At 40.1% G+C, this 121,031-nt stretch overlaps 3 protein-coding genes across 8 annotated transcripts; all 3 read left to right on the top strand.

The window, feature by feature from the left end:
* Positions 1-31,321: 31,321 nt before the first annotated feature.
* On the top strand, positions 31,322-49,663 carry lin28a.L (lin-28 homolog A L homeolog). 3 transcript variants are annotated; one of them, XM_018246438.2, is made up of 4 exons: positions 31,322-31,602; positions 39,117-39,295; positions 44,122-44,306; positions 45,772-49,663. In XM_018246438.2, exons 1-4 carry the CDS (start codon positions 31,593-31,595, stop codon positions 45,962-45,964), a joined length of 567 nt encoding a protein of 188 aa, XP_018101927.1. In that variant the 5' UTR covers positions 31,322-31,592; the 3' UTR covers positions 45,965-49,663. The 3 variants fall into 3 exon arrangements, with proteins under 3 accessions (XP_018101927.1, XP_018101928.1, XP_018101926.1); XM_018246439.2 differs by lacking the exon at positions 31,322-31,602 and adding an exon at positions 31,822-31,950; XM_018246437.2 differs by lacking the exon at positions 31,322-31,602 and adding an exon at positions 31,829-31,987.
* Positions 49,664-62,205: 12,542 nt separating this feature from the next.
* Positions 62,206-78,507, top strand: dhdds.L (dehydrodolichyl diphosphate synthase subunit L homeolog). 4 transcript variants are annotated; one of them, NM_001089182.1, is given in 9 exon segments: positions 62,222-62,304; positions 62,680-62,754; positions 66,547-66,663; positions 66,747-66,889; positions 69,780-69,896; positions 71,008-71,109; positions 71,756-71,870; positions 71,969-72,076; positions 75,562-78,507. In NM_001089182.1, coding segments are annotated over 8 exon segments (999 nt in total). In that variant the 5' UTR covers positions 62,222-62,304; positions 62,680-62,691; the 3' UTR covers positions 75,796-78,507.
* A 5,780-nt stretch (positions 78,508-84,287) lies between these two features.
* On the top strand, positions 84,288-87,962 carry hmgn2.L (high mobility group nucleosomal binding domain 2 L homeolog). The gene is given in 6 exon segments (NM_001086309.1): positions 84,288-84,360; positions 85,187-85,231; positions 85,312-85,341; positions 85,632-85,685; positions 87,176-87,271; positions 87,360-87,962. Coding segments are annotated over 6 exon segments (276 nt in total). The 5' UTR covers positions 84,288-84,345; the 3' UTR covers positions 87,396-87,962.
* The last annotated feature ends 33,069 nt before the right edge of the window (positions 87,963-121,031 follow it).

The raw sequence follows: 121,031 nt of genomic DNA, 5'->3' as shown, positions 1-121,031 counted from the left end.
TTTACGATCTTTTTCAGCCTATCACCCTTAAAAAAGGAAAAGATGCCATCGTTTTTTGAGACTTAGAAAAAATGTCAACTTTTTTTGAAGCAATCCCTATCTACTCTATTGCACTTCGCCTGGTCTGAGGTAGCGAAGGCAAGTCTGGCGCAAGAGGTAACGTTCAGTAAAACTTCGTCTGGCGTAAGGGTGCGATTTAGCGCTAGAGTAGGTCCATTTCGCTAGTGAATTTACGCCAGCACCCGTTAGTAAATCGGCGAAGTAACAAAATGACATCACGCTGGCAAATTTGCGGTATCGTTAGGCGATTCGCACTTTAGTGAATTTGCCCCATAGGGTTTTACCGACCTGGCTAGTAAAAATGATGCTTGATGCCAATGTTATTAATAAATCAGGCAGAAAAGGTGGCAATCCTAGTTGCCTGTTATTTTTGGTAGTGGCTTTCAAAATGGTTAATCTAAAGCAGGGAGATTAAAGTTGATATAGAAATTCACTAAGCAAACAGTATAAAAGCAGATGGGAAATGTTTGCAGTGAACACAAAGATTGTCTCTCCTTTATAAATGATATACAGAAACTCAGAGCACAGCTCAGTCTGACTGCAGAACACATAGGCCAAGGGCAGATCTGCTGCTCTCAGCCTGCATATTTTATCAGGCTGTGAGAAGCAGATCCACTCAGTGCCCCATCTCCATTAATTTGAATAAGATACACTTGCGTGCAATCACACACAGTGGAGGTTGGTCCAAATACGCAAAAGCAGACATTTTCAGGCCAATTTGATCTTATTAAAATGCAATGGAGATGGGGCACAGAGTTGATCCGCTTCTCTTAGCCTGAAAAAATACACAGGCTGAGGGTAGTGGAGCCAATGCTTTGTTAGCCCTTGGCCTTACAGTTATGTTAGAAAAATTCCCATAGTCCCAAAGACAATTTACATAGATTTCTATTTAAACAAACAGCTATATTATTTTGATGTTTTATCTAGAGAACCTCAGGTCCCAATCATTGCTGGTCAAGCACGGCAGTAATAATTACATTAGATCAATATGGATGATTCCGAATTGATCCAAAATAAGTGCAGCCAAATTGTCTTAGTATAATTAAAGTGTTTATATCACATGCAATTCAAAATAAATAAATAAATAAACTATGGAAGCAAAAATTTGCTGAACTATATTTCTTGTTACTAAGAACTAAAAACAAGTCTCAAATTGCCTGTTGCTTCCTAGAAAAAAAAGCAGGAAAAATACTGATGTTTTTGAAACTTGGCGTTGGGGAAGAAAACAACATGACATGACATCTTACCACAATCTCCACTATTTGGCAAGAATACTGTATACTCTACATTTGTTCGTGAATTTTATGATAATTAATAATTATCAGATGCAGTAACTAATACTGATTTGGCCAAATTAATTTGATAATAATAATTTTGTATTTATCAGTAGTGATGTGCGAATAAATTCGCCTGGCGCAAATTTGCGTTGAAATTAGTTGCCGGCGTCCAAAAAATGTTGGCCGCGTGCCAGAAAAGTCGCTCGCGTCGAAACCGTTGTGCGTCAACACTATTTGGTCACCCATTGACTTTAATGCTGGCGTCAAAATTGACACGGGTGAGAGATTTGCCCATAACATTATTAGTTTTATAGTTTCTTGAATATTCATATAAACTATTCATTTGCAATAGTTTTATTTTGATGCCAAAAAAATCGAAAACATTTTTTTGGCAGAAAGTTGAGCTGTTCCCACAACTGGCCAAAAATATTACTGGGTATTACCATTTACAATTGCATTTAAGATACCAACTATCAGAACACAGATGAAAAAGCATTGCTGATGGATTCATTTTGATTTGTAGGGTTAATTGTGAATTATGAAAAAAATGTAACAAACTTTAGTGAATGGACTCCACTACCTTACAAAGAATCATCAGAGCATATCAGATGTGTGTTGTAAAAACCAAACAGCTAAATAGGGATGTGCCAAATCCAGGATTAATTTCAGGATCTGGTCAAATCCCAGGATGTTTTTTTTCTGGATTAGGCTTCATGGACTACTGTAGTAAAACTATATTTTTTAATCCTAGTCACATAACTCGGGCCATGACCCACAATGCAAGGCTCCCCTTGTTTATAAATCCCTCAGTGAGGTGCAGTTCCAAGAGGAAGAAATATTGCAAAAATCTTTATAGGTCCTCACCAGGCTCCTTCTCCCTATACTGACTATAGTGCCCCTGGAAGCCAGACAACTACTTTTTTCACTACACTTTTGCATGGTGTAAAATCTCTGTTCTATACACTGCGTCATGCAAGTTGGGAATGGTTTTCCAGACATCGCCAACTGGACTGGAAAAGACAAGAACGCTGGAATCTCCATGTCCCGCTTCTTCCTACTTGGCACACATTGGTGAGGCAACTTAATGGCTTTTAGTCTTTTTTCAACCCAACTTAACTATGTAACTATGTAGATTTTAAATGCTTTGCATTGCAAAGAGTTCATATTGTCTTGTTTTGTAATATTGTACAAAAATTCTGTTTTTTGACCTGAATACTTGAGTCAAAAGTATTCAACTGGGTGAAAAGGGATACACCCATACACGGGACATAGTTTACCATGCTAACACTATACAGGAGATTTTCCAGAAGGGTAGGTTACAACTGATTATTAATAGACTACAATACTCCTGATTGGTTGGATAGGATACTGCACTGATGCAAAGTTTGCACATAATACTGTACATATCACCTATCTTTAAGCCTAAGGACACATATCTGTTGACTTTGCTCTATTTTTCTATAACTGGCATTTAAGTACTGGGGTGTAGTTTACTGTACTCTATGAACATACTTGAATTGTTTTGCCTATACAGTACATATGAATGAGACTTGCAATTTTTTTGCAGGTTGCCTAATCTCACACTTTTTTCCCAATCTGTATCTGTCAAATCCAACATTCCTGCTTTATATTGCAAACACTTTGTTTTATTTTTCTCGTATTTATTTTTTCATGCTGCAGAGCCTATTCTTTCGTCCTTAGGAAAGAGCTACAGCTGGTATTAGGCTTGTATTTGGTAAAGTATATAACAAGGTTTACAAACAAGGGGCAGCGCCAAAACAGGCACATGAAATGGTTGCAGTGGAAGAGTTAATATTAACTTTAAAGTGGTCATTTACAAAAACCCAAGACAAATGCACAAGAGGATTTATGGCCCTTGTGCCTCCTGTTGTCTATAAGCAGTTTTAAATTAGATGGCTTCCTCTCCAATGGCATGAGCATCAGATGATAAAGGTCACCAAGGTTTGCTCCGTCCACATCTCATTAACCGACTCCTTGCTTTGGTCTAATTGCATTGAGCTTAAGCATAATTCCACAGAAGTCTAGACTGTCTCTGTCTTATTTTGTTATGGTATAGATTTTAGAGGCTTTTGGTATAATTATTTGCTTTCCTAATAATATGATATGCAGATATCCCTTTAAATAGCATTTAGCTGAATGGTAATACAGCCAACAGTTGGAAAAACTACACTGGAATGTTAATGTTCAGGAGAAAATGTGGGATGCAATTAATTGCCCACCCTAGAAAGAAGATTGCACACCCTATAATTCAATAAAGTGTTTTACAAAGAATGTTTGTTTGCTGCCCAGGGTAATTTTGGCTCTATAGTAGGTTGACTTTTAGAAAAAACAAACAATTCTAAAGCCAGCCATACACAGGCAGATATAAGCTGCAAAGTCAGCACCCTCACACTAGGTCATCAGTACCTGCTCATGTATGGGCTCTACCCAACTGCCTCCTACTCCCAGATTTGTGGGCAGGCCACAAAGGCCTGGGCCTAGGGTGGCAAAAATTGGGGGTCAGCATGTTGCCAGCTGGCTGCATCAAGAGTCTATAAAACAGCAGAGGCTATGGGGGGAAGAGTGTGCAAAGTAGTAGTACTGTTGAAGAAAACAGATAAGTGCAAGGAGAGGAGCAGCAGGAGGAGGTTCGAGCGGCGCAGGGTGGGTTGGGGAGGGTGCGAATGCAGGGTAGTAAGGTATAAGGTGGGATGCGAGCGTGGGGGGTTTAAAAATTATTTTGGTGAGAACCACATTGGCCTTCAAAGGAGTGTATGCAGGTGGCTAAATATTGTCAAAGACCTTGCCAAACTAGAATGTCTTGATATGTATGTCCAGAATTACATTGTAAATAGCTTTTTTGACGTATGGTAGTTACACTGCTGATATTTATAGTTTCAATTTGGTTCTTTGCACATAGGATTCAAAAAGAGCCTCAATAAAATTCTTGATTCAGTGTAATTTTATGCACAGTCATATCGCTTAGCCAATAATCTGAAAAGTAATCAATAATATTATTGGTATAATATGAATAAACTGGCATGAATAAACTACATCAGTATCAGTGGAGATTTAAATGTTTGCATCTTGTACCGCCAGGTCCACTGGCATTGCATGATTTGGAGGCCCTGGTGTCTAGTAAATTTGCCAGTTTGCTGATCAGCATCACATGCAGGACTGTCAGAAATTACACCTGCCTTTTGGGTCCCAGTAGTATCGAAGATTAGTTGGTGTTCTGAGCCTTGACTGATATATTGCTTCACTGTTTTACAGTTAGGTCTATAACTTCTAGTTGCACCAATAGATGAAAGTCCTACAAATCCAGTACAGGTATTGATCTTTTATCTGGAAACCCATTATCCAGAAAGTTCTAAATTACGGGAAGGCCATGTCCCATAATTACATTTAAGCAAATCATTCAAAATATTTGTAGTTATTTCATTTTTATCTGCACTAATAAAAGAGTACTGTAGTTTGTACTTGATCCTAACAAAGTAGCATTACTTCATACTGATGGCAAAAGAATCCAATGTATTTAATGTTTAAATGTTTCTTAGTAGCTTTAAGGTATTGTGATTTAAATTGCAGGGAAAAAAAACCTTATCCTAAAAACACCAGGTTCCGAACAGCATAATCTCAGTGATGACATTCTTGCATGCAAACACCCACGCACATTGTTCACTAATGGAACTTCAACAATCCAAAACTGCATATTTTGCTTTAAAGCTTGCTTTAGGGTATTTAGGAAATATGAAGTGTATAACTAAAAAAGAAAAACTAAGACTAAAACATGAACATTATACATGTCTCTGGTCTGTAACCCTTTCAACACCCTTTTTGTTGGTGTTACACTCCACGTGTGATGCTTACCTGATGGCACAGGACAAACCTGAGCCACTCTGCAGTTGTATTAGGAGAGACTGGGTACCTGGTACTTACTTAAATGTTTATCTAAAATAAATGGGCAACTTGTGCAAACAGCACTCCTAACCAGGTGGGAGTAGGGGCTAGGGCTGCCACCTGTCCGGTTTTGAACCGGACACGGTCAATCGCTGATCGCCGCGACATAGCCCCGCCCACTGACATCACGGGTCCATCCACTGACGTCACAGACCCGCCCGGTCTCAGCCAGACATAAAGGTGGCAACCCTAGTAGAGGCCTCACTATCGAACTTGCTTGCACTAACTATCTGAATAACTAAGAGAATTTTATAGTGATACTGACACTAAAAAACTACTTTTTAAAACATGAAAGTATATTAAAAGTTACCTATAGGTCATGTTGATGTTGAGGTTAGTTTGGCAGGCCACGGGCTTTTGTTAGGTGTATTACAAATTTACCGGTAGCTACATTGCCGGTAAATTTGTAATACCGGCCCCGGCCTTGGCAAGTGTTTTACCGGCTAGGCCGGTAAAATACCGGCCGGGTAGCAACACTACCACCAGCAGTTCCTCTTCTCTCTCTCTCTCTGTTCACTGCATGGTTCTCTCTGCCAGGCTGCTCTCTCCCTAGCTCTGCTGCTTCCTTTTCCTGCTGGCCCCTCCCAGCTGCTGTGTTCCTGCAGCACTGAGATCACTGTGCAGCCGGTTGCTAGATAACATCTTACAGCACACAGACACAGGCTTTGTGCCAGCTCCCTTAAAGAGAACTACTGCAGAGGGATAAGTGCAAGGATTTTGCACTACTGGTCAACCAATGTTGTCCTTTCAGGCACCTGTAAATGTGACATCTAGACTTTGTTGCCAGGCAGAATGAGCTATAGCCCCACCCCTGTGTAGACCAAACGCTCTTAATTCTCAACTCTAAATAAAGAAGAAGCAGAACACAACAAAAACCCTCAAAGCTGTCCTCCATCCATAGGGAGGTGAGAGGTGACGGAAAGGTGGGCAGATGGGTAAAAAGTAAGATACAAAGGCAGTTGTCAGAGCAAACCAAGTCTAAGTAAAATAAAGTTAGGTACAATGCAAATGTGACTTTTTTACATAAAAGGGGGGATTGATTAATGAACACTCAGTGGCGCCATGTTATTAGGAATTTATTTTGTGAAACCGCATACATTTACATACTGAGCCACCATATCACAACAAGGTAAACCCCTTATAGCTGTCAAGAAATTTCTATAATGAAAGCTCTAATAATATAATAATAAGAGAGTTATAAGGTATCTTACAAGAGTTATACAAATATGGACATTGGAATTCACTCGTTCTATTTCTTTACCTGGGACCCTGCAGGTGATGGCGGCTGGAGGAAATGAGGTTTCTTCATCAGTAAAGGAAAGGCTTAATAACTGTAAAAGCAGCTAAATGATGGTGTTCCCAAACAAGAGCGTACAAATAATTGAGGCTAAAGTGACAGGCCATGTTGGGATTTTCTTTGCCTTCAAATGGATCAATGTGTGGACAAATTTAGAAAAACATCTTGATCAAAGTTGCCAAATAACAGCAAGGCATTTCAGACATCTCAGTCTATTTTCTTTATTCTCCTTTTATTTATAACATGCATGATACTGTGCAGATTTTATTGTACCTGCTACTTTAATATTTAATCATGAAAAGCAGCCCCCCCCCCACACACACACGCTTTAGGTTTTTATCTTTTCATGAAATACCACTCCCTGCAACAAATGAGAAAGTAAAGGTAGAAAAGGTAGAAAATCATTATAGTAGTCAAGCAGTGACTGTGCAGGTAACGTGAGGACCATTAACACATGGAACAGCCATGCAGAAGAGCTGGTCTGTTTGTTGCTGGAATGAGCTGCATATAAATGAGCAACCAAATATTTTGTCAACATAAATCTAGAAAACTGGATGAGCAAACACGTTGTATGAGTTCTTTGTAGTTCTGTGTGAAACCAGTTATACAATGTCAGCGCTGATGATTAACTTCCTCTTTTGAACAGTATATCTCCAGATCGCCTATACCTAGGAACATGTATATCAAAGGCCTGACAATTGCTTGATGCTGTAACTTGCAAGAGCACTGTGACATATACAGCAACTCTGATGCCGTCAACAAAGTTTCAAAAATTCCTGTTTTCACCAGGGTTGAGAATTTTTGTTAATTTGCATTACGATTCCTCCACAATGTTTTGTTTCAGCAAAGAAAAAAAAAACAGAGGGGAGAGGACACAAGAAAACAGTCAATGGCAATTTAGCGATGCATATTGTTTTGCCAGAAAAGATGCAGCTTTTTATGCAAAAACCCCCACCAATAGCATTATGAGGATTTCTCCATGTAATAATAAACCATAACCTTTCACTTGATCCTAAGCTGCATGAATCCATATTGGTGGGAAAACAATCGGACTGGGTTTATCTAATATTTGGTTTGGTGATCCAAATTACATTAAAAAAAAAACTTATCCAGTAAACCCTGGGTCACACAAATTCCTGATACCAGATCCCATACCTGTATCATTATAAGTCTAAGTTATAAAAAAAAAAAAAAAAGTTGTGAATAATGTAAAACACATCCTGAAGCTCTTACAGAGATCGCATATCACCGCACCCCACAGCAAAGTAAAAGACAAGCTCTACCTATGGGAGACGTTCGGTGGCTGGCGGACACTGCTCAAAAACAGAATTCCATCATGTGCATTAAAATAAGTATGTGTGGCAGATCAATTTGTGCTGCTGCCTGTTCCACATGTGCTCCTATGCTAAGCTCATTCAGCTCAGTTCAGTGGTTCTGGGTCCTAGAAGCTTTTGGACACAAAGCAAGCTTAAGGATGAGGCGGCCATATGTCTTGTATGGACTTCGGCATTAAGAACCCAATAATAAATATAATAGCAACATAATTTAAAAAAAAAATATTCTTTTGTATAAAAGCATATCTTAGCTTTGGGTACATCTCCTGCCCTGTGAGCATTATGTCTCTGTTCATCTCTGGGAAGTTGGGGTTTAATGTGTTGCCGCACCTTGTCACAAAAATAAGCAGCTGCAGTACACTCATTTATTTTTTTGCTTGTCTGATAATGTATTTTAATTTCTTGCTGTTTCTTTAGATTTATTTTAAGAAGTAAGTTGGACAGTCAAATCCCAATCAAGACACAACTTTATGTAGATGTATAAGTGAAGAATTTTGCTTTTAATAATATTACCTTATACCTGATCCCTAATATGCAGGAAGTAGACAAATATAGTAATTAGCTAGGGAATTGGTCATGAATCAAATATAGTAATTAGCTAGGGAATTGATCAAATATAGTAATTAGACAGGGATTTAAATACAAATAAAATAAATTTTTAGCAGGGTTAACTTTTGAACTTTGGAATGTGACAAAACTGAGGCACTTCTGTCTGAGACAAGATTAATCCAATTTGCAGCCCTCCATCTGTTTTTAAATTCCAACCCCCAACACCCTCATCATCACACACAAAAATAATATGCTGCTATTCACATTTTGCCTTGCAATACACACTGCCCAGAGCATGTCTAAAGGCTGTTCTCTAAAGAAGAATAGACAACTAAATCCAAACCACAGCCATGACGCTCAACCAATGTCTGTAAAGCATTCTAAATCTCAAGAAAAGTCAATAAGCAATACTCTGTTACTAACATTGTTTAACATAGAACTGGGGCTCATTTATCAACACTGGGCAAATTTGCCCATGGGCAGTTACCTATAGCAACCAATCAGTGATTAGCTTTTTAAAACCAGCTGCAAGTAGAACAATGAATGCAGATTTGATTTTGGCTTCGGGGCCCAGGCCTTTCACTAGAATGAAATTCCATGCACTCTACTAATTTCTGTGAGATTTTCAAATATGTATTTATCATAGGGTAAATGATAAAAACATATTTCACTGATTGCTAAAGAGCTATTTATTTTTAGTTTTTGAGAACAATGCATTGGGAATTACAAGTGTGAACAATACAGGTGATTATAGTCTGAATTTGAGGTGTAAACAATGCAGGGGTCAGTTAATCTCTGTAGTTTACAGTTTACACATTGTAAGCAGACACAGCAGTCAGATTTTTATGTGGGGGACCACACAAGCGGGCCTGCAGGCTGCCAGTTGGACAGCACTGATCTACATAATAATAGAATAATTTCCCTTAAAGGGACAAATAAACAGGCACTTCTTTTTTTCATTCAAGCAAATGAGAAAATATATTTAAACAATAAAAAAACCTAATTGCAATTATGATAAAGCTCTTCTGTATAAACTTGCTACAGTATAATAGGCTAACTGTACATGTTAATTTGACTATTGCTGCCCTCCAGAGTACAACCTATCTCCCTGTCACTGCTTCTGATAGAAATGAATAAAGTGCTGTAATGAATGCACTTAGATGACTGCAGCCTACTAAACATCCTATGTGACATAGTCATTAAATCTACAGTTTATGGTTGAATATTCCTGTGAGCATGCAATAAAGTCCCCATTTAAATACTGAAGCTTTGCCATCTCTAGATTCATCCGCATTTTTATAAAATTTTTTTACATTTTGAAACTGACTGTGGGAATAATTTAATAACATGTTTGTTGTTGGTCCTAGTTCCAGTTGTAAGGGTAATTTACCAACTATTAACCCTTCACATAACGAACTCCAGCTGGCATGTATGAATAAAAAAAAAGGTTTCTTTATTTTGGCACAAAATTCAAACAGTCACACTTTCAGTTTCCACATCACACATGCAACATCATTCGTCTTGCTACAGTAGACCTTAGTTTCCTTAATCAAACTCCTTAGGGCCTTTCCCAGAAATGCTAGGGCGGGTTAACACTTACAGCTCCGGTGTTTTCCTCTGCTTTGTTCAGTAATCTGGTGCACCTTAGCACCCCTTTACTATTCCGCCAAGCCCTCCCGTCTCGGTAATCCGGTGCTCGACCAACACCCCTTTACTATTCCGGCACTTTTCTTGCTTTAAGCCCTATTAACCCTATCCTGTGTCTTCCCTTCCCACTGAGTCCCTTTTCTCGTGGGGTATCCACAGTGCCGTAACTAGAGGGTGTATATATTCTCTAGACACAGCGTTTAAATTCACAAGATGTAGGTCTCAGGTGCGTACTCACAGACGTTAAAGCTATTAACTTGCATATATCAAAGAACCAAAGCCACATTTCCAGAAGTTGCTTCCTACTGTTATAGAACATACAGAGAGCAGAAATAGTGTGAAACCTTTATTATATATAAAAAGTTTGGTTCAAAATAACACTCATAATTTTTATGTTTAAAAAGGCATATTGAGGCCCCCTTGGTTCGCCTGTGTTTCAGAGTCCTGGATTTAGGATTTGGTTCCTGCCGGCATTGTTTCCTCTATTGCGTGTCGCCTAACGCGTCTCGTCGAGAGCTCCCCACCCCTGGGAGTAATCTGTTGACAGAACCCTCTAGTTGATTAGAGAGAGGGGGCAAATTCAAAGGATCTTGCCACCATCGAAGACTGTCTCTGAGCCTGGAAGAAAGCTGAATCTGTTCATTCAAATTCTTTGACCGGCAATCCAAGACAGAAAGTAATGTTGTGCATAGTAATGGGCGAATTTATTCGCAGGCATGGATTTGCAGTGAATTTCCCCACTTTGCCAACTGCAAATTTTTTTGTGAAACTGCTGCAAAAATTTGCAGTGGATACATTTTCTGAGACAAAAAAGTTGCATGGGTAAAAAATGTCACGCGTAAAAAAAATTTGACATCCTTTTTTTTGAGTTTCTCAAATTTTTCCGCGAAATGGGACAGATTCTCTCATCACTAGTGCTTCCTGCATGTGAAAGCATGCCCATTTGGTCATAGGAAGATTGGCTGCCATCAGACCCAGAAATGACAAATTCTCCAGCTAACACTTAGCTCTGAAGACAGAAGTTTTTGACTGTCACTCTCATGTGTTCTACCTTCTGGGGAGGTAACCTGACCATATTTTCCCTGTTATTATACAGGGCTGTGAGATAAGCTGCAGCTGACTTTTTTCAAGTTGACCAACCAGCCGTGTGACCGTAGAAAAGTAATTGCCAACTCTCAGTGTGCCAGCAATGTCTCTGAAGACTTGGCAAACAGAAATATATCATCTAGATCAGTGCTGTCCAACTTCTATGGTACTGAGGGCCGGAATTTTTCCAATCTACATGGTGGAAGGCTGATAACGGAAGCCAATGTTAGCCACTCCCTGTTTTTAGACCACACCCGCTTTAAACCACATCCATGTTACCACAAGACCATGTCCACATTATAGCACACCAAAAAACCAAATGGTTGGTGCTCACTGCAGGGATCAGGGCCGGAACTAGTGGTAGGCAGAGTAGGCGGCTGTCTAGGGCACCATAATTGATTATTTAATCATTTGTTTCAGTAATCATGGTCACCCAGTTGGGTGGAATCCATCTCCTTCTCCCTCTTGCTGGCAAGTAATAGCTCCTTCTGTGCGGTGCACCGCGATGTGCGTACATGCGTCAATGACGTCACTGATATGTTGGATGACAGAGAGAGAGGCAGAGAGCTGGCTGCCTACTCGGTGTGGCTCTCGCTGCTCTCAGCCTTGCACAGTTGCACTATTACTGTAAAGTGTGATGCTTCCTGCTGGCACAGCCAGGTACAGATTTGGGGCCCATATGTTTGCTGTTGCTGCTGGGCAGGTACATAAATACTTGGGGGCAATATGATGTGATCAGATTTATTTTTGGCTGCTACTGACACAGGTAAAGATTGGGGGCGATATGATGGTTGTAGGAGGGCTTTATGATGAATGGCTGCTGAGCTTGCTGGTACAGGTACAGGGGGCAGTAATATAAATGAAAAAATGTTGTACACTTTCTTGCTCTCTTTATTTAAAAAACATCATGGTAAGGAGCGAAATGGTAATGCGGGACAGTGGAGCACTGATTGAAGCTCTTGCCTAGGGTGCTGAACTACCTTGTGCCTGCCCTGGCAAGGATGTCACTCATATGGGGAAAAAGCTAAGTCATATTAAGACATACCCATAAATCCATATGCCTCCTCCTCCCCTGTGTATAATACAGTACCCCAGCATATGATAAAACACCTTAGGGGCCACTAACAATAATTTTCAAATGCTAACAAACCCCCAGAACAAATACCAAAGTATGACACACACAGGGAGCATAGGGAAGGCAGAACAGAGCAGGAGACAGGAATCAGGACCAGTCTAATATGTACTACATACAGTGACACAGTGCTGGTGCTCCATTAGCATTTTGAATAAGGTGTGAACAGGTGAACAATGTAGGCAGTTTCAGTCTGGGTCTCAGGTGTGAACAGTACAGGCCTTTAGGGGAGTGAACAATAGAGGTGTCACAAGTGTGAACAATGCAGGGGGATCACAGGTGTGAACAATGCAAGGGATTAGTCTGAATTTGAGGTTTAGACAATGCAGGGGCAAATTAATCTCTGTAGTGATACCTTTTAAAGTTTGCATATGGTAAACAGACACAGCAGGCAGACTTTGATGTGGAGGGCCACATGAGGGGGGGGGGTCGCCAGTTGGACAGCCCTGATCTAGATCATGCCAAATTGCAAGCCTGTGCTTCCTTAGTTCGGCTATAAATGTTAACAACACCATGGTAAATGTCCGATGAGAAGTGGACAGGCCAAAAGGTAGACAGAGAAATTGGAAATACCTGTGCCCAACTGCAAAGTGTAGAAAACAAAAGTGTGTTTTGCAAATCTCCTTGCTGAATTTCTGAAATAATTTTATTTGCAGACTACTTTTGAATTTTCATAGTCTCACCCAGGTATTTACCTTCTTTAGGCCAAATACTGACCTCTAACCTCCCGAGGCATTTTTCATAAGAAACAGAAGAGAGTAAATCCCTATCTGAAACTGGCACTGGAACTACCACTACTTGAACTAGCAGTATTTGAATGTTTTCTTCTAAGGTTACTGTGCCATACTCTGCCTGCCCTATGCTCCTTGTGTATGCAATACTCTGCCTGCCCTGTGCTGCCTGTGTGTACCATACTCCGCCTGCCCTATGCTACTTGTGTGTGCCATACTCTGCCTGCCCTGTGCTGCCTGTGTGTGCCATACTCTGCCTGTCCTATGCTCCTTGTGTGTGCCATACTCTGCCTGCCCTGTGCTCCATGTGTGTGCCATACTCTGCCTGTCCTATGCTCCCTGTGTGTGCCATAATCTGCCTGCCCTATGCTCCCTGTGTGTGTCATACTCTGTCTGGGTGTGCCATACTCTGTGTGTGGGAGGTGAACCTGGTGGGGTTTGTTAGCTTTTGGAAATCTTTTTAATAAAAAAAGTAAACAAACTTGTTTCAAGCCAGAGAGCCCTTCTTTTACAAACATATACTGCCATTGATCTCAACTCTAGATGGTACTGTCAACTGCTGCTTCAGACATAAAAGCCATAGCCATCATGAGTTCAGCCAGACCAGCACTAATGTCAGTTGTTTCAGAACCTTTCGTGATAACCTTATATAAACTGCTAATACAGCCATGACACTTCATGGCCACTTTTCATGTCAGCAGATGATACAGATCCACCATTTTGGCAATTAAATTATTAGACATTGTGGTAAGGGTGCTGGGAGTTTTTATCTGTTTGCTTTGGGGATGGACTTGTTTATCTTGGGTAATTTTGGCAGGGCAAACACCTACATTTATCAGGGCTGCTCCTGCCATGAGGCAAGGTGAGAACCTTGCCTCAGACGGCATGGAGCGGCCAGTTATCAGGGGCGGCAAAAAGCCGCCTCTGGTAACTTTAAGAGCGGAATTTTTTAAAATGGAAATTTGGCTCTGCTAGAGCAGCGAGTGCAATATTACTCACAGCACTAGCGATGCGGCCCTCTGGACCCACTCTGAAGCTAAAAGTTGAAAGCGGGAGGGGGTTTGGCATCGGGGCTGCTGCCTCAGGGGCAGTTGTCCCTGAACGCTGCTGATAGTAATGCTGATATGAAGTGGCCAGGAAATAATGTTGTTACTTCAGAAGTACTCGTCCCTTTGTGATGACTGTAATGAACAAGATGCCACCTTGTGGAACATGTTTGCTCTGAATTTCTATGTATAATACTCTGCAACTAAAAGCAAACAAAATCAATAGTCCTTTTGGTTTTGAGATCTAGTAGAGAAAGAATTTCTTCTATAATACTGTAGTTAGAAAGAGAACACAATATATAATGTAAAACAGAGCGCCCCAACCCCTACCCCCCCCCCCCCGCTTTCACAAGTCCCGCAAGCACGCACAAATGCGCCAGATCGCTGGGGAGCTGTGGTTCCCCAGTGCTCCCTAGAAATGCAGCTGGGTGGCCAGGTATTTCAACCTGATAGAGGGACACAGGACTCTAATGCCCTCTAGTGGCTAGACTAATCAAGAAAATATTGTAATACATAAGACTTGAAAATGACAACATGAAAGTGAGATTTTTGTTTTCTACAGTAAAAAAGGGTGCACTCAAGATTGAGAGACAATTTTATTGCTTCTTAAAGTCAAGTATGTATTCTGATATTTTCTTGATAGTCTAGCCACTAGATGGAATTAGAGTCCTGTGTCCTCTATCAGGTTGAAATACTATACGTACAATGTAGTCAGATTTAACAGTCACACAAAGTCAAATGAGGGGATGTAGGTAATTGGCACTGGCCTAGACACATGCCAGTAATGAATCCAACAAACGTGAAAGAAAGCAAATACCTGATTATGCAGCAAACGGATGGCCCTTATGAGGAAGGGGCATGCGGTCCGAAGCGTTTTATCAATTGTAAAGTGTAAGCCACACTAAAATGTATTATTGGATGATAAGTGATACAAGAGATTTGGGTTGGATAGATTAGTGATGTGCAGGTCAAAAAAATCTTTACCGGCAGTGACCCTAACCCAACCCCTGAGAACCGCACTCTACCCTAACCCACCATGAGCTCCTACTTATATACCCGCTGTGACAGAATGGGGCAAAGCATGCCAACATGTGAATATTTAAAAAGGAGCACATCTGGCAGAATTGGGGATATGCAGAATAAAGTTCAGCCCGCACCTGCCCGCATACTGTGTGCGGCAGTCAGCAGGTAAACATGTGGGTCATGTGGGCTTCAGGTCGACCTGCATATCACTACTATAGTTCATCTGTGTAATGTATTTCAGCACAGACTGTAACAGTAATTTACTAAGTCTCCAGGCTTCTGCCTAGGATCTGTCTGCGCTTAGCACCTTGTGTCGTATAACAAATCCACCAGAGTGGACACAGGCAAGTGGTATCCTTAACACCTTAATGTTAATGTTATCAGTAGGCCTTACCAATTCCTTCATATATACATTTCTCAGGAAAGTGTTAGTAGTACTAGCATATGCCAAATAATGTACAGAACCAGTACCCTATTTATATACTGTCCCTTCCAGAAAATACATGCTCTCTGTGGCTCCACTGATTTGGCTCAGATTAAGGATTAGAGTTTTTTATACCTCAAATGAACTCACTTGAATTTGAATGGTATCTTATTTAAGAAAAAACTTGAATGGAAAAAACTTGATTCTGCGAGTCTTAGTTGTGAAACCCAAAAACTCAAATCAATTGAGTTTCCCGCAGGAAAAAACCTGAATCACACGATTTGGCTGTTAGCATTTTCAAATGGTTCAAGGGATCTCTGCCATTGACTTCTACATGACTTCATCAGGTTTTAGATTGTATTTTTGGATTCAAGCTATTTCCAGGGTCAGGGTATAATAAACCTCTAAAAAATGTGAGTTTTTTTTTTAATCCAAAAATGTTTTGACCAGAAAAATAAACTTTAAAACTTGAATCTTTCTGGAAAACACAACTCAAACTTTAATAAATAACCCCCTAAATGTGTAGAGTTTGTGACCACTGATCTCAGCATTGCTTGCAGAAACAAATACCCCTTCCAGGTAAGACAAAGAAATTATATAGTTACATACATTTAGTACATACATTTTTAAAAAGGACAATGATCTAGATTAAATTCAATGATCAAACTCATTGTTCGTCTTATGACAACTCATTGAACTGTATGGGAAATCTAGAACTGAGTTAGGAGTAGAGTCCGTTTCTCTGAAATGAATCTGGCTAATTACTTGGAATGAATTATTGTGCTTTTGTTTAACCTGGCTAATTTATTGTCTTACTGACCCTAAGGCTGTTCTTTGGCCTTGTGATGGCACATTCAAACACTACTTACAGACACCGTTAGCCAAATAAGCATTACAATTGCCCTGTGTCATGCACCATAACATTATAATGGTATTAATCACCAGAATTTATCCAAATTGGAATCAGCTTGTGTATTCTGACCCCTTATCTATGATTATTTTCTCTACATCTTCACATCTGACAGAGAGAATCAACAGAAGTGGGTGCTGACACAGGAAGAAGGTAATAGCCATTCCCTATAGAGTCCTAATCCAACAAGTTGTTTGCTTTCTGTGTGTAATAATAAAACAGTTCCTTGTATTAGACGGCAATTAAACTGCATTACTGCATATTGCTGGCAATACAAACTTATCGGGGTATTTAGTAGTAGTTAGTAGTTAAAGAATGGTAATTCAAAATTAAAATCTGGAAACCCCCAAGTCCCAAGCATTCTGGATAACAGATTCCTTCACTGTAGTAATTAGCAGACAGGCACTCTTACTGGCACGGGGGCATAAGTGCAGAGTTCCCATGTGTGTTTATCAGAGCATCAAGTGGGAAGTTGTAGTAGAAGCAGACGGCACTTTTGGTGAAAGCAGCATTAGGATCAGAACTGACAGGCTGGGCCCTGGAAGTAAAGTGAGGAACTGGATCTATTACACAGAGTAGTTATCGGTTTCAGCACAGCTAATTTTACTAGTACCAAGAACTAGAAGGGGGGTATGGATGGGATTTAGATGAGACCCAAAATGGCTAAGCTCCAGCAGTTGGCTTGTGGTTCCTGGTTATCCCCATATTTTCCACGGCCTAGTTTAGAACCTCATAGATAGGGTGTATGGGCCCAAGTGCAACCCCCTGCCTGTAGTTACATTATTGAAGGCTCCAGGAGAGATGCTGTAAACCCCCACCCCAGCATGAACTAATTCCCCCAATTATACACCTATACAATTAATTGCAGAGCAGGTATGATGATGTGTTGTATATATACATATCAACTAAGGACCTCCAGCTGTTGTTGAACTACAACTTCCAGCATTCCTGGAAGTTCCAGCCTACTCTTGGAGTCCTACTTTAAAAGCAAATGAATGGCTACAGGTTGGGCACCACATTTAAAGTGTTACCATCACCACCTTATATGCTTATATGTATCTGTTTTACCTGCCCTATCATATTGCTGCTCTCTACTGTAATACCAGCAGCCATACTGTGAGTGAGCCATATGTATGCATAAACACATTGCAGGGGCACGGGCACCACAAAATTAAAACTCAAAGTCCCATCTGTGTTCTTTTGGGATTTTTTCCCGTTTGGATAAAATTTTTTAGTTATTTTCCGACCGTTTGCTCTTCCATTCTTTCCCATCTAGTATTCATTCCTCATCCCCTATTGAACGACTCTCTTCTCACCTGTTGTATCTTCTTTTCTGCCCTTTGCCTTCTACTCTCACTTTCTCTGACATTCCATGTATGCTCTTGCCTTAATTTCCTTTTTTGCTCTTTTCTTCTTTCCCTACTTCCTTTCTTTACTTTTATTCTCTACTTCCAACCCACTGGATCTATTCACAGATTTCTTCTGCTGTACCAGGTAACATTTCTGTTTTCTCTCTTTGAGATGAGCAGCACCATTAGCACCAATCTTTCATTTCCGCATGCTCAGAGCTAAACTAATAGCATCATGGTCATCAGGAGGGGGACGCAAGGAGATTGGTCAGTTGACAGGATGTTGATGTTCTGCTTAATGTGGTCATATAATTCCTCAGTGACTTCTGATATCACTAATATATTATCCTTTATCATACATGAATGATACTCCAAGTTCCCTTTATAATGCAGCCTGCAGACTTTTGCCTTTATGTGGTCACTTAACCCTTCAGTGACTTTGTACCTCCTTATAATTTACAGTAGGGTTCATTATGCCTTATAATACGAGTGATACTCATAAATTATACATTAACCCCTGCTATCTTTTGCCTGGGTGAAGCTTCAAAGCTCACTTGCCATTACATTTAGGGGGTTTGGACTGAGAGCCAACCCTCAGGTCTGACACACTGGGAGGAAAAGGACCAAATTAATGAGGAGCCTGCCATAAGTGGCTGCAGTTCAACCTGCAATAGTGTACTCTGTGCTGTAGGCTGATTCTGGCACAAAATACCATTTGTGGCTGCTACATACAGATAATAGGGGATGGTACTGCTTTTTTCAAATAGAGAGTATTTTCTTATAATAGCCCCATAAACATGAAACCCCCTAAGTGGCGAATATATCTACGTATATCTGTTATCCCTATACTGCAGCAAGTCACTCAATACTATTATCCTTCAGGGTAAAAACACACTGAGCAACTAAAAGCAACTACTTGTCACGACTACAAAATAGACAATAGTGATAATTGGCTTTGCTAAGAAACTACGGTGGTTATTTACTAAAAAAAACCTTACATTTATTTTTATTAAACCAAACTGGACCAAACTACCATTCATGATTTTATCTTATTTATCAATAAAATATCTTTAACAAGTCGGGTCTGGAAAAAAATCTATAAAAGTGAAAACTGTAATCGTGCAAATTTTTGAGATGCCCAAACTGCTTGGGTTTTTTTGGGTTGTCGCCTATTGGATGAACCCCAGCGCAGACCAAAATATCTTCAAATTGTAAAAGGAACATCTGCCATTGACTTGTACATGACTTAGACAGGACTGAGATGGCAGGGCCCTGCTAATTATAGAATATGAGGCCCCGTGTTTTCTAATGGCAGCCCTATCAAGAAGGCAATGGACTATTTAATGCATGTTTTTCTAAACAATGCTTCTTAATTCTTTCATATATTATCCACTTTTTAAGTATAAGCTTAAGTAAGAAAAAAGTAAGCTACAATAATAAAACAACATCTACACATATCAGTACCCAGTTGTGTTCACTGTTCAGCAAGTGTTCTGATTGTAAACCATCATGTCATGACAATGCACGGTTGCAGAGCCTTTGTCTTCTGTCAAGACTCTTTTGTCACCTGCTGCAGCTATACTCGCAATTGATCTAACATCTACAGTTTGTTTTGCCAAATATTCCAAGTTTCTCCTCAGTAGATAATCAGAAACCACAGGTGTTGATCAATAATTACTATGCATTGTAGGAGTTCCACCTGGTCAGTAAAAATTAAGTTTGATACAAATGTTATTAATCGGCCAGAAAGATAAAAATATAGGACGGCTTTTTCTTGTTTTTTTTTTCACAAAGGTGGCAACCCTAGCAATAGGTGCTAGCAAGGATCAGTTGACTTTGTGTCATTTTATTTTATGGAAGATCTTGTGGGGCTGGAGGGAATTGGTCATTGGAGTTGGTGTTGGAGAGCTGTTGTATAGAGTCTTCAGTAGTAATGAATGATTCACTATGCATGCAAACCAGTAAGAAGCTCCCTTTCACTCTGATTAAATTTCTCAGATAAAAAGCACACAAATGTCATCCCAAAATATTTCTAGAAATCTAGTTATAGATCGCCCTGTCTTCATCCATTCCTATTTTCAGCAGGGAGGAATTCATATTCCTATCCTAAGATGATCATTACAGAAGAACCTAAAGTTCCCATTCACTGTTGGCAATTCAGTAAGCATAATTCTACTGAACCAGACTAGACATTTTTTTAATTATATCAGACAATGAAATAATATGGTTTCAACAAATCTGCCTCTTGTTATTGTGTAAATGCAGATTTGTTGAAATTTGGCCAGAGATACTAATAGAAAGCAAGAATTGTCATTCACGTGAACACTGGTTGTGCCCCACATAAGCGCAATATTTAATTCAGCACATTAGCATGAGCATTTTATAATAATATACTCTTACATAAAATAAAGGACGGTTCAGAAATCACCATTCTTGTGATACTGCCAGTGCGACACCATTATATATTACTGGCATATGCACATTCAATGCTGAGGCTGCTTCTAATGGTAAAAAGTGTTATAGTGTACTAGTACAAACGCTCTAAAGCTCTAAGATGTAACAATGATACAGAGATCATTTATATCAAATAACTACTAGATACAATGTGCCATATTAAAGGGGAACTCCACAAAAACATAACATAATCTTTTTGAAAAGTAAACATAATTCAGTCACATCCGATTTGTCTTGGCGCAGAGCGTCGGATCGAGGACAAGCGTGGGGAAATCTCCCCTTGTAGTTGTACCCTTAAGGGGTAGCCACAGGAGCAGCATTATTACTGGAAAAACAGATTGATACATCTGGAAGGATAAATCAGTGCTGCTACTGACCACTAGATGGAGATTGAAGTGAAAAAGTTGTAATGTGCAAAAGTGCTTAGAAGAGCACCCTGAGCAATTTTACATTCATTTTATTTAAAGTTTGCATATCCTTAAAGTACAATGCACATTCACATGTCGTGCCTTTTGGTGCACAATGTTCCTCCTGCTGATTCACACACCAGGGCCGGGCCGAGTCAACCGGGCACCATAGGCAACCCAGTTAACCAACCAAGCAAGCATGCACCATAACAGAGGGGGAGGGCAACGAAGGGGAGGGAGGAAGGGTAGGGGAAGGAGGTAGTGGCAAACATCAGAGGGGAGGAACGGTGGTAGGAAGGTGAGTGTGACAGAAGAGGGAGGCAAGAGGGGAGCAAATCCAGTCTAGGAGTAGGCAGAAGACCCCTGAACAGGCACCTGCCCAGCACCCCCTACCCCTAGTTCCGGCCCTGTCACACACACACACACATTAAAGGGTGCTTGCATACCTTTCCTTGTTAACTGGGACAAATGTTTGTGCCTCTGGAATCTGTTTCAAATATTCTGGGAAATAATGTTATATCACAGGTAACAAAATAATAATTGCCTCTGGCAATATATGTCAAATAAGTGGGGGTTTAACCCGACATTCAATTCTTTTAATGTAGAGAGCACATTTGAAGTCTATACACTGACAAATACCCCCACCCTCACCCCGTCTGTGGTGTAAGGGTGGGGCTGCCCCCCTGGTCCTTTAGTTTGAAAGGACCAGCTAAATGTTCAAAAAAGTTGTACATAACACAGCAGTTCAAATTTCCCACATAAACTAGCATTATGCCATCAGCATCCCTGTTTAATTTCCCAACTCTCTTCCATATCTCGAGCTCCACAAACTTACCTGGGTGGGCTTAAGGCATGTCAGCAATCAAAATGCTTTCATCCAGGCTAAGCACACATGAAAATAGACACATTAGACAATATCCAACTGTTGTGCTTGTAGAAAGTGCCCCTGGAAAACTGAGTTACTGCTGGAATAGGGAGTTTTCATAGAGCGCATCATATAGATATGGGGTGCTGCTTGTTGGGTGTATGGAACAATATTCCTAACACATTTTTGGACACAATTAATTTATCTTAATACAAAAGTAATATTTTTTGTCCTGAATGAGAACAAAACAAAGTTTGTGCTCAAAATGATATTGTAAAATCACAAACTATATTCTGTAAAAGTAAAGGTTCTCTCAAAACTATTGTTATTATTGAATTATATATAGGTATTTTAGATGGTAACATTGTATGTATTTAAATTATACACTCTAGATACAAATGTGCTTTTTAACCCTTTCACTTGAACTTCTAAGCTTTTTCCACTTACAGATCTATTTTTTAGCCACTGAAAGCTGCACACATGGGTATTTGTTGTATTTTAATGAATAATGTTCACTTAATGGGTGTGAGATGAATATATTTATATTTTTTTATAACTATAATAGAGTGGTATTATTTACATGGGATGTTTTATTATATTTCCACCCTGATTGGATGAGGGGGTTATTTAATGATGGGCCTCACTTCCTGTCATTATCCTGACGACGGCTCTAAGTGAGTCGAAACGCATTGATACACCATTACCAAATAAAGACTTATTGATACACGCTTGATGGCGGCTGCTGTGAGTGCTTTCGTGGACTGCTATTTTGTTTAAAGGGTAAGGCATTTTTCAGTAGCAGTATGCACAAAATGTCTCTGTCTTAAATATATTGATTATGGGTTGAGTGCAGAGGACCTCTTGTATTTGTATATATAGTTGACTATATATATATATATATATATATATATATATATATATATATATATATGTGTGTATGTATATATATATATATATATATATATATATATATATATATATATATATATATACACACACACACACACAAAATATAATCATCAGAATGGACCAGCACAAAATTTTAAATCAACGATTTTTAGAAACATCACTTATGTATCCAACGTTTTGGCCCTCAAGGGATCCTTGATTTTGGAGTGCTGGTCCATTTTGAAGATTGTACATTACAATTGACCAAAGCACCCACTATTGATTGCTAGAGTAAGAGTGCGGGTACTTTCAAAACATATATATATATATATATATATATATATATATATATATATATATATATACATATATATATATATATATATATATATATATATATATATATATATATATATATATATATATATATATATATATATATATATGGGGTAATTTATGTTTCTCCTGGACAGTACAGACAGAGTACTAAGGGGCACAAGATTTGGCATTATTAATTAAAAAAACACCAGTAGTCACCAAGGCCTACACATTGTACTACAAAAACTTTGTTTGCACATAATCATTTCCAAGTACTCATTAGTACTGCTCATAAGGCCTACACAGTCCCAAGTCTCTGGAGTGGCTGAATCTTGTGGCTATATCTATTATGTAGTAGTTGAACTATAATTAACTCATGAGATTGTGCATGAGGCCTACAAGTGTAGTACTATAGAGATTTTGCATGCACACTAATCACCTGTACAATCAAATAGCAGATACTATCTACTGGTCACTAGTTTAAAAGCAAATATCCCATTGGTTTCCATGGGTTACTGCAAACTTTGGCAAACTTTTTGCCTTCAATTACATATGGGGGTTAGTGTCAATTTTGTTCACATGATGAATTTTGTGATATGTAATCTTACTTTCTGTAATAAGCAGACAAGACAGATCACTCATTGCATACATATGTACCTTCCCCAACTTTAAGGAACAGTAACATCGAAAAATTTGAGTATTTTAAAGTTATCCCGTTATAGTTAGCATACATGTGACACTTGGAAATAAATTGTGAGGTCATTTTTTACATACAGTGCCTTTTAAAGTGAAAGCTGAGCAACAAATGAATCAAACCTTTGTATGCTGTACTCTAGTAATTAAGGGGGGAATTTGTGTTCTGGATTTAAGATAATTTTAATAGTTTAGACTACCCATAAGCTTCTGGTGTGACAGTAATTTTTCAGCAACTGTATCAGGTTAATTGTTTAGTCGATGTTTGGATAACAGGTTTATGCTTGGTGTGTAAAGGGAAATGAGGAGTCCTCCTTAGTAGTGTGTACACACTCACGACATTAATCGTTTCATTTGATTCATATTTTAATTGTTCATCTGCTTCCAACAGGCTTCATTTTATTACAGTGGTGGTAGATAAAGTCATATGATAAAGGTTGGGAACCCTCTCAGCCTGCATAATAATTTACTCCACTTTCAACAAAAAAGATAACAGTGGTATGTCTTCCATTGACACTGGAGTGTTTTCTGAACAAAGATTTTTAGTGAAGCAGTATTCAGTTGTATGGGATTAAATCAAATGTGAACAATTGGCTGTTCCAATTGTAATTTTGATGATTCGAATGCATGTAAATGCTCAATACTCAAATCAGTTGAATTAGCTGGTTAAACTTCATAGGCAGGTCCAATCATTAGAAAAGGTACAGTATTTAAGGTATCCAGTTGTAAGTTGTGCTTCTGTTTGACTCTCCTCTGAAGAGAGACAGCAGTCAAAGCAACTCTCAAAAGATCTGAAAACAATAATTGTTCCGTATCATGGTTTAGGGGAAGGCTACAAAAAGCTATCTCAGAGGTTGAAACTGACAGTTTCAACTCAAAGGAATCAGGAAATGGAAGGCCACAGGCACAGTTGCTGTAAAACCCAGGTCTGGCAGGCCAAGAAAAATACAGGAGCGGCATATGAGGAGGATTGTGAGAATGGTTACAGACAACCCAAAGATCACCTCCTAAGACCCGCAAGAACATCTTGCTGCAGATGGTGTATCTGTAAATTGTTCTACAATTCAGCGCAATTTGCACAAAGAACATCTATATGATAGGGTGATGAGAAAGAAGCCCTTTCTGCACTCACGCCTCAAACAGAATCGCATGTTGTATGTAAAAGCTCATTTAGACAAGCCACAGTCATTTTGGAACAAAATGCTTTCGACTGATGAGACAAAATCACAAAAAGCACTTTGCATGGCGGAAGAAGAACACTGCATTCAGGGACCTTGTTAAAGTCGAGGGTCGGATGAATTCAACCCAAAATCAACAAATTCTTCAGGATAATGTTTAAGCATCAGTAACAAAGTTGAAGTTACACAGGGGTTGGATGTTCCAACAAGACAATGACCCTAAACACACTTCGAAATCTACAAAGGCATTTACGCAGAGGAAGTAGTACAATATTCTGGAATGGCCGTCACAGTCCCTCGACTTGAATATCATCAAAATCTATAGATTCATTTGAAGCAGGTTGTCCGTGCTCAGCAGCCATCAAATTTAATTTAACTGGAGAGAATTTGTATGGACAAATGGTCAAAAATATCATCAAAGGCTTTAGGAGGTGTCTAGAGGCTGTTACATTTGCAAAGGGAGGTCCAGCTAAGTATTGATGTAATATCTCTGTTGGGGTGCCCAAATTTATGCACCTGTCTAATTTTATTATGATACATATTGCATATTTTCTGTTAATCCAATTAACTTTATGTCACTGCTGAAATACTACTGTTTCCATAAGGCATGTTATATATTAAAAGGAAGTTGTTACTTTGAAAGCTCAGCCAATGATAAACAAAACTCCAAAGAATTAAGAGGGGTTCCCAAACTTTTTCATATGTATTACATGGTGTGGAGTGGATTGTTTGGGTGCTGTTCAAGCGGGAAATAATTTAGTGAAGAGAAGCATGAAGGCCACAGCACATTTGATTTGGGTGCCTGAGGGCAGTCCTTTATTTCAAGAATTCTGTGAAGTCTCTGTTCAAAGGTGCTAACTATTCACACCCCCCACCCCCAAAGAGTATTATAAAAGGCCATCTTTGTGAATTACACCCATACACGGAAAACAAAGGCCTTATCACCAGCCTGTCTGCTTTGACACAATTTCCGGTGGTCAGTTTAAACTGGTCCCCACCCCAGGACGTATTTGGAAATGTTAACTCTTAAGGTGGCCATAGATATAACAATTACAATCTTTCCTGGAAAAGATCTTTGTTTGTTTCAATACAGATGAGTAGAGCTGAATTGTTGTACAGGTACAAACAATAGAATTCTACCTGTATCTGACAATTCAGCACTAAAAATGGCCCGATGTCTGTGTGCCTTAAAAGCGGCCGATCAAAATTTTCCGGCTGGACCGATTGACAGGCCGACCGATATCCAAGTCTTCTGCAAGTCTCCGACTATACACGCATTGAATATTGTATAAAAATATGTTTCATACGATATTATCAGTGTGTCTATGGCCACCTTAAGGCTAATGACACAGGACTGACAATCAGCTTTTCTCTGTCTTCGTTTTCTATGAGTGTGCGCTCACAGGCTGACAGTGTGTCTGTCAGTTCACCAAGACAAAGGTGCCGATAGGAACGCATTTCGTAGAAAATGCAGACAGAGAAAATGATCAGCCCTGTGTGCCATAGGCTTTAAAGGTAAATAAGGATGCATTTAAATATATTGTTTGTGAGGGAAACACCTCTTTAAAGAGTTCCTCAATATACAAATAAAATCACCTACAAATTTCACCAAAAATGTGAATGTCAGTAACAGAGAGATATAAATATATTGTATTTGTGTGTGTGCACAAAAATATATAAAATTACTGTTCTTGAAGCGTCTTCCTTGTTATTTGTAAATCTGCTTCCTATGAAGAAACTAGAAAATTATCAGCACACGATTAATCTGAAGATGCCTTTTCCTTAGTATTAGTATTAGGATTCTATAATAATGTAGAATGGCTTTATTTAGTCCATGCCAGTTCGGTCATGAAATGGAAGGCATCCAGACTGCAGGGTCCAAGAAACTACCCATGGATAGGGCTTAGGAGAAGAAATATGGAGAGTGCTTCCGATTGCTTTCACCTTTTTAGGCAACGGAAACCAGAGTAGTGGGGGGAGAGAGGAAGATAAATATACCCAGCATTGTTGAGATTCCTGGCAATTTGAAGGGAGGGGAAACTACTAAAGGTTCAGAATTTCCCATGGTACATTCAGTAGACCCTCACACAGGGAGCTAATGGGTGGTCTTAGCCAGGGAACACAAGGAGAGATTATCCCAATTCCAGAACACGGTTATAATTCCATTTCCTACCCATAATTGCTAACAAATAGAATTAACAGTTTGAATCAATATTCACACACGTGCATGCACAAATTCGGGTTAATAAGGAGTGTGGCACTGAAAGGAAAATTAAGGAAAGCTCATTGGTTTCATGAAATATATATACTATGAACATGTTATAGAATATTACACCAGTAATACCTGCTTTACAATCCTTTCTGCATTCCCGTTTATATTATACATTGCTAATAAATGGTTTTCTGTGGTATTCTTATTTTAAATAGTGTTTTGAAATATTTTTTACTTTCTATGTGTTTTTGCTGTGGATATTATATATTTATGACTCAACCAGCAATTTTCCTGACTATACACACACATAATTGAACTTACAAATCAGTGTTTGCTGATGAAGCTGGTAGAACTGGCAGTTGACCAGTTGGGCATTTACACAAGGGTGTGAGGCATTTCGTCTGCCAAAACTGCATCTACATAGGTGCTCATCAATGTCACAAATTATAAGGTGCCCCCTCAGAGGGCAGGGAAGGCTAGATTTTTACTGGCCAGTGGACGTGACACACAGCACCGCTTTTCAAAAAAAGGGAAAGCAATACTTTCCATTAGGCTTTACTTGCTCTTCAAAATATGCAGTTTTAGATGTGCTAGCTGTCAACAAGTTGGAGGTAGGGATCATTTTACTCTGGCCTTCTCACACCCTGCTGTGTTTCCCTATAGCAGATAAAAGCCTTCTGATTAGCATATAAGGTCAGCACAGGAAAATAAATTCTTTATCAGGATTCCTATTCTATAGCTCTGCCAGTGACTCACCATACAAAAACAAATGCAAAAACACAATGGTTATATAAATGCTAAATATTTTGTAAGCCCAATGTGCCTCTGCAACTGGAGTTCACATTTACTGAAATGCACCGTTTACAATGTTTTCTTTTAAATGGAGACCTAGAACTGATGACTTGCCAAAGGTACTACAGTTCCCAGCATCCCCCGAAAGCCAAAAGCTGACGTTTCTGGCGTTCTATCAAGTTAAAGCAGGTTGCTGCATATTGTGCTAAATTGTAGCAACTTGTTTAAATAATGAAGACATTAACACCATCATTTTGCATACAGTATTTCACGTGCAAGGAACTATTGATTGTTACCAAGATATTCTGCCATTGTACATGTTGATATTATCTATCACATTCGGTGCTCCTTTAGCTCATAATTAATTTTAACTTATATGTCATACTGTCGTTTTAAAGGAACAGTAACTATAAAACATACAAGTGTTTTAAAGTAATATAAATATAATGTTGACCTGCACTGGTAAAACTGCTGTGTTTGCATCAGAAACACTACTATTGTTGAAATAAATATGCTGCTGTGTAGCAATGGGGGCAGCCATTCAAAGGAGAAAAGGCTCAGGTTACACAGCAGATAGCAGATCTGTAGAACATAATAGTGTTATCTGTTATCTACTATTTAACTGTGCCATATGACCTTTTTGTAAAAAATTTTTTTACACAGCAGCTTGTTTATACACTATAGTAGTGTTTCTGAATCACACAGATCAGTTTTACCAGTGCAGGTCAACAGTACATTATATTTTCATTAATTGAAAACACTTTCATTGTTTGGTCTTCCATTAAGTTGTTTTTCTAATTGTGCACTTCATGTGAACATATTATTATACCTGTCTTATGATTTTTTTTTCTGTTCACTGCATTCTGGCCACCCTCAAACTTCCCAGAATAAAATTATGCTCTTTATTTACTATTGCAGCTACAGTCATGATAGTTGAGCTGTGCATATTCAGGAATGTATTTGAGTAATCAGAGATGGGTCCTGTTGGTGTTGTATTATGTAAGCTGACATAAAGGACAAGTATTCAGCTGAAAACCAGGTATAACTTTTTGATATTGTTCTTGCGCAAGAGAAATGGGAAGATTTATCAAAGTCTGGAAATAGAATTTACCATTAATACATACCAAAGTGTCTACACAAAATGTGCACCGATGAGGCGCTTTCAAGATAAAACTTTCAGTGTTGAAAATGGAACATGATTTAACAAGAACCATTAGAGTGATGAGACACTGGGAGCATTTTCGCCCATGGGAAATTGCCTCTCCAGAGAGTAACAAAGCACCCAAAATAATATTGCCATTGGGACTCGCGGGAATTGTCATGGATAAAATACAGGTAATGGATCCATTATCCAGAAAACTGTTATCCAGAAAGCTCTTAAATTACGGAAAGCCCAACTCCTAAAGACTTCATTTTAATAAAAGAATTCACATTTTTAAAAATAATTTCCCTTTTCTCTTTTATAATAAAACAGTTGCTTGTACTTTATCCAAACTAAGATATTACTAAGATATTGATCCTTGTTGGGGGGGGGCAAAATAATCCTATTGGGTTCAAATAATGTTTAAATTACTTTTTAGCAGACTTAAGGTATGGAGATACAAAGAATGGAAAGCCCCAGGTCCCATACCTGTATATGAATAAGGGACAGCAAAGTTCAAAGGCAGTTTTGCACAGTAACACATTTTATTTTATTATATATTTAGTATGTATTGTTTAATGCACTGGACTGTCATTGTTTGTTGTATTTAAGCATTATTGCACTATTTGTTTAAGCACAAGTTTATTGTTATTTAAAAAATGATGAAATGATCATGGTACATTTCACTTCAGGTTGTACTTGTATAACTTTGTATGTGACAAATAAAGGAATCCATCTATCATATGTTTTACCTTATTTAGTCCACAATTTATTTTTCTAGGCCTCAACACTATTATATGTACTGTATAATTTCCATTCTTGACATAAAAACCGAATTTTCTTGTGTTAATAGTACCTGTGTTCCATATTTACAGGGTATTTCAAATGATAATATTAATATAATATTGATGATGATGATTGATGCTGAAATTTCTTCAAGTTATCTTTGAGAAAAAAGTGGCAAAACAGGAATAATCCAAACCATTCTACTGCTTGAGATAGTAGAACCAAGAGAGTTTTGCTAACCCTTCCAACCTCTACACATAGAGATGCAGGGCTGTTGCCTACAGGAGGGTTCCCTGCTGCATTCTTTCACCCACAGAGAGTCAAACTTCCAGTAAAGAAGTTTGGCTTTTAAAGTTGCATCCTTCTCATGACTGAAAAGCAGATAAATACTTGCATGTTACTTTGGGGCAGATTTACATAGGGTCGAATATCGAGGGTTAATTAACCCTTGATATTCGACTGCCGAATGTAAATCCTTCAACTTCGAACTTCGAAAGTCGAAGGATTTACCGCAAATAGTTCGATCGAACGATTAAATCCTTCAAATCGTTCCATTCAAAGGATTTTAATCCATCGATCGAACGATTTTTCTTTGACCTAAAAATTGTTACAAAGCCTATTGGGACCTTCCCCATAGGCTAACATGGCACCTGGGTAGGTTTTAGGTGGCGAACTAGAGGGTCAAAGTTTTTTTTATAGAGACAGTACTTCGACTATCGAATGGTCGAATATTCAAACAATTTTTAGTTTGAAGTCGAAGTCGTAGTCAAAGCTCGAAGTAGCCAATTCGATGGCCAAAAAAATCATTCGAAATTCGAAGTTTTTTTTATTTTATTCCTTCACTCGAGCTAAGTAAATGGGCCCCTTTGTGTAGATTAGGGTCAGTTGATGTTAGAATTTATTTTGGCTGCTAAGCATTAACGGCCATATTCAAGTCGTATCGAGCACTGCTCAACCTTTTCTTCATAGGCAGAAATGGAATAAACATTAATACAATGTAATGGGGAAAAAACTCTCTCTCTCCAGCCAAAAGAGAGAGCCCAGCCTTTTGATAGTTTTTAGTTACAGTATGTGGTCAAGATTGCTGTAAAAGTACAATATGAACAGCACCACAATTGTAATTGAAGTTAAAATGCCTTTATTGCTCAAGTGACGGGCATTACCGCAAGATTGCTGTAATCAAATAAAGCCAGTTGGATATATCAGTACATGAAGTAAATTAATTCAGCGAATAACAAGCTTTTACACCTTTTTACAAGGATTTTCTTAGGAAAACTACTATAATAAAAAAAAAAAGCCATCATAACAGACAATCATTATTAAAGCATTATCACTGTAGTTTTTTGGAATAATCCAGATAAATCAAAATGCCCTATGGGTTTTGTCCTCATACGCTTCTAAATGCCGATAACCTTTTTTAATGACTTTTTTCCTTTTTACATCAAGCACAGTTGCATGATTCAAAGGTCCATACAACTTGTATAATCCATATTTATATGACTCCCAAAAAAATCAGGAGGCTTAGGCATGTTTTCCATTGTGGACAGTTTTAAGCAACAGCCAATAACTTGACCAGCCTGGCTTTTAAGTCTTTTTGAGGATGTCAAAACCTACACATTGCATCTCCAAATATTCCTTTTAACCTCCCCCAACTACCTCCACTGCACTGGGGGGAGGGGGTTGAACAAGAGGAGATGGAATTAGGAAATCACTTCAGGTCAGCTCAACCCTTCCAGGTCATCTTTCAGCCACATTTGTCTAGGGAGGTGGGAATGCATAGGGGAGGTCTTAATAGTGTGTTCTAGGGTGGTGGTCATTCATTTCAGTCCAGACAGGTCTGCTGAGCTACTGATTGGACAGTAGATGGTACCCCAAAGCTCTTTATGGTATAGATATTCCCAGAGAACTCTGCATGTGCTGATTCAAGAGAATGTGAATGTGTGACATTATGGCAGCACACAGTAATGAGAACCTACGTACCATTTCAGTCTGACCTCAGATAGAAGAGACTGCCCTTATCATTGAAACTCAGCATGGCAGAAGGTAATGGGATTCTTGTGGGGGGGATGGCCTGTGAATTATATTTGAAAGGTGTTTTTGCTTTGGAGATTTAAAGGGTGTTGTGAGGAGGAGGATGTGGAAGGGGTGGCTATACTTGTTGGCCTACTATTGTCTTGCAGAATTTGGAATCTTTTGAATGGCAACAGCCCTCCCTCCTCCATTGTTTAGTGAAGATGTAGCTAACCTTATTTCCCTATTCTGTCCCTTTAATCTCTTTTTCTGGTTTTGGGGGATGGTGGGGTCTAACAAGCTGTATGATTTCACAAGGCTGAGGGCACCAGAACTTCAGCTGGGACAGCTTCAAGGCAGACCCTTGGGATACTTGATAACGTTAGTATGGGTTCTGTCTCCAACCAGGAAATCACAGGTGAATTATATTGGGAATATTCTGGGGAACCATAAAGTCTGTCCACTCCTGAGGCATGGGGGTCTCTGTGTGTGGGCTTCAGATTTCATATACCAAAATAAATGATGTGAGCACATGGTTTGCCTATACCAAGCATAGGCAAAGGAATCCCACTGAAGTCATGGAGCTGGGTTTATTATTTTTACATGTTTCTTGTGTACCTAAATGTTTTATTTCAGTAAGTTTAAAGGTTTCTCTTTGTTTTATGGCACTAAGGCTTTTGCTAGGGAATGTAAAGTGTATTATATTATGTCTAGTATAATTTAACTCAAGGACTGGATATCTGTTAAATAACTGAAATGTGTGCTTTCTGATTGCTACTAGTAAATTCAGTAATAATCTTTACTGAATTATCATGTTAAATGGTTTATACTAACACATTTTTTGTACTGATTCAATTGTTTCACTTGCCTTTTGATTGTTTAGATAATTGCTTTGAATTCAGATTATTAGTACTAATATTATACTAGCATAAAGTCATTTTAGCTATAAAACTGTGTTTTCATCTTGTAGAGCAAAATTAAAATAGTCACTACCAACATTCTGCAAAGATCACAGGAAACAAACCATTGAACTATGTATTCTATATATGCATACTGTCTGTCCATAGCACAATCTGGTATGAATCTGGTACATTTATGCAGTATAGGTCTATGCTATACATAAGAAGAAAGGAAATGAAGACTACATAGAAGCAGCGAACATAGTGACTCCTAGCAATAAGAGTGTATGAATACAGTAGGGTAGTAGTGTATGTTTGTCTTTCATTGGCTACAGAGGCTAATTCTGAAGTGGCTGTACTGGCAGATACAGTATACATGAACGTCCTCTGGAATTATGTAGAACTTAGATAGAGAGGAGTTAGATAGAAGTTAGATAGGCTCTCTTACACATTGGTGTTTTTAGGCTTTTTTCAACACAGGTTTGAGGGCAACTAAACGCTAATTATATTATCTGGTTGCAGTCGTGAGCTTTCAGTTACATGTTATTGCATTCGCATTAAACTGCGGTTTTCGAGACTCAACATTCTGCAATAGAAGTAGAGTTCAAAACTCCCAAAAAAACACACTACGGGCACGATTTAAGAATGCTCAAGTCTTTGGCTTGCGCATTCCAGTCCTAAAAACACATAAGAGATCCCAAAATCTTGCATGGTTTATTCCTTCAAATACCTCAATTTCTTGCTGAGCAGGTTTTCCAAAAAGATAAAAAGCTCAAGCATTCTTAAATCAGGCCCACAGTTGTGTTTAAAAATAATGCATTTAAATGCAAAATATCCAATTTTCTCATGCTCAGTGTGCAATTATAAAAAATGTACTTTGGCAAAAGGTTAAACCTGATGGACATGAGAATGGACAACTAGGGGTTATAATGCAAAAAAATAGCCTGATAATGTGCTTTAGAATGCAATTGAGCACAAACTTTTAATAGAATACCAAATATATTTTTGTGAATGCTTGTGTAAATTATTTATTGCCTTTGCCTTTCTTTGTCTCTCCTTACTTCTCAGTCAAGAACTTTAAACACCTTATTTATATGTGTACCAGCTATTGGTTGTCATGGGATTATGGGAGTTGTAGTTTTAAAGAGCTGGGAAGTGCATTTTCAGTGAGTGCAAAACTGTATAAAAAGCCATTTTGCTTGAGTATGTGAGTGCTATTGCCACATTACCTTTAAAAATTAAATATAAATAGTTAATTTGAAAGCATTTGTAACCTTAACCCAGTTCCCTTAGGAAGAATGACTCAAAGGGGAAGTGAAGTCTAAAACAGAATAAGGCTAGAAATGGTGTATTTTGTATACTAAACATAAACACAAACTTACTGCACCACAAGCCTAATCAAACAAATTATTTATGCTTTTAAAGTTGGCCACAAAATCATCTTTGCAAGACCAAGACTGTGCACATGCTCAGTGTGGTCTGGGCTGTTTAGGGATCGTCATAAATTATCAAAACAGCACAAGTCAAATAATATCTGCCAGAAGCCAATACAGCAAGACTAATAATCAGAATATACTGACTGTACTAGGTCCTGTGTTGTCATGTAATCTAATGTGTTTTTTATAGTTTTTGTATTGTTTAATACAAGCTTTTTCCAACTCTGCAGAATCAGTGGATGCAGCAAAATAATCCTCCTTATAGAATCCCAGTTTATCTGTTTAAATCTGGCTCCATGATCTTTGTCCCTGCAGTTGAAGCTGGAAACAGTAAAGGAGATGTAAAGGCAAAAATAAAATCCAATACAAATCTCTACACAGTCGCCGACTGCTCTACAGGGAAACTAAGAAAGTTGTTTGAGTTCTGCATGGCTGTGAAGTAAGGCGGGGGCTCCCCCTGTTGTTCATAAGTATGATTGTTTCCCTGCAGAGCAGTTAGGGACTGTCTGATAATTCCTATTCACAGCAGTAAATGAAGGGAGAATTTCACTGCAGACAGTCAGGTTCCTTATAAAACTGTATACTTTTTTTTTTTTTAATTAAAGTATATTGGAGATAGGTCTCTTTTTCATTAAAGAAAGTAAAAATTGGATTTTATTTTTTTGCCTTTACATGCCCTTTAATATTTACCGCCTTTATATCTGGAAACTTGAGAGCTTGGGACATGCTCTGTTTTGAAGCAGCATGGGGGTTGGGGGAAACAATTTTCTTGTGCTCACTCACTTCCTCATTAGGAGGGTATAATCAGCTGCAAAGAAACAGGAAGTTAGAAGGCCAAGTTAAATGGATTTCCATTTTACTGAGAATTGCCAGCTTTTGATAGTTCTAAGTGCTATTTTATACACTGCACCTAGGAACCTATGGTCAAGAAACAAAAGCCTAAGGTTACTGCACATGGTAGTTTTTGTTGTAGATACACCATGAAAGAAAAAATGATCTGCTGCCTTGTGGCCTTTCTATCTGTATGCAGTGATAGGTGCAAGAACTGCCAGCCCCATTTGCCATCAGCCTAAAGTAGCAGTAACATTTAGGGGTATGTCACACACAAGTTATTTTCTCCAGCAGTATAAAACCTGATCCACTGCCTTCCAACTTACATATTTTGAACAGCTACTAACTGTACACTAAGCCATCTGTGTATACTACAATCAGGATGGAAGACAAGGGATCAAAACCTTGCGTGACATAACCCTAAATGTCATAACCTTCTTCTTTAGGTCCCTCTTTGCTATCCTTGGGTTCCCAGATGTGGTTACACTGCAACTACCAGCATGATTTAACTCTTGATTATAAATTTAAGAAAAACTGAAGTGTGTGCTTTCAAGCAGATTGTTACTGATAAATTCAGTAATACAAACATCTGGGGAAATAAGATCATGGTCAGATTAAAATTACACGTAGAAGACTACAGAGGTGGTCAGGTTTGAACATCCAGTTCAGATAAGAAGCCTGTTAACCTGTGGGCTAACACTCCTGCCAGCCTGATTTGGGCAAAGATCTGCTTGTTTAGCAACCTCACCAAACAAGGGGATCGAGTCATATATGGACAGCTTTACAGTTGGTCAACTTCTGTTTAGCTTTACTATCCTTTTTAAACTCTCTTTTGGAATGTATGCAAAAAATGGCACATGGTGCTTTTTGACAACAGCTGCAATCCATTGGTAAACATTGGTAGTCAAAACTCTCCGCTTCACTTCTAATGTTTTAGAAGCTCCTTTCTGATGCGTAAGGAGCAATATCAGACAGATGTCTGTGCAAAAATGCTCTGTATGTGTCAGAAAGGGCCATTCGAGGGTCTTAAAAGCTACTAAGTCACCTTAGCAGTCCTATGTTATAGGCAAATGCCACACATGGCAAATTCTTGGCCTGATTCTTGGCAAATAAGCCACCCCTATGCTCCTAAAAAGCTTCTTCATGTGGCTTTACCTGGAGCCATTCCTGCAGCCGGGTGCAGGCACATGGAGCAGATTTTGTGTCCAAAATGCATACTCAAGTGTTCCTGTGCCAAAATCTGCTCTGTGCCTGCTCCCAGGCCAGCACAATGGCTCCAGATGAATCCACATGAAAAAGCTTTTTAGGAGCATAGGGGGTGATTCTTTGCATACGTTTATTCGCAGGCCAAGAATCTGCTACATATGGCACTAGCCTTATAGCAAACAGTGTTTGGGGAATAATACATCATTTGGCCATGCTTCATGGCACAACCAATCATGTCACCAGTAGGCTTAGAACATTAGATCAAACTACAGAAGACAAGCTATTTTCAGAACTACTGCAGAAGTACTGCAGTTTATAGCACAACAGGTGTTTGGGATTTCTCTAGGGACAAATAGCGAAATTCTGCTGGCACAATATCCTTGGTGACGCTTGCTCATATGGCTATAGGTAAGCCGGTTCCAAAGGTACCTGCAGTAAGCATTGACTACTTTCTAATGGAATTTAAAACTTGTGAGAAAATAATTTGTATGTATATATGTTTAACTTTATTTATAAAGTGCTACAAGGATACGCAGTGCTGTACAATCTTACATTATACAAAAGCACACACTGGGAGGGAACATATTTAATTAAATAAGCATAAATACACTGGGATTAAGTTGTATGCGGTATGAGACACAATAGGAAGGAGGTCCCTGTCCTGTAGAGCTTACAGTCTAAGTCTAAATTTGTCTCACCTCATACTTAGGCCCACGCCAAATAGTATTTTCACTCCAACATGAAGGCCTAAACACACTTATTTATCACAAGCTGCTTATTTTTACTTGGCTAGGAAGCATGCAGTCAGCTGTACAGACGGTGGTATCACTCAGGAACACGGAAGTCACTGTTTGAGTCATATCCACATACTGATACAAGTGATTGCTATATGGCAAGACAGAAATGTGGTCATTCAAAAGTCAATTTTCAGGGATCCTGTCATCGGAAAACATGTTTTTTTCAAAACGCATTAGTTAATAGTGCTACTCCAGCAGAATTCTGCACTGAAATCCATTTCTCATAAGAGCAAACAGATTTTTTATATTCAATTTTAAAATCTAATATGGGGCTAGACATTTTGTCAATTTCCCAGCTGCCCCTGGTCAAGTGACTTGTGCCTGCACTTTAGGAGAGAAATGCTTTCTGGCAGGCTGCTGTTTTTCCTTCTCAATGTTACTGAATGTGTCTCAGTGAGACATGGGTTTTTACTATTGAGTGTTGTTCTTAGATCTACCAGGCAGCTGTTATCTTGTGTTAGGGAGCTGTTATCTGGTTACCTTCCCATTGCTCTTTTGTTTGGCTACTGGGGGGGGGGAAGGGAGGGGTGATATCACTCCAACTTGCAGTACAGCAGTAAAGAGTGATTGAAGTTTATCAGAGCACAAGTCACATGACTTGGGGCAGCTGGGAAATGGACAATATGTCTAGCCCCATGTCAGATTTCAAAATTGAATATAAAAAAATCTTAGTTTGCTCTTTTGAGAAATGGATTTCAGTGCAGAATTCTGCTGGAGTAGCACTATTAACTGATTCATTTTGAAAAAAAATTTTTTCCCATGACAGTATCCCTTTAAGTGCTAACCAATAAGCTGGCATGTTATATATCAGGAGGAAGAAATTGTATAAACCATATTCTAACTTTGTCACTTATAAATAATTATGGGTTCATGCATCAATGGAGAGCATAACAAACTGCAAAACAACCCAATACATTTTAAAAATCCCAACATCAAATAATCTACATATCAATACAAGACAACATACAAAATAACAAAAAGCTGAATGCCAAAGCCTTGAAGAATTCTCCTTATCCTAGCTTAAGGGGTGGGGACACTGAATTCACAGACTGTTATGTAGATACAACTGCTATTATATTGTCTGATTCACTGATGACAGAATCCTTGAGATTTTTAACAATTGTACAGAAACTCTCAACACTGGCTACAGGTTATTTTGGGGCAGTTATTGAGAGGCTATAAGGAACGCTGTGTATTTGCAAATACTTTTGTGTACTTATCCCACCGATGGAAGGATAGACCACAGATTTCTGGAAAGAGGGTGTGGTTTGGAGCAGATCAGGGTTGTGTCTGGATGTAACCAGCATAACCAGGGTACATGAGCATTGTCCACATATTTTACATTTAATTGTTGAAGGGTATGGTGCTTTTGTGTTCTGTCCAATTTTCCTGCTGTCATTGGTTAACTTTAGACTAATGTCTCATATGGTGTTTTCGTTATCACCTGAAATAATCAACTGCCATCCACCTCAGTCATCCAGCAGCATTGACAGGTATGGCAGCCATCTGTCAGTTGTCACACAGCAAATTTCAACCCAATTTGAAGGTGCTTTAAGGTGACTATATAGACTATAATACAATATCTCAGTACCCCCCAGTACTTGTATTGAAACTGGTTTGGAGGCTGTAACCCAGTATATAGAAACATGTAACAGAAGGTGAGAAATGTAAACACTGCTTTCAAGATAACGCTGGAAACACACAGTATTTAATGTTTTAATTGCTGTGTGAAAAAAGTAACCTTTACTTTTGTGAATATTATCCATACTATTTTATAAAAGTGCAACAAATGGTTTGTAATAGGTGCCCTTTTATTACATAGGTACAAGTGCTCTACACTACAGTTTTCACAATCCAGGGAGTCATTTTGGAGACAGTGGTTTCAATGTAAGGAGAATAAAATATATCCAAATTCACTTTCAAGTTACTCCCATAGTATTTATTGGAATTTCATAAGCTAAGCCCTATGCTATTATAATATTTCCCATCAGACTGGCCCATTATACATGCTTTAACATACCACTGGCTTGTGAAAGTATTCTGCAAATAAAATGCCATTTTATGTTTGTTTATAGCCAATAACTCTTAAGACAAGTAATAATTAGCATTTTTAGCAATTTTTGTAAAAAAAAAAAAAAAAAAGCAAAATGTCCTTTTATTACAGAGCCCGTTGGGACATCTCTGTTATAGCGGTATAATTGTTCATACATTGGGCATGAATTTATTGAAACCTTCCTTTCATGTTACCACTGTAGCTTACAACCTGCTGTGCCACGTGCATGTTACTATTGCTTGGCTTATTGTCTGATAACAGCATGCAGATCATTCACTGTCTAGAAAAATATATTATGTTAACTGGATCTATGTTCTTTACACAGAAGGGCTTCCAAAATCTTTGGATGGCACAGCGGATATACACAAGAGTGACGAATCTGTCATTTTTCAAGGATCTGGAGTATGCAAATGGTTCAATGTACGAATGGGTTTTGGATTCCTCACCATGACCACGAAGGAGGGAAGTGATCTTGAGAACCCAGTAGATGTTTTTGTTCATCAGGTGAGGATGAAATAAGTATATTTGCCATATTAAGACTCCGATTCTCTAAATATGGTTTATGAGGTGGTTTGAATATATGCTTCTAAATGTGAGGCTGTATGTCTGTGTTTATGGCCATGCTATTAAACCAGTAGTTCTTGATGCATAGTTGTCCTCAGGGACAAATTTAGAGCAATAATCTGCCTCCACTCACCAATTCTGGGCAGCATTTTTGGCTTTGAGGCAATGTTGTTTGTGTAGCTTTGGGTGTGTCTATAAATTTTGTTTTTGCAAATGCATGTCTAATGTACAGTGACTTTTTTAAACATCGGCACCTATAGAGACTGAGCCATTATATGGAGTGTGAATTGCATTCCCATGCAAAACATTTGATTCTAGTGGTGGGATGTATACTTTGGAGGCCCCCTACTGTCATCCCTTACGTAAACCTTGCATACTAATAAACATAATTGCCAACAGAATAAAATAGACAGGAAGCCCGGCAGGGAAGTCACTGAATGAATACGGATCTACTCCAGGCAATGGGCTCTACAGTTGTTAACCTTTTGCTGACCCAGGCCAGGTACTCCCATGATTCACATGTGTGGTTGGCATACAGGCAATATCTAACTTTATTGCCCAAAAGGTTCAATGTTCTTACTGCAGTCCCTAACTTTCCAACATCAAAAGGTTTCTATCCTGGCCAGAGACACCCTCCCACCAAGTCAGATGCATTTCCTATCCTAATATCTGCAGTGTTTAAATGATAGGGACTGAGATAAGGCATTCTGCACCAAGAAGAAGATATGATTCTGTGCGTTTGGAGAATGAAGTCCCACAGGGTAAAAAAAGGGTGATGTATAAACATCCTGTCTAGTTACTATTAGGCACGGCATCAGCCTGTGAGCACACACACAAAGCTTTTGCACAAAAGCACAAAAGTATGCTTTTTTGTGTCAAAATACACTCAATGTGTGTGCTCACAGGCTGACACCATGCCTGTCTTTGCTATTATAAGAAGGAGATGATGGGAACAGCTTTTCTATGCCTGTTTTTTTCTACACCAATGAATAGTCATGACATTTCAAACAAAATTTTAACCAAACTCTCTTGCTATGCAAGAATAAACTCTACAGGGGTGTCAAAATGTATATAGTATGTAGCATCCTTTATCCCTTTAATGTATGCAATCCATTTCTATACAGAATAAGACCCAGCATAAAACATTTGATAATCCTAGTGCTGCCTGGCTCTCACCATGGGGTTTAGAGGGAACTGATATCATTTCATGATCTTTTCCAGACCAGTTTCAAGCCCCTGTGTTGAGAAACAGGACATACTGCACCATTCCCTTTCAGTATCACAATCTGCTTGATGTGACCTTTAGCAGCACTCTAGGGAAACTAAAAGCAAGCAAATCTAGCAGAACAGGACAATAAACAAAAATATACTGGTACAGAGTACCAGTATGTATAATAGAAGATTATATATTATATAACATTAAATAGAAAATGGTACATGGGCAGCTAGTAAGGCTTCTGAGTTCTAATGGAAAAAATATTAAATGTTCCTTAATTAAATAAATTAATGAAATGTTAATGGAATATATTTCAACAAAACATAAATTCTTAATATTGCACCTCAGTTTATTATAAATGAGTGCCAAAATGACGCATATTATACAGTATAGGTGAACTTCCTCTGTAAGTTTAATTCAGTCTGCAGGGGACATACTTAGATAGGGAAAATGGATTAAAGCTAGCACCATGCACTTACAAGCTTAAAGGGCATGTAAAGCCAAAAAAATAAAATCCCATTTTTACTTTCTTTAATGAAAAAGAAACCTATCTCCAATATGCTTTAATTAAAAAATGTATACCATTTTTATAAGAAACTGGACTGTATGCAGTGAAATTCTCCCTTCATTTACTGCTGTGGATAAGACTTGTCAGACGGTCCCTAACTGCTAAGCAGGGAAACAGTCATACTTATGAACAGCACGGGGAGCACCCGCTTTACTTCCCAGCCATGCAGAACCCAAGCAGCTTTTTTTATGACGATCCCTAAGCACCCCAGACCACACTGAGCATGTGCAATTAGTCTTAGTCTTGCAAAGATGTTTAACAAAGTTATAAGATGGTGACCCCCTGTAGTCAAATTTGAAAGTATAAATTATTTGTTTGATTAGGCTTGTGGTGCAGTAAGTTCATGTTTATATTTAGTATACAAAATACTGCATTTCTAGCCTTATTCTATTTTAGACTTTACATGCCCTTTAAGCGTAATGTTTTGCTGAAGGGAAATTGCTATTAGTGACAGCTAACTCATGCAACCTGCCCATATGTATTAAACATGCCTAAAATCATACCTCCCGGCATTTGCAACAAATAGTTGGGATATTTTAGGATACAACATCCAGTATGCCAATTTCAGCCCAAACATATGCAAGATCTGCCTGAAACCCCATCCACTTTTCCTTTAAGCCCTCCTGCCTTTTTGGGGGCTAATATTCAGGGTTGTCCTACTAAATCAGGAAGATTATGAGGTATGTAAAATAAATACTGCATGACACTAAAATGAGAATTCCTAATGTAGAACATATCCATGTTCCAGATTAAAAACTAAGGACATTACAGTTGGGCTTCTAACATATTCCCACCAGATCTACCCCATTTAGGTCAGTGTCACACTAAGGATTTTACAAATGGCCTATGTGATGCACATTGCTCACCATTCCTTTTATTGGTTCAATCGGTGCAGCTGCATGATCCAGATTCATCATTAATGCTCATTAATGAGTCTTCCTATCACAGCTTGCCATAGCAAAGAATGGCTAATGCTCTGCTTACTGCCAATGCTATGACAAATGGCCTATGAAATTCCAGAAGCTATCAGAGTGTTTCAAATCAAAGCATTTGCCAGGCCCAGCTATGGCAAGTGGTGAGAGAGGATTTCAAAGATTTTGACCACCATTGCTTTCCCAAGCAATAAGCATTGCTTTCCTAAGCATAATTGTGCCCTAAGTGTAAATAGATATGGCATGGATAATGATCTCAAATTAATAAATTGGCTTAATACTTCACCTATTACCTATTCACCCCAACCTTTACAGACTAACCCTTTGTCCACAACACCATCACCATATTTGGGCTGGTTTATTCCATCGTACTTTATCACAACAACTGTGGCCATGGGTTACTTATAACCCTTTAGTGGCGAGGGATACATCAAGTTGATCACAGTGAGCAGTATGTGATGATGATAATAATCAGTTACTCCAGAATAACTCCTAGCAATAATGTCTTCCTAGACACCTATCCCATCCCAATCCAAGCCCACCTAATGGTATTCTAAAATGTATCCATAAGCATTTTTAGGTGACAGTTGCAGGTGGTGAGTAAATCTAAACAACTTTATAGTGAGTGATCAATCATGTTGATTATAAAGCCCTGTATATGATTGTTCCAAAGCCTGATCAAATGCTGGTCTATAGACTCGGAAAACCCTGCTATGTTACCCTAGCTTTATAATATTTAAAAAAAAAAATTTATCTCTGAGAAGAGTGTCAGCCCCCTATGGATACCTATATATTTTGGCAAACCCCCACTCCTATACTTCTCCCTTCCCCCTCATCCCCCTGGAATGCTGGGAATGTTCAGCATGTCTAAGATCCCTTTGTTTCCTAAACACACTCCTACACATTTTTGCAACAACACCAACCCCCCTCCCCCCAAATACATAGCCCATTTTACAAATCTGTGGAAGAGTTGAGTGGGGATTCCCTCTACAGATAAAAACATTTATTGCAATAGTCTCAGTGTGGTGTGATACAGGACAACTATAGTTTAATATATATTTACCGATTTTACTTGAAAAAAAACATTTTTAGTAGACTATATATCCCAATCAATAGTTATACAGTACAGAGACTAAAGGTTGCAAGTTTTTACGGAAAATATATGCAGTAGTTTGTCTACAAAAAGTGCAATCTCCCAGGCAAAGGCAGAAAAGTTTACATTTTCTGAGATCAGTAGCCCCTCTGCTTTCATTAAGGCACTGATTACAGCATTATTGGTAAATTGTATTTCAAAAGACCAGGTCAGTCATTTTACATGTCCTTAAATTGTTGTGAACTGCAAAATTCTGTCATCTTATGTAAGTCTGGCAGCCCAGGCATGCATATTACTTAGGAGAGAGCACATGTTGAAAAATGTATGTATATAAACCTGGAAATGGTAATTGCCATTGTCCTGCCATCATGTGATGAAAACAGTAGCTCTTCTATGGTTCTAAAACATAAGACAGAAAAAAGGGTGCAGAACATATATTAATATCAGTTTTGATGGCCTACCATACAGTGTTTGAGAAACTCAGAATGGCCAGCCTTACATTTTGGGATTCTTAGGAGTGGTTAATAAAATACAGAGGAGTAAAGAGAGGTTATAAAGTAGCTTGCATGGTAGAAGAGGGTAGACGTCAATACCCGTTGTGTCCTGCTGGGTACCTGAATTATTATACAGTACTTGCATTATTACGTAGATATGAAAGTGCTAACTTTTTCTTTCTTTTTTCTTCAAAAGTTTTCAAATTACGAGAAAGTGAAGTATTTTTTCATAGAAAAAGTTAAAGAATTACAAAGATATGAAAAAAAAATTAAAACAAAAAATAAGCCCAATCATACAGTAGCAAACAAATTGCTGGTTTAACAACCTTAACATGGCTTGATATGTTAATATACCAGAGAGTACGTGCTTCTTTCTATATATATATATAAAGGCTTCCTTATGAATATGTCTGTCATCAGTAAGTCACCATGTTTAACACTGCATTTTTTTTAACACACTCAGAGCAAACTCCACATGGAAGGGTTTCGCAGCTTGAAGGAAGGAGAATCTGTGGAGTTTACCTTCAAGAAATCCTCCAAGGGTTTGGAATCAACTCGAGTGACAGGACCTGGTGGGGCTCCCTGCATTGGGAGTGAAAGGAGACCCAAAGTAAAAGGGCAACAAAAGAGAAGACAAAGGGGAGACAGGTGACGAAAATAAAATATATTTTCAAATACTTAGCATAGTTATAGAGTAGAAAAGTCAACAAAACAATTTTTCAAAAGTGAGCTAAGGATTAGCAGACTGACTTGAAAGAGTGGTTGCTAGTTGCCAAGCAGCCATCACTTCCTAATTTTCAGGAACTGCTCCAGATTTTTAATGCACCAACTTAAACTGACCATACACTGCTAGATCTGTATGGCAAGTTTGCCAAGCGACTGAATCTGGACCCAATTAAGCAAACCATGCACAGAGCCAAATCATGCTGATTCAGTCTTTGACCCAGAGGCCAACAATTGGATCATAAACTGGGGCCTACAATGATCCATTAGATTAGGAAAGCACCACTGTGCCAATTTGCTCCTCCTCCCGCTAGATGAGGATCATGTCAACAGCTAGAACTAGGCACAATTAGGCCACAATTTGAGTTTATATGGCCATATACTGCTACACCTGCTAGTTTGGCAAGGTTGCCAAGTGACAGGGTTGAGACCCAGTTTAGCTTCCCCAGCATAGAGCCAAATGGGGCTGATTCAATAGTTGACCCTGGGCCAAAGATTGGATCATACACTGGGGCCTACAAAGATCCTTTGGATGAGAAAATAATCACTATGCTGATGTGCTCCTCATTCCAATGAGATTTTCAAACCTGCCTGACTGATATCTGCCCAATTCTGCCGGACATATATTGGTCATACAAGCCCATCAAGGACCAATAAGCTGCTGACTTGGTGTGGAGGGACTGAGTCAACAGCTTTTATCAGCCCATGCATGGCCACCTTTATGGGACTTTTTGTGCTAAGTACATTCCATAAACGTGTGCATTTTATTTTTGAGTTGCAACTTGTGCACATACTACACATGTTGGCATGTCACCAATGGCATAAGTGCAAACATATGGGCGTTAAGGTTACCAGATAATTTAAAAAAATCCTGGATGCTTCTAATACATGCCAACTGAGACTGTAGTGATTCCATGCAATTCGTATAGTTAGCTGGACACTGGAATACAATACTGGACAGTTTACTGAATAAATAAGAATATCATACAAAAAAATCTACTATAGGAATATTTGGATATATATATTCACAGTAATCCATGTTTTGTGCTATCTTTATGTGTAACATTTTTGTTGAATTTTGACACTTACAGTATGTATGCAAAAACCTTTCAATAAAAACAAATCTTATACAAAAATCTATATAATCATAATTGTATAATTAGTATAATTAAATTAATGTAAAATCTAGCTAAGCATAGGCCATTTTCATGACATAATATCATTATATCTCTTACTGTATATTAGTTAAGCTGTCCCGTGCATATTCACCACCAAACAGCAGAAAAATCATATTTGGCTGTATAAATATCCCTACTTGGATATAACTAGTTTAACCATGCTTTTACATAATAATTCATACAATATTATTCAATTATTTATCTTTTTTCAGGTGCTACAACTGTGGAGGTTTAGACCACCATGCCAAGGAATGCAAGCTGCCTCCTCAGCCCAAGAAATGTCATTTCTGCCAAAGTCCAAGCCACATGGTTGCCCAGTGTCCAGCAAAAGCATCTCAGGCTACCAGTTTAGAAGAGCAACCAACCTCTGAGGAACAAGGGCTAATTCCTGAAACTATGGAGTAATCTACACCATCCTTCTACTTTACCTCAATCCCAACCCTGGCAGTGGAAAAGATTCAGAGCATAAGTTTACAGCAGAGCAAAGCACTAACGTTTTTCCTTGTAGGGATAATATTTTGCTCAAACGGGGTATAATTTACAAGCAAAGGCTTAACTGGTCTGTGTGGCTAAGTGGGGTCTTATAATCACTTTTTGAAAATATTTACCCTACTTGCAAGCAGAGTATATAAAATAAATGGTAGAAAATACTATCTTGCAAATAAGTGTGTATGATTCTTAAAATTATAAATCAAACCAACAGCTATTGACCACAACAGGTTGATGAAAAACCATTACACATGGAAAACAATCCACCATGTTGATTACAAGAACTGCTAACTTTTTCTGTTGTGAGGCTGAAGGCCATACATGTGTAGATCCTCTTGTTGGAGAGGTTGTCAAACAACAGATCTTGCCCCGATATGCCCAAGTCAATTGGGCAATATCAGGCTGATCCGATTGTAGGTCCTAGGGCCCAATGATCGGATCACAACACCAGGAATGCAGGTGGTCTCTGTGATGACCGCATCAACGAACCAATGTGTTCCTTGATCTCACAAATTTTCAAACCTCCCCAAACGAAATCTGTCTGATTTTCAGCCAGATATTGATCATTCAAGACCGTCATAAGGCCCCATACAGTCAATAAGCTGCCGACTTGAATTTTTATCATCCCGTGTATGGCCACCTTTAGATAATACAGATACCAACTGGGGAAAATATACTCATAGAATACATTCTAAAAAATAAAAATATACATTTATATGCATTTTTTCTGTGCCCCTGACCCTGTCTGGAGGTTGAGAATTATGTAATAAAGTATGTTTTTTTAAAAAATTTATTCTATTGAGTGTCCTGCTCTACTTTAAATATTTATTGGATTAGTCCTGTGATTGGGTGACCCCTGCCGTGAATGCAGCGAACACAAAATTTATCTTTTGTAAACAAGTCCGCACCACCAAATTTTTATTATATATATTATTAGAATCATTCGAATGAATTCTGGTATTGATTGCTTTTTTTTTGCGCAGGATTTTTTCACTGTTTTTTCCCCCCAAAAAATAACAAGCTTGCCAAGTTTATGTAGTGAGCTTATTATCTTCTGCAAGTGCTGCAAGTTTGACACCCTATTCTGAAGTCTCTGCTTAACTTTGTGCTCTGGTGTTTGCCTTCTGTCCTCTTTCTTCTTCTACTACAGCACACTTTCTTATTCTCCCCTATATATTGTTCTTATTTCAGATTCTCTTTATTTTTATATTTTGTACGGTAATCTATTTTTCTTTTATTCGTTGCTGTGCATGCTGGTTAAACATTACTTTTACAATTGTGTTTATTTAAAGCTGCTTTGGACATTATAGCATTTATCTCCCCTCTTTATAAGCCTTGTTGTAACTCATTTCTATATGCAGAACATAATTAATCAGAGCTACTCTGCCTGCAAGGATTTGTTTCCCTAAAGAGAGGAAATATATATGCTTGTTTGTCCACTGAAATAATTAACCTCTGTGCTGCCATGACACCACGCATGGAAGAGATTAATTATAAATTAGGTCAAGGGTGAGCAGTTCAGTCATCAAGAGCCACTAACAGCCTAGAGATATAAGATTTCTGCAATTACCTGTTAGTTAACCAGATATTTTTAAGTCCAGTACTAAGCAAAATATCTAGTTGTAGTTTGCCTAAAAAGATCTGGGCTGTGACTGGCTTTTGAAAATATCAGCTGAAAACCCTAACTTCAGACAATCCTGTCAGAAAAGCAGGAGTTAATTTAATGCAAGAAAATATAGCTAAAATATATGTAAAAATATATGAAAGAATGTTTAGATGCCATGTTTGCTTCCCTGAGATCATGTACAGGTTACAAAATGATCTTTCCTACATTAAGGGGCAGATTTATCAAGGGTCGGATTTTGAGATGATGGAAGTTTTTTAAACTCCCATCAACTCGAAATTTGAATAAAAAAAGACCAACCGAAATTTATTAAAAAAATATATAATTTTTTTAATTTGAGTGAATAGGCTGAATAGGATGTGTTCAGATCGCATTTGATCGAATTAGATTCAAAGTATTTAAAAAAAAAAAATAAGTCCACCACATGACTCCAGGGGTTCTAGGAGGTCCCCCATAGGCTAAAACAGCAATTCTGCAGGTTATAGATGGTGAATAGTCAACGTAGAATTTTTAAAGAGACAGTACATGATAAATTTTGATATTTCATTTTTTTTCAAATTCAAATCAAATTTGGACTATTCACTAAAATTAGCTTGAAATTCAAATTTAAAATTATATTTTTCAATTCGACCCTTGATAAATCTGCCCCTAACTGTACTTTAATTACAGTTTACCTTTATCACATTGGGGAGAGATATATTTAATGCTGTAGGCTGCATGTCCTAAATATTTCCTAATATCTCCTTAACAAGAATATCTCAGTACACATACATTAAATTAGTGTTTACATAAGCCCTTTTGTTAGATTAACGGAACTTGTGTTAAAGAGTGTTATATATTGCTGGATATATATCATGTTAGCAGGAAATATATATAAATGTATAAGTATTTATATTGTTTTATATATGTATATTAATCTGTAGCGCATGTATGCATATATTTATAGTATATTAATATATATACTGTGTTACGGAACTATGTATATTGGTAAATCTATATAAAACAATGACTATTTATATACGCTAGATGTGCTCATGCTGCAATGTCATGTAGTTTGCGTAAGGAGATAATATTTGGAATGATCAGCCTCGCGTTAGGTGTACAGATCCTGCCAATGTATGCCGTCTTATATCAGGGTAATGAAGATAATGATATCTAATCTGTTTTTTTTTTTTAACCATCTGGATACCATATTGCTGTCTTCTTCCTGTTTTTCTTAACCTATATCCCCTCAATTCCCTCCACTTCCTTAAAATTTAATCCACCGAGCAGAACACTACTTCTTGATCACTTTGTATGCATGTGATTGATTGTTATGTAGCTTAAGTACTAAAATGGACATTGCAAATAAAGGCCACTAGCTGCAAAAATGGGCAAGTCTACTAAAAAGCCTAGCATTACAATTTAAGCTTCCTTTAAAAAAAGGTCAATGTTCACAGGTAAATTAGAGAATTCAAAGTGGACTAATGCAGAATGCCTTCTCTTGTTAAAATTCATTCACTGTGCAGTGTGTACCTTGAATAAACTCAAATAGGCAACAAATTGATATGAAAATCATAAATAATACTGCATGGCCCTACCATTACTAGCATTCAAACAGCTGCAACATTATATGCTTGGTGGAGGTAGTTGAGAGGTGTTGGAAAGCTATACAACAGCTTCTGGAATGGACAGATGGATATTTTCTGTTAATGTTATGTACATGTATGTATTCATTTATATATAAATATATAAACTCAGGATGGCTCAGTCACAGCTTTAGTCTGGACCAATGTGGGTGGGGATATTTTATATAACTATACATATGTAAGAAATCTACCTCAGGGACATAAGACTGTGTATATAGCCAGCTGTATATACATCAGTCTGTATGGATACATCCAGCAAGTGCTGAACTCAGGGAAGTTGTCCAAATCTCTGCACATAATTCTTGTGATTTCTGACTTTTTGAGACTTTTTTTATTACCAATAAAATCATTTTGATCTATAAATTTTAAATTTGTCTGCGTATTTGTAATATGCTTTGCACCTGTATGTATAATTGTTTCTACAATAATTTAGCTAAGTTTATATATTTCCATGTACAGTACTTATATATTTCTGCTGCCTAGGTGCCCCACCCCGACTGCACGTAATGTCACTGCACCAAATTTAAACAGGTAGTCCCTGGCGGCTGGGGAGATTACGTTTTTTAAGCAAAAATATTTCATATATGATATAGGCACCCAAGGGCTGCCCCCTCCCAATACTGCCGTGAGGAAACTTCGGAAATGTATGCCATCTCCCTGGCGATCAGATTCTTGACAGCGGGAAGGCATTTGGGGAGATTAGTCGCCCGAAGAAGGGACGATTTGTCGCTGGGCGACTAGTCTCCCCCGAATCTTCACGCCTGCCACCACCATTACATAGCATTTGTTTTTGGATGGTGTCAGCGATCTCCATTGGAAATCTGGAAAGAGTTGGAAGAAGAAGGCAAATAACTAAAATCTATTAAAAATAAATAATGAAGACCAATTGAAATGTTGTAATTACTAAATATGACATACTAAAATTTATCTAAAAGAGGTACTTATAATAGGGCCATATAAAACAGTTTATTTCATGGTGAATTTCCCCTTTAAGGTGTTTCCTAGACAACATGACTCATTTGCAAACAAAAAAGTAGGACACACAGCCCACATTGGGGCCCGCCCTGTCCTTTCTGCCTGCCCTAACATCTCCAAAATGGCATAGTATATCATAGGTTTGGCATAGGATTCCTGGCTCTTAGAATGCAATCACTTTAAACAACTCCAAAAACTACCCCCCGGGGAAATTCCCCATACCCCATACAGTACTTACCCCTCGGCGCAGATTCTTCCAGCGAAGTTCCACGCGTCTCTCTGTAAGCTGACTGGGAGATGGGAATTTCTGCGCATGCGCAGTTGTAGCAGTTTGCCGGTTTGTAACAACTGCGCAGGCGCGGAATTACACGGAAATTGACGATCTCTTAGTCAGCTTACAGAGGACGTGGAAGATGGATGCATGGAACTTTGCTGGAAGAATCTATGCCAAGGGGTAAGTATGGAGTATGGGGCATTTCCCCCGGGGGGGGTAGTTAGCCTGGGGGGAGGAGGGAGGGAGCTCTACCTGGGGTGGGGGGTAGGGTTTTTTCCCCACAGGTTGATTTCTCCTTTAATCAAAGCTGCACAAACCATCAAATTCTTTGACATCTGGACCACATCCATCTTAAGTCTCCCCTCCCCCTTCGACATCTGACAACTCATGGTCTCCACGTTTCGCTATCCTACCAATATGTAGGTAGTAATAGATACCCCGAAACCCATATTTAGGGCAAACAATGGGCTCTTAAACTTCATCTAGTTTACTTTATTGTTTTGCTGTTATTGTTTTACCACTCTACCCAGACATAGAGATGAACTCGGAATTAACTTAAACAATATCAGATCTCACTTCTTGTACTAGGTTACATTAGTTTACACACCATGCGTGTTGGAAAATGTACAAACACATCCTTTAAATTGGTCAGAATGTCTTTATCAGATACTTGTTCTTGCATAACTTGTAACATATGACTGTACTATCATACAATAAATCTTTTATGGATATGATGGACTGCAAATAAAAAACATTCATTCAAAAAAAAAAAAAAAGGAAACGTTGCTTCCAGTGGTAGCCGAAACAGAAACAGAAGGACAAAAAATAAACCAGGGTATTTGGTCTGCATGCAGCCATTGTTATTAATAAGAAAGGCAAAGGCTAGTATTGTTTTCCAGATAAGGTTGCAACCCTAGGTACTAAAGCCATGGGATCTGTTATTTGGAAACCTGTTATTCAGAAAGCTTCGAATTACGGAATGGTCATCTCCCATAGACTCCATTTTATCCAAATAATACAAATTTTTTAAAAGGTTTTCTTTTTTCTCTGTATTAATAAAACAGAACCTTGTACTTGATCCCTACTAAGATATAATTATTCCTTATTGAATGCAAAACCAGCCTATTGGCTTTATTTAATGTTTACATGATTTTCTAGTAGACTTAAGGCATGAAGATCCAAATTACAGAAAGATCTGCCCCAGGCCCTGAGCATTCTGAATAACAGAACCCATACCTGTACTGATCTGAATAAAATTGCGGATCATTGGACATTCCCTGGCATCATGTTTTATATTTCTCAGGTGCACAAGCTAAGCCCCTGTTGTCACCCACAAAGCACAGTCAGGGCATAGATTTACAGACAACGGTGAAAGCTTACAAAAACTATATAATTGAATGCAAATCTCTCAAAATATTGCATTGTCTAGTTTTCTGTGTTGTATGTATCTTCTTAACCTAGTCTTTCTGTGTGAGTAGAAATGTGACCACATGCGATATAGGTAAACAGTCCTGTTTGGAACTTGTAGCCAAATATAATAACAGCGTCATCTTGTTTATTATAGATTATCAAATTGACACTCATACAAACAGAATAACAATGTATTAAATTAATTATATATTCTCACAAGGGAAGCACGGAATCCATAGTTTCGGGATTCGTCACAAAAACTTTGAGGAAGGATTTTGGCAGAATCCTGAACTAAATCCAACTCTAATTTTCAACTGAATGTTCATATTCAGTTTGGGCATGCTTTTGGATTCAGCTGAAACCAAATTCTGCTGAAAAATCTCAGAATCAGCCAAATACCAATGCAAATCCACGATTTGTGCCCTAATTATCAAACAGTAATTTGAATTTGCTCTGTTTGTGCTTTACTACTTCAGACACTAGCATGATATAATTCTTTAGATCTCATCCTAGTTCAAGAGAACAGCGTCTCCTTCTGGAATACATGCAAAAGGCATATACAATGTGTAGCTTGTCATAAGATTTTTATTTATTTTTATATAATTCAACAAGACCCTAGAGTGAGGTCCAAAGTCATAAAAAAGCCGAGTAAATGAAAGTGGGAGAATTGTGAAACATAGGAAAAGGTTATCCTAGCACCCCCCACCCACCATTTATTTAAAGGTAATATAGGCTTTTTTTCTGATGGAAGATGAATGATGAAACATCAATGAACATTTTTGTTCCTAATTACAGTAATTCTAACCCCAGTCATGAGTGAATCAATTAGAGATGGCCTAGGGTATGAGGCAGTTCATTAAATATTAACTCTCTGACAAGTATTTGCATTTGGTCTTTATTTTCACTCTGTTTACATCATTTCCCATTCTATTGTGCCTTTCTCTATCTAACGCACTTTCAAATATTATCTGTCTGCCAGGGTCACTGACTGCAGATATCAACAAGCAGATTAAGCATTAAACTAGATTTGTCTATCGTTAATATTTTTACAGGTTTGGTTGCTAGAGCAAATAAGACCCATCATCAATTTAAAGCTGAAATTGCAAAACTGCAAAAAACTAAAAACAAAAACCTACAAAACATTACAATAAAAAAAAAAACAATAGCACGCCATTAAACTACAAGTAAACTGTCCCATTTAGGAGGGTATATTTTCTATTAAAAAAGCCCCACATTATTTTGTGGGGTCAATGCAAGTTTAAATGCAACACATGTTGCCTCACAATGAATTAAATTGCCACATATTTAATTCAATTATGCTGGATTTTTTATGTATAAATTGTTAAAGGGGTAGTTCACCTTTAAGTTAACTTTTAGTATGTTATAGAATGGTGAATTCTAAGCAACTTTTCAATTGGTTTTCATTATTTATAGCTTTTAAATTATTTGTCTTCTTCTGTCTCTTTCTGGCTTTCAAATGGGGGTCACTGACCCCATCTAATAAACAAATGCTCTGTAAGGCTACAAATTTTGTAATTGCTACTTTCTTACCTATCTTCATGCCCTCTCCAATTCATATTTCAGTCTCTTATTCTAATCACTTCATGGTTGTTTCTAGGACAATTTAAACCTTAGCAACCAAATTGAATTGAAATTGCAAACTGGAGAGCTGCTGAAAAAAAACTATAAAAACACAAATAATAAAACATGAAAACCAATTGCAAATTGTCTCAGAATGTCACTCTCTACATCATACTAAAAGTTAATTCAAAGGTTAACAATTCCTTTAAAGGGCATGTAAAGGCAAAAAAATAAAATTCTTTAATGAAAAAGAAACCTATCTCCAATATATGTGTATCTCCAAAAATGTGTACTGTTTTTATAAGAAACCTGACTGTATGCAGTGAAATTCTCCCTTTATTTACTGCTGTGGATAGGAATTGTAAGATGGTCCCTAACTGCTGAGCAGGGAAACAATCATACTTATGAACAGCAGTGGGAGCCCCCGCCTTACTTCCCAGCCATGCAGAACTCAAGCAGCTTTGTTTAAGACGATCCCTAAGCAACCCAGACCACACTGAGCATGTGCATAGTCTTAGTCTTGCAAAGATGTTTAACAAAGTTACAAGATGGTGACCCCCTGTAGCCAACTTTGAAAGCATAAATTATTTGTTTGATTAGGCTTGTGGTGCAGTAAGTTCATGTTTATATTTAGTATACAAAATACAGTATTTCTAGCCTTATTATGTTTTAGACTTTACATGCCCTTTAAAGAAGTTGTTCACCTTTGAGTTAACTTTTAGTATGATGCAGAGAGTGATATTCTGAGATAATTTGCAAATGATTTTGATTTTTTATTATTTGTGGTTTTTGAGTTATTTAGCTTTTATTCGGCAGCTATATAGTTTGCATTGTGAGCAATCTGATTGCTAGGGTCCAAATTACCCTAGCAACTATGCATTTATTTGAATAAGACACTGGAATAGGAATCGGAGAGGCCCTGAATAGAAATATGTGTAATAAAAGGAAGCAATAACAATATATTTGTAGCCTGGAAACTACATTCATTTGTCTCTATAGCCTGAAAAGTTGCCTAGAGTTGGCCATTCTAGAACATACTAAAAGTTATCTTTAAGGTGAACCACCCCTTTAAAAGGGGCATCGATTTTAACGAGAAGAGAGAGGTTCCTCCACTTTACTGAGCATTGGTATTACCCACCTAAAATATGCAGTGAAGTTTTGGACTCCAGTGCTCAAAAGGAATATTATTGGATTAGAGAGATTCCATATAAGAGTGACTTATCTGGTAAAGGGTATGGAAAATCTGTTATGAGAAAAAGATGCCCAAGTTGGGATTTGTTAAACTAGAAGAAGAAGAGGCAGTTAAGGGGGGATATGAACACTATATATAAAAATATATGGGGCAGTAATGAAATAGAGAAGGTACAGAGAAGGGTGACTACAAGGATAAAGGAAATTAAAGGGTTAAGTTATAGGGAAAGGCTGGCCAAGTTGGTATTCGTTACACGGGAGGCAGTTAAAGGGGTTGTTCACCTTTGATTTAACTTTTACCATGATGTAGATATTGTAAGCCAACTTGCAATTGGTTTTCAGTTTTTATTATTTGTGGTTTTTGAGTTATTTAGGTTTTTATTCCGCAGCTCTCAAATTACCCTAGCAACGAAAGATGAGTAATAAAAGTAATAAGTAGCAATAATAAGAAATTATTGTGTTCAAATGTCAGTTTCTTTATATGTATGTTACAAACATATCATTCAATTATATCTCCCAAATATCCTGAAAGTCTTTAGCTAGAACAATAAACTTTGACCAGTGTAAACTGTGTGCAATATATTTCTGGACGAGTGTATAAAGCTACCTTTTCAATTTAAAAAAAATAACTGACCAACATACTGTACTTCAGAAAAGGTTGATTATAATTCTACTAAAAAATTAATGAAAACATATGCCAGGACCAGACAACAAATCTATGACTCAGTAGAACTTTCCTTAGATCCACAGCTTTCCTTTATGTGTAGCTTACCTCCCAACATTTTGGAAGTACAAAGAGGGACAAAAATGTTTTTCGCATGTGGCGCAGCAAATTTTTTGACCATGCCCCTTTCTATGGCCACATCCCCTAATTACCATGTTAATTTTACAAAATTTGGCAGTTTATGAAAGTTTGAAAATAATTCTTATCTAAACTGTTTTTTTGTGTCTCAAAATTGTTATAACATATCTTATTTGCACCTGTTTGTTAACTTTGTTTCTTTTTCTGGCTGTTCAGTGCAGAGAAAATAGGGACTTTCCAGTACAAATAAGGGACTGCAGGTTGAGCTGTCAAAAGAGGGACTGTCCCTACGAAAAAGGGACAGTTGGGAGGTATGGTGTAGCACTGTAATGGAATCTGAGCTGGATATCCAAGATGGCGTCCAAGATGGTGGCTCCCTGGTTCCTCACGGACGCAGACGGATGATGTCGACCTCTTCCCACACTCGGATTGGTCGCCGGCGACGGAATGGGCGTCGGCGTCAATAATGGGCGCCGGCCGCGCACGTCGGCGCGTCGGTCGCCGACGTCAGCGCGTCCGCGCATACGTCATGACGCCGATGCGTCCAAAATTGGCGCCAAACCTGGGCCTTTATAAGGGAACTCCGGACAGTCATCAGTGCCCAATTATAGGTTTAGTTTACTACTCCTGGGTGTGATTCATTGCAAACTTCTTGTCTATTGTGTACCGACCCTTGCCTGGAATTCTCGACCTTGAACCTCTTCTGCCTGGACTGATCTTGTTGCCTGTTTGACCATTCTTCTGCCTCATCCTCTACTGTACTGCGAACTTGGACATTGTTATTTTCCTCCCTTGGTCCTCACTACTCCCGAGGCCTTTTGGCCTTACATTATAATTGGGCCATGGACCCGTCGGAGGAGAATCCTGCGCCGCCTGATGTCGGTGGAGCGCTTCGTGGTCTGGCATCCCGCATGCAGTCCTATGAGGTACAACAATCTCACTTTGGTCAGGCTTTGGAAACCATTCTTGCTAAGCTATCGGCGTTAACACCTGCCGATCCTATTCCTGCACCTGTACCTGTGGCTCCGCTTCACGCCCCCGAACCCCGCATTCCGGCTCCCCCACTCTACAGTGGTGATCCTACAGCCTGCCGTGGGTTTATTAACCAGTGCGAGGTCCACTTTGCACTCGCACCCAGCCAATTCCTGTCTGAACGAGCCAAGGTGGGCTTCATATTCGCCCGTCTGCAAGGGAAGGCATTGGAGTGGGCTTCGCCTCTATGGGAAAAGGAGGATCCCATTATCGATGATGCCCGAGCCTTCGTCCGAGAGCTTCGAGTGGTCTTTGATGCTCCGGGTCGTGCCACTGCTGCCTCCGCACGCCTGTTCCATCTTCAACAGGGAACTCGCTCAGTCTCGGAGTACGCCATTGAGTTCCGCACCCTGGTTGCAGAGACTTCGTGGAACAACGACGGGTATCACGCTGCCTTTTACAACGGCCTGGCGATACGTATTAAGTCTGATCTGGTGTCCAGGGAAATTCCATCCCGTTGGGAAGATCTAGTCGCCCTGGCCATTAAGGTAGATACTCGGCAGAGGGAGTTTCAAGCCGAACTCGACAGAGAGCGCTCCCCAACCAAAAGGTTCCACAGGTTCCAACCTACTCTGGCTCCTCGTTTTCAAAGACCCTTCCTTCCCAACCCGGCTTCCACCTTGTCTTCTCCAAATCCTGCGGTTCCTGCCTCTTCTTCCCTGCCGTCAGAAGAACCAATGCAGATCGGACGGGCTCGTCTGACCGAACAGGAAAAGCTTCGGAGAAGGGCTGCTGGACTGTGCCTTTACTGTGGTGGAAAATCCCACTTCGCCTATGAGTGTCCAGTGAAGCCGGGAAACGCCAACACCTAGGTAAGACTGGGGAGACTTACCTGGGTGGAATTGGTCCCTCTCCCCATTCCTCTGCTCAACGCTTCCTCCTTCCTGTGCAGATTCGTTTTGGAACCCAGACGATTTCCTCTAAGGCTTTCCTTGACTCCGGCGCAGCTGGTAATTTCATCAATAAGGTCTTCGCTGAAAGCCATTCCATTCCCCTACGATCTCTGGCTGTTCCTCTTCGAGCATTGGCGATTGACGATCGTCCACTATCCTCCGCTACAATTTCCCACTCCACCGATGAACTTTCCGTTATTGTGGGATCTATGCACCTTGAAAGATTGTCCTTCCTCCTAATCGATTGTCCTTCTACTCCCATTGTTCTTGGTCTGCCTTGGTTGAATATTCATAACCCTGTAATCGATTGGGCTTCTTCTCAGATCTCCCACTGGAGTTCCTTCTGCCAACAGAACTGTTTACCCACCAAATCTATTATTAAAGTTTCATCTGTGTCTTCCAATTCTTCTTTGCCCTCTGTTTATCAAGCCTTCTCTGATGTCTTCAATAAAAAGTCTGCCGAAGTCCTGCCTCCCCATCGTCCTTATGATTGCCCCATCGAACTTCTTCCTGGAACCATGCCTCCCAGGGGTCGCATTTATCCTCTGTCTCCTTCTGAAACCTGTGCCATGAAGGAGTACATTCAAGAGAATCTGCAAAGAGGCTTTATTCGTCCTTCTTCTTCCCCGGCTGGAGCCGGTTTCTTCTTTGTAGAGAAAAAAGATGGAGGTTTGCGGCCCTGCATTGATTATAGAGGTCTGAATAAAATCACGATTAAGAATCGTTATCCCCTTCCTCTCATCTCCGAGCTGTTCGACCAACTCAAAGGGGCTTGTCTTTTCACCAAATTGGATCTTCGTGGGGCGTATAATTTAATCCGGATCAGAGAAGGAGATGAATGGAAGACCGCATTCAACACCCGGGACGGGCATTATGAATATCTGGTGATGCCATTCGGTCTCTGTAACGCTCCCGCGGTCTTCCAAGAATTCGTAAATGACATTTTCAGAGATTTACTGGGCCAGTACGTGGTGGTGTACTTGGACGATATCCTTATTTTTTCCAAAAACCTTGCTGAGCATCGTCTTCAAGTCCAAGAAGTCCTTTCCCGTCTGCGGAAAAATAACTTATTTGCTAAATTGGAAAAATGTTCCTTTGAAGTATCGTCCATCTCTTTCCTTGGGTACATCATCTCTCAACAGGGTTTTAGAATGGATCCTGCCAAGATCTCCGCTATCCAGGACTGGCCTCTCCCCACCAGTGTTAAAGCCATCCAAAGATTTATTGGCTTTGCGAATTATTATAGACAATTTATCAAGGGGTTTTCTTCCAAAATTGCTCCCATTCTTTCACTTATCAAAAAGGGGGGTAAGCCTCAACAATGGCCACCTTCAGCTTTGGAAGCATTCAAGGATCTTAAAACTTCTTTTTCTTCTGCCCCCATTCTTCGACACCCTGAACCATTCCAACCATTTTTTATTGAAGTCGATGCCTCAGATGTCGGTGCCGGAGCAATCTTGTCCCAAAGAGCGTCGACTGATGGGAAGCTTCATCCTTGTGCTTTCTTCTCTAAGAAATTCACCTCTTCCGAACAAAATTATGATGTTGGAAATCGAGAGTTGCTGGCCGTAAAACTTGCCCTAGAAGAATGGAGACATTTGTTGGAAGGTTCTTCTATCCCTGTGACCATCTATACTGACCATAAAAATCTTGAATATATCCAATCACTCAAACGTCTCAACCCTCGTCAGGCCAGGTGGGCACTATTCTTCTCCCGTTTTAATTTCATTCTTACTTTTCGGCCTGGTGTCAGAAACAGGAAGGCAGACGCTCTTTCCAGAAGTTTTCTCATCGAAGATCTCGCTTCCATCGAACCAGAGTCCATTATACCTCCTACAAAAATCATCGCTGCTCTATTTCCATCCTTGGCCTCCCAGTTATTGTCTGTTCAACCTTCTGCTCCTGTAGGAACCCCTCCTGGTGTTGCCTTTGTTTCCCCTGAACTCCGTCATTCCATTTTGGTTCAGTTCCAAGCAGGCCGGGCATCCTGGAATCAAGAAAACCACTGAACTTCTGTCTCGTCTTGTATGGTGGCCTTCCCTAAGAAAGGATGTCAAAGACTTTGTTTCTTCTTGCTCTGTATGTGCTGTATCCAAATCTGGGCGTTCCCCTCCCAAGGGGTTACTCTTACCACTACCCATTCCTTCTCGCCCATGGACTCATTTATCTATGGACTTCATCGTGGACCTCCCTAACTCCTCTGGTTACACTGTTATTTGGGTGGTAATTGACAGATTCACTAAAGTTGCACACTTTACTCCTCTTCGAAAACTTCCCTCTGCTCCTGAACTTTCTTCATTATTCATTAAACACATTTTCCGCCTTCCATGTCTCCTTGCTCAAACCTGCAGGTACTTCTTCTTCTTCCTCAGCTCCTGTCTTGGTGGACGGACATCAAGAATTCGAGGTTAAAAGAATCCTGGACTCCCGGATTTCGAGGGGCACCCTACAATACCTCATTGAGTGGAAGGGGTTCGGCCCTGAGGAGTGCTCTTGGGTAAGAAATTCAGATGTCCACGCCCCTCTCCTGGTCCAGAAATTCCATCGGCAATTTCCTTCTAACCCAGGTGGTCCGGAGGCCCCCCCTAGGGGGGGGGTACTGTAATGGAATCTGAGCTGGATATCCAAGATGGCGTCCAAGATGGTGGCTCCCTGGTTCCTCACGGACGCAGACGGATGATGTCGACCTCTTCCCACACTCGGATTGGTCGCCGGCAACGGAATGGGCGTCGGCGTCAATAATGGGCGCCGGCGTCGGTCGCGCACGTCGGCGCGTCGGTCGCCGACGTCAGCGCGCCCATCATGACGCCGATGCGTCCAAAATTGGCGCCAAACCTGGGCCTTTATAAGGGAACTCCGGACAGTCATCAGTGCCCAATTATAGGTTTAGTTTACTACTCCTGGGTGTGATTCATTGCAAACTTCTTGTCTATTGTGTACCGACCCTTGCCTGGAATTCTCGACCTTGAACCTCTTCTGCCTGGACTGATCTTGTTGCCTGTTTGACCATTCTTCTGCCTCATCCTCTACTGTACTGCGAACTTGGACATTGTTATTTTCCTCCCTTGGTCCTCACTACTCCCGAGGCCTTTTGGCCTTACAAGCACTTCCCTTAAATACTAAAGATACAATGGAAAAGACAAAACAGATGATAATTTGCACAAAATAAACAAAAGGATGGAGATGGAAGCAGAGTCGGGATCATGGGATTCCAACAGCAGCTGTAAAATAGGAAAAAAGTAATCAGTTATTAACAAAATGGCACATTGCCCCCCACAAACAAGTGACACAGTGAGTGGCACCTCCAAAAACAAGTGGCACAGTGTATCCCTTTTCTCACAAACAGCAAGTGGCACAGTGGCACCCCACAAACAGCAAGTTATACCCCTCAAACAGCAAGTGGCACAGTGCCACCCCTCAAACAACTAGTGGCAGAGTGGCATCCCTCAAACAACAGTGCATCTCCCCACCAGACAAAGAACAAGTAACACAATGGCACTCTACAAACAGCAAGTGGCACCCCACACAGCAAATGGCACAGTGGCACCCCTCAAACAAGTGGCACATTGTATCCCCCCACCTGACAAATAACAAGTAGACAAATAGCACCCCACAAACAGCAAGTGGCACCCCATCCTATAAACACCAAGTGGCACATTGTATCCCTCCCATTGTCCCACCAAACAAACATCAATTGGCACAGTGTAATTACTTCCTCCCCACAAACAGCAAGTGGTACCCCACAAACAACAAATGGCACAGTATATTCCATAAACCCGACCTAGAAACAGTGAGTGGCACAGTGAATCCGTCCAAACTCCACCAAGAGCACAGTATTTCCCCCTTCCAGGAGCAAGTGGCACAGCATATCCCCCCCCCACCAAGAGCAAGTAGCACAGTGTATCCCCCCTACCAAGAGCAAGAGGCACTCTCCCCTACCAGGAGCAAGTGGCACAGAATATCCACCACCAATCGCAAAAAGGAACAGTGAAACCCCCCCCAAGTGGGCCTTAACAGCATTCAATGGGCAGGGTATCCTCTCCACACCCCAGAACCCTCCAGCAGCACCCCCCACTCTTCCCCCAACAAGTGGAACAGTGTATCCCCCAAAGGTAAAAGCGGCACACCTAGCCTAAAACCGGAGTTGGCTAAGCCAACCAGGTGGATTAAAGTGCAGATTCTTAAAGGGGAACTATTATGAAAATGAAAATTTTATTTTATATAAGCTTCCTCATACTGAAATAAAGAAACTTTATAAATACAATCAATTAAATAATCAAGTTTATCTTCACTATTCCTCTCTCAGCATCTGTTTCTCTTCATTCTGTCTTCATGCAGCAGTTGGGTGTCAGATGAATGATACAATTTATCTTTCCAACCAGATGAATTAGAGCTCATCCAAATAACGGATTCCAATACAAACAAAATCTAACAAAATAACTGCCTTTTGCACAAATTCTGCATGTCGAGAGACATGATGTCTATCATGTCTGGTTCATTCATCTGACAATTCCTGAATGAAGACAAAATGAAGAGAAACAGATGCTGAGAGAGGAATAGTGAAGATAAACTTGATTATTTCAGAAACTGTACAGCATATTAAATTGATTGTATTTAGAAAGTTTCTTATTTCAGTATGCTAAAGCTTATATTAAATGATTTTCGCAATAGTTCCACTTTAAGAATTCACTGCCTGCCATTTCCCAGAGTAAAGCAGCAGGTACTTGAATTACAACTAATCCGCCACCCGGCAGTCACGTGATCATGATGTCACCAAGTTCCTTTCCGAAGAAGGAAGCAGAAGCTACCTTTCTGTAAGACTAGAGAAGCTGCTAGGATTCTGCAGGTAACAGGTTTCAGGTGGAAGTAGCTATTCGAGGCTGAGAGCTATGTTCGAAAAGGCTGGAATGTTGGCCAGTACGTACTTATTGGTTTAGCGGGCCCCTCTCTGTCATTGAGCTGGGGACTTCCGGGTGCCTGCGTGTTCATTATCCTACACTGCTTTCTGTACTACTCGTTTTGTCAATGGAGTTTAAATCTGGGTAAAGCCCTTGGGAAAGGCCTTGTAGCTCACTGACAACAAGGGGTGGTAATCTAAGTAATTGCAGCACAGCCCGGCCAACCCGTAACACCCAAAAGCCACTTGACCCGGGACCACTGCCCCTCCTGGTGGCGGCCCTAATGGCAACCCATTTGTAACATATACCTGTGTCATTTTTAGTGGATTGTCGCCATGTCGTGGATACGAGATAAAGAATTGTCTTTGATTGAACGTCTGTGCGCGAATGTGCTAAAGGTCTGTATGCTGAGATTTTTTTATACGTCCATATTTTCTAGGACTACTATTTTAAACTGTATATTCTGTGTGTGCCTACATAGTTAACCCTAGGCATTATGTTCTGACTCCTAGAACTTTTTCTCATTTCTTGCATTTTTTTTACATTGGTGAATCGTATGTAACTTTTGCTCAAATCAGGTGTTTGTACATTACAACACCCCCAGATCTTTGCCACTGTGTCCCTCCCCCCACAAACAAGATATTTGCTTCTAGTTTTATCTAAAATATGATTTTAGGATTTAAGTGTTGTTTCTTATGAGTTAGGGTGCCTAACATGGCACTGAAGAGCTCAGCACTGTACTTTTCATAAACTTCCCATATATGAAGTGGAATGATTAAAACATTACCTGTAATGTGTGGCTCCAGAGATTTCAGTGCAGTGTGTGTGTGTATATATATATATATATATATATATATATATATATATATATATATACACACACACACACACACACAGTGGTGTGAAAAACTATTTGCCCCCTTCCTGATTTCTTATTCTTTTGCATGTTTGTCACACAAAATGTTTCGGATCATCAAACACATTTAACTATTAGTCAAAGATAACACAAGTAAACACAAAATGCAGTTTTTAAATGAGGGTTTTTATTATTTAGGGAGAAAAGAAATCCAAACCTGTGTGAAAAAGTAATTGCCCCCTGAACCTAATAACTGGTTGGGCCACCCTTAGCAGCAATAACTGCAATCAAGCGTTTGCGATAACTTGCAACGAGTTTTTACATCGCTCTGGAGGAATTTTGGCCCACTTATCTTTGCAGAATTGTTGTAATTCAGCTTTATTTGAGGGTTTTCTAGCATGAACCGCCTTTTTAAGGTCATGCCACAACATCTCAATAGGATTCAGGTCAGGACTTTGACTAGGCCACTCCAAAGTCTTAATTTTGTTTTTCTTCAGCCATTCAGAGGTGGATTTGCTGGTGTGTTTTGGGTCATTGTCCTGCTGCAGCACCCAAGATCGCTTCAGCTTGAGTTGACGAACAGATGGCCGGACATTCTCCTTCAGGATTTTTTGGTAGACAGTAGAATTCATGGTTCCATCTATCACAGCAAGTCTTCCAGGTCCTGAAGCAGCAAAACAACCCCAGATCATCACACTACCACCACCATATTTTACTGTTGGTATGATGTTCTTTTTCTGAAATGCTGTGTTACTTTTACGCCAGATGTAACGGGACGTGCACCTTCCAAAAAGTTCAACTTTTGTCTCGTCGCTCCACAAGGTATTTTCCCAAAAGTCTTGGCAATCATTGAGATGTTTTTTAGCAAAATTGAGATGAGCCTTAATGTTCTTTTTGCTTAAAAGTGGTTTGCGCCTTGGAAATCTGCCATGCAGGCCGTTTTTGCCCAGTCTCTTTCTTATGGTGGAGTCGTGAACACTGACCTTAATTGAGGCAAGTGAGGCCTGCAGTTCTTTAGATGTTGTCCTGGGGTCTTTTGTGGCCTCTCGGATGAGTTGTCTCTGCGCTCTTGGGGTAATTTTGGTCGACCGGCCACTCCTGGGAAGGTTCACCACTGTTCCATGTTTTTGCCATTTGTGGATAATTGCTCTCACTGTGGTTCGCTGGAGTCCCAAAGCTTTAGAAATGGCTTTATAACCTTTGAAATTGAACTCAGGTGTGATAAACCAGAGTTAAGTTATTTTTTAACAAGGGGGGCAATCACTTTTTCACACAGGCCCATGTAGATTTGGAGTTTTTTTTCTCCCTTAATTACGTAAACCTTCATTTAAAAACTGCATTTTGTGTTCAATTATGTTATCTTTGACTAATAGGTAACGGTTTTTGATGAGCAGAAACATTTAAGTGTGACAAACATGCAAAAGAATAAGAAATCAGGAAGGGGGCAAATAGTTTTTCACACCACTGTGTGTGTGTGTGTATATATATGTATATATATATATATATATATATATATATATATATATATATATATATATATATATATATATATATATATATATATATATATATATTTCTTCAAAGGACCTGCACATCGATTTTGTGAAAATATTTCGTTTTTATTCATACTTGTGATTCCAAAGTTTCAGCCCTCATTAGGGCCTTTATCAAGGATCATTGATAAAGGCCCTAATGAGGGCCGAAACGTTGGATTCACAAGTATGAATAAAAACTAAATATTTTTACAAAATCGGTGTGCAGGTCCTTTGAAGAATTATATACAATTTTGCCCTAGCACTCGGAGTAAGCTGAAAGACTGGTTTTGAGTGCAAGCGTTTGGAACTGTGTGTATATGTGTGTGTGTGTATATATATATATATATATATATATATATATATATATATATATATATATATATATATATATATATATATATATGTTGCAAAAAAAACTTTGTGTTTATTCAGCTCTTAAGCACCTTTCTTGTGTTAATTCAACGTTTCGGCTCTTAAACGTGAGTCGTCCTCAGGATGGCTCACATTTAAGAGCCAAAACGTTGAATAAACACTAAAAAGTTTTTTCTTTGCAACACAAGACCCATGATCGCGGACCTCTTTATGATATATATATATATATATATATATATATATATATATATATATATATATATATATATATATATATATATATATATATAAAACACTACCTTTAGTAGTTGTTGTCTGAGAGGGGAAAACTAAATCTTGAGTGCTGGGGTTTAAAACTATACAATAGTGAAGTATAACTAAATAATGCAATATATGTTCAAGGTCACCAAACAAACAGGTTTAGGCCGTGATACACATGCAGTCTTTCGGAGTGGTTTTTAAGAAAGCTGACTGCCGCATAAATACGTTAGCGTAATGTGCCATTGCCTTAGCTTGAAAGCGCTAAGTGTATTTACGCTATGGTCGGCTTTTTTTAAGCTGAAAACATGCCAAAAAAAACTCATTTGTATCTAGCTTCTTAGGGCCGATTTCGCAACCCTCATGCAGGGCCAAATCAGGCTAATCCAATTGGATCATGAATTGGGGCTCATGGAGGCCCATTGACTGAGCCCTGTGGAGGAAACAAACACACAGAATACACATAACATTTACTAAAGGTGGCCATACACGGGCCGATAAAAGCTGCCGACAGACCGAGTCGGCAGTGTATGGGGGCCCCCGACGGGCTTCCCCGATCGAGATCTGGCCGAAAGTCCGCCAGATCTCGATCGGATGGGATTAAAAATCCCGTTGGATCTGTTCGTTGATGCGGTCCCGCGATCCGACCGCCCGTTTGCGAACGCTAGGATCCGATTGTTGGGCCCTAGGGCCCACAATCGGATCAGCCCGATATTGCTCACCTCAAGGTGGGCATATCGGAGGGAGATCCGCTCGTTTGGCGACATCGCCAAACGAGCGGATCTATCCATGTATGGCCACCTTAAGTCTAGAACTTGCATGTATAGCTGGCCATACACGGACCAATAAAAGAGATTTACTTACTGGGCCACTTATGAGACTCTTCTGGCAACCTGTTCCACCTATATCTGGTAGGTATATATATTAGTGTTGTTGCAGTTCTCTCTGGATTGGTGGCTGTGGGCCCCATTATGATACAATCTATGGTGTGGGGCCAACCTTTTAGTGGCCAAATCGGCCAAATAAGTCTAAACTAGCTTATGCTCAGCTTTCTACTCCTCTTTGGCCATCCTGATAGCTACCAACAGAGTTCCTATGTTTTCTTCATTTCAACATACCACTACATCCCACAGGTTAATCTGCCTCTGATCTTGGTTCTTTTACAATAGGCTGGTCCAATACCTAAGCATGTTGCTTTCATTATGGATGGGAACAGACGCTATGCCCAGAAGTGCCATGTGGAAAGACAGGAAGGTCACTCACAAGGCTTTGAAAAACTTGCTGAGGTAATTAAAAGAGATGATTTGACATTAGCTGTTTGAGACAAGGCAAAAATCTATTGTTTTCTCTAATGTATCTGTTGTTACAGACTCTCCGCTGGTGTTTAAACTTGGGCATATGCGAAGTGACAGTGTATGCATTCAGCATTGAGAACTTTAAGCGTTCAGCAGAGGAAGTGGAGGGTTTGATGGAGCTGGCTCGTCAAAAATTTACCCGTCTACTGGAGGAGAGGTGAGATACTCCCTGTGAAATTAAGTTCTGTTAAATTCTTTATTGATGTAAACAATGGTTTGTGGCAGGATCTTGGACAGAATATGTGGCTTGAATATGGTGTTAGGCAAAGACTAAAGGCCCGCATGGCATCCGCTGGATTTTGGAGAAGACTTTGTCTCAGAAATATGCTACTTGTATCTGCACACAGTCTGATGACATGCCTATCAGGGCAGCTACAGGGAGCTCATTTGCTTGTCTCCGTTGTCCTAGAAAACACTAGTGGAGAGAAGCCAAGGCACAGCCCCGTTTGCCTTTAGCCTAAAAGCAGATGGCATGTTTTGTCGCCTGCACTAAATCTCCACCAGTGCGGGTTACAAAATGTCCCAACATACCTTTGTATTGATTTCAGTTTGAATCTCTGTTCGTAAAACATTTGAATTGTACTCTGCATTTTGACAAGATAATGCAGCTGAAATATTTTACAGGTGGATATTCATAAATAAGCTCCATTTGTTATAACTCACTACGTGACACTGACACAGAGCTCACTCTAAAACAGGGGTCCCCAACCTTATAACCCGTGAGCCACAATCAAATGCAAAAAGAGTTGGGGAGCAACACATGCATGAAAAAGTCCCTTGGGTGCCAAATAAGGGCTGTGATTGGCTATTTGGTAGCCCCTATGTGGACTGGCAGCCTATAAGAGGCTCTACGTGGCACTATAGTTAGTTTTTATGCAATTAAAGCCTGGAATTCAAAAATAAGCACCTGTTTTGAGGACACTTGGAGAGCAACATGTTGCGCACGAGCTACTGTTGGGTATCATTGCTCTAAGAAATAAGAGTTCTCTTCATGCTGTAAGTAGGAAAGAGCAGTGAGCTTATGAACCCTGTAACTTTCTGTGCCATATTTAGACAAAGCTGCTTGAGTTATTTTGCATATGGCTTACATACAGGGATTATCCTGCAATCAGTTTGTTTACAGTAGCCTTCATGGCTATAACTAAGCCAACATCAACATTATGTAGGAGCGGGAAAGGAAAGAATGGGTTATAAGTAAGGTTGCCACCTTTTCCCAAATGTTTTACCGGCCGGTGGGGAGCGGGAACAAAAAGGGGCTAGTGACGTCAAAAGGGGCGGGCCGTGTCACAAAAGGGGGCGTGGCTACGACGCCAAGATTTTCAGACGGAGGACAAAGTCAGCAAACCTAAGTGTACTGGGGAGTGGGAGCAGGCCAAGGGGTCTTTTTGAAGGGTATTACAAATTTACCGGCAGCTACATTGCCAGTAAATTTGTAATACCGGCCCCGGCCTTGGCAGGTGTTTTACCGGCTAGGCCGGTAAAATGCCGGGTGGCAACCCTAGTTATAAGGGGCTTATTATAAAGTGGGTGTTTTGTAATAGCAAAACTTCTTCACATTTTAAACTATGGTCTGTGAAAGCCATTTTCATAGGAGAACTAAACCCTAAAATGAATATTGCCAAAAATGCCATATTTTATTTACTGTACTTATTGAATCGGCCTAAAGTTTCCGCTTCTCAATAGTAGTAATGATCCAGAACTTCAAACTTCCTACAGGGGGACACCATCCTGGAAAGTGTCTGCGACACTCACATGCTCTGAGCAGCTGTTGAGAAGCTTAGCTTTGGGGTCGTCACAAATTATCAAGCCGAAAATGAGCTTGGCCTGTAATATAAGATGATGCTACAAGGCGGATTTTTGAATGCTCATGTTAGTTGCACTAGTTTCTGTGCTGGCATGTTGTAATTATCTGTATTAATTACTAATCAGCCATGTATTGTTACATTTATATTCTTTCGGTCCCTAAAGCTCAGTAAGTGACAGCAGCACAGAGCATGTGCAGTGAATCAGCAGAAAATAAGATGGGGAGCTACTGGGGCATCTTTGGAGACGCAGATTTTTACTGCTGAAGGACTGTGGTTGCCTTGGTCTTGTACAGAAGCTCTACACATAATGTACAACATTTCTAGCCTAGTTCTTTAGTTAAAGCGATACTGAGACATTCCTATAAAAATCATAGGAATGTGTCTGTATAAAGTAAATGCTGCACCCGTAATCGTTCCACGAAAAGCCCCCCCGCAAAGCCACCTCCAGCCCCGAGAACCTGTGTGCTGCCGACACTCTTAACTCTTAACTGATTCTAAGAAACTTTTCAATTGGCTTTCTTTTTTTTTTTTTCTTATATATACTTTTTTAAATATTTGCCTTTTTCTTTTGATTCTTTCCAGCTTTCAAATGGAGGGTCACTGACTCCATCTTAAAAAATGCTCTTTTAGGCTACAGATTTATTCTTATTGCTACTTTTTATTACCCATATTTCTATTCAGGCCCTCTCTCATATTCCAGTATTTTATTTAAATCAGTGCATGGTTGCTAGGGTAATTTGGACTTTTTTGCTGAAATTGCAAACTGGAAAGCTGCTGAATAAAAAGCTAAATAGCTCAAAAACCATGAATAATAAAAAATTATATGAAAAATCATAATAATAAATTGTCTGAATATCACGGTCTATGTCATATTAAATGTTAAGGTATTGGGATGTCTTATAAAATTAGAAGAATATTTATCTTTTTTTGAGATAATTAGCTCCGTGTTAGTAAATTAGGCCTTTTGAAAACTGTACTATATACAATGAATGTACAAAAGTGGCATATATTCAAAATTGCACTCAAATTTTGACCCCCTAGAAGAAGGGAAGCTACTGCATTCTGTTTGCCTGTACCATCATGCAAAGGTGACATTATGAAATCTGTAATAAATAACTGTTTTAAAAGTGGCACAATGATATATATATATATATATATATATATATATATATATATATATATATATATATATATATATATATATATATATATATATTATAAAATATATTTATCTGCACACAGGGAGAAGTTGGAAAAGCATGGTGTATGTATCAGAGTGCTGGGTGATTTGACCTTACTTCCCCTGGACATTCAGAAGCTGATAGCACAAGCCATGCTGGAGACCAAGGCCTACTCTAAGTAAGTACATATGCTTTTGTCAAAAAAAAATATAGGTACCAATTTCTTTACACGAGTTTCTTTCCTTGCTGTTGTTTTTTATCTTCTTAAAAACACTAAGCACAGATATTGACATAAATAAGAATCTAGAAGTACAACTTATTTTACACTTTTACTCATTTTAGCTCATACTTAAAGTTACTTAAACTCAAGGGGGAACAACCCCCTTTAATCATACTCTGTTGTTTTGTGCGGGTTTACCTCTGGTTGATTGGTTTGGATTGTAATTTGGACAACTATTGCAAGTTTGGGTGCAGGTCAGACTGGGGAAGTATACTCCATCTGCTCCCGAGGAACTTTGCAGGTTAAGTTTGGTTGCGGGTTGATGATGATGATGATAATAATAATAATGGTTTCTACCAACTATAGTGTGAGCTTTTCCAGTTGGGGAGACAATCCTGGGATGACAGGTACACTTTAAGTGCATGGCATTGCAACAATGAATGTCCTTTTTATTGCTCGCTGTGCATGGAGACATGCTGAAAAGCAAACCAAAAATAGAATATGGCCAGTTTTGTCTGTGTTCACTATTTTGGCAAATTAAGTGCTGAGTCATGTGGTTAAATGGAGCCAGTTACTTCACTTGAAGAATGGGTGTACGGGGCAAAAAGACAACTTTGTGAACCGATATTTGGCAGGATCAATAATTCCACGAATGTGATCCTCTCCAGTGGGGGGTGCCTCCCCACAGAATCACATAGTCCCAGTGCGCGCCAAAGAATTTCCCTCTGCCCTGCTGTCAGCGATATGACTTGTAGAGGCTTCGATGGGCCCCAAGGGGGTGCAGGACCCCTACATCTCTGGTATTTATGCTACTGTTTTTGGCCCAGGGTGAACCATTCAGATCAATGCAATTTGATCCTTCATATGGGTGGCCAGATTAGGTAAAGAGCCACTTATTGGTGTCCTTGCCAGATGAGTGGATCTATTTGATCACTATACCATAATGTCCAGTTTCAGTTGAGCAAAGCTAACTGATTAGGTCTATTCTGTCTACAACTGCCAGTACTGATAATAATAATAACCTGTAAACACACTATTTATGTTACTACTTTGTTTTTGCTATCTCTAGGTGTTTCCTAAATGTTTGCTTTTCTTATACGTCCCGACATGAGATCAGTAATGCTATACGAGAGGCAGCCTGGGGAGTGCAGGAGGGACTACTGGATCCAAGGTATCTGGATATGACTCAACGTACCTCCTTTTCAACATTAGTTTACTTAATAGGGCTTGTGATACTTTTTCATATTGCTTTAAGTAGGAAATGTGTATGCTTTGTTTCTTGCTCTAAATGGGCAAAATATGAAACTGAAAGTTATGTTCTACTTGACTCGTATGCACAATGAAAACAAATTAGCAGTCTATTGAGAATCCCTGTCTGTAAACAAACCCCTCCATTCCCCCAGCTGCCACCTGTAATGCTGTAAGATAAGTAGCAGCTCATTATAAAGAGGCTTCTCGGGGGATATTTGATTTGATTGTGCTCCTGCAAGTTAGGAAGTAGAATGCAAATTTTGTACTGTTTAGTGAAGAGAAAAAATGTTTTACCAATTATTAATTTAATTAATACATATTATTGCTAATGTTGAAAAAGATTGTACAGTCCCTTTATAGTTTTCTAGTTTGCAGGTAACCAAGAAGATATTACAACAGCATCAACCAATCTCCACTTATGAATTTGTATGAGAGTCAGACTGAATTTGTATGGGAGTGTTTCTGAACTCATTGCTGTCTTTTATTGCTTGTTATTTCATAACATGTCCAGTGACTTTGTCTTGCTCAATGCACTGAACTTCACCTTCGATACTAATATTATGCAGGGATGTAACAGAGTCTCTTCTGGACCAGTGCCTTTACACTTCTAAATCTCCAGAACCAGACCTTCTAATCCGTACCTCTGGAGAGGTTCGTCTGAGTGACTTCCTTCTGTGGCAGGCAAGTACATTTCTCTCTCATTTTAAATGTCACTATGGCACTCATCTGACATCTTTGAAACCTTCAGCAGAAGTTTACTTTTTTTGTAATCACTACAGACGTCCTATTCCTGCTTGGTATTTCAATCTGTACTGTGGCCAGAATATACATTTTGGAACCTTTGTGAAGCTGTTTTGCGTTACCAATACAACTACAGTAACATCCAGGTGAGTACATATCAAACTCTGCCCCACTTGTGTTAACATACAGCCATACATAGGCTGCTAAAATCTACTGACTCTGGGCCTACCTGACTAATATCTGGCTGAACATCGATCAGATGTCGATCAAGTAGGTCTGATAATCCTGTTGGGCAAGGATTGCCTTTGCTTGTTCTTGCAGTCCCAATGGCCTTCATTTACCATCATTGTAATCCAATCATGTGACCATATCAACGAGCTCAAGGTTGGCATATTGAGAAAAGATTTTGTTTGGCAACCTCACCAAACAAGAAACACCTTACAGGTGGTTTTTAATTAGATGGGGCTTAAAGTTCTTTGCCGTAAACTAGAGCTCCTGAGTTAATGGTAAGAACAACATGGTCTTACTAATAAGTCACACTATTTGCTGGGAGTGCTATTGATTTTAAACACACTACATATGTAGCATTCTTATATAATGAGGTGCCTTGTTGTGGCATATAAGCTTATCATATTTTGGCCAAAGTGTGGTACTAACACATTTTTTGTTACCATTATAAAGACTGAAACACTGCACTGGCAATTATTTTCCTTCTTGAAAAGGAATGTGGGATCCACTGGGAATACCCAGGGCAGTGTAAGCTTCTGTTGCTCCTGTGCACGCCCATTTTGTTCCTTCCTCATTTGCATAGTATTAAATAATTATATTGGCAGCCGATATGATAATTCTAATTTATCCTGATGAGTTAGGAAGAGCCTGAGCATGCACAGTAGGAGAAGATTGTGCCGTCCTAACTCTTGAGAGCATCTACTGCCCCGTTTCGGTTATGGTACCCCCGACTCCTGTTTTTAAAGGAGACATTTTGTGTAAAAAATAAGAACGTACCAGTGCATTATACTCATTTAGATATAGAAGAATTGTGCTTAAAAAGTAGGGGTTCAGACTGATTTATTGAATATTTCAGCAAAAACCCTAATAATCCCTCCCTTCCACTTCCTGCTCCCTGAATTCCCAGGCTGTGCAGGGGAGCCGTTGGCTGTTAGCTCACTGCACTGTAAAACAGGAACCAATCAGCAGCTATCAGGACCTGATGGTGAACTGAAGCCTGTCTGTGCGTGTGTGACTGCAGGGCTGTGAGTGGCTGTCCCCCTCCTACTGTGCTTCTGACAGGGACCGTTAGGACACGCCCACCCCTCATATAAAACACAGACAGGGACCAGAGAATATCTATAGGGAGCCAATAAAGGGGCTATTTTTAAAGATAATATTAGTTTTTAGCACATGTAAAAGCAACACCATATATTACTCATAATTGCCTACAAAACTAAGGGTTTTCATTTATCCTATATGTCTCCTTTAAAGGAACAGTAACACCAAAAACTGAAAGTGTTTCAAAGTAATTAAAATATAATGTACTGTTGCTCTGCACTGCAAAACACCATTAAACACCATTTATTGGACAGGGCTGTTATGTGCTTTGTAACCTGTGCCTTTTCTTTAACGACAGTTTGAACCTCTGCTTCTTCTTTTACCTGTGCATGATAACAGTATATTATATGTTAATTACTTTAAAAAAAGCTTTCATTTTTTGTGTTACTGTTACTTTAATATACCAATGTATTCTCCATGAAATAAGTTAAATACACAACAACCACAGAAGGCATTTTATCTGTGCCAAAACTCAAAAATATAAACCACGCCATTTGATAATTCTAAACAAAAATCAGAGTTAACTACATAAACAATTGGAAAACCTAAAACAACTGATTAACTGATAATTGAACCTGGCATATAGCTGTAGAATAGCTGTTAATTACAAATTAAGTATTGTTCTTAAAAATAGAATTGCTTATGCCATATCCTCCTTCATAGAAGCTACTAAATCTGATTTGATTATTTTCAGTGCTTGTTGTACAAAGTTATTATTCATTTGTAAATGAACCCTACACTATAAAGACATTTTGTTGCACATATGGAGTAAAACACCTGAAAATATTCTTCTATAGTAAGGCATTGTAATCAGCAAATGTGTGTAAATGTGCGAAAATGCAATGGTAAATATTTTTACATGATTTTATTGACAAACGTTATTAAAAGAAAAGCTTTGGTCGCTGGTGCCAAAAGTTAGGCACCCCCCCCCACACACACACACAGTAATTGAAACTTTGTAATCAAGTATACAACAACCTAGGTATATAACATTTTCAGGTTGTATATATACAAAAGTTGTATATATTTTCATGTCTGTGAAGTAAAATCACATTTTACAGCAATATAATTAGCTGTATATGTAAGCAGTAGTCATTCACAAAATTGACAAACTCTAAACAAACTTTCAGGTCGAAAAGCAAACTTTCACATTGAAGGGCTTATTGGACACAAAAATCACTGGTAATGTTGCCTATAGCAACCAATCAGATATTTGCTTTTGTTTTCTAACTTGTAGCTGACCATTCAGATCTATTTGCTGATTGGTTGCTATATCACCGGTCATGGATGTCTCCAGTATCAATAGTCTTGTATCATTTGGATTATCTGTAGATTAGTTTAAAGGAATGATCTTCTAATGCTGTTAGTTTGAAAGGAGTGGCTTTTACCTGGGATTTATCTTGGCACAAGCACACAGTCACAGAATACCTTCTGGTTAGGGTAGCCAAAACTTAATTTAATACACCTTAAAGTTGGATGCCATGTGGTATTCCCAAACTTGTTCTCTGGTACACACCCCAAAAATGTGCTTGCTTTGGGTGCAATTATAATATTCAAATAAAATGTCTGCACAGGGAGGATATCTGCACCTATTGTAGTAAATGAGGGTCTATCACATTTAGGGTACTGGCACACAAGGTGATTATTCCTCTGTGATAAATCTCCTCTATAATGGATGACTAATCTCCTGCAAATGCTTTCCCACTGCCAATAATGTAACACATACACGTTGCTTTGATAGTCCAAGTTTCTTTGGAAGGCAACTTCTGGAAACCTAAGTGGCAAGTATGTTTTCCCACTGGTGATTTCCGTTCTTGCTGGTGGGAAAGCATTTGTTGAAGATTAGTTGCCTTTGGTAATGGAGATTTATCACGGGCGACTAATGTCCACATGTGTCAGTACCCTTAGCAAGCTAAGTACTAAAATGTTGCTGAGGAAGTGGGCATGTTTATAATTGTAGATTGAAAGCTTAAAAGAAAATGTTACGTTCAGAATAAATCTTATTATATTTACTATCCATAAATGCTTTGCCTTTTGCATCTTTTTGCTTAAGATACAATGTAGTGTTCTGTGTGTCACTCACGGATTGCCTGAAATAATGCAGGTTCAGTGTAATCTTAAGAAGTGTGGAAGTAAGACATCGCTCTGTCCATTCATTGGCTGATGGAACTAAGCATGTATTTGTTTCCCTTTTACAATTAGCAATAGTTAAATATTCTGATTGCTTTACCAGTGTCTTATTAACCATTATTTATCTTATTGTAGTGATGTCTAATTTTATGAAGTATTTCTTCTCTTGCAGAAGGCCAAGGAGCTGCATCATCGACAGAGAGCAAGGCTTCAGCTAGAAAGTGACCAATCCTGGGTGCAGGAAACTCTATGGAATAAAGAGTACTCTAATGCAGAAGAAGACTTAATTCTCTTCCAAAAGCTACTGCAGAAATGTAAAGCTGGGAGGGAGAAAAGGACGCAGGATTTTATATGTGCTCTGGAGAAAAAAAGAACTGATCTCCTTCAAACTCTCTGTGCATCTTAACAGGGAAGTGGCCAGAGAGTGTTGGGTTTAGAACACTGCATTTATATACGTTTGTGATCAACCTAGGACTTACACACCTCACATCTGCTGTGCATAGTCCAAAAGCAGGAAAAGCATATCCAGTCTCTGTCAGGTGAATGCTTTGCCGATACAATGGGCCCACATACCTGTTGCATTTCAGATTTGTCATAGATATTTAGAAAGGGTAGAAAATGGGTTCCATTTGAGGCTGTAAGCATCTAATTATCTGTCCTTTAGGCAGCTGTATATCACTTTTCCTGGATTTTCCACAATCGGTTTTAAACAGCAGAGCCTGCTCTTGAGGGACCTATATAGTAGGCATATTTTGGACCAATGTTCAATTAAATGACATTCAGCAGTTATGCTGAGTTAAGTCTTTACCTGACTTTACTTCACTTTTTTTATTGTTCCTTGGAAGTGTATTTTCTGTGATACCTGCTTTGCACTAATTAGGCCACATGTTCTTACCCTGTCCCTAACCACTAGTTGTCAAAGTTTTTCAGATCAAGCCCATTTGAAACTCCAGCCTTTGGTCAAAGCCTCCCTTATATCATAAAAGGAGTACAGATATAAGAAAATCTAAGTTTGTTTATTCAGGCATAGTATCAAGAATATGGATGATGTGTATTTGACAGCAAATACATAGCATCCAAACTTTCACCTTTAAAGGAGAAGGAAAGGTTAAAACTAAGTAAGCCTTATCAGACAGGTCCTCCTTAATATACCAGTAAACCCTCAAAGTAATGCTGCCCTCTGTCAAAAGAAACTGCATTTCTTTCCTTCTATTGTGTATACATGGGCTTCTGTATCAGACTTTCTGCCTTCATCTTAAACCTCCTTGCCCCGGTCGTGAGCATGCTCAGTTTGCTCCTCTTCCCCCTCCCTTCTCTGCTTTAATCTGAGCCCAGAGCTAAAAGTGAGCAGGGACAGACTCGGGCAGGAAGTGATGTCACACCAAGCTAATACTGAAACTGCTATCCTAAACAAACAGAGAGCTTCTAGAGCTTTTTACCCAGGTATGGTAATGCATTCTACAGAATAAATAAAGCATTCTAGCTTGCACTATTGCAGCTAATCTATTGGCAGTAAAATGCCTCCGTAGCTTTCCTTCTCCCTTAATTTACCTTCAAGCTGGACTTTCAGGTTTATCTAGAACAGGGGTGCCCAAAAGGTAAATCGGTATCTACCAGTAGACCTTTAGATGGTAATCAGTAGATCTCAAGACTCTGTCAACAAACAGCTTGACTAAATTACCCTCCTATTTCATGGTTTTTCATTCAGATATTTATTATGTTAAGGTTACAGAAGAAGTAGTTTTTATACATATAGCAATATACAATTTCTTATAAAATCAATATCTAAGTAGTATTTTAATGGACAGAATGCTAACAATGCTATTCTGGATGTAGATCATAATAGGACATCACTAAAAGTAGACCTTGCATTAGTAAAGTATGGGTACTCCTGATCTAGAAGATCAAATAACTAATCTTGCTGTAACTGGCCTTTAGGCTGAGCCCCCAGTGCTGCAAGGCCTGACCTCGGGGTAATCTCAAGAGTTTTGGGGCAACTGCTGTAGACAATTAGTTGATGGGTAATTCTGACTGACACCTGTGCTGTGTAGATATCCTGAAACATGCACTGCTGGTAAAGGATATAAGAATCATTAACTTAGATCTTTTTCCCAGCTAGGGGTTGTTCATATTTTAGCTAACTTTTTACTATGATGTAGAGCGTGATATTCTGAGACAGGTTGCACTTGGTCTTTTTTATTATTATGTGTTCATCTTTAATTATGAAGCTTTTTGTGCAGCAGTTCTTCTGTTGGTAATTTCAGAAGCTATCTGGTTGGTATGTCCAAATTACTGTAGCATCCAAGCAGAGGTATGAGTGTGAGATTGAAATGTGAAAAGGACCATCTGCTTTGGTCATAGAGTAATAAACAGTAATAGATGAACTTGCAGTTCTGATAAAATTTGGAGGCTGCCTTTAACTAGTCTTGATTATATACTAATAAAGGGCAGCTAAAACTTGAAGTAATTTTGTGTCTAGCAAGCAAGTATTTTTTTTTAAGCTAGGATTGACCTCTCTCTATGCCTCCCCCACTATACATTCTCTGGTATTGGAGCAGAGTTGTTACAGCTTCTTTCATATTAAAGCAGACCTTTTAGGGCATAATGAAGCTATGAAATAGAAAAATTCACAGATTACCAAGATTTAATGGGATACTGCCCATTAATTAAACTCTTGCTGGCTTGCATAAAGCCACAAAAGAGGACCAAGCATTTAGCCATTTATGGCCCTATAGTAGAAACCTGAGTGGGTCTGTTTTTACAGACCCGTGCCCAATTCCTACCCTCTTACCTGCATTCTTTTCCCAGCAAGTTATACCCGCCCGGCCCCTGACATGCGCATCACGGACCTTGGAAGTGACCACACTAAAGAGCATTTTTGCCTGGAGGAGTAATACAGATTTTACTTTTTGTTTCCAAATGGCTGCCGAACTGCATCTAAAGGGTGCCTGCGGACCACCCGCATGTTTGGGACATGAAGGATATTCCCACTGAGTCCGACTGCAGGTACCCAATCCGCGGAAAGGCTCTTCCCTATGATGCTGCTAAACAGCTTGAATAGAGGTTCCTACATCATACACCCCCTTTGATAAAGATAAAAAACCGAAAAAAAAAAAAAGCTTCAGACTTGGGCATCTCTATTCTTTTGTGCAGTTGTTTGGGTGCAAGGCTTTAAGCTATATATTTGTTTGGCAAACAGATTTTTTTTTTATTATTATTTGTTCTTGAAGGATTTGGTTCAGTTTCCCAGCACTTTTATTGAGGGCTTTGGATTTGACCATTTTCAGTATTCAGCCAAACCAAATCTGAGCCCTAAAAGTTGACCGCCAAAGGCAAACCCCTTTTTTTCCTCTTCAGAATGACATTTTTTGGGGAATTTGCTAATATTTGAATATGTAAATTAGATTTGTCTGAATACTGAACTGAATCCGTACGATTTATGGATTTTGTGCACTGTGACTTGGAGCAGTCATCAGTAGAATAACCTAGCCTAGGTAATTAAAGGTTCCTTAGCAAAATCTTTACATTAGACAGCAGAAATAGCTGCAACATTGACTTTAAGGGGTTGATATATAAATGATCAAGTTTTAATTTTTCCCACAAACCTAACAAACTCCTATTTTAACTTCAATGCAAGTATTTTTAAAGGGATACTGTCATGGGAAAACTTTTTTTTGCAAACAGATTTACTTATATAAATTTTGAAATCTGACATGTTGCTAGATATATTGTAAGTTTCTCAGGTGCCCCCAGTCATGTGACTTGTGCTCTGTTAAACTTCAGTCACTCAGTGATATCACCCCCCGCCATTCTCCCCCCCCCCCCCCCCATCATCCTAACAACAGAATAATGGGAAGTTAACCAGATAACAGCTCCTTGGTAGATATAAGAACAGCACTCAATAGTAAAAAAATCCCTGTCCCACTGTGATTCCTTCAGTTACATTGAGTAGGAGAAACAATAGTTTGCCTGAAAGCAGTTCCATCCTGAAGTGCTGACTCTTTGTGAAAGCACATGACCAGGCAAAATGACCTGAGATGGCTGACTACACACCAATATTACAGCTAAAAAAAAATACACTTGTTGGGTTAGGAAATTTTACATGGTAGAGCGAATTATTTGCAGTGTAAACAGTGTAATTTAGAAATAAAAACTAGACCATAAAAATCATGACAGAATCTAAGAAAAAAAACACCTTCATCTATTTATCTAATAGCTTGTAAGGTTGTATAGTATTCATTTCAATTTGTTGGGGTTTTTTACATCACATACCAGAGTATGTGATGATACAGGCTGAGTGGTTGAAGGTCATCCGACAGTCGGAAAACTCGTAGTTTGTACCCGCGATTTTACATTAAAATGATACTGACCAATTCCTATAAAAATAGGAACATGTCGGTATCAGTGAAAAGAAGCTGCACACGAAATATAAGCAGCTAAAAGCTCCCCAAAGCCACTCCCAGACAGGCCCGGACTGGCAATCTGTGGGTTCTGCCAAATGCCAGAGGGGCTGCTGTATGGTTCCATAGAAAGTTACCATATAGTGGTCTGGTAGGAGGCCTCTGTGTACTTGGAATGGCGGGGCCTATTTTGACTCCCAGCCCAGCGATCCTTAGTAACGGCGTCCCTCCGACACCATTAAATCATCTTCCTAAGTTGTTTTAGTCACGCTGGGCTGAGGGCAGCACGATTCCTCCATAGGCTGGAGTCGTTTTGTAATTAGACTATGGAGTTTTCAAGCAAGCCACCTCCGTGTCATCGCATGGCGACATGTCGGACAAGAGCGCGCTGTGGAGTTCAGCATTTTAGGATGTAGGATGGTGTTGGATTGATAAAACATCCATGTCGGATGTTATTGCATGGATCAAAATATAATGGGACTGATGCAAGAATCTGATGTGTAAACTACATTTTTCATCCAACACGGCACGACTGTCTGATCGGAATGCAACATGCTGTGTCTTCATCCGACAATTAAATCCAATGGTGTCTGAAAGCCTTTTTTTTTCTTGAAATATATTGACTGTAGATGTAGATGAATGAACCAACTACACCATCTGACTTTATCAGATCTGACTTTACATTCTAGCTATAGGGGGAATCATTTTTGGCAGTATCCTACAAATCTCATGCTGTTGTGTTGGATGGAAAAATCACAAAATCTGACCCACACAATCTGTTCAAAATCTCTTGCATAGTTTTACCCAAATAGTGGAGTATATTTATCTTTTTCTACCTGCAAAATTTGCATTTGTTTATTTAAATTGCTCAATGGACCACAGAATATAATTGCTGTGTATTATGTGACCTTTATTAATATAGTTGAAATGAAGATCAAATATATGTATGTTGAAAGTAAAAAATTGCCATGGGCTGTGCATGATTTTTCACATGACTGTATGTACCATTGCTATCAGACAGTTTGTCCACTGGTCAAGTTTGAGAATTTTATTTTTGCCAGTAAAAGCAGCGGCACTGCATATGTTTCCCTGCTGGGAAAGAAATAAGCAATATTTAGTTCCCCGCTGTACCCTATTGCGGGTGGGAAGGCATCCCTCGTGTCATTGCCTTATAGGGGTTGTTTACCATTAGATTAACTTTTTGTATCATGGGCAGAGTGATATTCTGAGACAAATTGCAGTTGGTTTAGTTTTGTTCAGCAGCTCTACGGTTTACAATTTCAGCAATCTGGTTGCTAGGGTCCAAATTACCATAGCATCTGGGCATTCATTTGAATAAGAGAATGGCATATGAATAGGAGAGGACCTGAATAGAAAGATGAGTAATAAAGATTCAGCAGAAGAAGGCAAATCATTCAAAAATTATAAAGAAAAAAAGACACCAAATGAAAAGTTACTTAGAATTAGCCATTCTATAACATGCTAAAAGTTAACTTAAAGGTGAACCGCCTCTTTAAGAACAATTTCCTCAAACGATGCTGCGCATTAAAGCATGCAGATTCACACACATGCTTTTAAAAATGCTAGTGAGTGCATCCTAACGTGAATAATGATCATATCTGAGGATCTAATATTAAAAATAATTTCACATTGTACTAAGTTCTGCAAATGGAATACGTGTTTTGGATTCAGATCGGACAAGTTAGATAACACCATGGGTTAACTTGTATGGGTTTGACCGCATCAGTATGAGTTGCAACAACTTGAATCCAACCTGTCACATCAGAGGTCTGATCCCTGATAACTTTTTCAGGGCATGTATAGAAGACAACTTTGCCTTCTGTTCAGTAAGTAGTCCATGCCATCATACTTAACTTGAGTTGCCAGCATGAATGCATTGTAGCGTGTTAATCTCACTTGTCTGACCGAGAGACGGCATTGTTAAGTAATGTGATCTAAATCCCCTGCACAACTCATAAAGTTTAATTTCACTGTTCGTTGCATTGTTTACATTTTCTTGCAACCCAGTGAGAGATGACTTCTAAATGAAAAGACATTTTTAGGTTAAATTCAGATCGAAACAGCCACATGGAAATATATTTTCATTTGACTTGCAGGCAACTATTAGGGTATGTAAAATGGGACAGTGCCCTATGTTCAGCCAGGGGTGCATATGATTGAATGTATGAGAAAATTGGTGCCTGTGTACTGTTGCACATTGCTCTTATTTTTTGTTATAAGCCTTCCATTTACCTGCTAATAAAAAACACTGCAATGCACTGCTGGCAAAATGCAGGGCTGTCAGAATGCACACGTCTTTGTAGTAGCATGAAAATATTTAATGTTTTCTGACTTTTTTTCTTTCCGAGCAGTTGTATCAAATACTAGACTGATCTGGAAGGTGCTACTCATTGCCTCTTTATTTGACCATAAAATATCTTAGTTTGAAGCAGTGACTATTGCTTTAAATTGCAATCAGGGTTACCACCTGCTTGGTAGAAGTAATGCTGTATTGCAATAACAAACTGGGTAAATAGGCTGTGCAAAATAAAAAATGTTTGCAATATAGTTAGCCAAAAATGTAATGTATAAAGGCTGGAGTGACTGGATGTCTAACATAATAGCCAGAACGAAGAAAACAGGTACCGGCACACAGGTGCAATTCAAGTTGGGGACTAGCCCCTTACGTGTTTATTAAGTCGACACTTAATAAACACGACTTAATAAACACGTAAGGGGCTAGTCCCCTACTTGAATTGCACCTGTGTGCCGGTACCGGTTTTCTTCGTTCCTGCTGTGTTGCGGAAGTGCCGACTTCCTAGGGTCCGAGGACCGGGTCAAGTACTCCATAGGGCTCGGGTGTGCACGTGAGTGCGTTAACATAATAGCCAGAACACTACTTCCTGCTTTTCAGATCTATACCTCTGAGCTAGTCAGCGACTTGAAGGGGAGCCACATGGGACATATCTGTTCAGTGAGTTTGCAAATGATCCTCAGCATTCAGCTCAGATTCAAAAGCAACAGATATGACCCATGTGGCCCCCCTCAAGTCTCTGATTGGTAACCAGTCAGTGGAAACCAAGAGAGCTGAAAAGCAGGAAGTAGTGTTCTGGCTATTATGTTAGACATCCAGTCACTCCAGCGTTTATACATTACATTTTTGGCTAACTAACTATATTACAAACATTTTTTATATTTTGCACAGGCTATCTATTTAGCCAGTTTTTATTTTTACACTGAACAATTCCTTTAAGAATATGGCAGAAAATGAAGTGTTTGTGGGGGAGCTGGTATTTTTTTTCCCAGAAAATGTGACAACCCCTATGTGTAGGCTACTAAATGGGCATCATGCCAAGCTTTTTGTGTTTTCAAGATCGTGAATCAGTCAGTAGTGACTTTGCCTTTTAGATCTCCCAATGTGCTAATATAAATATATATTTATAGATGTGTATATATATATATATATATATATATATATATATATATATATATATATATATAATTTTTTTTTTTTTTTTTTAAATGTTTCATGTATAATTGCTGATTAGGCAGTGCTTTGTCTGTCAACTGTGTGGGTAGCTTTCTGGAAATAGAGGAAGATGTAGGTGAAACACCGTGACCTTTATGTTGCTTGTCATGAATTGACTGCCTTCGTGTGTTTGTAAGAAATGTCTCCCATTCCATGCTTGCAATGCCGATTTTATCCAATAACTGTGTGGAACCCACCTCTCTTGTGTATCTCGGCGCTGTATGTTGTTGCCCTCCCACCCCATCACTCAAGCAATGTTACATTAAGTAACAATTTACATACATTATACCACTGTACTGTATAAATGTACACAGTGCAGCTCTCAACCATACAATATAAGAAATATAACCCCTATCAGTCAAATGCTCCCCCCACCCATAAACGAATATGTTCTTCACACGTATGTATCTTCTCCCATCGTATTTAACATACCTGAAGCGATTATCTACACGCGAGCGGCTTTTATTAAGTGACATTTAGGTTGTGAACGTGAATACTTGTGTTTTATTGCAGCAATCGGTAATATTGTGCTTTTTTTTAGTGTTCAGCGCTTACTTTCCATTGTAAAGCTCCGGAAATGTTACATTTAAGGTAGGTACTTTACTTCAGGTCGCACACAGTACATCGATTCATAAGGAATAAAAAAAACTAATGTAATTTGTAAACCATGTTCTGCGGTACTGCAATACGAAATAAGTTTTAATAATTTCAATCACATACAAATTATTTCGTTGCTGCGCGCCCTTTTGCTCCTGTTTATGTGCGCGCATCCTTTCCCTCCCATTCGAGTGCGCGCAGATTTTCAACCGCCCCGCGCGCCTCCGAACTATTTACTTCTTCCCGCCCAGAAAAGCAGCATCACGTGCAAGTCCGCAGCCAATGAAATTTGGTTTAGCTCGAGATCCGGATCTGACCGGTCGTATTCTGGACCGGGTATAAAAACAGCGAGCGGAGCCGGGGTTGGCTTCATTTGCTTTGAAAGCACTGTTTAAAGGTTTTTAATCCGTCCAAACGCAGGCAACCAACAATGCCCAAGAGAAAGGTAAGAGGAAGCAGATGTGTTGTGTTTGAATTAACAGGTTGTTTGAGATGCCTTTATTAGGGAAACAGAAGAGGGTAAAGAAGCCGACACCATTATGGCGGAAAGAATAGGCGAGCGGTGAATGATGGTGATAGAAAAGGAAAAAATAAGTGTCTGCCTGGCTAAATGTATTTTTCTTATAACCATATACCGTTTGAACGCGTAGTGGTACCCGTATTACAAGGCTGCGTTTATAAAAGAGGATTATTTAAACTGCAAAGCGCGGGAAAGTCCGGGATTGTGGTAGGCGGGTCTACCGCCAAAACAAGGGCGCGAACCCGCATTGGGGGCGGGTCTTGTAGGTACCGATATTACTGTGGTTATCAACAATGGGTGGGCGCACGCTCCTCCCCCACCACCCTCTTCCTTTAGTGTTCCATAAAAGCGTCCGTCTATTACCATGAACCTACTGTCACTTTCTATAACGCACAAAACAAGCTTTTAGCGAGATCTGTAATTAAAAACACTGATTCATAGTTTTATCCCCTACTTTTCCATGCAATCACTACTTGCCTTAATTGTGTTGTCTACAGATGTGGGATCTATTATCCAGAATGCTTGGGGGTTTTCCATAATTTGGGGTCACATACAAGGAACTGTTTAAATAGAGAATTGGGGAAAACACTTAAAAAATATATGAATAAAAATGCTTCATATTTACCCACCCTGGGAGATATCCTTCCTGTATTTTACATTATGTATAGGTGTTGTTTTTTTGTCCTTTCCATGGTGCTTCTGAAGAGTTGAATGTGTGTACTTTATTAATTATGAATTTTTTTTTGTTTAGGCTGACGGAGACTCCAAGGTTGAGAAGTCCAAGGCAAAGGATGAGGTGAGATGGTTTCTTTTTGTTTTGTTAATCTGCAGAAAATGACCATTGCATGAACTTAACAACTCTGATCTCTCTTGCAGCCACAGAGGCGATCTGCCCGGTTATCCGCTGTAAGTATTCTTTAACACCCATCGTTTGGTCATTTGGCAAACTTTACCTAGCTCTACTCTGGCCCCCAAATCAGGTGCAGGCTTTTCATAAATAAGCTGGTCGGACTGTGTGCCGTATTTGTTTTTGTGCATGTTTAACAGCTTCTGCAAAAACTTGAAGTGGGGGGGGGGCACATTTATTCCCTGCCTGGCAAGTTTTTATTTTTGGAGGGGTGGGAATACTGTTCACCATCAGAAAACATATTGTCAATCTTTGCAGCTTAACTATAGTATTGCTCTTGTTTTTACAGAAGCCTGCTGCACCTAAACCAGAGCCCAAACCCAAGAAGGCTGCTCCTCCAAAGGTGTGGAAGTCTCATACATAATCATGTACATTAAACATTTCTTTGCAATGCATTGTGAAGTTTCAAGGACACGGTTGTCTGTCTGGGCCTCCCGTTATGCAGAACTGTTCAAAATAGTCAATTTATCAGCATAGGGATGATTTTACCTGTGGCACCTGTACATTATTCAGTGGCAGGCAGCAAAAGACTTCCAATTACACCTTCATGGATTTACATGGTAATTGCCCGCCCAGACCCTGCTGGTGCAATTGTTCATTAGGTGATTATGACTTTCAGTTAGCATTTCTATGCAGTAGTCATGGGCCAGATGAGTGTTTGTACCCAGCTGGGCTACTTCTTATGAGCGAGAGGGTCAAAACTATGATTAGGCCTGTGTATTAAGCAAAACGACTGCACAGCGATGTCACAAGAATGACATTTCTTTTCACATTAGAAGAATACTATATTCAGTCTTTCTATAATTAGTTAAGGGGGAACTTTAAGTAGGAAAAAAGGCTACAAATCTATATTTGAAATCCTTCCCTTTAAGGACAACAGCACTGAAATTGGCAAGAAATGGAGTGAACAATTTGTAACTAATAAATTGGTCAAAAACAATTGCTAATTGGTTGCTATTAGTAGTAGCAGTATCCTGATTTTTTTCAGATATCAGAAGATTAATGTCAAAGTCGGTGCCACAAACTTTAGTGCTTTGACATCCCGTTACAGTGGCAGGTTCCAATGTCTTGAATGTTAAAGTTAGAGGGTAAATGTAACAATACAGTTGGAGGTGTCACCACCCAAAAGCTCTGGACAACATTTTTTTTTTTTTTTGTGCATGATTACTAGTTTGAGATTTTTAAATTTGCAAGTTGGCGTATTTGGTACTTCCAAAATGTGTGGTTTAGATGCCATCCTTAAAGGAATTGTTCAATGTAAAAATAAAAACTGGATACATAGGTTGTGCAAAATAAAAGATGTTTCTAATATAGTTAGGCAAAAATGTAATCTAAAAAGGCTGGAGTGACTGGGTGTGTAACGTAATAGCCAGAACACTAATTCCTGCTTTTCAGCTCTTGGTTTACGCTGACTGTTTACCTGGTAACCAATCGGAGACTTGAGGTGGGGCCACATGGGTCATATCTGTTGCTGTTCCTTTAAGGCAAAGGGCACTTGGGAGCTTTGGATCTGCTGCTCTCGGCCCATGCATTTTATTTCAGGCTGAGAGAAGCAAATCCGCCCAATCTCCATTGATTGGAATATGAGTGCAGATATGCATGCTGAGAGCAGCAGGAGAGGGCTCCATATGCCCCTTGACCTTAGCCACTATATTTCTTCTCTACTAAACCACAATTCAGCTGGAATGACTTTGATATGTCCTTTGGTTTGTGCTGCTTTCTCAGTTAACACCGACTTTAATTTTTTTTTTAATGAGTGTTTTATTTTGTACATGTGCACATGCTTTATGGCTTCATGTTTTTGGTGACCTTCTTTTTCTTCTGTATCTGTAGAAGGCTGATAAGGCACCCAAAGGCAAGAAAGGGAAGGCAGACTCTGGCAAAGATAGCAGTAATGCTGCTGAGAATGGAGAGGCCAAATCTGATCAGGTGTGCATATCTAACAATGTGTAGCATGTAAATGTAGCCTCCTCAAACAGCTTCTCATTAATTGTTTTTTTTTTTTTTTTTCCCACAGGCACAGAAGGCAGAGACAACTGGGGACACAAAGTGAAGCATGAATTTTTAATAACTGTGTACTTCTGGTGACTGTACAGTTTGAAATACTATTTTTTATCAAGTTTTATAACAATGCAGAATTTGTTTTACTTTTTATTTTTAAGCTATGTTGGCATATAATGCTTTTGTGTAATCTGGAGAGGGGGGGAGGTAGTGGGAATGTAAAGGGTCTCTTTACCACCTGTGGTAATAGCTGCTTTGTCTCACCTCTGTTTTGGCATCTTTATCGTACATATCTGAATCTTTTGCTTCTAAATAAGACTGGCAGCTATTGCAGCCCATATTTCCTGAGATTGTCTCAGGATAGGAAGAGAGAAAGCAGTTTTTACCAAGTTCTAAGCCATCAAAGAAAGGGTGTGGCCAATTTTTTTTCTATTTTGGCGGTACTTCGACTGTGAAGAGCCAACCCTAATTCAAAACGGTTTTATGAATTCTTTTAGAGACTTGCGGACTAATGAGTTATGAAGTTGTTTTACTATGTTGTACCTTGTTGTCCTGCCTGATTTGCAATGACTTTTGGGGGTGTGATCTTAATAAAGCTGGAATATGTTTGGCTCCTTAACTGCTCTGTAGTATTCTTTGATAATGCCTTAAGCTTTGCATTTTGAACCCTGCCTTGGGTCCGAAAAAAAAAAAAATGTTCACATTTCTTGCACTATTCTATAGTATATACTTTCAAAGCAGGACATTCAATAGGTTTCTGTTCAATAATTAAATTTTTAATTTACATTAAATAAAACCGCTATATATGTGATTTTTAATGACCTTTTTACCCCCTATTGCCACCATCACTTTTTCTTCCCCAACTGATCTAGCCAGTAAATATTTTCTTAAAGGTTTTATTATTTTCTAACTTTAATAAAAAGGAATCATGGGTGTTAACAGTGTATCAACACGGTTAAAGGGATACGGTCATGGGGAAAAGATTTTTTTCCAAAATGCATTAGTTAATAGTATTCTGCACTGAAATCCATATCTCAAAAGATCAAACCGATTTCAAAATTGAGTATAAAAAAAATCTGACTGTCTAGCCCCATGTCAATTTCCCAGCAGCCCCAAGTCATGTGACTTGTGCTCTGATAAACTTCAATCACTCTTTACTGCTATACTGCAAGTTGGAGTGATATCACCCCCCTCCCTTTCCCCCCCCCCCCCCAGCAGCCAAACAAAAGAATAATGGGAAGGTAACCAGATAGCAGCTTCCTAACACAAGATAACAGCTCCCTGGTAGAGCTAAGAACAGCACTCAATAGTAAAAACCCATGTCCCATTGAGACACATTCAGTTACATTGAGAAGGAAAAACAGCAGCCTGCCAGAAAGCATTTCTCTCCTAAAGTGCAGACACAAGTCACATGACCAGGGGCAGCTGGGAAATTGACAAAATGTCTAGCCCCATGTCAGATTTCAAAAACTGAATATAAAAAAAATCTGTTTGCTCTTTTGAGAAAAGGATTTCAGTGCAGAATTCTGCTGGATTAGCACTATTAACTGATGCGTTTTGAAAAAAAAACGTTTTCCGATGACAGGATCCCTTTAACGGCAGTAGGAATAACAAAGTGATCAAACATTGAAGTACAGTACAGAATTACGGAATGGCTGTCCAAATAATCCAAATTTTTAAAAATGATTTCCTTTTTCTCTAATAGTTGCTTGTAGTTGATCCAAACTAGTTAATCCTTATTGGAAGCAAAACCAGCCTATTGGATTTATTTAATGTTTAAATTAATTTCTAGTTAACTTAAGGCATGAAGACCCAAATTAGAGAAAGATCCTTTATCTGGAAAACCCCAGGTCCCTAGCATTCTGGATAACCGGTCCCATACCTTTACCTAACTTAGTATGTTAAATAATAGAAAAGAATGGAGGTTAAGAAACATGAGAAGAGGAGGCAGGCTACCTGGTCAACATTAGCAAAGTTCAAAGCAGTACAGGACCTCGCACACCCTGTAGAAGATAAGAGATGCCTGGTGCAAGCATGACAAAGGGGATTTTATTCCCCTAAATGTTGCATTTGCAATCAGATTTAAAATAAAAATTTGGAAGAATTCCTGTATGCCATTGGATTTTGTTGATTTGCAACATTCGCAAAGCACATATAATAGCAAATCAAAAGCTCATCAATGTTAATTATCGTAAAATTACTGTAGGAGGGAGACTGCACATTTCCTTCAGTAAACCTTTGATTAGTCAAAACAGCAGCGTGTGTTCTGGTAAATACCAACATACTTTTTAATGCAGGTCATGGTAATAAGCATTTTCTAGAGGAGCTTTTCTTCGCATCAACATGCAATGTTATACATAGGCTGGCCAATCAAACTGCTCAGACTAGTGTGAAAGTTTACAACAGTCAGAGACCAGTTGTCTAAAGTACTGTAAGAATACAGACTTCATGCTTGCCCAGTTCTTATTCAGTCTGTCTCTCCAGTGGTGAGTTACGGGTTTAGTTATGGATGTACCAAATCCACTATATTGGGTTTCTGCCAAATCACAAATCTTTTGTGAAGGATTTGTCTGAACCCTAAGTTATACAAATTAGGGTTCAGACAAATCCTTCACAAAAGATTTGCAATTTGTCTAGGATCCCATGTTTGCCAAAATTATTACAAAGCACAAGGAAAATGGTGCTGGTGGCAATGTTTTATCTTTAGTAACTGCACACCGTATCCTTGCAATATGTAAAGTAAACTTTTTTTTTGATAGTCCTCACTAAGTGCATCCTTTAAGTGACATTGCAATGAATTGTGCAAATTCAAATATACTAAAACCATTATTTTTTGTAGTACAGGTAAGGGAAGTATGGATCGCTTGGCACCTGCCTTAGAGCAGTGCTTTCATGGGGGGGGCACACAAGGGGAAGTCGCGGGCCACCAGTTGGACAGCACTGCCTTTTAAGGTAAAAATTATTTGGCTAGAAAGGCTATACCTAAAGGTTTAATACCTCTAACGGTAATGATCCAGGCCTTTAAAATTAGGGTTTTCTGCCATATAAGATAGTAAGAATGCAATTGTGGTCTATAAATGACCAACTCTATCCCCCTTGGTCTGAGAAGGGGGATATGTAAGCACCGGTGCAGTGCATCAATAGGTATGGAAACCAGTTACCCAGAAAGCTCCAACTTAACATGAAAGCCATCTCCAATATACTTTAGGCAGATGATTAAAATTTTAAAAACCTATCCCCTTTTTCTCTAATAATATAACTGTACAGGTATGGGACCTGTTATCCAGAATGCTGGGGACCTGGGTTTTTTTCAGATAATGGATCTTTATGTAATTGGAACTTCACAACTTAAGTCTACTAGAAAATCATGTAAACATTAAATAAACCCAATAGGCTGGTGTTGCTTGCAATAAGGATAAATTATATCCATTTGGATCAAGTACAAGGTACTGTTTTGTTATTCATATATTTATACAGATGTGTACTTTTAATTGTTATTAGAAATGTAAAGATATACACAAAATTAACAAAAAAAAGTTTTTTATTAACATAAGTGCACTACTTAATTATAAAGACATTTAATATTAAATAATTACACTAATATTTGTTAATGAACTGCTCACAAAAGGGTTATTTAATAATTCAAATAATTTATTTTAAATTCATATTTATTAATATAGTACAGTACTTCCTATATATATTACACATATTATTCATTTACAGCAATATGACAACATGGAGTACAATAAATTAATAATATACACAAACTATTTGAAATAAGTAACTTTCTAAATAAATGCACACATAGTGTTAAGAGATTGGTATCACATTTAGCAATAATGAATCTCACTTTTGTACAAGTATTATTTTACATTTTATGTATAATTTTATGAACTTGTTTGCTTTTTCACAAGAATGTTCTTCACCTTTAATTTGCTAATGATATGCATACACGTCACTATTTAAACACTAACACAGGTATGCACTAATCTCTCTGATGAAGTGTCAGGTCTTCTGACATGAAACGCGTTAGATGTAAATCCCCTCCTTTGTAATTTTAAAAAGCGCAAAATAAAGCCGATACATTGATATTAACTTACCAGACTCCAAGAATGCTTTGATCAGCGCTCTGCAGCGGTAACAGAGGTATGATGTAGTAGCCGGTCAGAAGGAGCCGATACATCGTGAGAGCTGCGGCTTAGCAGGAGCTGGCGTGCATGGGAAGCGCTTCGCCATTGCCACATCGCCTTTTCGACTGTTTTATTATTACAGAGAAAAAAAATACTATTTAAAATTTTGATTATTTAGAAAAAATGGAGTCTATGGGACACAGCCTTTCCGTAATTCTGAGCATTCTGGATAACTGATCCCATACCTGTACATTGTAGGTGATCCTAACTGAGATATAATTGAGTCAAAACAATCCCATTGGGTTTATTTAGTGGTTATTTATCAAATATCAAATTATATATATATATATATTTTTTTTTTTTTTTTTAAACTCCCAAATTGAATGTTTCGAATTTAAAAAAAAAAAAAACTCATGGAATAAATACGAATCATCGAGTTTGGGTTAACAACTCGAAAACTCTCTTAACATCATGAAGTTATTGGCATCTTGAAATGGTTTTTATATGGTGTATTTTCGGATTCAAGCTTTCCAGGGTCGCGGTATAATCAAAATTTTAGATTTTTTTTTTAACCTGAAAAAATTTTGACTCAAAAATAACCTTGAAAACACAATTTGAACCTTTAGAAATTTTCCCCTTAATGTTGAACTTATTTTTAGTTGAGTTAAAGGGATTATGTCATGGGGAAAACATGTTTTTTCCATAGTGCTGCTCCAGGAGACTTCTGCACTGAAATGATTTTTTCAAAAGCGCAAAAACAAGATTTTTTAATATTTTGGGGTTAGACATGCTGTTTCCCAGGTGCCCCCAGTCACGTGACATTTGCTCTGATGATACACTAAAAAACTTCAAAATATTAACATACATTACAAGTTACCTATAGGTTATATACATTTTTTGCTGAAATGGCTTCTTTTGTAAGTAAATGTTACTTGAATTTCCTAAACCTGACCATTTTGCCAATCTGACTGTTCCTTCTTAACAGTTAAAAGTTTCTAATGGTAACCGACTACAGCTGCGCAAATATGGCAGCCCCCTCATACAGGAACATGAGGGGTTAGATAAGTAGTGTAAAAGCATTGAACAAATACTTTTGTCAAAATTATAAATAGCATACAAAGACAATGTTATATACAGTCATATGAAAGATTTTGGGAACCCCTCTTAATTCTTTGGAGTTTTGTTTATCATTGGCTGAGCTTTCAAAGTAGAAATGTCCTTTTAATATATACAGTAACATGTCTTATGGAAACAGTAGTATTTAAAAGTAACAAAGTTGATTGGATTAACAGAAATATGCATCATAATAAAATTGAACAGGTGCATAAATTTGGGCACCCCAACAGAGATATTGCATCAATACTTAGTTGAGCCTCCTTTTGCAAATGTTACAGCCTCTAATCGCCTCCTATAGCCTTTGATGAGTGTCTGGATGGCGGTATTTTTGACCATTAGTCCATACAAAATCTCTCCAGTTCAGTTAAATTTGATGGCTGCCGAGCATGGACAGCCTACTTCTAATCATCCCATAGATTTTCGATGATATTCAAGTCGGGGGACTGTGACGGCCATTCCAGAATATTGTACTTCTCCCTCTGCATAAATGCCTTTGTAGATTTCGAAGTGTGGTTTTTTTGGGTTATTAGGGTATATTTATCATAAAAGTTAATGTAGAGCTCACCACAGTCTGCTAGAGTGAAATATTGCCTCTCTCCATTAGTTTCTATGGTATTTTTAAAGGCGTATTTATCAAAGGGTGAACATTCAGCCCTTGATAAATACTCCTTTAAAAATCCCATAGAAATAAATGGAGAGAGGCGGTATTTCACTCTAGCGGACTGGTGATCTCTAACTTCCAATGCCCTACACATGAGCCCAATGTATAGTTTATGTCCCATATGTTAGAAAAAGTATGGTGGAACACGGTTACCCAAAAATATTTTTAAGGACTTTTGCAGGCTATCACTCTGAAAAAAGGAAAAGATGCAACATTTTCTGGACTTAAACGTTTAAATAAAAAATATGATGTAAGTAACAGAAGAATGAGGAAGATCTATGCACTCCAATGCACTTTGCCTGGTCTGAGCTGGCGAAGGCAAGTCTGGTGAAAGAGGTAACGTTCAGTAAAATCCGCATCTTAGTGAATTTGCGGAGCAACGTCCATTCGCCTGGCGATAGAGTGAGAATGAGCACAAGCGTCTGTCTCCTTCGCTGGTGAAGTTACGCCTGCGCCCGTAAATCGGCGAAGTGCCTAAAAATGGTAACGCTGGTGAATCGTCACCAGCGTTAGTCACTTCACCCTTTAGTAAATTTACCCCTATATTCCTTACAGTTGAAACTCACAGATACAACCTCTGAGATAGCTTTTTGTAGCCTTCCTGTGAGAACGCACGCATGCGTCCTGTCCGGCGCGGGCACGCTAATGCGCGTCGGCATCTGACGCGGGAGCTGGCGGCGGGCGCAAGGACGTAGGCGGAAACGCCTGTGATGGACGTGCTGGCGCCAAATTATCTGCATTTAAACCCAAACCAGTCTGTAATACATTGCCTGGTTATTAGGTTGTTTGAACTGAAACCCTAGCGTCTTGAACTGTTTGGATTCCTGATTATCAACCTTTGCCTGAACTCGGATTTGATTACTGCCGCCTGTCTCGACCTTCTTGCCTGTCTCACCGTTTACGATTCTTGCTGCCTGCCTTCTGACCTCGGATCTCCTGACTACGACTTCGCTTAATTCCTTGTACTTCGCTATCGTCTCACTGGCTACTCTCCACAACCCTGCTCCTTGTTCCACTCCAAGTGGATAGCGGTTGTGTGAGGCGCTTGTGGGTTCATTATCTTCTGCTCCAGCTCCTTCTACGACTGGATTATACTGGTGAGTCTGACAGTATAACCAGGCCAGATGGATCCAGCTGAAGGGGCCTCCCCGTTTGCCGTCCTGACTCAACAACTGTCGTCCCTCACGCAAGCTGTCCGGGAGCTGCAAAGTGGTTATACTCAGCTACAGGAGCACATTAGGACCCATCCACCAGCCGTTCTCCCTTCCACGGCCGCTGCAACTCCACCTGCTCCAACGGAAGTTCAGGTGATCACCTCTGAAATTTCGGAGCCTAAGGTGGCCTTTCCGGAGAAGTTTGCTGGTGACCGAAAGATGTTTCGGAACTTTAGGAGCAACTGCAAATTGCTGTTTTCGCTCAAACCACACACTTATCCTAATGAGCAGACCCGGGTCGGGGTGATTATCTCATTTCTTACGGGAGAGCCACAGACATGGGCCTTTCGTCTTATGGATCGTCACAGTCCTGTATTGGCTTCAGTAGACTCCTTCTTCAATGCTATGGCAGTTCTTTTCGATGACCCTCACAGAGCAACTACCGCCGAAGCTTCCCTGCGTGCCCTGAAGCAAGGTGGCCGCCCAGCGGAGGACTACACCCTGGAATTTCGGCAATGGGCTGATGACACGGAATGGAACCCGGCAGCGCTTAAAAACCAGTACCGCTTCGGACTTTCTTCAGAATTAAAGAATGAATTAGCCCGCACTGGCATCCCTGACAGTTTGGAAGACCTCATCTCTCTTTCCATCCAACTGGATCGGAGGCTCAGAGAACGTAGAGAGGAAGAACAGGCAGAGAAAGCAGGCCTTCTTCCTCAGTCCTTTGATGCTACCAACCGCTCCACCTCCTATTCGAATGCCTTCTACTTTTCCTCCAGCTGTCTCTCCGCCCGTTTTCAGCGCAGCCCCAGAGCCTATGCAGATTGGAGCCATTAGATCGGCATTAACTCCAGAGGAACGGATCAGACGTCGCAGACTCAACCTCTGCCTTTACTGTGGACAAGCTGGTCATTTGCTTCGAGGTTGTCCGATCCGTCCAACGGGTAAGAGGATGTTTGAAAGAGACTTTTCCAGTTGCCATGTTCCCGTGCCTCTCCTGACTGTCTCTTTATCTTTGCAGTGGGGAGACAAGCGGGTAGAGCTTCAAGCAATCCTTGATTCTGGGGCCAGCGGGTGTTTCTTGGATAATAAGGTGGCACTACAGTTCCAGATACCACTCCAGTCTAAGAAGAACCCCATAGCTCTCCGTGTGGCAGATGGTTCTCTGATTACCTCAGGCCCTGTGGTGCAAGAGACTGTCTCACTTTTTGTTGAGTTAAATAAAGGGCATTGCTGAAGTCATGAACTTCGATGTGGTTTCTTCTCCTTTATTTCCCGTCATCTTGGGTTTACCCTGGTTGCAGAAACACAACCCATCCATCAACTGGACTACCGGTGAAGTGAACTTTCTTTCAAATTTTTGTTCCTCTCAATGTATTTTTTCTTCAAGTAGAGTTTGTTCGTTATCCCCTGCCTCTGAAATTCATAATCTTCTTCCTCAAGCTTACTGGGAATTTACGGACGTTTTTAATAAAAAAGGGGCAGACAAGTTACCTCCTCATCGTATTTATGATTGCCCTTCTTCCTGGGGCTCAAATTCCTTTTGGGCGAGTTTATCCTTTATCCGAATCCGAACTGTCGGAACTTCGTTCTTATTTAGATGAGAATCTGGCCAAAGGGTTCATTAGACAGTCTTCTTCTCCAGCTGGAGCCGGGATCTTCTTTGTTGAAAAGAAGGATCATTCTTTAAGGCCGTGCATTGATTACCGGGATCTGAACAAGATTACTGTCAAAAATCGTTATCCACTTCCTCTTATTCCTGAACTTTTTCAACGCTTGGCGGAAGCTAAGATCTTTTCTAAACTGGATCTCCGCGGCGCATATAATCTCATCAGAATAAGAGAAGGCGATGAATGGAAGACGGCTTTTCGTACTCGTTATGGGCATTTTGAATACCTGGTCATGCCCTTTGGTCTTTGCAACGCCCCTGCAACGTTCCAACATTTTGTCAATGATGTATTCAGAGACTTCCTTGATATTTTCGTCATCATCTATTTGGATGATATCCTTGTTTTTTCTAATTCTTTGGAGGAACACAGATTACATTTAAAGAAAGTTTTGGCTCGTCTGCGCATTCATCAGCTTTATGCTAAAATCGAGAAATGTGTCTTTGAACAAACATCTGTGGACTTCTTGGGTTTTTTCGTTTCTCCTCAGGGAATTCAGATGGATTCCAGGAAAATTTCTGCAATTCTTGATTGGCCAATTCCATCTTCCAAAAAAGCGGTTCAACGTTTTATTGGTTTTGCAAATTTTTACAGAAAATTTATAAAAAAATTTTCCCAAGTCATTCTTCCAATTACCGAGTTGACTCGTAATAATCTGAAGTTTTGTTGGTCACCACAGGCTCAGGCGGCTTTTGAGAAGCTGAAGGCTCTCTTCACTTCAGGCCCAATTCTTCATCGTCCAGACGTTTCCCTCCCTTTCATCTTGGAAGTTGACGCTTCAGAACTTGCGGTCGGAGCTGTGTTGTCGCAAAGAACTGGAATTCAGGAGGATCTTCATCCTGTTGCTTTCTTCTCTCGTAAGTTGGCCAAGAGCGAGTGTAACTATGATGTTGCCGACCGCGAATTACTTGCTATTAAGTTAGCACTTGAAGAATGGAGGTATCTCCCTGAAGGGTCTAAACATCCGATTCTCATCTTTACAGATCATAGGAATCTGGAGTATTTACGTTCAGCCAAGAGGTTGAGACCTAGACAAGCAAGGTGGGCCTTATTCTTCATGAGATTCAATTTCCATCTCACATATCGACCTGGGTCTAAAAATGTTAAAGCAGACGCCTTATCCCGAATGTTTTCCTCTGAAGACGAGATTCCTTTGGCCCCTGAAACAATTTTAAACTCTAATAATTTTCTCCTGCTACAGTCTACCCTGGTAGATGGAATTAAAAACGCTTCCATGAATATTTCGGAACCATCATTAGTCTCCAAGGAGGGTCTTCTTCTTCATCAAGGTAAAATTTTTGTTCCTGAACAAATGCGCTTAGAGGTCCTTAAGAATGTGCATGATTCCAAATTGGCGGGTCATCCAGGTATCAAGAAGACCATTATCTTGGCGAAGAGATTATTTTGGTGGCCTGGGATAGCTAAGACTGTTTTAAATTTGTTGCATCTTGTGAAGTTTGCTCTAGATCCAAAGACTCTCACTCTCGGCCTATTGGTCTTCTGCAACCTCTGCCTGTGCCTTCCCGTCCATGGGGATCAGTTTCTTTGGACTTTATTTCTGATTTACCATTGTCCTGTGATTGTTCTACCATTGTTGTCTTTGTGGATCGTTTAACCAAGATGGCTCATTTTAAGTCATTACCTAGTCTTCCTTCTGCCTCTGAGACTGCTGATACCTTCATTAAGGAAGTAGTAAGACTTCATGGTCTTCCGGATGAGGTGGTGTCGGATCGGGGACCACAATTTACATCTCAGTTTTGGAAATCGTTGTGTGGAGCACTTAAAATTTTGGTGTCCCTTTCCTCTGCCTTCCACCCTCAGTCCAATGGCCAGACCGAACGGACTAACCAGACTCTCGAGCAATATCTGAGATGCTATTCTTCATACCTCCAAGATGACTGGGTGAATCTTCTTCCTCTAGCAGAATTTGCCTATAATAATGCCCATCATTCTTCAATCAATCAGTCCCCTTTCTTCGCAAACTACGGTCTTCATCCAGTAACTTTTCCCTCTGCCATTGTTTCTGACATTTTAGTTCCTGCTGTCAAGGATCGATTAGCTTTCTTATCCAACAATTTTCAAAAACTTCAGGAAAACATGAAGAAGGCTCAACAAAATTTCAAGGTCTACGCCGATCGAAGACGGAGAGGTGACCCAGAGTTCAAGGTGGGTGACTGTGTCTGGTTGTCAACTATTAACCTTAAACTTTCTTGTCCCAGTAGGAAGTTGGGTCAACGTTTCTTGGGTCCCTTTCCAATTATTCGCCAAGTCAATCCTGTGGCTTTCCAGCTTAAATTGCCAGCGTCTTGGCACATCCATCCAGTGTTCCACGCTGCTCTTCTGAAACCGGCTTCGACGTTCCGATTTCCTGGGCGTTGGGCTCCTCCTCCGCTACCTGTGGTGGTCGACGGCCAAGAAGAATTTGAGGTTGAGGAGATCCTGGATTCCAGGTTAAGAGGCAAGCGGCTCCTGTACCTGGTAAGGTGGAAGGGTTATGGTCCGGAAGAAAATTCCTGGGAACCAGCGTCTAACATACACGCTCCAGAGTTGCTGGAGAAATTCCATGGAACTTATCCTGGTAAGCCTTCTGGTGGTCGCGTCCTGAGGCCGCTCCTTGATGGGGGGCAATGTGAGAACGCACGCATGCGTCCTGTCCGGCGCGGGCGCGCTAATGCGCGTCTGATGCGGGAGCTGGCGACGGTCGCGGGCGCGGAGGCGACGGTCGCGGGCGCAAGGACATAGGCGGAAACGCCTGTGATGGACATGCTGGCGTCAGTTCCGCGACGTCAGCGCAGTGACGCCAGTTTGGCGCCAAATTATCTGCATTTAAACCCAAACCAGTCTGTAATACATTGCCTGGTTATTAGGTTGTTTGAACTGAAACCCTAGCGTCTTGAACTGTTTGGATTCCTGATTATCGACCTTTGCCTGAACTCAGATTTGATTACTGCCGCCTGTCTCGACCTTCTTGCCTGTCTCACCGTTTACGATTCTTGCTGCCTGCCTTCTGACCTCGGATCTCCTGACTACGACTTTGCTTAATCCCTTGTACTTCGCTATCGTCTCACTGGCTACTCTCCACAACCCTGCTCCTTGTTCCACTCCAAGTGGGTAGCGGTTGTGTGAGGCGCTTGTGGGTTCATTATCTTCTGCTCCAGCTCCTTCTACGACTGGATTATACTGGTGAGTCTGACACCTTCCCCTAAAGGGAAGATACAGAACAACCTTTGTTTTCAGATCTTCTGAGAGTTGCTTTGAGGATCCCATACTGTCACTCTTCAGAGGAGAGTCCAACAGAAGCACAACTTGCAATTAGCCACCTTAAATACCTTTTCTCATGATTGGACACACCTGCCTATGAAGTTCAAGGCTTAACTAGCTAATCCAACCAATTTGGTGTTGTCAGTAATCAGTATTGAGCAGTAACATGCATTCAAATTAACAAGATTACCCAAATTTTTGTAAAGCAAGTTTTTGACATTTGATTTAATTCCATACAACGGAATACCGCTTCACTAAAAATCTTTGTTCAGAAAACACCCCAGTACTCAGATGTTCCTGGGAAGTGAAAGACATACCACTGTTACCTTTTTTGTTGAAAGTAGAGTAAATTATTATGCAGGCTGAGAGGGGTTCCAAAACTTTTTCATATAATTGTATAATAAAAGATTTCATTTCTGGTGTCGGTATCTCATTAAGTCACTCTCTACTGCTGCACTGCAAATTGGAGGGATCTCTTTGTTCAACAGAACAATGGGAATGTAACCAGATAATAGATATGAGAATAGCAATATACTATAAAGAAATGAAAATACTCAATAATCATTTAAAGGAGAAGGAAAGCTATGGAGGCATTTTTCTGCCTGAGTCTTTCCCTGCTCACTTATAGCTCTGGGCTCAGATTACAGCAGAGAAGGGAAGAGGAGCAAACTGAGCATGCTCAAGCCCGGGGCAAGGAGGTTTAAGCGGAAGGCAGGAAGTCTGATACAGAAACCCATGTGTACACAATAGAAGGAAAGAAATGCAGTGTTTCTTTTGACAGAGGACTCAGAGCAGCATTACTTTGAGGGTTTACTGGTATATTTAGATGGACCTTTCTGATAAGGCTTATCCTTTAAATAACATTAAAAAAAACCCAGACTAGTCACACAAGGCAATAAAACACTTTTTGAACTCACATAAATGACACTGGGAATTTGCTGTCCTCCAGTTGCCAGAGCCTTCCATTATTCTGGAAAGTCTCACAATGCCAGTCATAGAACCTAAATCTGTGACAACATTAGGACTGTTTGCCATAGCCATATTCCATGGCGAAGAAAGTAAATTGTTCATTTGCTCCCCTTTACTACCAACATCCAAAATTAGCCGTGTCGAAGGGATCATTTATATAAGCAGGGTTTTCTTTGACCTCATTTCAGATAAACAGAGACAACTGACATATCTATAGATATCTTCCATTATGTGTGGGGGCTAAAACTCGCAAAATCTATTTTTTTCCATTCATGTTTTTTCCCAAATAAGATACCATTTGAGTTGTGAGTTTATTTGAGTTCATTCGAGGTATAAAAACCTCCACATCGATGTAATACAACTTGGTGCAGACACAGGAGGGAGCAGAGACCAGTGGATCAGCTGAACAGCTGCCTGAATTTATACACAGGCTGAGAATACGCCCAGTCTGGCAGTAGCCTTTCACAGGAAGGAAACAGGAATCATATACCAATCAAAGAATGAAATGCTCAAGGGCTCCTCCGGCAAAATACCTGTCCTCCATGTCCTATGGCTTAGGAATGCTGCATCGGGTGTTTTTATCATCACTCATCCTCCAAATCTGTAGTGATACCTCCGTCCTCTACCCTCCCTTCTCAGCCGTCAGCCATACGAACCTGGTTCTGACCCTTGCCTGTACGACTTAGCTTGTATTCTGCCCGCACCGACCCTGGCCTGATTTGACTATGCTTTTGTCTATTCCTTGAACTGAGTCTGTGACCTTCTGCCCAAAAAGACTTTGCAAACGATCGTGTCCCTCTGCTCGTCAAGAACCTTTAGCTTGGTTCCTTTCTTAAAAAGACCTGGCGGCATCCAATTAGCAGACGGCTCCTCCTGAGGTGAAAGGCGGCTGTTAAAGGCGGAAACAAGAGCCGAGACCAGGGAGCCTAGCATTGGTTCTGGATTTTGGCTACCGATCGTGACATCAGCGATGGAAACAGTCCTAATTCAAATATTTGCCACCTAAAACCTGCCGAGTTCATGTACAAGTCAATGGCAGAGGTCTGTTGAGCCATTTGGAGATCTTAATAGCCTTCCTGACATTCGAGTTTTTTTCAGGAGAAAAACTCGATTTGTGTGAATCTAATAAGATTCGAATTATTAGGCGGAACCATTAGATCAAATATTAGACATTCGAATCAGCTGGCATTTGCTACACTATTCCAAAAGTCAGAACCAGCATATTTGGTTTATTTACAAATAAATTTAAAACCATTGAAAATGTATAATTAATGTATATTGTGAAGCTGCTTATAATTAATGTATTTCATTATAATACACAAAAGCCATGAATATCCTGTAAATTATATCCTTATAAACGGTGAGTAGTGATGTCATCAGTTATAAACGGTGAGTAGTGATGTAATTTCTGTCACATGACTCACTAAAATTTGTGTATTATAATAAATAAAGTACCCCCAGTTGTAAAATATGAGGATATTAGAAGTTACCTCGGAGTTCCATGACCTGTATAAAAACACTCGGCCTTCGGCCTCATGTTTTTATATGGTCATGAAACTCCTCGGTAACTAATAATATCCTTATATTTTACAAGAGGGGGTACTTTATTCACTATATACAGCAAAAGTTTTTACTTTTTTTTAAATCTTAAAATGAAGGAAAAAAGCAACCTCAGGTAATAGGAACACCTCTTCTATGGCTTAATTCTCAAAACTCTATGATGGCGCCATCTATTGAAAATGTATAAAATGGAACATTTATTTTATTTATTCAATTTGCATCTATTATCCAGAAAGCCTGAGGTTTTCCGAATAAGGTGTCTTTCATAAGCCTGCCAAACAACATTCAAAGATTAAATACACCCAATAGGATTGTGTTGTCACTAATTTGGATTCATGCAGCATAGTTTGGATCAAGTTCAGGTATGGGATCCATTATCTAGATAGAAACTTGTTATACAGAAAGCTCAGAATTATGGGACAGACATTTCGGATAGAAATCATTCAGATTATTAAAGGGGACCTGTCACCCTAAGAAATAATTCCAGATTCTTTTCTATCATGTTAGTTGAGCAATATTTACACTATATTTATTATTTAAATTTTGTTTCCTTAAATCTTGGAATTACACAGTCACAGCAAGCAGGCAGCAGCCATTTTGTGGACACTGTTATTAAGACAAGTTGTGTGTCACCCCAAAATATTGTATATGCACCAGAATTGGGGACCTAATGCCCATGCCCAGTGCCCTACACAATTACAGAGCCTGAGGTGGGAGTGGGAACATAAGGAGAGCAGTGACATCTAAGAATTGCTCTATGGAAAGTGAAAGTAATTTACTGCCCCACCTCTATGCCTCAGGCATATAGGCGGGACAGGTAATATTTGTTTGACAGCTCAGATATTTAAACAGCTTTATAACAAGTATGGATGTTTTAATGAAAAAAATAATTTAGGTCCCATGGTTAATTTGCAAAGGGATTTCATTATAAAGTTTTTCATGTGTAGGTGACAGATCCACTTTAAAACAGATTTTTTGTATTAACAGTGCCTTGTACTTGATCGTAAATAAGATTGAATTAATAATCCTTATCGGAAGGAAAGCCATCCTATTGTGTTCATTTAATATTGAAATTATTCTTTGGTAGACTTACAGTATGGCAATCCAAATTACAGAACAACCCCTTAACTGGACCCCATACATTCTGAATAGCAGGTCGCATACATGTAGAAGGTATTGTTTTATTATTACAGTGAAAAAAGAAACCATTTTTTAATAATTAGAATATTTGCTTACACTTGACTTTTGAAGCCTTTTGGATAACAGGTTTCTGGATAAAGGGTCTTATAACTGTATTTCATTGAATTAAACAGATCACACTACTGACAAACTCATATACTGTATTAATCAATGGCGCCACACAACTACAGGGGATGCAAAAGTCACACACGTGCCCACTCCCTTTGGGGCCCGCCAGAGCTGGGGAAAAGATCACTTGTGGGTAGGAGGGCCAGAGAATTATTGCACAAGCTACTACGTCGCACGAGAGGCACAAGTTCAATGGTATGGGGGGAGGGGGGAGGGGGTTGCTTTCTTGTATTTAAATGCAATATTTTGTGTGGAGTTACCAAATGTAATCTGCTTTTATTTCCAGTAGTTTTTTCTTTCCTTTCCCAAATAGCATTTACTAGCATTCACTAGCATGCCTAACATTTGGCACCCCCAAGTGCACCAAGCCTTTCCTTCTCCTTTAAAGCACAGGGCATTTATTGGTAGCTTAATGCACAAGTGGGGGAATGTAATAAAAATCGCTAATGGAAAAACTATTCGCAATGCGAAAAGTTATGCCTTTGTGCGAACAAATTTTGCTTTGTGCGAATTTAATATAGCTTTTGCGAGCCCGGAAACTGTTTAGCGACCACTTCCGACAGTGAAAGACCGTTTGCGAATTTTATAGTTTGCGCCAATGTGCAGTCAATGTAATAAAACTTCTTACTGAAAAAGTCGTTATGTTTGCTCCAAAAGATTAGGACACCTTCAAGCACTTCTTATGAGTGCGCAATTAAAATTCGCAATGCGCAATTAAAATTCGCAATGCAATAACAGTTTAAGGAACAATATTACATTGCGAGATGTGGATTTTTAGTCTTATTGGTGCGAATTGTTTTGCTCTTTGCGACTTTTATTACATTCCCCTGAAGATGTCTTAATGTCATCAGCAAACTGATTATGGGTGAGTGGCGAGGAACTGTTAATGTATGACTTTTATGTGTTGTCACAGCCTGTTAACACTGCTGCCTTATGGTTCAAAATGTAGTGGTAATAACTTTCCCTTTTTTGGTGTAGCAATGGCCAGTTCCATGTTGTAGCTCCCATCATCATCCATTTCATCTGGGGGGGGAGGGGTGCAGTACCTGGAGTGCGCTTGTCATATTCAGGAGCAAGTAGGTAAAAGTATCACACACATATTAGTAGATGAGCCAATACATCAGATGCAATGGTTAGTAATCTTTGTTTGTCTTACTTACACACTTGCACCAACTCACACACTTGCTCTCAGTCTCAGGATAGTGAAAATAAGCTGATCTGCTGGAATCCACTCGCTTTTTGCTCTTGACAGGCACAGTGTCGTCCTGGGTGCATAAACACAGAGCAGATTTTGGAGTGAAAACATGCATTTGTGCTGAAACCCACTCTGTGTTTCTTTATCCATGCTGACACAGTGCACTCTCAGTGCAGAGACATTAACAAGTGGGTTAAGGCCATTAAACATATGGCACTAGCCTGAGATGGACTCACATCTGTATTTAGAATAAAAAAACCTGCATTATTTGATCCCTTGCACCGGTGATCCCCAACCAGTGGCTAGTGAGCTACATGTTGCTCTGTGACCCCTTGGATGTTGCTCCCAGTGGCCTGAACACAGGTGTTTCTTTTTGAATTTCTTACTGAAAGGCATGCTTTAATTGAATAAAAATCATGTGTACTGCTTAACAGAGACTATTGTGGGTGGCAAGTCCACATCGGGGGTTCCAGTAGTCAATGAAATCCAATATTTTGCACCCCCATTATTTTGTTTGCATGATTATATTGCCCTCCAACATTTTTTACATTTAGTGTGGTTCAAAAAGGTTGGGGATGACTTAAACAGTAGAGGATGATGTTTTGGTTTGGGTAGACTTATTGCATCTATATCTCATTTACTTTTTTCATAGTCCAATGGCACTAGAATTTATGCAAGCACATACAATGTGATACATAATGCCCCAGAATAGAATTTCAGTGCCAATATAATATAAATTATCTCCATGTGGTAAGATAAAAAAGACAGGGCCAGCTCTGTGTATAATAGCCCACAATACCTTGCTGTGTAAACATGGTCCCAATTAAATAGAGAATACCCCATAACACAGGGGAAAATAATAATAAATGCCATTCCCTTTTATAATACAGCACAAATCACAGAATGTATACGGTCCCAATAACCATGGCACCAGTTCTACCAATAATGCCCCTAGAAGTCGTGGTTGGATACAGTGGCAATTCTAATGAAGATAGCTCAGATCACAGGCAGGGGAGAATAAATAGATTACAGGTGCTGCTGGCAATGTGCATGGTCTCTACTCAATCAGGGACTCAGGCAGGTGCACAGACACACTCATACAGACACACATAGGCTTATGAAGGCACTCTAACAAAAGCAGATGTAACAGGCACAGCAGGTAGAGAAACTGTGACAATACTTAACAAGCACATTAATACATAGGCAGCACTGGGTCAGGTCCAGACACATAAATCCAGAATTAGCTCTACTAAGTAAAATACACACATGTACATGGCAGGCACACACACTTACGCAAGAGCTTAGAAGATTACAAATAAGGAACATTCACTGTTAATAAATGTTAGTGCTATTACCTTATTCCACAATTGCTGCCTGCAGAAACTACTCATCTTCCCCTCAGTTTTAATCCCAGTACAGCTGTACAGGGATTGGCTAGGCTACTGAGTGTATCCTTCCAGTCTATCCAATCGTGTACTGTTGCACAATGATTGGATAGACTGCTGGGTGAATCCCTGTAGTCCAGTGCTGCGCGACCCTTGACCCCATTTGTGTGACCCCCCCCCCCACATACATGTAACTATAGAGGCCTGAACCGGCAAGGCTGCTGGCACAGAGGCCCGGAACCAGCAAGGCTGCTGGCACAGAGGCCAGAACCGGCAAGGCTGCTGGCACAGAGGCCAGAACCGGCAAGGCTGCTGGCAAAGAGGCTGGAACCAGCAAGGCTGCTGGCACAAAAGCTGGAGACTGAAGCACTGCCACAGGAACAGGCAGAGGCAGCTTTCAGGGAGCCGGCACGGGAGCTTGAACTGGATGGGATGCCGGCACCGAGGCAGAAGACTGGTGAGCCTGCACAGAGGCAGGAGACTGGAGAGCCGGCACTGAGGCAGGAGACTGGAGAGCTGGCACAAAGGCAGGAGACTGGACTGCAGGTACAGGAACCGGACACTGTGCTGCGGGTTCAGGAACCGGAGACTGGACTGCGGGTTCAGGAACCGGAGACTGGACTGCGGATACTAGAACCAGAGACTGGACTGTGGGTGCAGAAACGAGAGCCTGGACTGCGGGTACAGGAACCAAACACTGGACTGCGGGTACAGGAACCAAACACTGGACTGCGGGTACAGGAACCGGAGACTGTTTTTTAAGAGACAGACTCACAAATTGGGGTTCAGGTCTGAGGGACAGGGAACCAGGCATGGACTCAGCATCAGACTTTGGTATAGCAAACAGCTGAAAAACTGACAGAGGAGCTGTTACTGACTGAACTGGAGGAAAATGAACATATATGGGTTTAATAGCAGTTTTATCTTGATCAGAGTCTAGATCTTGCCAGTCTTCATCATTTGAAAACTCAAAATCATCAACATCAGACTCATCCTCCCAGTCCAATTCCGCTTCCGGATAATCATAAAAAGATGGGACCATAGGCTGGTGGGTGTTAATTATTTTAAGCTTCACAAGCTGCGAATACTGAGAAAATGAAGCGGTTAGCTGGAAGGGCTTTATAGATCCAGAAGCCACAGTAGTACTTGAAGAAAAAAACAAATCATAGGAAACTGTCAAAAATCCCCAGTGAAGGTCGCTTTCAGACAGGATTTTGGTCTTGCCTGTCACTCCTGGGATGTCTATAAAGCTCTCGCACCTGCTGGCGGCTTCCTGAGTGTGCGACCGTGATAAGCTAACCGCTAGCTTACCACAGTCGCACACTCAAGAAGCCGCCAGCAGGTGTGAGGGCTGTATAGATGACGTGACAGGCAAAGCCGCAAGACCGAGCGGCAGCAAGCGGGATGAAGAGCCGCATGAGGCTCCGGAGCCGCGGTGTAATAAAATTACCTGGTGGTCTAGTGGTGCGGCGGCGTGGACGGCCGCCACGCCGCCACGCTCCTGTTCCGGCCTCCAGCGCCAGCTTGGTTCTCTAGGGCGCGCCTCTTAAAGGTACAGGAGCGCTGGCGCGATTACACCAGCGCGCATTGGGCACGTTTTGGCGCGAAATTTGGAGGTATTTAAGGCCCATTCTTACTCCCAGCCAGTGCCCGTGATAGAATCTTGATTCTGGTGGTTCCTGAAGCCTTGTGCTGTCTGTTCCTGTGAAATTTGTATCTGTTATTCCGGTTTTGATCCCTGCCTGTTCCTGACTATTCTGATATCCGAATCCTGACCTTTGCCTGCATCTCGACTACTCTTTCTGCCTGACCCCATCTGTTTGATTACCCGGTTTGACCCTTGCCTGCCTGACGATTCTTGATATCTGCCTGCCTCGACCCTGCCTGTCTGACGATTCTCTTGCCTGCTCCATTTGTACCGTGACCTTCGGCCCAAAAGACCTGCCGTGCCCCTCTGCTAGCCAGAACATCTCGCCTTGTACCCCTCGTTAAGTCCAGGTGGCACCCAAGTAAGCTGAGGGCTCCTCCCGAAGCCCAACGGTGGTCACACTACTGGTGAAGCTGAGCCGAGACCTGGTACTTGGCACCTGTTCTCGTATTGGGTGCCGGCCGTGACATTATCACGGGCCATGGAGGACGATGGTTATGAAGCTGCTGCTGTCTCTGCTACACCTCAAACTTCCACTGAGATGTTGCTCACTACCTTGCTGCAACGTATGGAGGAGCAAGAGCAAAAACAGAATTATTTGCTTCAAGGGTTCCACAATCTGACCCGCCAGTTGGGGCCTTCGCAGCAGCCGCCTAATCCTGTTCCTGCACCTCCTGTGGGTTCTTCTGCCAGTTGGGGTAACTCATCTAAACCCCATGAACCCAAGATTGTGTTCCCCGAAAGGTTCAGTGGGGATCGCACTAAATTTTTTGTTTTCAAAGAGGCTTGTAAGCTGAACCTTAGTTTCTTTCCTCATTCTTTTCAATCTGATGAGGAGAAAGTAAGGTTCATAATGACCCTGCTTTTGGGTGACCCCCAAATTTGGGCCCTCAGGCTGCCTTCTTCAGACCCTGCTCGTTATTCCCTAGACACCTTCTTTAACAGCATGGCCATTCTTTACGATGACCCGGATCGTGCATCATCTGCCGATACTGCGATTCGTAAGTTGCGCCTTCTAACCTGGATGGTCTCATGTCCCTCGCCATCCAGGTAGATAGAAGGCAAAGGGAGAGAAGGGGTGAGAGGAGTACAAACTCTTAAAAATCATAGGAAACTGTCAAAAATCCCCAGTGAAGGTCGCTTTCAGACAGGATTTTGGTCTTGCCTGTCACTCCTGGGATGTCTATAAAGCTCTCGCACCTGCTGGCGGCTTCCTGAGTGTGCGACCGTGATAAACTAACCGCTAGCTTACCACAGTCGCACACTCAAGAAGCCGCCAGCAGGTGTGAGGGCTGTATAGATGACGTGACAGGCAAAGCCGCAAGACCGAGCGGCAGCAAGCAGGATGAAGAGCCGCGGTGTAATAAAATTACCTGGTGGTCTAGTGGTGCGGCGGCGTGGATGGCCGCCACGCTCCTGTTCCGGCCTCCAGCGCCGGCGCCATCTTGGTTCTCTAGGGCGCGCCTCTTAAAGGTACAGGCGCGCTGGCGCGATTACGCCAGCGCGCATTGGGCACGTTTTGGCGCGAAATTTGGAGGTATTTAAGGCCCATTCTTACTCCCAGCCAGTGCCCGTGATAGAATCTTGATTCTGGTGGTTCCTGAAGCCTTGTGCTGTCTGTTCCTGTGAAATTTGTATCTGTTATTCCGGTTTTGATCCCTGCCTGTTCCTGACTATTCTGATATCCGAATCCTGACCTTTGCCTGCATCTCGACTACTCTTTCTGCCTGACCCCATCTGTTTGATTACCCGGTTTGACCCTTGCCTGCCTGACGATTCTTGATATCTGCCTGCCTCGACCCTGCCTGTCTGACAATTCTCTTGCCTGCTCCGTTTGTACCATGACCTTCGGCCCAAAAGACTATCTACCTGCCGTGCCCCTCTGCTAGCCAGAACATCTCGCCTTGTACCCCTTGTTAATTCCAGGTGGCACCCAAGTAAGCTGAGGGCTCCTCCCGAAGCCCAACAGTGGTCACACTACTGGTAAAGCCGAGCCGAGACCAGGGTACTTGGCACCTGTTCTGGTATTGGGTGCCGGCCGTGACACGCGGGTTGCCTAGACATAGGCAGAGACATAGTCCAAAAACAGGCCAAAGAGTCAAGGCAGGCGGCAGACAAACAAAGTCGAGGGACAGGCCAGAAGTCAGAACCGGGGAATCCAAAAGCAGAGCAAGGAGGGGCACCAGGGTATAGGAACATGGCAGGAACTGGAACAGGACTTTTAATCAGGAACAGAGCAGGTTACAGGAACTAGGAACTTGGAACAGGATCAGATGAATACAGGAACCAACGGCAAGGTCACAGGAACATTAATGACCAAGCACTGGGCAGAGGTTAAGGGTAGGCTTATAAAGGGTCAGGATTGGATCATCAGAAACAGATGGGTATAATGAGATGGGAGGAGAGATGAAGCAGAAGACAGGAGTATACCAGGAACAAGAATAAAGAACAAAACAAGACTAAGGACCTCCCGTGGCACAACATTTAGGTGCACAGATAACTCAGCACAAAGTCCAGAGTTTGAAACCCAGCAAGTCCTGTCATTAAGTTTACAAGTATGTGCCATTTAGAGACCCAACAATTAAGATGAAATAGATCATTAAGATGATCAGATGAGACTGAGTGTAGGACTGGCCAGACCAAGGATGAATTTGATGTAGTTGACCAGCTTGAAAATATTAAGGGGGTTATTTATTAAAATCCGAATGTTATAATCTCAAAAAATCACTAGAAAACTCAAATTTTTAGAGGAAAGCAAACTAGAATTTTTCGAGATTTATTATACGCTGATGCAGCAATAAACGAGAATCCAAAAATCCGCCATCTCAAAACTGTTGAGGTCCTGCATAAGTCAGTGGAAGAGGCACCTATCTCAATTTGAAGTTTTTATGGTCTGTGCTGGGTTTAGCCCGAAAAGCCAACTTTTTGGGGGTTTCAGGCAAAAACTCGAAAAATTTCAGCAATTTGGGACAAAAAGCCAGAAAAATTTGTGCAGGGTTTTCTCTCGATTTTATTGAGTTTTTCCACCTTCCGATTAAATCTAGTTTTTTTTAAATAATGAATTCGGATTATAGTAAATAACCCCCTTTAAAGTTTAATGTCAGTCTGGCAGCTCAGTAATCCAGGTGCAGTTTCTGAACTGTTACTATTTGTTCCATTAGTTGGCACATTTCCCAGCAGCATTTGTGGAATATTAGTAACTACTGTATGGTGGATGACTCCCTTCCAAGAGCTGCTTTAGAAAGACAGTAATCCAGGGGCAAATTCTGAACTGTTACTCGCTACATTAGTTGAAACATTTCTCAGCAGCATTTGTGGAATATTAGCAATTACTGTATCAACTGCCTTTAATGAAACTCAGTGATTTTGCTCAGCAAGGCCATAGATAAAACACTAAGGGGCACATTTACAAAGCTCGAGTGAAGGATTCGAATTAAAAAAACTTCGAATTTCGAAGTGTTTTTTGGGCTACTTCGACCATCGAATGGGCTACTTCGACCTTTGACTACTACTTCGACTTCGAATCGAACGATTCGAACTAAAAATCCTTCGACTATTCGACCATTCGATAGTCGAAGTACTGTCTCTTTAAGAAAAACTTCGACCCCCTACTTCGGCAGCTAAAAGCTACCGAAGTCAACGTTAGCCGATCGTTCGATCGCAGGATTTGCGCTAAATCGTTCGACTTCGATATTCGAAGTCGAACGATTTTAGTTCCTAGTCGAATATCGAGGGTTAATTAACCCTCGATATTCGACCCTTCATACATCTGCCCCTAACTATCTAATCTAAAACAATACTGAATTATAAATTCAAATTAACAGAAACTGCAAAACCAATTTAAAGGAAAACTTTACCCCCCAAACAATGAAGGTCTCTATAAAAAGATTTTGCATAAAACAGCTCATATGTAAAACCCTGCTTCATGTAAATTAACCATTTTCATAATAATATACTGTTTTAGTAGTATGTAGGTTACATGAGCCAATTAACAGACAGAGTTCTGTCTTTTTCTTCAACACTTCTTCCTGTTACAGTTAAATTTGTAGTATTTCTGGTCAGGTGATCACCATCACGAAATGGTTCTCCATAAATCCGCTTCCTCTGACCCCCATCACCTGCCTTTCCCTTCTTCCTGGGAGTAAGGGGCCAAAAACCAGGGACATGGTATCAGCTCAACTTAAGCTATGTAAATAGATTTGTGTTATGTTCCTTCATAATTTTATCTTCTTTGCTTTCTATTTTGTCCTTAAAGACAAAAATCTATACACAGGGGTGCTTCGCCAATGAGGCAAGTTGAGGCTGTTGCCTCAGGCAGCAGCACCCTACTAGGTACCAGGGGCAGCAAAAATTCTGCTCCTGGTACTTTAAGAGCGAATTTCCAGGGGAGGGGGGCAGCAGCAACTGCTGCTGCCTTAGGCTGCGGAGGGGCCAGGATCGCCCCTGTCTATACAGTGTGCAAAACCCCGAGAGGAAAGCCAGCTGCAAAGCATCCTTATCTCCCCCACACACCAATGGGTCTAAAACACTTGGGGCAGATTTATCAAAATGTGAGATTAGGGTTTACCATAGACATTTTCACTCACTTCCTGAATAGAATTCTAACAATCCCATACAAATGAATAGGAAGTGAGTGACTGTATTTGTGGTGACCTCTACACTCACATTTTGATAAATCTACCCCTAAATGTAAAAAGACTAAATTCCTCATACCATAAAGCAGAATTGAATTGGCAAAAAGTAGATACAATCTGGTTACAAGAAATGCACTTCAGAGACAAAGATCAAATTTCACATGAAAATAGCAGCTGATTTAGCCACTTCAAAAAAGGGCCCACAATCTCAACTTTCAGAATTCTCTACAGCATGAGATGCCAAAGTCAGATGCGCAATACTACTAAATGTTAAAGGGGTGGTTCACCTCCTCCTGGGCCCATGCAAGGAAACTAATTTTTTCTCCTCAGATTTTCTGTCCTAACTCCAATGAAAAAGTTAAAATTAGGTTATTTTCTGTACTAGAAAAGACTTTTCTGGTCAAATCTCAAAAAACTACTGTTGCTTAATGGCATTGATCACACCACTACACCATAATATTAGGGGGAAAACATCAATTGCATACCTTCCTACTGTATCGACTATATGGTACCTTGTTTGCAAAGGAAATAACTAGCAAATTAGATGCAACATTAAAGAATTTTTTTTACAGATCAAAAAGACACCAACATTAAGGGGACTGTATGAGAGCTTACTAGCCCAAATTATGACAGCAAAAGCATTCTGACTTCCTAATGAAACTGTATGAATTAGAAAGATCAAACCAATGCAACCCTTCAGACAAAACTACAAACGAGATCAAGGAATAGCGGAGACCCATGTTATTATATTCAATAACTGTAGATATAAATTACAGCTGATGCAGAGTAAGCATTTTTTATGAAAATGTGTGAAATTTTTGAAAAATTACCTCAAAGCTTCCAGTCTACAACATATTTCCCACAGATCATTAGGTAACTATATAAAACACCCAAAATATGAATGCCTGGGGTCAGATGAATAGTTTTATGCCAGATATGCATAGGTTTACTTAAGTATGTGGCATATAGGGACCCTAAAATGAAGACACACCATATGAGGGGTAAAGCTACAAAAAAGTACACTCAACCCAGAACGCCATATATTTTTGGAAAGTACACATTCCCCTAAATTGGAAATGGGTACATATGTCCATTTACTTCAATGTGCCAAGTTGCAAAGCTTTCCTAAAGTTGGTGATTTTGGTGACATTTCCAAAAATCACCTCAAAGCTTCCACTTTGCAGCACCATATCTCCCACATATCATTAGATAAAAAGATAAAACATCCTAAAAATGAATGCCGGGGGTCCGATGAACAGTGTACTGCCCAATGTACATAGGTTTACATAGCATGTAAAGACCCCAAAATCTACCTTGTGTATACTTATTTAATGGCTTACATTTACCCTAAGTTATAAACACACTGCTAGTTTTATGTTTTATGCAAAAGCCACAAAAAGTATGGTGACCCCCTGAAAACCACATATTTTTTGGAAGGTACATTGACGCCAAGGGTCTACTGAACAGTTTGAGAAACATATATTTTTTGAAAGTACACATTCTGATGAATCCAAAATAGGTAATGTCTTTCTACTCCAAACTACCATACTGCAAAGCTATGCTAAAAGCAGCGTTTTTTATGACATTTATGAAAATTGCCTAAAAATATTGCAATTTGCCTCGTTTATCTCATAACATTTTTTACATACAATTAGAAAACACCCTTAATATGAACGTCAAGGGTCTACTGCACAGTTTGATGGCCAATATGCATAGATATACCAAAGCAGCTGGCATCTGCGGACCCCAAATGAAAATAGTGCATACGAATTCTCTCTGACTGCATATTATGCACCGCAAGACCCCCTAACAGTACAAAGACCCCTAAAAAAACACATATTTTTGCAAAGTACTCACTCTAAGGAATAAAAATGTGCTAAAATGTGTACTCCAAACAATCCAATTGCTAAACGGACCAAAGAAAACATAAGGAACAACAATGCAAGCATAAAACCTCAATAAAGTCACAAAAATCAGATACAATTAGGCAAATCAATGAAATAACATTAGTGGTCAGAATGCTTGATCCAATAATCACACTGTGAAATTAACAGTTTTTTGGGGGATAACAAGAGGCAAAATGATAAAATGAAGAACTAAAAAAAAATAGGTGTATGCTTGAATATGCATGTGTGCAAAGCCGTAAAAAGTGTGTAAATGTGTGTATGTGTGTATTTGAGTGTGTAAAAAAGCCAAAAAAACTAAAAAAACTAACTTTATTAAAATGTGAAGTGTATATGTATGTGTAAATGCATGTATGTATGTGTAAATGTGCAAAAAAAGGACCTTGACAGTGTTGGAGGGTCCCAGGATCGCAGAGTCTACGCAGCAAGAAGTGAGTAGGCAGGCAATAGGGAGACTGAAGGGTGGGCCCTGCTCTGCACATTCCGGTTAGTAGTTGGTTCCTGCTATGATTGTGTCGCAGGACAAAGGTTGCAGCCCCCTTGGGGATTGCTTAGGGGATTGGGGGCCAAACTGACTCTCTATAGACCCGTGCCCCATACGTGCTTCACAGTAAAGTGGTTCCTCGCTGCACTAGTTGCATTTTCCGCTGTGCAGCGAGGAACCGCTTTAATGCGAAGCACGTAGGGGCGCAGGTCTACAGAGGGGATGGAGTAGCCCAGGTTCGGGTTGGGAGAGGGCGGATTGGGGTGACTTGAGGGAAACTCAACCCACACATAACTACAAGGAGTCATACACTTGTATGGCACAACTATTGTTCCAAGAGGAGCTATGGCAGACCAACAGAAATTTTCTTACAGGCTATACGGAGCAGAGATTGAAAAATGTTTGAAATGTGAAAGCAGGTATTTTAAGGTCGATCTCCTAGCTGTACTTTTGTTGAAGCTGTGCCTGTGCAGCCACAGGAAGCTATGCATGGGTCGATTATACTGATCTCCACTTGATCTACCTGTAAGAAATAGCCATTATGGTTATGCCATTTATTTATGTTATGTGTATGTGTTTGGGGCCATATTCATATTATAAACTGTGTATGGGGGGTTGTATTGGTTACAGTCAGTCTTCTGAGTAGCTTACACATTCCAATTCATACCCTGACACAAATTATCCATATCAAAGGGTTTTGTGGGAATGGAAGGGGGGCTGTTTGTTGCTACTGGAGCCATATAATGAATTGCTGTATGTGAGAAACTCACTCAAATGGAATTGGGCAAGTTAGGGGTTATTATCTCCGCATCTGATTAGTTGGGAGCTGTGGGGGCAGGTTTTGAAAACCTGTATAAAGGTAGATGGGGGAGTCTGGAGAGAGGGTGCAACACAGGAGATGTGATAGGGCAGCCTTGAGAGGACCACAAACGAGATGTGTGGGAAGTCAGATGGATGCCAGGATGGAAATAACGAAGCTGACCTCTATTCCATTGCTCTGCTGGTAACTGTAAATACTTTAAGTATTGTTTTAGTTTAATTGGTTTAGTGTAACAATCCATTCATGTATTACTCAACATAATTCTATTTTACAATATACTGGTGTGGATTCTTTGTCTGCTTGTTCAAAAGAACCGTAACCCCAGTAAGAGGGGATATTATTAATATTAATAATAATAATAATATATCAAAATCTTACACACCCATGGGCTGGATGAACAGATACAATATGATATAACCGCATTGTTCCAAGAGAAGCTATGGCAGACCAACAGAAATATTCTTACTGGCTACACAATAGTGATGTGTGGGTATAGTTTTCCTTAGGGATGCATGGAATCCACTATTTGGGATTCAGTCAAATCACTGAATCCTTTGTGAAAGATTCAGCCGAATTCCGAACCAAATCCTAATTTGCATATGCAAATTAGAGGCAGGAAAGGGAAAAGAATGTTTTATTTCCTTGTTTTGAGACAAAAAGCCACGTGATTGCCCTTCCCATACCTAATTTACCACATAGACAATATTAATGAATCAGCACACAGCCTCCCACCACACGTAGCGAATGCGTCAATCCTTTACCTATGGATGCACCGTCATCCCAAATATCAGCTTATCGATGAGAAAAATGAGAGCACTCTAATGCAGATTAACTGCTTGTGATTTTCATTCATTGCAGACTGCTATACACAACATGTTTTGGGCCTTCAAAGCCTTTTCTCAAGTGTAAAACAAACACATACTCCTAGGTGATCTTTTAAACACACCCACTCCACCCACTAATTCAATTAGGATTCTGTGCAAAAAAGTTTTGTTCAGTTTAAAGTCCAAATGTGTCCATATTGAAACTTGATTCAAAGTGTCTAAGTGGCATAAGTGATAAGTGGCATTTAGAAACCATGATGTATATATTGTATCAATGAGCAGCAAAAGAGTTTTTTTGTATACAAAGTATCATTGTATACAAAAAAGTGTAAAACCTTAATAGTAGAATAGTATATTCATTATTCAATATTCAAACTTCATTATCTGCGGAGCAATCTGCAAATTAGGATATGGATTTGGTTCTGAATCCTGTTGAAAAAGGCCGAATCCCAAACCGAATCCTGGATTTGGTGCATCCCTAGTTTTCCTGCACCTGCCCCTTACCTGCACCCTCCCAACCCTAACCAGGCCTGCTCCGTCCCATCTATATATAGACCCACACCTGATCTGCTCCTTGATGATGTCATAAAAGAGACGGGGCTAGTTCAAGTCTATATATTGACTGGCTGGAAACCCGCTGTGCGACCTGAAGATTTTTTGCGGTAGCCGACTGAACCCTCTCAACCCGTGGGATTGGGGCCGGCCCGCACATAACTACTACACTTTCAAGCCAATCTCCACTCCATGTAGCGACACTCAGGCCAAAGTTGTGTCTGACAGTGGAGCTACAGGAAGCCACTGATTAGAGCAGATCTGCTTCTCTCCACCTCATTAAAATCTGCAGGCAGAGAGAAGCATTTCAAACACGTGTGCCTTTGCCTTAACGGGATCCTGTCATCGGAAAACATGTTTTTTTTCAAAACGCATCAGTTAATAGTGCTACTCCAGCAGAATTCTGCACTGAAATCCATTTCTCAAAAGAGCAAACAGATTTTTGCTATTGAATTACAATTTTGTTCTAGAAAGTTTTTCTAGTTACAACTTGCAGGCACGAGATAAAATATACCGGCCTTCTATATCCTTATCTTGCTCTTTGCAAAGTATTATTGTTACTGGCCAGGTGGCAACCTTAATTAAAGCACACCTCTCAATTTTACAGTTCTTCACAGTGAATCAGGGGTTCAGGGAAAAATTGGGCATGTATGAATAACAACAATATCCACCTGTAAGGGCCCGAAGGCACAGTAGGAGTGCGGACCAAGGAGGAGGCAGGTAGTAGCCGAGTTCGTGGTACAGAAGGATAAGGCAAGAGAATAGTCGAGGTTCAGGCAAAATGTTCAATCCAGGCAGCAAAGGGTCAATCCGAATAACAGGCAAGGTAGGTACACAGGAAATCAGTCAATAATATCACACCCAGGAATTCACGAAGATAAACCTATACTTGGGCAAGGTCTGTAGTGTCCAGAGGGCTTAAATAGGCAGAACTGGCACCAAAGTTTGGGCGCAATGACGTCATGACGCTGACGCACGTTCTGACGCCGGCGACCATTCCGTCGCCGGCGACCAATCGGCGGGCAAGAAGATGCTGACGTCATCACGCAGTGACCGACGGGATCCACATGGGGAAGCAAGGAGTCGCCATCTTGGACGCCGTGGCCATCTTGGAGGTGAGTAACTTCCGTTTCCACTACAGTACCCCCTTCCTTAGGGGGGGCCTCAGGACCACCAAGACTGGGACTGGATGGAAATTGTTTGTGGAATCTTCGGATAAGAAGAGGAGCATGGACGTCCGAATTTTTCACCCAGGAGCACTCCTCAGGACCAAACCCCTTCCACTCAATCAAATACTGTAACACACCCCTGGAAATCCAGGAGTCCAGAATTCTCTTGACTTCAAACTCCTGGTGCCCATCAACAAGAACAGGAGTAGGAGAGGAAGAAGAAGAAGAATTTGTTGCAGCCTTGAGGAGAGACACATGGAAGACATTAGGAACCCGCATTTCAGGGGGAAGCTGAAGACGAACTGCCACAGGATTAATAATCTCAATAATAGGAAAAGGGCCGATGAATTTGGGGCCGAGTTTGGGAGTAGGAACTCTGAGACGGATGTTTCGTGTAGAAAGCCAGACTTTGTCACCGAGATTATATTGAGGAGACGAAATTCTTTTCTTGTCAGCGAATTTCTTCTGAGAAAGAGAACTCTTTTCCAAATTAGCCTTAGTGGCGATCCAGATAGCGAGCATGTGAGCGGCTTGATCATTGGTAGCAGTAACTGTGAGAAGAAGATCTTGAGGAAATGCTAGAGGATTCAGCCCATAGACACAAAAGAATGGAGATTTCTCGGAAGAAGCGTGCATAGCATTGTTGTGAGCAAATTCCGCCCAAGGGAGAAGATCTGCCCAGTCGTCCTGGCACAAAGACACATGGCAACGAAGAAATTGCTCTAAAGCTTGGTTGACTCTCTCTGCAGCTCCATTGGATTGAGGGTGATAGGCAGAGGAAAACTGGAGAGAGATATGAAGTGCTTTACATAAGGATCTCCAAAATTTGGAAACGAATTGGGAACCTCTGTCGGACACCACTTCAGCCGGGAATCCATGAAGGCGAAAGATATGCTGAATAAATAATTTAGAAAGTTCTTGAGCAGAAGGCAGCTTGCGCAGAGGAATGAAATGGGCCATCTTGCTGAATCTATCAATCACGACCCAGATGACCGTATGACCGAGGGAGACAGGTAAATCCACAATGAAATCCATCGCCAAATGAGTCCATGGACGGGAGGGAATGGGTAAAGGCAGAAGCAATCCCTTAGGAGGAGAGTGACCAGACTTGGAAGCAGCACAAATGGAACAAGAAGAGACAAAGTCTTTGACGTCCTTTCGAAGAGAAGGCCACCATACCAGGCGAGACAGAAGTTCAGTAGTCTTCTTAATTCCAGGATGGCCGGCCTGTCTGGAATTATGGGACTGAGAAAGGATGGAGTGACGAAGATCTGGAGGAACAAATGCGACTCCCAAGGGAGTATCACCAGGAGCAGAAGACTGTGCAGATAACAACTGGGAGGCCATGGTGGGAAATAAGGCGGCAATAATTTTGATGGGAGGCACAATGGGTTCAGGATCTTCGGAACTAGTATCTTCAGGAATGAAGCTTCTAGAAAGAGTGTCTGCTTTCTTGTTTCTGGACCCTGGACGGAACGTGATAATGAAGTTGAATTTTGAGAAGAAGAGTGCCCATCTAGCTTGCCTGGGATTAAGGCGTTTAAGAGACTGGATGTATTCAAGGTTTTTGTGATCAGTAAAGATAGACACAGGCACAGAAGAACCTTCCAACAGATGTCTCCACTCTTCAAGCGCTAGTTTAACAGCCAACAGCTCTAGGTTTCCCACGTCATAGTTCTGCTCAGGAGAAGAAAACTTTTTAGAAAAGAAAGCACAAGGATACAATTTCCCATCATTTGAAGACCTTTGGGACAATACAGCACCAGCCCCGACATCAGAGGCATCCACCTCAATGAAAAATGGTAGAAGAGGATCAGGGCGTCTAAGGATTGGAGCCGAAGAAAAAGAATCTTTGAGAATCTTGAAAGCTTCTAAAGCTTGAGGAGTCCAACATTGAGGTCTTCCACCTTTCCGGATGAGGGACAGGATAGGAGAAATCTTGGACGAGAAGCCCTTGATGAACTGTCTGTAATAATTGGCAAAACCAATAAACCTCTGGATAGCTTTAGTGCTGGTGGGGAGGGGCCAATCCTGGATCGCCGAAACTTTAGCTGGATCCATCTTGAAGCCTTGTTGGGAAATAATGTACCCCAGAAAGGGAATAGAGGAGACTTCGAAGGAGCATTTTTCCAGCTTGGCGAAAAGATTATTTTTCCTCAGACGCGATAAGACTTCCCGCACCTGGATCCGATGTTCGGTGAGGTTTGAAGAAAAAATTAGAATGTCGTCTAAGTACACGACCACACTTAGGCCAAGTAAGTCCCGAAAGACATCGTTAACAAGCTCTTGAAAAACCGCAGGAGCGTTACAAAGTCCAAAGGGCATCACGAGATACTCGTAATGCCCATCCCGAGTATTAAATGCGGTTTTCCATTCATCTCCCTCTCTGATCCGGATGATATTATAGGCCCCACGAAGATCTAGCTTGGTGAAAATGCTGGCACCTTTGAGCTGATCAAATAACTCGGAAATAAGGGGTAGAGGGTAGCGGTTTTTCACAGTTATTTTGTTCAATCCGCGATAATCGATGCACGGTCGTAAACTGCCATCTTTCTTTTCAACGAAGAAGAACCCTGCCCCAGCAGGAGAAGAAGATGGACGAATGAAGCCTCTTAGGAGATTTTCCTGGATGAACTCTTTCATCGCTGCAGTTTCAGATGGAGAGAGCGGATAAGTACGTCCTCGAGGAGGCATAGTACCAGGAAGAAGCCCAATAGGGCAATCATAAGACCGATGAGGAGGTAGAGTTTCAGCAGACTTCTTGTTGAAGACATCAGAGAAATCTTAGTAGGCAGGAGGGATTGCGGGATTTGGAACAACAGAAGATACCTTGACAAGGGACTGGGCCGGAAGACAGTTCCGTTGACAAAAGAAGCTCCAGCGAGAAATTTGAGTTGCAGACCAGTCAATGACAGGATTATGGATGCGCAACCAAGGAAGTCCTAGGACTACTGGAGTCGATGGGCAATCAATTAGCAGAAACTAAAGTCTTTCAGTATGCAAGGTGCCCACTTTGAAAGATAACTCCTGTGAAGACTTGAAGATGAAGGCAGAAGAAAGAGGCCGGTCATCAATGGCTAGGACTCGGAGTGGAACAGCCAGACTTTGAAGAGGAATAGAATGACATTCTGCAAAGGATTTGTCCAAGAAGTTTCCAGCTGCGCCGGAGTCAAGGAAGGCTTGAGTAGAAATGGTCTTGGAAGCAAACTGGAACTGTACTGGAAGAAGAAAACGATGAGCAGAGGAT

Source organism: Xenopus laevis, chromosome 2L, assembly GCF_017654675.1.
Source record: "Xenopus laevis strain J_2021 chromosome 2L, Xenopus_laevis_v10.1, whole genome shotgun sequence".
NCBI classification, from domain to species: domain Eukaryota; kingdom Metazoa; phylum Chordata; class Amphibia; order Anura; family Pipidae; genus Xenopus; species Xenopus laevis.
The sequence above is the reverse complement of the archived record's forward strand: the minus strand, read 5'-3'. Positions and strand labels throughout refer to the sequence as shown.

Coding starts and splice junctions, on each gene's coding strand:
- lin28a.L (XM_018246437.2), top strand. CDS start 31,957: ATGGGTTCTGTCTCCAACCAGGAAATCACAG. Junction 39,296..44,121: donor TAGATGTTTTTGTTCATCAG/GTGAGGATGAAA, acceptor TAACACACTCAG/AGCAAACTCCACATGGAAGG. Junction 44,307..45,771: donor AGAAGACAAAGGGGAGACAG/GTGACGAAAATA, acceptor ATCTTTTTTCAG/GTGCTACAACTGTGGAGGTT.
- dhdds.L (XM_018244894.2), top strand. CDS start 62,692: ATGTCGTGGATACGAGATAAAGAATTGTCTTTGATTGAACGTCTGTGC. Junction 66,664..66,746: donor GCTTTGAAAAACTTGCTGAG/GTAATTAAAAGA, acceptor CTGTTGTTACAG/ACTCTCCGCTGGTGTTTAAA. Junction 66,890..69,779: donor ACCCGTCTACTGGAGGAGAG/GTGAGATACTCC, acceptor ATCTGCACACAG/GGAGAAGTTGGAAAAGCATG.